Source organism: Anastrepha ludens, chromosome 6 (genome assembly GCF_028408465.1).
Source record: "Anastrepha ludens isolate Willacy chromosome 6, idAnaLude1.1, whole genome shotgun sequence".
Taxonomy (NCBI): Eukaryota; Metazoa; Arthropoda; class Insecta; order Diptera; family Tephritidae; genus Anastrepha; species Anastrepha ludens.
Genome location: NC_071502.1, coordinates 32,724,194 through 32,868,372, shown reverse-complemented (window position 1 = coordinate 32,868,372; position 144,179 = coordinate 32,724,194). Strand labels below are relative to the sequence as shown.

The 144,179-nt window shown below is 37.1% G+C and overlaps 1 protein-coding gene across 1 annotated transcript; it reads right to left on the bottom strand.

The window, feature by feature from the left end:
• Positions 1–33,499: 33,499 nt before the first annotated feature.
• On the bottom strand, positions 33,500–140,255 carry LOC128866252 (diuretic hormone receptor). Its single transcript, XM_054106836.1, has 13 exons — positions 139,739–140,255; positions 88,329–88,837; positions 83,696–83,894; positions 78,856–78,949; positions 71,766–71,859; positions 61,504–61,584; positions 58,027–58,097; positions 57,786–57,896; positions 53,829–54,017; positions 53,413–53,528; positions 38,540–38,593; positions 38,114–38,327; positions 33,500–33,526 (listed from the first exon to the last, which is right to left on the bottom strand). Exons 2-13 carry the CDS (start codon positions 88,594–88,596, stop codon positions 33,500–33,502), a joined length of 1,518 nt encoding a protein of 505 aa, XP_053962811.1. The 5' UTR covers positions 88,597–88,837; positions 139,739–140,255.
• Positions 140,256–144,179: the final 3,924 nt, after the last annotated feature.

Sequence of the window (144,179 nt, the reverse complement as noted above, 5' to 3'; positions counted from 1 at the left end):
ATATGCGAAGAATTCAGCGGGTTTTGCGTGTCGTGCGAACGGCAGATGAAACTGCCTATTTGCGAACCAAGTTTATTCCTTAGTACTTTTAAGGATACAAATAAAATAGAACTCATGAAATCATGCGCCTAATAAAAAAGAGATGCTATTTTAAGGTTATATCAGTCGTATGAATAAATAATCAACTTGATTGCAGGCTTACGTACTGGGCTTAGATACGGCATGCAGCGAAGGCCACGGGAATGCTGAGCAAACTATTCTCAAACATCGGTGGACCAACACAGAGCAAAATAAGCCTTGTACGGCAGCGCCTTATTAGTGTCATGTCAAGCTCTTCAAATTATTTAGTTATTATTTATTATATAATAATACGATTTTTTTGATATGAAATTTTCGACAAGCGCCTTAAGAAAAAATAACTATCATATTTTTATTGGGAAATTCTTATTTCCTAATTTACTTTGTTGTCATCATTTTTGTATCACTATTTTTACATTTGAATTTATTTCTTGCACACGCTGGGCTGTTATTAGTTCGCTTGATGATTGCTTATAACAATCATTCACTCACCACTTCATTTTGCTTCCAAATCCCATTATTTTAGCCAGTAAAATCAAATTTTGAAATCTCCGCAATTACGCTGTTTTAATACTTCCACAAGCTGTAATGTTCTCGTTGTGGTTCATTGGTTTTGTGTTGGAGTTACTTTACCCAAACTATGCAATTCGATGCCAACGAAAGAATATTTCAATAGCTGTGGTATTGGCTTTCTCTCCATTAACTTACATATGCACACACGCGCTGCCATTTCGAACTGCTGTTTTGAACGAAATTAAATCGCACTGGTTATACCCCACGGTCAGCAAGTGCACCAGGTTAATTTTCCTTTATTCATTTATTATTTGTATTATTTATTAAATGATTTGTATGCAGTAAGACCAGTTTTTGTTGGGATTGGCTTTCAGGTGTTAGGGACATTGAGGAATACTGTAAGGAAGCCAAAGAAACGATTTCTCACTCGCCACTGTAACTTAAGAGCTGCTATTTAAGAGTTGAGTCCTAGAAGCAAACATTAAAAACCTGGGGAAGCTAATCAGGGATTCTCACTAGTTTTATATAGTATAGTATAATTTCATATAGAAATATTGGTTTGGGGAATAAGTTCATAGCGTTTTTATATTTTCTTTTATTTTACAACGATTAGTTTGCCCAGGAGGCAAAATTCAACATTCTGTGCTTTTAATCGAGGTCAAGACGCTGCTGAAGCAGCACGGGACATTTGCGACGTATATATAGAAGGTGTCATGGGCGAGTCTACATCACGGAAATGGTTTGCAAAGTTCAAAAATGGTGACTTTGACGTCGATGACACGTCCCGCAGCGGAAGGCTTTCTGAATGAAGAACGTCTAAAATCATTTTTGAAGGAGCGGGGGAACGGTCGCCAATAATATATCAATATGAAGCGAAGAGTGGCTCCAGGAGATACGCCAAGGCTGAGAGTCAAGCTGGATCTTCTTCCAAAGAAGATCATAATATGTGTTTGGTGGGACTGGAAGGGCATGGTACACTGGGAAATGCTCGAAAAGAATGCCACGGTCAACAAGGAGCTGCACATTGCCCACCTACACGGCATGAATGAGGCCATTCGACTGAAAAGACCTGATCGACATAGTCAAACCATACTACTTCACGACAACGCCAGGTCCCTTGTTGCACAAGTCGTCAAAGCCGCACTACAAGAGCTCGAATGGGAGGTCCTTTGGCATCCGCCGTATTATCCGGACCTTGCACCGACCGATTAATATTTTTTCGACTCCCTGTTAAATCATATGAAGGGCGTTACCGTCGATAATAAAGAGGCCCTTAAAAGCTGGCAACTTCTTTGGTCAGACCAGGCGATTTTTGGCCTCACGAATTCCATCTTTGAGGTCTTGAATCGACGCTAGGCTATTGGCATAGACCTTCCCTTTCACGTGGTCCCAAATAAAAAAGTCACAAGGTGCTAAATCACAAGATCTCGGTGGCGAATTGTGATCACCTCTTCGAGAGATAAAACGGTCCGGAAACTTTTCCCCTAAAATATCAATGCTTTCGTTGCTTGTGTGACACGTAGCGCCGACTTGTTGAAAATAAACGTTGTCCAGATCAATACCACCCAATTCTGGCCATAAAAAATCGTTAATCATCTCTCTTGGAAAATCCTTTATAACCGGTCATTGGCTATTTGGCAGTCATTCCTTGAGATTAGGAGTTTTCTGCCACGAATATTGTAGAAGTTGTAGAGATGAAGACGAGGAAGAAACAGTTCAGTACTTCCTTTGCAATTGCCCAGCTTAAGGTAAGATCAGAGTAGGTTGTCTAGGTAAATATTCTTTAAATTTTCTTACAGAACTGACTAGCCGCTTCATAAGAGCCACAAATAGGTTTCACGAAGAAAAATAAATGAGGCTCTCGAGTCGCACAGTGGCATCACAACACTCCTGTAAGGTCTAAGTGAGTTGGTTGTACCGGATGACTACCATCATAATCGAACCTAACCTAATCAGGTATGAGGAAATACGCCTGGTTTGTGACTTCTACCTTGTTGAACGTACCTTGAGTAACATTTGATTTTTTGATAATTGTGTTCCGGTAAAATTTTAACTTATGGCGATCTTTTTTTTTGATTTTTGATTGAATTGGCTGGATTCACTTTGAATAGTAAGCATTTGTGTTCTCGAAAATTTGTTTCTATGTAATAAAATCAGTCTAAAAAATAAAAATAATGTCGCTTACACTTCTGTAAGGTGTTTTGCCGAGCTCTTCCTCCTGTTTGTGGTGTGCGTCTTGCTGTTGTTCCACAAAACAGACTGCTTATTTGAAATATACCTACATTTTCAAAAGCTTAAGCTCGTTCCTTCAATTTGTTATTTTGATGTATTTTCTCACGAAATTTTTTGTTGTGTTGTTGCCATGTTGAAAGTGGCTATTAAAAGAAGGAGTGAAAATTCATTAAAATCAAGTGAAGCAAAAATTGATTATAAAATAATCACCGTAAGTGGTTTCAATTAAGAATTATTACAAAATATATAAAAATATCTCGATATAAAATAACACCCAGTGTGCTTATTTCGTTACCTAAATGTATAGTCATTAGTTTTTGCGACCTTTTGAAATTCATTTAAAATTTGATTTAGAAAAATTGCTAAACTTTGCTTGTTCGTGCACTTCACCATAACAAAAATGTTATGACACATTGTCAAATCGTAAAAAAACCATCTAAAAATGCGTTTGTATTTGTATTCACATAAATACAAATTTGTTATGTCACTATTGAACAACCCGTTTTATTGAGCGCGTATGTATGTATGCACATTAAATGACCAATGACTTCATACCTACTTTGTTGTGTTTAAAAATGTTAGTGCATCATTTTGTGGCAGCTGTGGCATGCAGCATGGTTCAGATTTTGCGCTCAAAATTTCATTACTCTTCATTACGAGTATGAAACGCAAACACTTTATTTGTATAATTATCAATTAAGGGAAAATTTGCTGGGTTAAGGGGTTCACAACGGTTTGTGTGGGTCAAATTTTGGATTGGCTTACGTATTTACTGTTCTGTAATGACTTTAACATTTTCAAAATCCAAGCATGTTTTAAAAATTTAATGTATGAACTATTGCACAAATTCTACGGACTGTGCGCCAAAAACTGTGTGGAAATGAGCTGGTAAGGAAGGTACAGGTTCCGGCATTCGAAGTGTATGGGGGCCATTTTGGAGAGCCAAGTCCGAACTAAAAGATTCACCAGTCTCGAGGCACTGAAAAAAGCCATTGCCTGCGAGTGAGTCGAAATGCCTGCAAGTCACATTCGGGCAGCTTGCGATTCGTTTCTGTACCGTCTCAAGGCCATAGTCAAGGTAAAAGGTGGTCATGTCAAGCAAAAGTAAATCGATTCTTAATTTTGTATTATTTTCACACCTCTTTACTTTGAATTGAATAAAAGTAAACCAAACTAAATATATGGTTCTTTGTAATTGTATTCAGATTCATCCAAATTTTCGCAAAACTAATTTTTAAGACCGCTAGAGAGCGACCCTCACTTTCTGCACTGACTTTGGGCTGAATAAATTATGAAGAAACTTTAATACTCAATTGTATTTTTGGAAGATGGTTTCATAAGCAAGTGGAGAAAGTCCCTGAATGCCAGTCATTTGGTAGTGGCCAGGACGATTCTTCTGCCTAGGGTTCAATCAGCTCACAACTTACGGGCTTTGCCCAAGTATCCTCTTTGTAGCTTCCGACCATCCGTTCGGGAGCAAGCTGATGTGAGAAGGCGAAGCCGTGCAGGATATCTGGTTGTGCGCTGGGTTTACGAACCGCTACGTAAAAGTCCCCCCCAACGAAAACAGAAACAAAGCCTCGGGTGAGAACTGCCTACATCGATGATGACCACTGCAAACGAACACAAAAATCAAACAAAATCAAATAAAATCTAATAAAATCAAATAAAATCAAACAAAATCAAATAAAATTAATCAAAATCAAATAAAATCAAACAAAATCAAATAAAATCACTGCCACTCAAGAGATACGATGGACACGACCAGGCAAGAAAAACATAAAATCTGCAATGTCTACTACAGCTGCTATGTAAAGGAATTCACGCGGTGTTAGATTTGTTGTTGTATTTGTTGTGCAAGAGAAACTTCATCGCCAAGTACTTTCGTTCACTCCGGTGAATGAACATCTCGCAATAATCCGCATTAAAAGCAGATTTTTCAACCTATCGTCCTTTTGGGTCCATTCATGCCCCTATAAATTTGAAGCAGTGGAAATTTTCGCCGGGGAATCATCTTTAACATTGGCGATAATGGCAGACTTAAAGTAAAATCGCTATAGCTAAAAAGTGCTAATTTAAAGTGAATTTCCAGAGTATGTACGAATATAGCCGCAGCAATAAAAATCCAGTGGCTCTGCTTGCTGGATCCTGTCGTATGAGTTGATACAATATCTGCAGTTTTGGTAGGGGGTGGCAAAGTAAGAAGCAGACGTCCTCCTTGGTATTTCTAACTGACGTCAGTTAGTCGAGAAACAGAACTTGACTGGCGTATATTGTTGAAAAATATCAAAACCCTAAGGCGGCTCTAGCGAACGGGTAAAGCAAGAAGAAGAAGGGGAAGGAAATTTATCAGATTTTGCATTTTACTCTTTATTTTCCAGTTGCACGTGCACAAGTATTAATATACGTTTATCTCGCATGGACTTGATAAGCTGATAAGTTTTTATAGCCACAGTAATACATTGTTTTTTTTTTTTTTTTTAATTTTTTGTTTTGTTGCTGCATATGAAACGTGAGGCGATAGGCAAAAAAGACAATATTTCGTTTTCTCGGCAATATCTTTAATTAAAGTGGCTGCTGGAAATGGCAGGTTGGATCAGTTTCTGAACAATAGACCAAATTAGCAACCCCATGTACACGCACACATACTTACATAAATGTGGTAATAATTGTCCGTGCCCAAACATGCATTATTCGCTTTACTGAGGTTTACTTGTAGAGGAAGCGCAGGAAGCGTAGAAAAGAGAATATTTGCATGATAGTAAATTTTACTGTCATATGGATGTGTGTGTGTACAAATATTATACACACAAGGTGAAGTCCAAAATAAACAAGATTGAGCTAAAACAGAAACGACAGGAACTTTGTTTTGATAACTTCGAGTTTATTTATTCAAAATACTCCCGTCTGACCCCGATGATACACTGTTTTGCGCGATCTAAAAGCTTTTCCGAAGAGTTTTTCAGGCCATTGACCGGAATGTCCTTCAGGATGTCAGTGCAACCCTTTTAGATGACCTCTACAGACGCAAAACGTTTTCCTTTCAGGACCTAATGCACTTTTCCAAATAGGTAGAAGTCACAGGGAGCCATGTCAAGCAACTACGGTGAATGATTGATGGTTAAAATGCGATTTGTAGTAAAAAAATCAGCCACAAGAGTGGATTGATGAGATAGTGCATTATAATGCAATAAGCGCATTCTTCCTCCTTCGCGGTATTCAGGGCGAATTCGACGAATGCGATGCAACAAACGCTTCAAAACGACAAGATAGAATATTGCATTGACGGTTTGGCCCGTTGGCACGAACTCCTTGTGGACAATTCCATTGGAATCGTAAAAACAACTTGATTTTTGACTTCTCCAAACGCGATTTTTTGTGTGGTAGCTCGTCTGGGGCTTCCATTTGGCATTTTGACGCTTAGTGCCAGGTTCATGTTGGAAACACCACGTTTTATCACCAGATCCAAAGAAGTTCTCGTCCTTTCTCGCCTCTTTAATGTGGTCTTTCGATTGTTGAACTCTGATCAATTTTTGCTCCTCAGTTAACTTGTGCAGAATGAAATGTGCACAGACCTTTCGTAAGCTCAAATGCGATAAATCGATATTTTGGAGATATTCAACTCCGATTCCATGAATATTAACGTTGATTTCAGTTTATTTTTGATAAATCTACACAGCATTTCGATGGAGCTTTCAATGAGTACTGATTTTGGACGGTCCGTATGTTCATTGTCATTTATGTCCTCACAACCACATCTGAAACGTGTAAACCACTCCTGAACTCGGGCACGAAATAGACAATCATCGTCGTACACTTTTTCCATCAATTCAAATGTTTCGGTAAACGTTTTACCGATTTTAAAACAAAATTTGATATTAGCTCTTTGTGCGAAACTAATTTTGGTAACGATGATACAAACATACTGACACTTTACACGCAATAACTTCGCTTCCACTGAACCGAATGCCACCAAGCTTTCACTGGAAGCCTGCTAGGGATGTAGCTTCCAACTCATTAAAAAAATGGCTTCATCAAAATCAGTTTTATGACGTCAGTCTTGTTTATTATAAACTTCACCTTGTATGTGCGTTAGGGTGCACCGAAATGATTTTGTTTCTTGGTTTTCCTTAACGCAAGACCACTTGAGATTTATTTTTATTTTGTTGAGTTCACGAAGTGAACAGGGCATTTCTTGCGACATTTGTACTAAGGGTCTTGACGTAAAAGGATAATTAAAGCGTTCTCAAAGGAATAAAAAATTGAGCCGCTAGCAGTAATGTCGGGCAATCAAATACACCATTTACCAAGCCATGTACAAAAGACAAGGAAGGAATAGACCCTCTGCTTTTGAGGGACTTAAAGTTAAACAAAAGTAGGCGAGAATTGTACGGAATGATGCGGGAAAAGAACTTTAGGGAAGAAAGGAAATTCGTAAGGAAAACCTTTTGAAGAAGCTCACATCTATCAATAGGTAATTTGTGATGAGGTCTCCAGATGATGAAATGCTGCATATTCAAGCTGTGGGCGAAAAAAAAATGCATAGAGTGATTTCAGAGTGTAGGTATCTGTGGAATTAGAACTATTTCGACGAACAGAGTTCAACGCAGCATATGATTTAGATATGATAAAATTGGCGCATACACCCGTTTTTGGGTGTTTGGCCGAGCTCCTCTTCCTATTTGTGGCTTGCGTCTTGATGTTGTTTTACAAATGGAGAGACCTACATTTTTAAGACAACTCCGAATGGCAACTATTTTGTATGAGGAGCTTTTTCATGGCAGAAATACACTCCATTGCCCGCCGAGATGCGATCGTTATTAGAAAAACATTTTCTTCAGTTTGGTCTTTCGCCGAGACTCGAACCTGCTGGTGTTATTTTTCTCCCAAGGCAACAAAATTCCATCTTACGACTGATCTCTTTTCCATACGCAGAAAATCGGGGGATCTCGTTTTGCGTGCATTTTGAAATGAATTCCGTTTCGCTATCCTATGGAAAATTACACAAACTCGTATTCCTTTTGTGATAATGCAAGACCGAAACAAATGGTCATAGATGGATGCAACACCCTAATTTGCACGCATAGTGTTAATACATACTATCTAGCGGAAGATGACTATGGAAGCTGCAATGATTTTAACTGCCACTTTTATATGCATCCAAGCCGTTTTATTTTCAACGTTTGCTGACAGCGGATTTTCAACGCTGCTGCGATTTTGTGTACATTGTTAGAGTTGCATGCTTCTTTATTTATACTATGCCAAAGTGGGCATGCGTTGAGATGAATGCGAGCGTAGCTGGCGTTTAATTTTAGATCTATTCATTAGAATGGTTTTTAGGTGGCGGCTCAGAGGAATGGTGCTATGAATATTAATGAGTTCACTGCTGCAGTGTTCTGATTTTTTCCCTAAACGAAATATATTTTTGAAATAAATTAAAAACACTCTTAGAGAAATCTAAGAACTATAAACATTCCTTTATTTTCATATGACCCCTATATTTTAATTAAATACTCTAAGAGTTTATATCGTACTTATAGATCTTAGATACCGCGAAAAGTTTTCCATGTTCCTATATTTTTGCCATATTCGCAAGAAAAAGTGTGCAGTTTCTGATGGTCTGGTAGCTTGTCTTTATTATAGTTGTTTATATTTGTTGGCGGCCAGCGTTTTTTGGCGGCGGTCGTTTTGCATTTGATAGCCACAGTAATTTCAGCTTATCGAAATCATATTCTGCCTTGGGCTTTGTACTACGGAATAGCTAAAATTTTACGGACCCCTATACCCTGAAAGTATTGTTTTTTTGTTGGAATATGTCGCCTTTATTTGGAGGCCATACCATATATTTTAATCGACAGGATCGAACGTTTGTACATGTGCATGCGCCTCTTTATACTTTATACCAGAATCAGTAAAATTCTGTGCTCTTATCCCATCTTACACATCACGGCTGCTATTGATCAACTTGAAGTCTTTAGAAGAGGAAGATCGATTCTTGCTCTCTCGTTTGTTTTCACTCTTATTAAAGGTTTGATATTGATTACCCATTTCTGCTTCAAAATATGAGTTTTCTTACACCTCCCAGAATTCTTCGTATTCTCCTTTCCTTTCTATTTGAATAAGTTCAATACAAATCATGCTCGCAATGCTCCTATTGAACGTCCTTTTCGTAATTCTTATGAGAACTGTAATTCTCACTTTCTAGATTTCTTAGTTTCCAAGCAAGAGTTTTCTGTTCTTTACAATTAGTTAGAGGTCAATTTGGGATTGAATTATGTATATATTTGAGTTGTTCTTTAGTTTTAGTAGTCAGTCTGAAAATATGTTTAGTATTGACTTCTTGGAAAACGAAAAACAAGGTAGGGTTGGTACGTGGCTGCCATTCGAAATTGTTTCCTTTAATAGCAGACAAAGACAAACCCCCGAATGTATTTCTGCCACGAAAAAAGGTCCTCATAAAAAAACATCTGCCGTTCGCAGGCACAATACAAAGTTGCCTCTTCCACTTTGTGTTGTGCAAACACGAAATAAAGGAATAACCGCCTATTATCCATTATTTTTGCCTTTGTCATCCTCTGCTACCCCCAGATGATAACGCATCCAATACTTTCCGAGCCGGAGTGTTTGCAGCCATTCGGATGACATGGCCCAGCCAACGTAACCACTAGATCTTTATTCGCTGCGCTATGTCTATGTCGTCGTAAAGCTCATACAGCTCATCATTCCATCGTCTGCGATATTCGCTGTTGCCAACGCGTAAAGGTTTAAAAATCTTCCGCAGAATCTTTTTCTCAAACACTCCAAGGGGCGCCTCATTGCATATTGTCATCGTCCAAGCTTCTACGCCATATGTTAGGGCGGGAATGATAAGGGCCTTGTAGAGTGTTAGTTTAGTTCGTCGAAAGAGGAATATACTACTCAGTTACCTACTTAGCCCAAAGTAGCACTTGTTGGCAAGAGGGATTCTTCCGAAAGGACTAAAAAGTTTAATCGTAACTGTCTTTGTTTATTTATTTATTTAAATTTCATCAATTAGAATACATCTCGAATTGATACTTAAAAAAACAAAATAAGAAAATAATAACAAGCTACAATATAAATATGTAAATATAATGCTACAATAAAATTGACTGAGTAATTACAGCTTAAAAAATTTAACACATTTCTTTGTCTAGACTCTAAACTCTAACAAGAATTTGAAAATAATTCTAAATTTTACAAATTTCCACTTCAGACAACGTGTAAGCGGCTCATCAATCATGATGATGGTCTTCCGTTAACACAGATGAAATTAGTCGGACAATTTAACATCCCAAGCAGGCCAGTTGACAGCTGAAAATAGCTCAAGTAAGAAGTGCAATCGATATGACTTATGGCTATGTAACTAAACCACATAACTGACACCATTTTTCTACGCATTTTTAATGTCGCCAATACCCACAGAAGGCACCTCCTTTTATAATCAGGCATGATGTTTGTCTCTTTAATATGATGACACTTTTACGAGTACTTACGTAGTTTTTCTTTGAACCCAATCGTTGTCACTTTGTTTGCAGCGGAATCTGGAAAAATGACTGTTTGCGAAAAGAGCTGTGTAAAAGTATGCAGCGCGTTTTTTGTTGCCAAATTTATATAGAAACTGCGAAATAGCTCATTTTATTATGATGCTGTCTAGCTTTTCGAAAATAAAGATTTTATTGTTAAGTAGAAGCTGCCAAAGTTATGCAATTTGAAATGTACAAATTTGTGAAAAGGGCTTACATTTTATCTGGTTGGTGATTCATTCAGAATCCAACTAGCGCTTCCGCACCATTTAGTTGCCACATCCTCGTTACCAACTTCTTTACCAGTTATTTACAGCATGACTGTATCCAGTCTGTGCGGTTCAGAAACCTTATTAGGTTGTTGACATCTGAGCCAGACAGTTGATCGAGACTTTCGAACAGAGGTTTGCCCAGGGTTAACCAAATTGATTTCCTTCCATTGGGCAGGGCATTCACAGAGGAAATGGAAGATTATTTCCTTTTTCTACGGTTAATTCCAACTGTGACAGTATGTGTTGTGAAGGATGCCCTTTTTGGCTGCTTGTTCTCCGACAGACCAAAATCCAGTTATGACTGCCGTTAGTCTCCAGGCGTCCCGTCGTTTCATATTTATCAATGCTGACGATTGTTTAAGGTTGTAGGTGGGCCATAACGTTCTGCTAATTTTGCATTTCGTCTGGTCTCTCCATCTAAAATCCGCGATTCAGAGGTATTTTATGGAAATTGCACTCTTGACTGCACCTAATGGTGTGAATACCGATTTTGCAAGAGCGTTATTCATGGCAGATCCGCTTCCTGCCAGGCCATTTGCTTTTTCATAACCTTCAATGCTCCGATGTTCCGGGACCCAGATTAAGGTAACTTTATGGCTTACACTCAAGGTGGAAAGGCTATTCCTATTTTGTTCCACCACCATAGAGGTTGTTGTAGCAGAATCCAGTGCCTGGATTGGCTATCCGAAAGAATACCTTAAAAGAGAAATCTGCGATTAGTACCCTACAAGCTTCCCCAACTGCCAGTACCTCCGCCTGAAAGACACTGCAGGTATTAGTGAGACGAACAGATTTTTCAATTTTAAGTATGTGAGAATATATACCAGCTCAAACTCCACAATCCATTTTACTGCCATCTGTATAGACTGTAGTGTCGAAGTTGCTTACTGAGATTCCCTTATTCCATTCCTCCCTAGGTGGAAAGAGAGTGGCAAAATTCCTATTGAATGTTACCTTCTGTAACATCGTCAGTTCTCACCGAGGTTAACTGATTTTGGTCTTTCACCGAGACTCGAACCTATGCTCTGCCTGAACTCTGAATGGTAGTCACGCACCAACCCATTCGGCTACTTTGGCCGATTTTAGACTTTACATATCCCACGAATAAAAGTCCAAAAATAATTTATGTATTAAGTAGATAGTCTCTTAAAAAAGTCCAAAGGTCGTATATCACACGATCTTGGTGACCAATCCTCTCGAGTCCAGGATGAGTGATAAATTGCCGAATTATCGAAACGACGACGCAGTAAATCCATTGTTACACGGGCTGTATGACAAGTAGCGCCGTTTTGTTGGCACAACAAATATTGTGGAAATCACGGGCTTCAATTCCCGGCATCAAAACTGTTACTGTTACTTTGGCGCCAGCCTCGTCTTTGAAGAAATATAGGCCGAGGATTCTTCCAGCCTATAGGCTGCACCAAACGGTTGTTTTCAATGGATTTAGTGGTTGTTTTCGAATGACATCGGGTTGTTCTTCAGCTCTTTAGCCCAAATATGGCAATTATGCTTATCGAAGTAACCATTAGGCCACAAATGGGCCTCATCAATGAACGAAATTCGGGTCCCAAAATGTGGATCAACATTTTAGAACACTTTGCACAGAGAGTCGACTCAAAATTTGTAAACTTTGTTGAAGGGTAAGTCTTTCCATGACGAAATGTCGATAAATATTGAAAAAAAAAAAAATGTATTTAGTTTGACAGTAGTCACGCGTTATCTGTAAAAAAAACCTATTGGAAAGAATACCTCCAATCTGATGACCCTTTACAAGGTGACGGAAAATCAATCACCCTACCGGAAGCTTTATAATCTTTGCAAATTTCGTCGTACGCCAATCACATTTGACACTTGCGAACTAAACAGACGCCTGACTGATTGTCGTAACCGCTTCATGAAATGCTTACAGGCCTATAATCGCAAGAGTTAGCGGCAGTGCTCGTTTTGTATACAGCAATGAAGACAGCCATTTTCCACTCTAGTGGAAAACATGAATAGAAGAAACATGGATTAGCAGAATGTATTGAAGTGTCCAGCATAAATGGCTGCATGCAGATATTTCACAAATTTCAAAGACATTATATTCTCTCAAATGGCATTCGATTTAATAACCGTGACAGATATCAAAACTTCTGAGGTAGTTAGCCCATCAAATTGAAACTCATCTTTTATTTTTATTATATATATTTTATTTATGTTTTATTTATAATATAATATTTATTTTTAACTTTGACTTTACCCTTTTCTTCGTCTACATATTCACCTCTAACTTTATTCTGGTATTTTGTTGTTGTTATTGTTTTTGCCGCTGCGTAGCACATTCCTTTAATTCAGTAACAATATTGAAGCATACATTTAGGAGATACATATAAATGTACTTACACGCTTTGGCATTTGGGTTAGTGTGATTTTTGAATTGATTTTTTCGCTTTGTATTAAAGTAATTTGGAATTGGCTTTTCTTCCCGTCAGAATTAAAATACCTTTCGAATGATTAATAATTTTTTAGACTAACTAACGGCGCAAGATTTGGCAAATAAGGTGGATGCCCTTAGACTGGGTTGCTGCACTTTCTTTGCAATTTCTTTGACAGAAGAGCCTTCCTTCTAAACACATGGCGGTTACTGACGTTTAGCGGGTGCATATTCCTTCATCAGCAACTAAAACTTCATCAGTTACATAGGTCTGCTTATTCGCCATAAAATTTTGATATACTATTTATGGCCTTTTTTGGGCCGGCTTGGTAGCACTGAGGACCGGATATTTTGAGCGGTTGTATTTGTGGTATGAAATACGAGTTACGCGAGCGAAAATTCTTCTTCTTCATCGTTCCATTGCCTGCGATATTCGCTGTTGCCAACGTGCAAAGGTCCCAAAATCTTCCGCAGAATCTTTCCCTCAAACACTCCAAGCGTCGCTTCATCGGATGTTGTCGTCGTCCACTCTTCTGCGCCATACGTTAGGACGGGCATGTTGAGAGTCTTGTAGAAGTTTGTTTTGTTCGTCGAGAGAGGACTTTACTACTCAATTGCCTACTTAGTCCAAAGTAACACTAGTTGGCAAGAGAGATTCTACGTTGGATTTCAAGGCTGACATTGTTATTGGTGTTAACAGTGACGTGGGTGCGCCGACTGTTTGTTTGATGAGAGGAGGTACTTCGTTTTGTACTCGTTCTCCACCAGACCTATTCGCATTGCTTCTCTATCCAGGTTGGAGAAGGCAGAACTAACAGCGCGGTTTTAAGGCCGATTTTCTCTATATCATCGGCATATGCCAGCAATTGTACGCTATTATAAAAAATTGTGTCTGAGCGGTTAAGTTCTGCGGCTCGTACGACCCTCTCAAACAGTCACACGACAGCGAGTCACCCTGTCTGAAACCTCGTTTGGTATCCTTTCCGTACTGTCGAATGCTAAATGCGATAGTTTGTGTCGATTCTTCTTTCTTGGGTCTTTTCCAAGGCTTGGCGTATTGTCTATATTTGGTCAATGGCAGACTTTCCAGGTTTAAAGCCACACTGATAAGGTCCAATCACTTGGTTGACGGTGGACTTCAGCCTTTCACACAATACGCTCGCTAGAACCTTATAGGCGATATTAGAAGACTAATCCCGCAGTAATTGGTACAGATTGGTACGCCTCTTTAGCCGCGTTATCGCTATTCTCACCTCGTCATGGTCGGGTAGCGGAACGACAGTTCCGTTGTCAACGATTGGGGTATCGGGATATTCACATTCTCTGTGACACGCGCAGCTGTCACTATTCAATAGGTTCGAGAAGTGTTCCCTCCATAATTTAAGTATGCTCTGGATGTTAGTCACCAGATCGCCGTCTTTGTTCTTACAAGAAAACGTCCCGGTTAGTACTTGGCGACGAAGTCTCTCTCCCACAACAAATCCGACACCGAATTTGCGCTCCTTTACATGGCAGCTGTAGTAGACGTCGCAAGGTCCTATGGCTTTCTTGCCTTGCCCTGTCCATCGCATATCTTGGATAGCACTGATGTCAGCCTTTACTCTCACGAGGACATCAACCAGCCGGGCAGTGGCACCTTCCCCATTAAGGGACCGGACATCCCAGGTGCTTGCCGTCAAATCGTAGTCCTTAGTTCGTTTGCAGGAGTCGTCATCAGCGTTGGAAGTCCTCATCCGAGGTTTTAAGTGGGGGGCCAAACTCAGCGCACAACCAGCTATCCTGAAATGTTTCGCCTTCTCATGTTAGCTCTCTCCCGAACGGGTTACCCAGAGTATACTTGGGCTAATACCGGGAGTGGTGAGCTGGCCACTCCCAAGTGAATGGCGATCAGTAACTTTCCCCACTTGCGTGGACCTTCCACATGGAAGCATCCTCCAAGCAAAAATTACCTTACTAAAAGTGTCTAAAAGTCACTCACACCTTATTTGATGCAGATACGATTTTTTTGTAAAGTGTTCTTTATCTTAATATTACGATATTTTTGCGAAAATGTCGTCGTGCCAGCTGATACGGGCGTATGGGCGCACGTTTAAGTTGGTGAGTGTGAGCACCATTATATCCGGCGCAAGTTTCCGCAAACGAAATTGTATTTCTAGCATGCGAGAGTCTGTAAAGTAAGCTTGATATAAAGCAATATCAAATTTTATGTACGCTTGTATTTTTTTTTAACCATGCGACCGAGTACTTCAATATAAAAGCGTGAGCTAGATTTGGAGCGTTTCAAAAAAGGAATGTCGCATCATAAAATAGCTGAAATTATACATTTAAGTTCGTCAACAGTTCAGCACCTGCAAGTGTGTGAACTAGATTAGCATTTCCCATAGACAATTGTACTGATGTGACGTACTCACGCGTGAGAAAACTTTCTAGCACAATAAATTAGCATTTTTATATTTTGAGTGGCAGAGCAGTGCACATCGCCGTATATTAGCTTGTTTACTTAGTACACACAAGAATGTACATACATTTATACTCACATATGTAATATTGAAAAGTTTTCCGTTCAGTCAAGTGTTGAATAAAAAATCGAATATATGTATGCACGTACACATACACACACGCGTTGTTTAAGCAACGGGAATAAACATAAGCAATCAATGCGCAGTCATGCTTGAAATTCTCCAAATAGAAAGTCACGGCTGCTGCCTTCACTCCGGAAACGAAATCTAAGGTAGTTCGTAGTAAAATGAGTGTGGAATAAGCAGGCTTCTTCGTGACAAAGCTTAAAAATATCAAAGCTACAGTCAAAGGATGCACGCACTGCCAGAGAATCGTTTGTATACTTTTCACTTCGCTTAAGTGGGAAAAGTACTGAGCTTACGTCACTTTGGCTTTGGTGAAAGTAAACTAAATTATTCAACGAGCTCAACACGAAAAATTGGTAACTGAATTTGAATTTTGCGATATTTGTACAAAGAGAAAAGGAGATAGAGAGCCCGAAGAGGTTATTGAAAATAAGGCGCTACACGAAAGAGTGTTTGAAGGCCATGGCTGGGAGATATTTTTAAAATATTGAAGATTTAGCAATCGCGGTTTGTCAGAGTAGGAATCACTTTCCGCAGACTGGTTCATTCCTAGTTGCACTCTGCACTATGGTTGTTGAAATAAAAAATCGTATGAGTGTTTCTGAGGGCCTGACGAGGCAATATGGAGTCGCGGTCAAGAAATAAATAGTTTCGATATGCTCTGCACAACCTATTCTCACAATATATTGGGATATATAGGCTTATAAAATTATATGAATATTTATTTAATGCTGACTTAATATTTACTGATACTTTTTCAGTTAAGGGGGTTTTCAGTCAATATGGGGGGTTTTTAGGAGTTCAAAGAAACTGAAATGAAAGAAAATATTTTATGCAGGTAATTTAAAAAAAGTGGAGTGGTAAAGCGTGTATTTCCCTATGAATAACGAATCCTGTCACGGATATGTATAATATTGGATCAACGCTTCAAAAAAGGAACGTTTAGAAGGGAAGAAAATGTTGGACAGTCATCGAAGGCGACTTATCCATGGCTTGAATTGAAATTTGAATAGGTCGAGCCAAGGAGCACCAGGAGATGTGGCGGCTCCTAAAACACTCAGCTCTGGAAGATGGGTAGATAGTCAAGGAGGGAAGGAGAAGAGTATCAGGGAAAGATATAGGAAATAATAGAGACAGAGATGGTTAGTCTTGTGAGAATTTTCCAGATTCTTTGGTAAATCTATAAATCTACAATAGTTTTAGAGAACGAATATCACTCATTCTCACGACATCCGAATCCAAAACTCCTAGCCGTGCTCTAGCAAAGGCAGGACACTCAAAGAAAGTGCTCAGTGCTATCCGCCTCCTCTAAGCGAGACAGGCACATTGGGTCCTCAGTGATTCCAATGGTGGTCATATGCTGACCCCTTGCAATGTGTCCTGTAGTAATATCGACCATCAACCGAACGTCTTTCCTTACAAGTTTTAGTAGAAAGTTTGACAATTTTCTGTTCGGACTTGTCACAAAACACTTTCCAGTTCTGCAGCGTTCTAGACCGAACCATCGCTCTTTATGCAGACTGCATACTTAATCGCTGACCCAATTCATTATTCCTGCTAAACGGATTCTGATTATCGGCTCTGGCCCTTGTAAGGGAAATGCTGATCCACGGTTGTCCAATTCATCGGCAATATCGTTTCCTTGAACACCGGAGTGTCCTGCAGCCCATATATGTTCAAGCCTGTTTTGTCTTGCGACAGAATTAAGCTTCTTCTTACAAGATACTTGAACAATCTTTGAGGTTTGCTTCGCGTTCTCCAGAGTCTTCAGTGCAGCCTGACTGTCACTGAAAACTCCAATCTGTTTCCCGCCCCCCATCCCCTCTCGATTATCCATTCGGCTACTTTTAGGATGACAAAAACTTTCGTTTGAAAAACAGTTGCCTTATTACTATCGTTTAAGTACCCTCCGGCTCCAGACCCTATTTCATTCTTGGACCCATCGGTAAAGAAAATAGCCGTCAAACCTCCCTGAATGCATTGTGGATTGCTGCAATAGAAATCTGGAAATGGTAAGTCTACGTCTCGCACACAATGGCATAGAAGGTGAGAGATTGTCTCTCCCTCCTTCTGATCTACACAACTTCCTCAGAAAACATGTGTTTGCATACCCATCATATGCGCATGTCTGTGGTGTATTAGGCAGCGTCCCATTATAACTGAAATCAGTGTGCTAACACTGTGCTTATCTCATCTTAGCAGAGATTCTGTGCGCTAAGCATTAAAAGCGGGCCACAATTGCTCGGCGATTGTGCAAGTGGTTTCATTAGGCCATCTTTCATGTGCTGCTCTTACGATTTCTTCAAATATAAAACTATTACACTCATCATAGTCTACTGTACTCATCGGTCAATTTGCTGCTCAGTTTCGCTAGTTAATCGGCTCTGTAGTTACCCTCAATGTCACAATGGCTAGGTGCCCATGTTACCTTTAGGGGGAATGACTCTACTATTTCGTTAAGAGATGTGCGGTATTTCATGGCTACCTTGAAGGTTGTTGACTGGTTTTTGAGGAACTTTGTCGCCCCTTGGCCAGCAGTCAATATGCAGGTATCGCATCATACTGTACCAGTGTCATGCCTTTCATTATTGCCAGCAGTTCAGCCTGAAAGACACTACAGTAGTCGGGAAGCCAAAAACTGAAGAAGATCCCCAGAGATTCGGAATAAACATCTCCGCCCACCCTGCCCTCGAGCTTTAAGCCATCTTTGTATAAATGGATGGTCTTGCCCTGTTTTTCGAGTATATCGTCCCGTGCCCACTGTTTCGTCGAGGGTAGGAGGGTCGTGAACATTGTAATGGTAAGTGTAGGTGAGAGTACATAGTCCACCTGTCTGGGAACCAAAATGTCAGCCAGGATTTTACCGTGGCCGTAGTCCATGTTTAACCACTTACGTAGAGTGTTTAGCCTTGTTGCCTGCAGATCTATTGGAAGAAAGTTTAAGGGGTTACATACAGTTAGAATTTTCCAAAAATCAATTTTTTCTTAATGTACATATATTTAAGAATACACACATAAAATTTAATATCCTTCCGGTGAATTTTTTCGCAAACTCTTAACGCGTTTTTCTCAAAATGGCGTTTTCAAAGTCGGTGGCCAACACTACTCGAAGACGGCTAAACCGATTAGGCTCAAATTTTAATATAACAGCAGCTTCTTAAATATACTTTTTAGTAATTAATAGAAGATTTTTACTCACCGATAAATATTTTATTATAAACCGAAAATGCTGGCCGAAATGTTGGTCAAAAATAGATTTTTTTTTTTTTTTTGAGAAACCGCCATTTTGTCAAAAAAATATATTTTGCTTATTCCTTCGATTAATTACTACGTTTAACATTACTTTAACGAAATCTGTTTGGTTTTTTAATTTCAGAGGGTCCAGTTCAGAGATATTGTGGTCACCGTAAAACGACTTTTTTGGGAGGAGCTCCCGGAGATTAGCTGTACATCCTTTCCAAATAAATCTTTTTACTAATACTAAGTCTCAAATTATAGAAAAAATTCTGGAAAATTCGCTTTTTTCGGCTTTCTAATAGTATATATATATATAATTAGCGCGTACACCCTTTTTGAGTGTTTGGCCGAGCTCCTCCTCCTATTTGTGGTGTGCGTCTTGATGTTGTTCCACAAATGGAGGAACCTACAGTTTCAAGCCGACTCAGAACGGCAGATATTTTTAAGAGGAGCTTTTTCATGGCAGAAATACACTCGGAGGTTTGCCATTGCCTGCCGAGGGGCGACCGCTATTAGAAAAATGTTTTTCTTAATTTTGGTGTTTCACCGAGATTCGAACCGATGTTCTCTTTGTGAATTCCGAATGGTAGTCACGCACCAACCCATTCGGCTACGGCGGCCGAAGACGACTAATACTAAGTCTTAAAATAAGAATTTTCTTTTTTTTCGGCCTTCTAACAGTATATAACCCCTTAATGTCGCATATAATGCTTTCGATGGTGTAGTTGACATTCCAGCGGTTATGAGAACAGATGCTAATCTGTTTATGTCTGTCCTTTTTATGTTCACGCCCTTCTCAAGGGCATTCCACCATATTACAATACCATAGTAGAGAGCTGGTTTAACTACTAAGTTAACCAAATTGTGAATATTTTGCTAGAATAGAGGCAACAAATTGTTCTTGTGGTGCATTTTCCTTTCGTATCGCCATTACTTACAATTCCCATCTCATTACGGAGCAGCTCCCAGCTAATACAATACAATATTTGGCTACTTCATAACTTTCTATCCTCACGTTTTTGTTATGACCTGAATTGCGTTGCAACCGCTGACTTTTGCAAAGGGGCAAATGGAGTTGAAATGCAGGGCTGTTCACTTTAATTTGAAAGCTTTAAATATTTGCTTAAAATTCATGAACCATTTACGTGAAGAAATATTAATCAAGCGATAAAGCAGAAAAACATTAAGACTGACTCACACTTCCATTATCCTAAATATGCACGCAATTATGTACGCCTACTTACAACCCGCAATAATTCATCGATTCTTTAAAAAAATTACTCACCTTTTTAAATACAATTTTTAATGCAAATTAACATACAAACATATTTGCTTTTATGCATTAAAGTTCGCTTGTGCTGCATTTTGCCTCGGTGAAAAATTATTATGGCCTTTGGGCCTCATTGTAACTTTCTCCTTTCACACCACGCATTTTATTTTTATTGCACAACCCAAATTAATTTTTACAATACTTTACTTTCACACTGGAGGCAATGGATGGAAAACGTAAAATTTCAACATTCACTTATCCGCTATTTATGGCCACAAAAGCGAACGATTTATTGTGTTTTGTCTGCCCATTGGTCATTATTAGGCTGCTGACACGCCAAGGCCGTTCCACACATTTGCACTTCCAAGCGAGTATATGAACAGCTGGTGTGTAATTGTGGTAATCATTTGTTATTCATTGCCACTTTCACTGAGTTCACTGCGCTTCTTATTCCACTGCTTCACTTTGGTTATAAATAAGTAAAAAACCATAATTAAATATTTTTTTCTTTGCTTTCAACTCAAAACTTTTTCATTTACACTTTCTCTGCTCGTTTTGAAATATTACACAAATTCAGCAAACCGTCTCGCGTTCCCGTCATACTTTAAGCCATCAGAGACTTATTTATTCCTTTATCCCACTCACTTTTCTCTTCTTAACTGCTCCAAATTCTTACTACCCGAATACTACCAAGAGTAGGTATGCCAAATATTTGTATGTAAAATCCTTTTTACATGTCCAATTTCAAAGTTGCTGATTAGTAAAATTTTTGGGTAAAGAAAATTGATACTTGCAACTACAACAATTAACTGGCGTAAATACTCCTTTGTACAGTTAATGACATAAGTTGTTGACGCATGCCACATTTAATTAAGTGAAAATAATTTTAAGATTTCTCTCTGCTGCAAGTTGGCCACAGGCTGACATTTCTCCCCTTTTAAGAGTCTCGAAGTGCTTAAATTGCTTTTTGTTACTCGTATTTCTTTCGCAAAAATTACTAAGTGGCAAGTAGTAATTTAATTCAGTAATATGCAATTGCTTTAGGTTCTTATTTTGTCTTGCTTAATTAAATCTGCGCACATTTCCAATTTTAAATGTTGGTTGTGGGGGCTACGTTGCGTATACGTAACTAAATATGCATGGGAATGCTGTGGACGACAATTAAATAGATTAAGCCAGGAGTCTAGTTGATTTGGCAATTATCGCAAAACAAAAAAAGTTTGCTTTACACTTGGTGCCATATTGTGGGAATATTGAAATAATCTATGTATGTGTTTATGTAGGAAGTATGTCGGAATTTTTAGGAATGTTATTTGGTTCTCCTTGTTCAAGCAAAATTTGGTAGAAAATGTTCGCTTTGATTAGCGCGCTGGATTTTTTTGTTAAGATAATATTTCTTTATGAAATGCATTAATTTTGCAAAGGATCCAGAAGAAATAGATTTTATTAAATGATTTGTTCAATAATTATCATAGCTAAAAATTCGGGGTGTATTCAGGCGTAAATCTAATAAATATGCTTAGCATAAGCAGCTGCCTTGGTAAGCAAATTTTCTGCGGCCGGCAACAGATTGAACTTTATTTCTGTGAAAAGAGTTGCTGAAAAAGTTCACAAATACAATTTTTCGTACTTTCGAATTTTAATAATGTACATATGAGTATATAATTAAAACGCCGTGGGTGAACCAAAAGTCCGAAATGAAGTACCTTCTGTGAAAAGCTTTTACCACTTATAAACATTTTTTCGACTCAGAGTACTCTCATCGTATGCCACTGTCTACAATTCAAGTTTTTAAGCTCTTAACACGGTCTACATTTCAAGTGTTTTTGAGCACCTAATTCCATTGCTTACACAAAAAGTGATGCAATTGCTTTGATCAATTTTTTTCGATAGCATAAAATCGCCGAATACGCAAACCACTTGTCTTATTTATGCCTCCTACAAGCAAACCAGACCTGCTATATTGATAAAACCGTGAACATATCGCACCCTAAATACAAAAGGGGCACAACTCAAAATTTTCCACACTCGAGTTTGACTTGTTTACAGTAGCACAGAAAACAAACTATGTGACATATCACGCTGAAATTTGCCATGTAAGCTTATAACAGTCCTACCAAAAAACAAAAAATTTATTTTTGCCATATGTCATCCGCGGACCGTTTTATTGATAACGTCTCGTTCATATTTGAGCAGAAGTACATTTTGAGTTGTGACCCTTTTGTATTTAGGGTGCGATATCTTCGAGACGAGTGTATCAACATATAAAAAATAATAATAATCGAAAGTCGAATGTACGTAGCCCGCGAAATTTGAAAATTCACCTTATTTTTTGAACAAACCTCGTTTTCGTATCAGATTTGCAAAGTTCAATCGACAAACAACACCGAATTAAAAATTGTATATGTCAAACAATTTGCTTCACCTCATACCGAAAGGCTCCAAAAACATACCTACCTTGAGACTCGGCGATTTGCTAACCCAGTTGAGACTTAAACGGAAGAAAACTCATGATTTTATTCCAAAAATTTGACTGAGTGGCCAGCAGATGTAAATTTCTGTTCTCTATTTCTCTGTCACATTTTAATTAATAGAAAAACATTACTTGGTAGTTGTAACTATGTTTGGTGTAATTGAATGAAATGTATTTACGAATTTATAGTATTTCAATAAAAAAATTATAAAAAAATTTGCTTTGTTAGCAACAGAGGCATAGGTTCTTCTTGGGATGAAATAATAACATGATTTTGCAAATAAAGAAACTAACTACTCACGATAAGCGTCTGACATGCACAAAGTGGCGCAAAATTAATCACCCTATGTTTGGCACATAGCGTCGTACGTTAATTATATTCCACACTCAAGGACTAGACATCTGACGTACACGAACAGATAAGCAACGGAGCACGTACAAGTACAAATAAAGATTCTCATCACACAAAATTATAGTTTTTCGTTTTATTCAGAAAATAAAAATGATTCAAAAACAAAATTGGGTGATTAATTTTGCGCCACCCCTTAGTTCATACCTGTAATTTGTGCGTAATCATAAAGAATTGTAACTTTATTGCTTATCCGGCTCGGTCCTGATACAGAACACCCACGTTCATTAATAAAACTGTCAGTATGCAGCCCACGGCAGGACTTTGACGACGCCATGGGGCAGATCCAAACTAGTAAATTTCAGTAAAGAGCAAATTAAATCCCTTGCGTCTGCGGGTAACATTTCTCTAATCTGGATTCCAGGACATAGGAACGTAGAGGGAAATGAAATTGCTGACCAGGCCAGGAGGAAACTGAATTGGTCTCAGAGACCTCCTACCCGGTCATCGGCATCCACCTGACTGTTTAAAAGGTGAATTGCACAACTTTTTTCTTGGGAAAGCGCAGAACAGACGGAACTCCATTTTTTCGTGTGCTATTTTGAAAAGTTTTCGGCGCCATTACAATAGACGCAGTACGCAAAAAGTCCTCGCGAATCCACGACATTCAATTTTCAAACTCGTAGCTGTGCTCGCCGGTCATTAGACGTTCGGCACACACGGGAAAAGCTAGGTTTACCATGCAAACCGCATTCCAGAAGCTGTGGGGATCTTTCAGAGAAGAAGACTGTTGAGCACTTTTTCTGTGTATATGTCCGAGTTTGGTAGCTAGACGATTAAGGTCACTGGGTGTTTTTTTCTTCGGCGGCCTGGTGAATTGCGCCAACCTAAATCCCATCAATCTCCTCCATTGCATCAACAGCTCGAGCTAATTGTGGATATCTGCCTGTTGGAGATCTCATAATGATATCAAAACGGCACTTTAGTGCTACTTGGGGAGTGCCAGAGTGGCACTTCAATCATTTCGCCTACATACCAAATAGCCCGCGAAAAACTTAGCACTTCAACATCCAAGTTTCGACTATTTAACTTTTTGTTCCTTGTTCACTCCTCTCGGGAGCATAGGGCCTCGACAAGACTTGTCTTGCGTTAGTTTCGGTAATCTATTTGATTTCTGACAGGGTAGCGGATTAGCCTCCCGCTATTTAACATATTTACCTATTTATTTTTTAATTTGAATCATTTGACTTAAATATATACAGTTTATTCTATTAAAAATTAATTAGAATTGAAAAAAACTAGGGCACGCCGATTTATAGTCGATTAAATTGGTACGAGAAATAAAGAACAAGTTTGAAGTGGCTCAAAATTCTCGTTAATTTTTTATAATCTTGTCTGTTTTTTGCTGAAATTGTTCGCATTTTCTGTGTAGAAAACAAATTCGTGCATTTGTCTTTTGCAGAAAATGTTTAGGGGTCAGTTTATGGGATTCACTAAGGCCCATATTTCTTGATTTCATACAACCTATTTAAAAATTTCTAAACGTTAAGCTGCCAATGAAACAAAATATTTTTCAAGTGAAATTGAAATTTGTTTCCTTGACCATAATTAAAAAATTAAAAATTATGTTAGGGGCAGTTAAAATGTTGTGGGACTGCTCAGCGGTTAAGCATCTTCACCCTCAAGCGAAAGACCTTTTATATGCAAGTTTAGTTCTGTTTCCTTCCTGCATTTCAGCCATTGGACGTGAATGGAGTCTAAGAATTGCCATAAGTACTAAATAAAACCAGCAAAGATTTAGAATTCCTCTTTATATAGTTTTTACATTTAGTTACATTTTATTTTAAAATACTTCCCAAAGGTACACTTAATTCATTTAATAGCAATACATTTCTATTTACATAAAATACATAATTATTCTTTATTTACCTTTAAATATAGTGAGCACTTCTTATTATTTAAATGTGTCTACATATGTATACTTAAAGTGTATCTGAAATATTTTATAAATTAATCTAAATATTTTATAAAAAATCGGTATTTTAGTTAGTTCAACATTTTTCACTCATATTTACAATAACTTGCTTTGAGAAGTTAGCCACAGCTAAAAAAAAATGGTACATCTGTTTTTTCGTAGCATCCGTAGCATTCACTGTTGATGAATAACTGCGAGGGCGGTTCAATAAGTACCCGTGTTTGAAGAGAGAGGGCGTTCCTGAGGGAAGTTGGTGTTAGCATCGCCAGCTGTCATCTTTCAAACGACGTTAAAATAAATTTCAAACTGATTGGTAGGTTAGTTTGGATTTGGCAGCTATTCGAGTAAGACGGGTTTCATGACTTTCGCTAAGATGGAAAAAGAACAGCATCGTTCGGTAATTCGCTTTTTGGTTTTGGGTGGGAAAAATGCGAAGAGATAAACGCAAAGTTGTATGCTGCCTATGGAGACGCTTCGTCATCTATGACCACAGTTAGATATTGGTTGAACGAGTTTAAACGTGGGTGAACATTCGTTTTTGTTGAGAAGCGACCTGGATGTCCGGTAGAGGTGGAAATCATTCGAAAACTCCACGATATTATTCTCGCTGATCGACGAACGAAAGTGCGCAAAGTAACAGAGGCCATAGGTGTGTCGACCGGAACGGCAATTAATATTTTACATTATAAGTTGGCGATGAAAAACAAGTGGATGCCTGCTGTTAACTTCGGAGCAGTGTTTGGAGCAATTTAAGCGAGATCCGAAGCATCTTTTGTATCGAGTTGTCACCGTTGATGAAACCTGGATTCATCATTATACACCAGAAACTAAGCCACAATCAAAACAAAAGATTTCTCCCGGTGAATATGCTGCAAAAAAGGCGAAGACAGTTCCTTCGGCCGGAAAGGTCGCCATAACTTTTTGGGATACGACCGGTGTCATCCTTATGGATTTTTTAGAAAAAGAAAAAGGAAAAACGATCACTGAACAATACTACAGTGAGTTGTAGGACCACTTTCGCAAAAAATTGAAAGAGACACGGCCGCATTTGGCGAAAAAGAAGGTGTTCTTGTACGTGTCCTTTCATATATTTTTATTAGTGCATCGTATGTTCTGTCGGCTAGTGCCGATTCAATGTATAAACTTCACGTAAACAACATAATAACAGTATTCTTGACGACTACAATTGAGGTAACTTAGAATGGTCCTCTTTAGACAGTAGTTTTAATTTTTGCCATAAAATATTAATAGTGTTTGCCAAATCTTATTTAGTTGATAATTTTTCAAGTGTAGAACTTTTTCGGATAAATAGTCTTAAACATAATTTCTTTATTATTATTATTATTTATTAGAGAAATATAAAATATTGCACTAACAATTTTAACACACTGGCTGTATTGGCTTTCGGTGATAATCTCTTTAGGATTCTGGATCTTGTCTTTATCATTGATAATATTAATTTTTCATTAAATTAGTGTCTTGATTCATTCTCTAAGCTCAGGTTGCATCCTATTTCCCTAATTTAACAATTAAAGTTTCAAAACTTAAAAAAAATAGTAAACAAAAGGTAGTAACCAAACATACCAGCTTTTGGTTCCAAACTTACAATTTTTATATATTGTAATAAAAAAATAAATAATAAAATTGGCATTTCTTATTTGATAATATCAGGTCAGTCCATAAGTTCGTGCGTATTTTACCCATAATTTCACTTTTGTACGAATTTTGCATACAAAAATTATTCGAGGAATATAACGGAACTATTTATATTTTCTTTGATATTTTGTGCATTCAACAAGTGGTTTTAATTGCGGATAGAAGCACGTGTTGTTAAAAAATAAAATTGAATCTTCGAACGCGTGTAAGAGGCATATTTTGTATTTTTTTTTATAAAAGTGGTAAAAATGCAAAAACTGCTGCTGCAGAAATAAACACTGTTCACGGAGAGGATACCGTGAGTGTAAGGACTGCGCAAAAGTGGTTTTCAAAATTCCGAAGTGGTAACTGCGACGTGGAGGATGCCCCGCGCGCTGGTCGTCCTGAAGTCTTTAACTCCGACGGCGCCTTGCTCGAACTCGTGGAAGCTGATCCGAATTTGGCAGTCGATATGATAGCTCAGAGGTTAAATTCATCGCATGGAATAGTTCACAGGCCCTGGTACAGTTGGAAAAGGTTTCAAAGCTGGGAAAAAGGGTTCCGCATAGACTTTCCGTCGCCAACCTTCAGCAGAGAGTGAATGTGTGTTCTCAGCTGCTGCAACGGTTTGAAAATGAAAGTTTTTTCAACCGTATCGTTTCTGGTAATGAAAAATGGGTCCTTTACAATGGGTCCTGTTCGCAAACGCCAATGGTTAGATAAAGATAAAAGACCGGAACCGACCCCTAGAGATGACCTTCACCTCAAGAAGATTCTCCTGTATATTTGGTGGAATATGGCCGGTATTGTTTATTATGAACTTCTGGAACCAAACCAGACGATAACTGCTGATTATTATTCCTATCAGCTATCAAACCTGAATGGGGCACTTAACAAAAATCGGCCGTCTTTAGTGAATAGACGTAAAGTTTTGTTTCACCCCGACAACGCAAGACCTCATACCGCAAGGCAAACATTAGGCAAGCTGAACGAGCTCGGATGGGAGCTAATGCCGCATCCACCATACTCTCTGGATATTGCAACTTGTGATTACCACCTTTTCCATGGACTTCAATCCCATATGAGTAATAAGAACTACTCCTCAAAAAAAGCTCTAAAAAGGGATATCGAAGCGTATTTTGGCTCCAAGGACAAACAATTTTTTGAGCAGGGAATTAAAAATTTGCCTAAACGTTGGGAAGACATTGTAAATAATGAGGGAAAATATATTATTGATTAATAAATACTTTAAACATCTTTTTTATTAATTTTAAAATCACCTTTAAAAAACGCACGAACTTATGGACTTGCGTTTTTCTCAAAACCGTGTTTTCGAAGTCGGTGGACACGATTTCTCAAAAACAGCTAAGCCGATCGTCTTGAAATTTTAACGCAACCTTCTCAGATATATTCTCCAGGTATTAATCGAAAGAATAAGAATTCTGATGATTTTTTTATATTTTTTTAGGCAATTTTTCGCGAAAATATTTGTAGAAAATTCGATTTTTGTTTCCTATAGCCGCCATTTTATCAAAAATTAAAATTTGAACTATTTCTTCGACTAATAACTAGCTTTATCTATCCACAAAAAGAATCTAATTGGTTTTTCGATTTCAGATAATCCAAACCGGAGATATTTTGACCACCGCCGAACGTTTTTTTCTGGAGGACGCTTGGGAGATCATTTGCAGAAGCCGTGCACTTCAATATTTTCACTAACTTTACGTGCTATAATTTCCTTTAAAGTAGACATTATTTGAATAATTAAAAATTGTATCTTAAAAATATTGTGTGAAAATTTTAAGTGAATCCGACAAATACTTTTCGAGTTATTCAATTAGCAAAGGGCGCTCGGGCGCTCCGGAGCGTTCGTATGCTGAAAAAATGATAAGCGCGCTAATTCGAGAAGGTAGAATGCTACGTAGGCAACAGCAAATCGATATTTTGGAAGCTGCTATGACGGCTGAGGAACTATTATATGGCCCACGAATAGATGACTTAGTGTTAGTAGTTAAATAATTCGTATAACTCTACATCGAGCAAGCAAAACTTAAAGTGTGTTTTTCTCAAAACTATGTTTTTTGAACTGGTGATCACTGTAACTTAAAAGCCGCTTGGTAGATTTCAATAAAATGTATACTGCTTTTGAAAAACATAAACAATTCGTACCTGATTGAAAGACTTTTGTTTTTTTTTCAAAAATTTCGACTTTTTTTTAACAATTAATTGTCGGGGTTTTTCTTTTTTTCGAAAATATGAAAAATATTTTTTGTTAATTAAAAAAAAAGCTTCTATCAGACACAATATTATCTATTAATAAAACTAATTTCTCTTGCTCGATGAATTTTAGATGAATCTCCAAGGACTTGTGATGATCAGCGCAAGGGACTTCTGGAGAAAAGAGACTTCACACAAATAGCGACAATTTTTACAACTACATTTTTTTCAAATTTTGCTAAAGTCAAGTCGAAACATGATGTATTAATGCTATGTTTTTATTTTTGTAGCAAAAAAAAAGTTATTGAAAATCATCATTTTTTCGGGCCTCTGACTACCGCTAACCCCTTAAAGGAGCCACGCTTGAGCAGCTGTAGCGCTGCCATTTTTTCTTTTTTTTTATATGAAAAAAATTTTTGTACAGGGTGGGCCATATAGCGTTTGCTTTTTGAACCACCTATTTTTTTGAGAATGGTAACACAAATGACCTGTCAAATGGGTTCATAATTTACTTAAAGGTTTGACCTTTACGAAATGGGACGCTATACGCTTGAAAAAAAATGGGAAATATTCAAAACCTATTTCCAAACTGGAGAGTCTTCTTCCGCGGTTGCAGTAAATGGTGAGCGTTACCGTGACATGCTCAAAGAGTTGTTTCCAAAAATTGAAGAGGATGGCATGGACGACATTTGGTTTCAACAGGACGGTGCAACTTGTCACACTGCCAAAGTTACACTCGAACTTTTGGCTAGCGTTTTTGAAAACCGAATAATCAGCCGAAATTCCGATATCAATTGGCCGCCTCGGAGCTGTGATTTAAGCCCGTTGGACTATTTTTTGTGGGGAGCCGTTAAGGACAAATGCTATGCGAACCATCCAGAGACGATTGATGCTTTAAAACACGAAATCGAAGTTGCCATTCATGAAATTGGAGCCCAAACAATCGAAAATGTGCTTAAAAATTGGGTTGATCGAATGGCCTACTGTAAAGCCAGTCGTGGCGGTCATTTGAACGATATTATTTTTCATTCATAAATGACAATGTTCAATCTTCATAATAAAAAAAACTAGTTTCAAAAAATATTGATTAGCTTTTTTTTGCCGATTCAAAAAGCAAATTTTACATGGCCCACCCTATATATTCATTTAAGCATGAATATTTATAATGTAATTTATTTTCAGATAATAAATACTCTCAGTTTTTCGTAAACAAATTTTGAAAAGCTTGTTGTCTGAAGAAGCTGCCTCTATTTAGAATTTATTTCGTGCTGACACATTTTAATTCATTAAATTTATTATAGGAAATACATTATTACACGATGAGAGCACGATGAGAAATATACCGGGTCTCAGAGACTTTTCCTGAGACTAGTTTGAACGCTTCGTACATACGTCGAAAAATCTCACTCTATTTGCTTTTTGGAATTCAAGAAAAATTCATAAAATATTGAAAATCGTGTTAAAGCAAAACAATTCGTTTAAAAATACTTTTTTTCTTTTTAACTCGTCTTAAATTAAATTCGTGTAAAAAAATGTGTAAAAAGAGAATTTGGTGTACAGTGAGAATAATTTCTTTGGAATGTAATATATTAGCCATTTACGTCTTCCCATATGGACATTTTTTGTCCCTTTAAGGGAGAATAGAAAACAAATTCAGAAAAAAATGTATACAGCTTGAAATATATTACAAAAGTGCTTGGCATAAAATTTCGAGACAACCATATCTCTGTATAGAATACCGAAATATAATATCCATTTGTGGAACAACATCAAGAGGCACTCCACAAATACGAGGAGGAGCCTGGATAAAACCTAACAGAAGTGTACACGCCAATTATTTTTTTATTTTTAATACCCAGATACGGCACAAGTTACTTAGTTAATTTAGTTAATTTTTAGTTAGTTTTTGATAAATAGTTAAATTACCCTTGCCATTAATTCTACATTATTCTTATGATACCTATTCACATGTAGATATACACAGATGCACATTTCTCTCATTTGTTGCAAGAGTGTCATAATCCAAAACAAACTCATTAGATGTAAGCCTGCTTTGCTTTTACAAGGTGGCACAAAATTAATCTTCTAATTCTGTTTTTGTTTTTTGGAAATAATTTTTTTTTCTAAACAAAAATTAAGGATTTTGAGTAATGGAAATCTTTATTAGAACCCTTACGCTCTCCATTGCTTGTCTGTTTGTATACAGCAGCTGTCTTGTTCACAAGTGTCACATATGTTTGATAGGGACTTCGATAGAATAATTAATTTTAATTAGAGTAATAATTAAGAGCAATACTGCGAAGCGAGGAGGGAAGAGAGGCGTATTTTCAGGCGCAAGACACGGGAAATGGAAAAACGTGAGTGCGAAGAGCTGGAGATGCTGGGCGACAGGAACATGACCCGAAAATTTTTCCAAAAGTAAAGCGCCAAACAGAAGGTTTCAAGGCCGGAGTCAGTTCCTACAAAGACGAAAACTACAATCTGATAACAGATGTCCAGGTCATGATTGGGTTATGGGTGAATCCCTTCGCACAACGGTGGCAGTAGCAGTGTGGCAGACGAAGCTGAGACCGATACCCTAGTCGTAGACGACGGAATGGTCGTAACACCATCCGCCCTTGAAGAGATGAGGCCCGCAGTTAAAAAATAACAAATCTGGAGGAACCGACCTACTACCAGTACGGCAATTCAAAGCTGGAGGCGAGGAACTGGCACACCGCATGCACCAGTTGGTCTGCAAAATATGGTCGGAACCTTGTTCCCATGACAGTCGGTTCTACGTTACCGGAACGACCCGGGTATATATTCGGCTAAGGATTGTCACTCCAGCATCACTCCCATACTCCATCATTCACTCCAACATCATTCATAGATGTATAGAATGTTTAACTGCTACAACAACAACAATAACTGTGACATAAGCGTGCTCTGCCCAATCTTTAAGAAGGGTGATTTGACTAACTGCGCAAATTACCGTGGGATTAGTCTTTTAACGTCACGTACAAGATTTTATGAAGCGCATTATGTGAAAGACTGAATTCCGTCGTCAAAGAACTAATTAAACCTTATCAGTGAGGCTTCAGGCCTGGTAAGTTTACTATTGACCAGATCTTCACGCTACGCTAAATGCTAGAGAAAACCCAGGTACGATAAATCGACACACACCAGATTTTTTCGATTTCCAAGCTGCTTTTGATAGCACAAACAGGAACTGCTTCTACGCCGCTAAGTCTGATTTTATTATCCCCTTAAATCGTATACGGCAGTGTAAATTGACGTTGAGCACTACGGAAAGCTCCGTCAGAGAACTACCGTAAATCGGTATCGCATAGAACCTCTCGGAGCCGTTTGATACCAGGCGAGGTTTCAGACAAGGCGATTACCTTTCGTGTAATTTCTTTCATTTTCTACTGGAAAAAATTATTCGTACTGCTGAGTTGAACCGCTTTGGTACTATCTACTACAAAAGAGTCATACTATTGGCATATGCTAACGATATTGATATTGTCAGCCTCCTGAACAACCGCGGTGTATTTCAGCGCATTCTAGTCTAAAGAAGGAAGCAGAAACAGTGGGTCTTGCGGTGAATGGGAGTGAAATAAAGTACCTGCTGTCAACATACAAAAAGTCCTCGCGTCTTGGACAACACGTCACTGGTTGCAAACCGCGAATTGGAAATGGTGAAGATCTTTGTTTATCTAAGTACCAGTGTTGACAACTGGAGCGACGTCAGCCTACAGATTAAACGAAGAATAACTCTTGTCAACAGGTTTACTTTGGGCTCAGTAGGCAATTGAGAAGCAGAGCCCTCTCTCGGAAAACGAAAACAAGTGCTGTACAAAAGCCTAATCAACCTCGTCCTTATATATAGCACTGGGAGCGTTCGAGAGAAAAATTTTCCGAATGAGCTCCGTACCCGATGGAACAGTGAGCTGTATGAGCTATGCCGAGATATAGAAATACTCGTAGTGAATCGTATTAAAATACAGCGGCTGCGCTCCGGCACAGCAGTTCTTCGAGAGGGAACCCACTGGTGGATGACGAGGAAGACCTATTCTACGTTGGGGAGATCAAGTGAGGCATAACCTGACAGTACTCGGTTTCACCAACTGACGCGAGAAAACAAGGAAACCGAGCTAAATAGCGCAATGTTTTAAATTTGACCAAAACATACGACTGTAGTGCCATTGCCATCTAAGTAAATCAGGCATTGAAAACGTTTAAGCTGTTTTTCTCCAAATTTTGTTTTTTTGGATTATGCACCCTTGCAGCAAGTGCGAGATTTGCAATATACATATACATAGATACAACATTATTTGACTGGAATAAATTTACAAATTTCAAGTCATTATCTCTCAATATTCGACAAGAAGCTCAATATCAATTTCCATTTTCTATTCAATATTCAATTTTTTCTTCAATTTATACATAACTTTAATTAGCTACAGTTGTGTGAGTGCAATTACTTGTTTTTACATATATTTACATATTACTTATGAATTTACATTTACATCTATCACTCTATACAACAGTGCCTATACATTTATATAAAAAAGTTGTAGTTCTTATAATAAATTCGTTAGTTCGCGTTCATTAATTTCCCATTTCTTATGCCGCAATAACTGCATATTTTTATTTTTGCTTTCTTCATAAATTTTATACTAATATAAGTAATTGGTTTAATTTCGAGCGAAACTCACACTGTTTTATACGGCATTTTCCTCTAGCCTTTGCTGCAAAATAAATGAGGAAAGAGATAAGTTTGTTAATAGAAAGAATAAACTGTTTATCGAAAGAAAATGTAATATAATGTATTAGATTGTAGCCGCCTAAAACAGCAAAGAAATATATGCCGTAAAGGAGGAGGAGGGGGTTAAGTATTTGTGGGTTACGAACAGTGACTGATTTGCGGCTATCTTAGCCGCTTTATGTCGCTGATGAAGAGTTCATCAGATTTTTTAAATCAAAGTCTGCTTTACCAGCAGGCGTAGGAAAGAAGTGAGAACCTTCTTCTTCTTCTTAATTGGCGCGATAACCGCTTACGCGATTTTGGCCGAGATCAACAAAGCGCGCCAGTCGTTTCTTTCTCGTGCTAACCGGCGCCAGTTGGAAACATCAAGTGAAGCTAAGTCCTTCCCCTCCTGATCTTTCCAACGTAGGAAGGGCCTTCCTCTTCGTCTGCCACCATCAAATAGTACCTCATCGATTACTTTCAGAGCCGGAGCGTTTGTATCCATTTGGACGACATGACCCAGCCAACGTAGCCGATGGATCTTTATTGGCTGCGCTATGTCTATGTCGTCGTAAAGCTCATACAGCTCATCTGCGATATTCGCCGTTGCCAACGTGCAAAGGTCCAAAAATCTTACGCAGAATCTTTCTCTCAAACACTTCAAGCGTCGCTTCATCGGATGTTGTCATCGTACACACTTCTCCATAAGTTAGGACGGGTATGATGAGAGTCTTGTACACAGAGTGTTAGTTTTGTTCGTCGAGAGAGCACTTTACTACTCAATTGCCTACTTAGCCCAAGGTAGCACTTGTTGGCAAGAGAGATTCTACGTTGGATTTCAAGGCTGACATTGTGACAAGTGAGAACCAGGATGCTTAAATCTAAGTCCCACGAAAGCAAGGCAGCTAAGGAGATAACAGCTCATCCTCCATACAGCTGACGTAAAAAGGACTCGAAGTAATTCCAAGCCTCACGACATGCATGCCTCGCGTATAGTGCCCCGTGTGAACACCCACGAAGTTTGAGAGCTGAGGTTTTGGCACACCACCATATTTTCTACAATGGCAAAAATCAAGTATCGTGCAGTGATAGAATTTCTGTTTAGTCATTTAGTACAGTAGAAATATGGGTTGCTGAATTTAAACGTCGTCGTACAAGCATTGCGGACGATCCACGTCAAGGACGTGCAAAAACAGCAGAAATACAGAATATCGTATTGAAAAGTCATCGAGTGACTGAAATAGTAGAGTTTAGTAGAAGCTCTAGGCATCTCATTGGGCAGTGTCATGGCTTAGACAGCCCCCCAACCACTTCAAGGGTAGTCGATTCCTGCAAATCCAGGCTGACGGTAGACGTAATAGCCTGATGCTAATAAGGGTTCCGGGTCACGTGGGTATCGCGGGTAACGAGATCTCTGACTCTTTAGCCAGACAAACAAAGTTGTCCTCGGAGCCCGTTCTGCCACTCCTTTCTGCAGCCATCAAAGCCACGGTTAGGAAACGGCTTACTCTGACCCACAAGCGAGCTTGATAGGGTAAGAGAGGCTGCAGATCGACAAAACCGATGTTACCTGTCATGTCCGACCGACTGTCGCAGTTCCTCCTGTCACTAAGCAGAGGAGACTGTAGGAGGTTGGTTGGACTGATGACCGGCCGCTTTCTATGGGCCAAGCATATGGAAAAGGTGGGCACTCTGCCCAGCATGTGGAGAGGAGTATGAGACGGCGGACTCCTTTCTGCGCGTCTGCCCCGCCTTCGCTCGAATAAGGCTTGAGGTCTTTGGCACTGATGTGTTTAGAAGCGACCACCTTGGTTCCTTGGCACCAGAAGATCTACTCAGATTTTTTCGGACGTCGGGTAGATTTAAAGAATATTAAAAAGGGAATTCGAGTGGGGTACAATGGATTTAATTGTGTCTGAGTGCTGCACATGCTAGTCTGTCCCGACAAAACAAAAACAAAAAAAAAAGGAATTTCGGAATTTTGCCGACTTTCCTCGGTACAATTTGATTTTATAATGGAGAAAGCTCAAATAAATGTTTCACAGGCCACTTAAATTCTATTTGATTTAAAGGCTACTTGTAAAAAACACAACTCTATTATTTTATATATAATTTTCATAGTTCATCTTATAACAAAAACCATATAACGCGAAGTGTCAAACCTTGTACAAATTTTTTCAAAATTTCATCAAAACCTTCTAAATTTTAACCAGATTTTTCCGGGTACGCAGTCTAGTAGAACAAAGTGCAAGTTTCAAGTGACTACAAAATACCGTTGATTTTTGACAATTTTTTTTTCTAACAATGAAAAGCTTTATCTGCCACATGAAAAAAATCTACTTGTTTTTTGTTATAAAAAGTTCCATTAGCTAGAAAAATGCATATGTTAAAAGACTAGGCTCTGGGTATACAAATTTCCACGGAGTTCTTTGCTGATTATTGAATAATCAAAAATCATTAGCTGCAAATTTTATGGACTAACAATTTATTTTAGTATATTTGGAAGTCTGAATCAATGGCATGAATTTAGATAAATACCTATCAGGATATTTGAAAATTAGGAACAGGGTTGAAAATTTAATGAAATGAAAAAAAATTTAAATATGATTTACTAAGCCTGAAGCTTTACATTATATGGTTTTCATTTGATTGTGAACTACAATATTTTTTTATAGATTTTTATGCGGGCACTGTATCGTGACTACCATTCGGAGTACATCGGTTCAAGCCTCAAGCCAAAAATGATGAAGAAGATTTTTTCTTTCTTTGTAAAACTCGGGCAAAATCGCGTAAGGGGGCGTCCATAAATTACGTGAGGTGTTTTTTTCAACTTTCTGACCCTCCCTCCCCCCCTGGTGAGATGTCGTGAGATTTTATTCAACCCCTTCCCCCATCCCCCAATCTCACGTGAGATTTTTCAAAATGTGGGTTTCTTATGTAAACGCGTTAGATTGTTATTGTAAAAAGAAAAAAAATTGCTTCGTGCTTTTATTTACGACTAGTTAAGACTAGTAATCAATATTGCTGAGAGTTATAAGTGTAATAAAAATTTAACAATAGAAGACTTAAATCGTAACTACTGCGATTAACAAAAGAATATCTACTCTAATTCAGTCCATGGAGAATCATGCGCGGTTTCAAGAGAGACTATTGGGACCAACATGTCCATATGATTTTCAGTAAAATCATGTGCTCCTTCAACTTCGTTCTAATCTAGCCACTCTAAGCCGTTGACGCTTGCGCACAGTAACTCATTAGCTCGTCTTGTGACAATCCGTGAGGGTCGCACTTTGCGGAATATACGAGCTTGCTTAGCTGGTGCAATGTGAGCTGCTCTCTTGTGCTCTGCAGCTCTTGTGATAGATGCGAAGTAAATACCGCATGTACTGCAGCATATTTTCTCTAAATCATCACGTATACTTGGGCAATAGAGATCAATAGGCGTGCTGATAAAGGCATTCAGCGGTTCAATCGGTACGCGTATTAGAAATGGAGCAAATGATTTTCCGTCATGTTCTTTAAAGTCCGGAATTGTCAAACGTCAACCTGAGTGATAGGGCGTTCGGCTCATAGTGGCGCGAAAACAACCGACTGGCTACACTGTACCGCAAATTCAGATTAAATTGAGCTATTTGGTATAAAACAAATATGGTGGTTTGACAGTAGTAATGTATAACGTCGAAGTATGAATGAAATTATTTTCTTTCGAACGAATTAGTGAATGATCTTAATCATACTACGATTACGCTTGAGATTAAATCTTAATCATGTACAATTTTTTTGTTTCAATCAGAAAAAAAAATTGCGTGATATTTGCCGAGACCCCCCCTCTCTCCAACGTAAGATTAGATGAGATTTGACTCGACCCCCTCCCCCCCTTAAACATCTCACGTAATTTATGGACGCCCCCTAAGCGGTTATCGTGCCAATTAAGAAGAAGAAGAGAAAGCAAAAATATGCCTAATTAAGTTTATTGTAAATGAAGTCCCTTGATTGCTTTAGAAAATATCTTACAAATCTTGAAAATTTTACCTTCAAAACTCAGTAGTAAATATTACCTAAAGCTTCGCAACTTTACTTTAAAAAAACCTAAAAAGTCATTCATTCACTCAGTTCACTCAGTTCAGTTATTTCGTTTTCTGTTTTTTTTTTGTAACAACTGACACTCCATTTTCTCTGAGATCATATTTTCTTAACAACGGAAACAATGTTGCCACATCGCCGTCAGGCACGTTCTCGCCCAAAGTGCAAAACATAAATGAAAAAAGTCGCTTGCAACTTTTTTAAATCCCTTGAAAATGTGCTTCCAACACTTGTACAATAATCGACCCCTCTCCGCTCGTGCATCTTATTTGTATTTACATAGTTTCGCGCCGCACTAACGCAATAACACGCAACAGTTTCACCAGCGAAACCATTTGAATGAAATGGAAATCCAGCAAGCACCGGCAGGTGTAGTACGCAGGAAAATCGGTAAAATGCAAATTGAGCAGCGCAGAGAGGTTGCGAGTTGGCTGGCTATCCAGCTGCCCATGAATCATCACCCAGCATAGAGATGGAAAAATGTGTGCTTGTGTGTGTTATGTACCTTCATGAGCGGACTAATCGCCCGTGGCATAATGGTTAGTGCCGTAACTGTGGGCATCATATGCAAAGCACCGTTTGAGCCGCGTTGCATCGCCATTTGTGCGCTGGTATTCACATTTAAAGAGAGATTCTGGTTTTGACCCAACAGGGTGGTGGTTGTGGCCGATGATACGCAGGATTCACGCTTGCCTTTGCCGTAGTAAGCGGTGAGTGGCCTGGAACGAACAAAGCAAAACAAACGCAGCACAAATATTATGCGATGGCAAATGAAAAACTGTAATTAAAAAAAGAAATAAAACACAAGTAAAATTGCAAGAAATGTTTCTCTTTTAATTATTCATTTCAATGGAGCTGCTCATTCACAAGCGGATTGACTTGGATTATTTCATACGGATTATTTATTTAGGTTTTCAAAAAAATTACATACCGTGTGCTTTCCGTCCGCGGTGAGCAATCCTTTGAGAAACTTTTCGTGGTATACCTGCGAAAATTTTAAAATAAATAAAAAAAAAATTTGATTGAGTTACCCATAATTGAATAATGCGCAGAAGATTTTTCAACAATTAAAGGGTAGCTTAAACTATTTATTTCTCATAATTCGCATATTCAATATATCTCTTTTCATCTATAATTTTTGATTCTAAAAACTAAAATACCTATTATATTTATTTATCGCTAAACGAACAAATTTATTGTTTGCTCGATTAGTAGCTGACAAGAAGTTTCATGGTATTTTCTGATGGTAAATGGTTCTGCCGGCACTCCTTTCTGCTTAATGACAGAAGGGTTTGCGACAGTCAATCGGACATGGCAGATAACATCAGCTTAGTCGATCTGCAGCCTTTCTCAGCCTGTCAAGCTCCCTTGTTGGTTGTAGTTACCCATTTGCTAACCGTGGCTTTGATGGCCGCAGAAGGGAGTGGTAACACGGCTAGCGAAGAAGTCAAAGGTCTCGTTACCTACGATACCCACGTGTTCCGGGACTCATGTTAGCATCAGGCTATTACCGACATAGTTCAGCCTGGATTTACAGGACTCGACTACCCCTGTTGTGGTTGGGGGGCTGTTTAAGGCCATGAGCGCAGCTTGGCTATCGCTGCAGACACATATAAATCTGCCCGTCCATCTGTTATCCTTAACAAAGTTCATCGCTTCTTGGACTGCATACACCCCCGCTTGAAACACAAATGCATGCATTCCAGAGCAAAGTGCAATTTTGTTCCGCTGGATTCCACGTAGACCCCAGAGCCGGAGTCATGCTCGGTCCTGGAGCCATCCGTAAAATGCGAAAACAGTGTTTGCCGGGCTCATTTTCAGAGTTTGACCACAATTGAGCCTCTGGTAGCACAACACTGTATCTCTTGTCAAGTACGACTCTTGATGGCATGGAGTCAAGGGGCATGGAGAGAATCGTTGGAACGAAGTCCATGCCTTCTCTGTTTTCGAACGCCGGACAGGGGCCATACCAGTTACCATTGTGTTTCAGCCTGTAGATGACCTTCAAGACCTTTCCTGGGATGAAAGTATTAAGTGGGGATAGCCTAATCAAAGCATCTAATGCTGGGCCTGAAGTAGTCGGAAAAGCTCCGGGGCAACAGATGGCCACAGTGCGTTGTAGTCTCGATTAGGTCCTCCTGACTCCCACGAGAGAGAGTTTACTCGTCCAGACCGTGTAGATCCATAAGACCTTGTTAGGAGGAATACCCCACGTTTTCCCAAAAACACATTTGCTTTGCCAGATAGCTGTCAGTGCTTTGGATGTCTTTTTTTCAACGTGTGATTTCCATAGGAGCTTACTATCGAGGATTACTCCAAAACATTTGATTTCTTTGGATAGCTGGACTGTGACTCCTTTTAGCTTAGGCAGAACGAGTCCATCAAGCTTCTTCCTTCTGGTAAAGAGGACAATGCCAGTTTTGGTGGGGTTTGCCGATAGCCCATTCGCACAGCACCAAGTGTCAATCATATCCAGAAAATTTCTGCACTTTTCTACAGATGTTCATAAGCGATGGGCCCGTTAACAAACAGGCAACGTCGTCCGCATATGCTTGTGTGTAGACTCCAGTATCATTTAAGGTCGTGGGTAGGGGATCGATCACCATGCACCAGAGCAATGGAGATAGCATACCACCTTGGGGGCAGCTTCTATTAACCCCGGACGACACCAGCAGATCCTCCTTCGCGCAGACCGTGACGGTCTGCACCATGTCTACTGGCAGAGCTGCACATACTGTCGAAAGTTGCATTTTCAAAAGCCCCCTCTATATCCAAAAAGATACCTATAGCGTAGTCCCTCCTGTCGATGGCCTGCTCTATCCTAGCAACAAGGTTTTGCAGGGCCGACTCGCAGGATTTTCTGCTTTGATAGGAATGCTAAAATGGAGAGAGTGGGTGAACCTTCAGTGACCTCTAACGCATATGCAACTCCACTAGCAACTCGGAGTCGACTTAAAACAACATCTAGACGCACTCCACAAATAGGAGGAGGAGCTCGGCCAAATGCCTAAAGAGAAGTGTACGCTGCAATTATTTGTTTATTTTTATTTAAATGATAAGAACGAAAGGAGTTACGGAAGATTCGCTGCAGAAGTTAAAGCTGCAATTGGCGGCACCCGACAAATTCAGTATTGTATTTTGGCAGCAGCGAAATTTCGTTATAAAATACAGGTGCTCCTCTTCTTGAACAAGTTCATCCGCGGAAAATATTAGCCCCAGCTGTATTGGTTAACTTTGGAGCCTACTCAGCTTCCCAATATTTGTTTTACGAAATTTTCTTTAAAATTTCGGTCAGAGCTCTTTGTAGTTCGGAGTTTTGATCTATGTTGGTCACTCAAAATCGCTTTATGCTCGAAGTGCTTTTATTACTACAGCCTTAATTGAGTTCAATAAAGCCTCTAAATTTGTTAAAATGGATTTTTCATGTTCAAAACATCGCCTGTTGAAAGTTTTGAATTTTTCTTATAAATAATTTATTAGGAATTTCTTTTCTTTTTAATGCCTGCTAACCTTAAAATATGTGTGCTTAACCTATAAGAATCTGTGATATTCATTGCCTTAGGAGATAAATAAATAAACAAATCTGACTTATCATTCGACAGGCTCACAGAATATTTACTAAGTAGCCTGAATATTTTTAAGGCATAAAGGGCCCACAACAGTCGATATAAACGTATAAATCTAAAATGGGTGCGTTACTGATTTGTTATTTGCTTGGTCAAGCTCTTCCTCCAATTTGTTTTCATGGCGGAGGTTTGCCATTGCCTTCTGAGGAGCGGTCACTACTCCTATTAGAAGTGACTTTTTTCTGTCATTTAAACTTTCATGCACAAACCCGTAAAAACCGTCGTATGAGGTCAAATTTCAGTTGCAATGTGGCGCTGGAATCCAAACTGAGAGGCAGATATGTAGCCGGTTTGCTTCAATTTTTAAGCCACTTGGATATTGTTAACGAAAAATCTGAAATTTATATATACATAAGTACATAATTTATTGAAAATTCTCGCCCTTAATGTTGAGTTTTTGATATCGATGGCTGGTCAGAGACAATAGTTGTGCAAGCTATCTCACGAAACTTTAACACACACCTTTTTGATCAAGACTTTTCAAGCAAGCCATTGTTGGCTTGCAATGCATCACTGGAGGGCGCAAGAAAGTAACTACCACCAGATGCCAATGCATTAGCGGTGGACTCATTTCTGATCGCAACAATTTTGATTCTACCTTTACAGTGGAAAGCTTATAAGAAAATTTTTAAATTTATATTAAATGAGAGCATATTTTATTTCATAGGAAACCAAACATTTTCTCCATAGTCCTTAAAGCAAAATTAGCAAAAACTAATCAGTTACAATTTATACTATAATAAAAACAGTGCACTTTCATTTTTCGAATATAAATTTCGCCCAGTTGCCCATAAAGGTAAAATTAATTAACTAAGTTTTAAGTATAGGTTACTAGGTTATAGGAGAAACGATGAAATGTTCAATGAAAAAGGTTTTCAATGCTATTCATAACGCACCCAAGGTTGAAATTTGAGAAAGAAAATGTAAAATTCTGGGAAGGGAAAACAAAAACTCCTACATTACAGACAAATTAAGCCTTCCTTGCCATCGAACGAGCTTAAAACAGAATTAAATTTGCAAGTTAAAAGTTAGATAATTCATTACAGGTGGGTAGCAGCCAGATTAACAGCAAGACCACCCAGAAAAGCACCGTTCTAGAGTTTAAAGAACGAAACAAAAAGGCCTCAATTTGCAAGAAAACAACTCATTCGAAACTGGAAAAATGTGCTATGGGCGGATTGAGGCAAAAAACAAAAAAAAATTGGATCTGCGAAAAACAATTGCTCCCAGACCCACAAGTAAAGCATTTGATTCCAGATATATGAAAAAATAGATGACAAATAAATAATGGTGAGGATATGCTCTTCGTAGGATGGAGTACGTCCAATATTTTCAATAAAAGATAAAATGTATGCGATGGACTATGTGAGATTATTGGTTATGCTTCCCTATACATAACTCCTAAGATAAAAAACGCCCATAAGATGAGAGTTTACGCAGGATAACAATCGTAAGCAGTCTTTAAATTAAGCAAAAGAGTGATTACAAGAATGTGAATGTTTAAGAATGGCCGTCGCAGTCTCCTGACTTAAACCAGTCTCCAAGCCAAAAATATTCACGAAAATTGGAATAAAATTCAAACTTCTTCTTAATCTATCTAATAAATAATCCAATAACAGGTGTTATTTTGAATAGCCCGATATTTCGGTAGATGTCTCTTTTGAAGCTGTCATTTTGTGATATTTGACAAGTAAAAAATACGCCATTAATAAAAATGGAACGCTACACGCATAAACAACGCATTGAAATTATTAAATTCATAAAGATGGTGAAAATTTGGCAGAGACGGTTCGTAAAACTCGAACATTTTTTGGTCATCGTGAAGCACCTTGTTGGACCGCAATACAGAAACTGGTGAAATAATTCGAGCTGTTGGGTTACAAGTTAGTGATGTGAAGATTAAAACCCGTGCACGTCGCTCAAGAACAGCCGAAAATATTGCTGTTGTAGCCGAAAGTGTTGAAGAAACCCCAGGTTTGTCCATTCCTAGTCGTACTTTGGAATTAGGCATTCCAAAAACGTGATTACACCGTATTTTGCATAAAGGTTTGAGTCTTAAGGCTTATAAGTCCAGTTAACACAAGAACAACGTCGAGTCTTTGCTGATTGGGTCGTTTAAATGCATGAAAATTATCCGAAATTCCATCGAAAAATCATTTTGAGTGATGCGGCCTATTTCCACCTCGGTGGCTTCGTCAACAAGCAAAATTGTCGGATCTGGGGCTTAGAAAATCCAAGAGTTACTTTTGAAAAGCCTCGCTATCCTCAACGTATGACTGTTTGGTGCGGTTTATGTTTCGGCGGAGTCATTGGCCCTTACTTTTTCGAAAATGAAGCTGGAACAACAGTTATGGGGAATGGATTGCGCTATCGAGAGATGATTAACGATTTTTTATGGCCGGAATTGGATGGTATTCATCTGCACAATGCTTATTTTCAATAAGACGGCGCTACGTGCCACACAAGCAACGAAAACATTAATCTTTTATCAAAATAACACCTCTTATTGGAAAAACCTTTTATTTCTATGTTAAGAAGTCATAAAACAAGCAGGAGGTGCTACGAATTCTCCAAGCAGCATTTTTTTTTTAAATCGCCTTTAAAACGTCGCGGAATACAGCAGATCACGTTTTTTTTCTCTTCGAATGCATTCTCTATCACTCGAACAATCCTATGGACTTCATCAATAGCCGAAAGTTTTATGCGGAATCCAAATTAGCGATGGGATGGGTCGGTATGACGTTTCTTCGTATGCTGATTTGCCTGACTTGTAGAACATTATGACTTTTGTCATTTTCCAATAAATTTAATGGTAATTCAGCTAAAATGTGGCGTTTATTATGCGCGTTTAGAGCTCAATAGTTTTCTTTGACAGTTGCTTTAAAATGCCCGCAGGAATTTCATTTACAGTTTTACGTTTGTTAAGGTGTTCCTACTTTGAAGTTAGCAAGCCTTATGGAGTAAATGTGTCCGCTAGATAATTCGCGAATACATCAGGTTGTTGACTATTAGTCTTTGCCCACTTATTTTCCCGTGGCTTGATTAGTGCACTCTGCACTGATGGTTGTTTTAGTTTTTTTGCTGCATTTCCATGAGGAGTAATTTGTGCTTTGCTCATTTGTTAGTTCTTGTAACTATTTAAATACAGATTTGTTCTTTTTACTTAATTTTGTTGCTTAGCGTTTTTGAAAAATCATTCAATTGAGTTTTGCCAAGAGGTGATCTTGTCTGATGCCATCATCGACGCAATAATATTATCTTTATCGGATATGTACACACTGAAGTATTTTTAAAACTGTATAAATTTAATTTAAATTTCACTTTAAACCAAAAACTATGTTTCAAACCCATTTATTTATTATTTATTATATGAGCCGTTTTCTTTGAAAGTGGTGGAAGTCCATTTTGACAAAAATTAGTTAATGATAAAAACAATGAAAATTTTAAAAGATTTTTTTGGAAAAAGTATATAAATAAAAAGTTGATAGTAAATTACATCAATTTTTATCATTAACTAATCTTTTATCAAAATGAACTTACACCACTTTCTCGAGTTAAGTTGTTGCAAAATTAATAAATATCTAAATTCCAGTACTAGTCTCGATATCGCGGAAATATAATAACGGCATCCCGATTTCGGGACCGTAAAAATTGAAAAATTGATAAATGAGCCGATTTGTTGCATAATTAATGAATATCTAAATTCTGATACTAGTCCCGATATCCCGAAATTATAATAAGGGGATCCCGAAAATCGCGGAATTGTAAAAATCTAAAAAATTTAGAAGTGAGATTGTGAAAAAATTAAGATTTTTCCAAAATTTATTAATATCTAAATTCCGGTACTAGTCCCGATATCCCGAAATTATAATAAGGAGATCCCGAAAATCCTGGAATCATAAAAATCGAAAAAATTTAGAAGTGAGCCTATTTGCTGCAACATTTATTAATGTCTAAGTTCCGGTACTACTCCCGATATCCCGACATTATAATAACGAGATCCCGAAAATCCTGGCATCATAAAAATCGAAAAATTTGACTACTATACAACCATCAAGTGAGCCAATTTGCTTTGCACAGATGTACTTATGCTGATATTTCACATCTCAAACGCAAAAGACTGGCATAAAATTCAAATGAAGCCGGTACTTGAGCCACCCTGTTTGCTCTGTGAATGAACTGAGTGTCAAAAGCTTCAAAAATGCTCACATTTTGGAGATTTGAATTGCACGAAAAGTACGAGCTGGTGTACACGAAATCTGCATGCCACAAAAGCACCCGCAGGCACAGTAAAATAACCAAATGCAAAAATTCCATCTGCTTGTGCATACAGCCAACTCGTACGTGTACACAGAACTGGGAGATGCCAATTTGTGTGCAATTTAAAGCGGTAGTGTGGCCGATACTTAAACACTTTCATAAATTTTGTATGCATTTCGACTTAAGAAAACTTTGCAGGGATGTTTCGAAAAATTCAGAATAGTTTGTAAGCAAATCACTTGCATTTGTTGTTGCATGTACTTACAAGCACTCTGGTTCTATGCAAGTTTCTTGCATATTAAATTGCGGAATATCAATGGGACTATGTATAAGTAAACACATTCATACATACATACATGAAATTTCAAATGTTGACCTCCAATAACGTCGTTTAGTCTCCACAGTTGAGAGTTTAATGTTTTCTTTACGCAGTGGGAGCACATGACCGTGCACGCCCCAACTGGCTTAACGTTATGTCAATTTCACTTCAACAAACTACGTAATAAATAAATACATAGTAAGTACACACTTATGGTGTGTATGTTTGTATGTATAAGTACACATTCACATGCATGCCCGTGTGTGTAAGATGTTGTGAAAAAGTCAAGAAGTCATTAAATTGTACGAACACTCACTGGGGATTTTCAAGACTGTAACGATACGAATGTCGTTAGCTTTCTTTGCGCCACCACTTAAGACTCAAATAGTGACTTTGTGCAACAGCAACTAACTAGCAAATGTTGCAACATTTATAAGCATACAACCTACGTTTTTGTTGCACGATTGCAAAAGTACCATTTAAATATGGAAAAAACATAGCGCAACATTTTGTGGCTCAAGTGGAAAGTGCGTTGGAGCGGAAATTTTGCACTCTGAAAACAATTAGACTAAATAAAGCAAATGCTTGGATAACCTTTAGTTACTCGAGTTCAGCAGCTTCAGTTGGCAATTTTTACGCACATACATACAAATATTTATATATTTATTTTATTTTAATAATCTACAGCACAAAACACCTTTCAGACTAGACGAAAATGTAAAGAAAAGCAAACCAAATTTGGCAAGTTTAAAAAAAAACCACACGTAAAATTCAGAAAACTGCATGAAATTTTTATTTAAATCGATAGTACAGTCCATATTATTTAATGTTTGAAGATTATTTCATGCAAATGTTGACCGCGACTGCGCTTCAAATGGTCCATCCGCTTAGTCCAATTTTGGCATACTCTTTCCAATGTTTCGGCCGGTATCTCACATATAAATGCTTTCATGTTGTCTTCCAATGCGTTAATTGAAGCAGGCTTGACAGGACCCGAACGAGAAATAAAATGTTCACCGAACTCGCCTCTCAACAAGTCCATTGTTACGCGTGTTGTGTGGCATGTGGCACCGTCTTGCTGAAGCCACACGTCATGCAAGTCAAGCTCTTGCATTTTGGGCAAAAAAAAAGTTGGATATCATTTCACGGTAACGCTCACCATTCACAGTTACGTTACGATTCGCAGCATCTTTGAAGAAGTACGGCCCAATGATACCTCCAGCCTGGAGGATACATTGGTAGCTTTTGCAATTCTTCTGGCTGATCTTCACTCCAAAATCGATAATTCTGCTTATTTACATACCCAGTGATCCAAAAATGAGCTTCGTCGCTGAACACAATTATTCGATGAAAAAGTGGATCTTCGGCCAACTTTTCAACGCATTTTTATAATAAAATTCAATGATTTGCAAGCCTTGTTCCTTTGTAGGACGATTCGTGGTTAAATTATAGACCAAACTGAAGATGTTTGACAGTGAAACAAAACAGGAAACGTGCGTCAGCTGTTTAAACCAACTGTTTAAAAAGATAATAGCTAAAAAATCATCCGTCATAATATAACAATACATGCATATTAGGCCGGGTCGATTTGTGGGGAGGCAAAAAAATCGCTCATTGCTCTGTGAAAATCATATTCTAGGGATCAAAATAAGAAACTTTGCTGAAGGAACCATACCTCTAAAACGAATTCTGATATCCCCCAATTTGGGTCGAACTTTTTAGTTTCTTTTCTCATGTAAAGGCCAAAAATGGTGATATTTTGAAATGATTGTATGGAGAACCCCCCAGGGGAGTTCCAGGGGGTGTGCCACTGGCATGGGTGGATCGGCCGTCCAAAGTTAGTGGGGGTCGGTCATACATTTGGACTCGATTGGAGCACTCTAAATGGGCCAAAGTGGGATTTTTCGTTCGACCCAAATTGGGGGACATCAGAATTCGTTTTAGAGGTATGGTTCCTTCGGCAAAGCTTCTTATTTTGATCCCTAGAATACGATTTTTATAGAGCAATGAGCGATTTTTAAATCGACCCGCCCTAATGCATATATACGTTATATCAAAAAAGTACCAGATATTGTTCAATAAAACGCAAAATCAAAATCAAAATCATCAAAATTGATTTTGTCGCTTCAAAATGGGCTCCATTCGAAACAATACACAAATGCCTACGCTTAGCCCAGTTACCAAAGCACCTTTTGAGCGCGTTTGAAGAGATCTTCTTCAGCTCCTTCAGCGAACTCTCCTTGATGGCCTCTATCGACTCAAAGCGGCGTCCGCAGAGTGGCAATTTAAGTTTTGGGAAAAGGAAAAAGCCACAGGGGGCTAAATCCGAAAAATACGGTGGTTGTTCGATGATATTTGTTGAGTTTTTGGTCAGAAACGTGTTCATAATATGAGTCTTGTGAGACGATGCGTTAACATGGTGTAAGATCCATGAGTTTTCTTTCCACAAATTGGGCCATTTCCTACACCCATTCACTCTCAAACGTCGCATAACTTAAAAATAATATTCTTTATTTACCACAGAACCATTTGCAACGAATTCCTAGTGCACAGAACCAAGATAATCAAAGAAAACGAGTAGCATGACTTTCACTTTTAGCCGACTTTAACGTGGTTTTTTGGGTTTCGGCTCATGTGAATAGCGCCATTCAGCCGCCTGTTGACTGGTTTGCATGTCAAACTTATATGCCCACGTCTGATCACCTGATATGATGCGCTGGATAAACGTTGGGTCCGAAATCACTTGCTCAACCATGTCTTCAGCCACCTTCTTTCGATGAATTTTTAGAAAGAAATTCAACTCCCTTGGAACGAGTCAAGCATCCACGTGTTTCATGGCCAATTGATGGTGTAAAATGTTGCGAATTGATTCGTGAGGCATGTTAAGGTCACGAGCTACCTCCCTCAAACTTAAATGATGGTTTTCCAGAATCATTTCCTTAACTTTGTTCAAACCACAAAATTTAAGACAAATTCTTTGTTTGATATTTTTATCCATAGTGAAAATCTCAGCGCACACCTGCGGATGACTGATATAATTAAATGCTAAAAACAAACTAATTGCCAGATCACGCTCAAACTCGGCGACACTATAGAGGACAGTTGTACCAACATTCCAACAAAAAAAAATATACACATGTATATAACGCGCGCTTTTTAAATGAAAAATTCCCGATATTTTTTTGACAGAATGTATACAACACCTAGCAAGGCGAATCTATTAAAGGTGGTATCGGTGAATCAGCTGATTTGGTATTTTCTTTCGCCGTGTCTATCTGGCTGTCAGCAGAGAATGAAACAAGCCGAATTCATTCTTTGGTTGCAACTTTGTCGTGAAAACCAAACGTACAAAACATTGTTGTTGGTCTAGTGCCACCACCTTTACTGAGCGCTCCTTGATATCAAGTAACTAAATTTAAATTTTTTACAAAATTAGGGTTAGCTAAGACGAAATAAAGCATTCTGGTATTGGATAATAAATTATATTCTCGAAGTGCGCGAGTATTAGGCACATTATTCCTAAATTCAGTCTTAATGTTTACCCCATAAAAAGGTTAAGTATTGCAAAGACTTCTTTACGGAACATTAAAGCTTATCCGCTCAAGTAGATCTGAACAGTCGGCAATGCCATTAACAACACTGAAAATAGACGAAAGTGAAAGGACTGTCCTTCTCTTTTCTAAAGATTCTAAATTAATTAACTTTAGCTGAGAAATAGGGGATGGAACAGGAGAGTCAGATCGTAGGGAACGTAGTGTCTGCTTAAGAAAATTTTTTTGAATGCGCTGTATTATATAATATTTAGCGAAAGTTGGTCGTAAGCTCTCCAAATGAGAACGAACCAGTGCCGTACACAGCAATTTGTAGGTATACGGACCAGCAAATTCAGATGCATTGCGGCGAATGAAGCCTAGAAACGAATACGATTTTGAAAGAAAAGAAATTAATGTAACCACTGAAGGAAAATTTCGGGTCGAATGAAACTCCAAAACCCTTAAACTCTGTTACACTTTAAAGTAAAGTCAAATGAAACTCCAAAACCCTTAAACTCTGTTACACTTTAAAGTACTTTATTAGAAATGGTTGAAAATGTACCGACGACTCGAAAATGTTAAATGAACGCATTTTTTAATATTCAAAGACAGACGCGACGTCTCGCACCAACGATGAAGATTGTTCAAGTCGGGTTGAAGCTTCTGAGCATCCATTGAGCCTTTAACAGATGAGAAAATTTAAAAAAAAGTATTTGAAAATTTCAAAATCAAAAATGTTATTACTATTACTTTCCATAGTAAGAAGCCCTCATTAAAAGCTTGCATGGATATTATAAATTTCCTCTGCGAAGCCATCTTAGCTTAAAAACCATAATACCACGTAATTACAAAGGTATGAGTGTGTTGGGCATCTTGATGTTGCCCTCCAGTTGGCATTTTTCAAGATTCCTAGCGCATTTCCATTAAACGCCTATTGGACGCCACAAGAAATGGTAGAGAGCTGAACTATACCGTATAACAAAATTATTTCTTACTTCTTTCAAAATATCATAGTTCCATTCACAGAATGTAATTGGGAGGCCCACACAATAGTACCCATCAGACAACGTTTCCCAACCTTACCTTCAGCCGTTATCCACTTACATATTTTATGTGCTTTTAGCTAAACTACTTTTGGGATTTGATTTTGCCCGCCCTCTCAAAAAGTTGTGCAAATTTTTTTCCCTGCATCCTCATGAAATTAGAAAAAAGAGTTTATAGGAATTGTTAATCCTTAGCTGGGCGCAAAGTGGCTGTTGCTGCGTATGAACAAGATTCGTTTTAAACTCATTTCACCCGGAAAAATAATTTTACAATCCACTGCAACTAGCTTTTATTTTATTTTGCTATTTGAATAGAAAATTCGTGCCACGCCGACCTTTTTCATGTGTACGGTGTATTTCAAAATTTAATTTTGTGAACGAGGCACTCAATGAATTAAATAAGTAGATTGAATGAAAAAGTGAATGGGAAAAAGCGAATTCAACGAAAAGCGACTCAAACGATTCATGCGAGCTTCCTGCTTTTCTTATTTCTCAGATAAGGAGAGATGCATCAGTTCGCGTAATATTTGTATGTATGTGTGTACTCATATTTACTTATAAGTACTCAAGCAGCGATTCCACATGTTCCATTGAAATTGAAATTAAATATCCATACAAATACATACTTACATACAAAAGAGTTTACACATTTACACGCATAGTACTTAAATGTTTATCGGTTTGTCTAAAGGGATAAGCAACGATAGCTAAAGTGACAAGTGGCATTATTAGAGGTCTCGTTTTCTTATATATGTAAGTAGATTCAATGATCTGAAGATTAGATGTTGTGAAAAATACCTGTTTTCACATAAAATAATTATAATTTATGCAATTTACACGAAAAAAATTTTTCTAGTGAAACTTCTTAGGCGTCGATGGACGAGCGAGAGTGGAGAGTAACATTTCTAGGCCATGTAACGTTTTGGACATTTTCGTTCCGCGAGAGAGAAAAAAGATATAACGTAGAGGAAAAGAAGAGAGAGAGCTATACCTTATCTTAGATACACTTTAGGCTATTTTTCCTGAGTTTTTACTTGGGGTTCGTAATTTCTAGTGAGAAATAACTGCCTACTTTTTGGCGCTTGTATGTTTCTCATTCCATGTATTCATTTAGTAAATCCATTAAGGGGGTATTCTAGTCTAGAAATTTGAAAAAATCGAAAAAAATTTTTTTTCAAAATTTGATAGTTTAACTATTCAAAAATATCTCCCTAAAAGGATTTTTCAAAATTCGAATTATTTTCGAAGCTACAACTATTTTAGTGACGCGACAGCTGGACTGGTTTGAGCGGTCGGCGAACTTTAAACGTGTTTTTCTCGAAACTACTTCTTTCGATACGGTCGGCACGATATCTCAAGTTCTAATCAACCGATTTGCTTGAAATTTGTCATGAATATTCCTTAAATATATCTCTATCGTATGAAGCTCGAAAAACTGGAAATTTCAATTTTTTAATATGTGTAAACAATTCGAGAAAGCTTAAAAATAAGAGAAAAATCGACCTCAATTTTTTGAGTAGCCGCCATTTTATGGAACAATTTTTTTTTCCGTTTTTTCTGGTTCATACGATAATGACATTCATATTAATTAAGAATTTGTATTTTTTTTTTCAGATGACCACAAGGGTAGAAATCGTGATGACGGGGACACTGCCTTTTTCCCCCCTTCCACTTCAAGGACGCATAACTCCATGAAAATTCATTTTTTTTTTCAAATTTATTTTGTGTGCTCCTAATATATGAATAAATAAATGATAAAAAAATGTATCGTAAAAATATCAATAGCTTTTTTTTTATTCATCGTCAAAAAATGCTCGAAATTCGGGCCTCTAGACTAGAATGCCCCCTTAATACAAGATTTCTTACAGACTACACAAAACTAAGAGTATTTGTAAGACTTGTTATATACCTACATGTTTCGATACTATTTAAAAAAGTCATCAAGTGATAATTTGAACTGAAATTTAGATAACCGTAAATCAAAAGTCGAAGAACTTGAAATATGGTTAAATTCATTCAATGTTCTAATCAAAGGTGCTTTTGAGGCATAAATAGTTCTAACCCACTCTAGGACGAACAAGTCGTTATTCCGAGGATTTTTTCGAGAAATGTGAAAATCAATGCGCTCTAAGAGTAACGGCGAGTCAACTGTTCCATTTGTAATATAGAAAACAAAGCAAAGTGACCGTATATTTCTTCTACTTTGTAACGATTTTAACTTTAGTAATGCACACCTTGCATTATATGAAGGAATCGGATCAGTGGAGTTCAAAGATCACCCAACGCAAAATAAACAGCATATGGACACGATGGGTGTGGATAAATAATGGTCGCATTTTTTGTTTCTACATGAATCATATACATACATATTTATATTTTACCAAGTCTGTCTCAAAAAATTTACAAAACAAGAAAAAATTAAAAATTAAAAAAAATTAAAATTTTAATTAATTTTATCTCAAAAAAATTAACAAAAAAAAATTTAAAATTAAAACTTTAAAACAATTTAATAGATGAAAATATTAAGATTTAAAAAATTAAAATTTGAATTTTAAAGATATTTCTTCAAGGAATCAAGAATATCTCAAAAAATTAAATTTAAATTTTAAGGATATTTCGCCAAGGAACCAAGAATATTTCACTTTATAAAACTCTATGGCAAAATTTTCAACATTGAACAAATCTGAAAAATATAAAGTTTTTTCAAGGTTGTTTCAGTTTTCTGTTTATTACATTCAAGGCCACAAATAAACCAATTCTCAGAATTTTGTACAAAATTTTAAACCTTTATTTAAGAGGTGTTAACGAACAAAATGTGGTAAAAAAAATATTTCGAATATTGTAAAAAGTTAAAGAGACTTTTTGTGACTTAGTTTTCTATGAAGTAGACCTCGTAAGCGAACGAGGGTTAAAAATAAGCGTCGATTAAGTTATAAATTCCATATTTCGTATTTACTCTTTGAGACATCGAAACCTGCTTAGAAGTAAAATCGAGTATACATACTAATCACCTGCAAGCTCACCTTCTGCTTTGATTCAGCTGAATATTCCGCGCATCGCGCCATCTGGAAACGTGATGCCTCAGTGTGTTTCGCACTTCAGAGTTGAGAAAACAATAGAACAATGACACTGAAAATCCCTGTTGAACGAGGAAAAAAATGCATACATACATATAGATATATACTCCCATACACAAAGTATATAATATACAATATTTATAATACAAATGAAATCAAAGCAATCATCGAAGATTTTGAGAAAATATATAAAATGCGTAAGAAGAACCAGCACTCCGTTCACTGGCATTCATATTCGATTTATTTTCTCGACCTCTTTTCTTGTTTTCATTCTTGCTCTGCAATATTACTCATAAAGTTTCAACAAAATCCCATTCACTGCTTCTCTTGTTCGTACTATTTATTCTATTTTATTTGTATACCTGGGTACTGAGCAGCAATGCCCGCACTACAGCAAACATATGACTCATTACTCCACTTTCGCTGGGGCCAGCTAAAACCACCAGGTAGGTAATGCCGAAGAGCGGAATGAGAACCAACAAGGCCTTGGCCGCTTTGCGATATTGACGCGTTTCCACAGTGTTGGCTGATCGGAGTTTTGTTATCAACACCTGGAAAGAGATGCAAACAAACGTAGGTGCATATTTACGTATGTATGTAGATAGTATGAATAATAACAACAATAGATAAATAGCTTACAATTAATGATGGGCTAACTATTGTATTCGACAAAATCCTTTTAGACCATCAATATTTATATGCCTTGCCGCCGTAAACGACGCTTACACAAGCCTAATAAGGCAATTATAGCCAATGTCGTCTTGAGCAAAAATAAATAAAAGCATTATATAAGGCTACGATTTGGAAACCAAAGGACTTCAATAGATGGTGCGATGAAAAAATTTGACAACCAGGTTGTGCAACTACATTTTTTTAGGGACAAAAATAGAGAATTTAATCTCACGACACAACAAGTTTTGAGAGGTAAACAAAAAAGTGGACTCTGGCCGGTGGCTAAATGAGAATGAGTGTAGTTTTAAATTACTTTTAAAGTGAATGTAATAATAAGTCTCAAATTTAATAAGAATTACTAAGCAACCAAATTTCAAGTAGTTCATTTCAATATTTTCATTTGCTATTAATAAACATATATTGGTTTTTCATGCGGCAATGGAAAGACCAGCGCCACACCTCCACTTTGCACACTCTGAATAGTCACAAACAAGAAATGATCTACTCTATTCCTAGCCACACCTTCGACAGACTCTTCAAGACGAGCATACCGTCAAGAAGAGAGTGGCAGACACCAAAGCCATGGAGAAGGGGCGGATTAGATTTTTTTGCAGTTGGTTCTAAGCTAGACGATAATGTTGATATGGAGTATTTTCGAAGGAATGAAGACTTGGACTACCCGTCAACCACCAGGCTACTGCAGCGTCTGCCAGGCAGAAGTTCTAACTACAAAAGAAGTGGCTACGTATCTAAATACGCAGTAACAATAACCGGATGCCGGATAGCCAGTCGGCCATTAAATCAATAAATGCAGCAACCCTAAGATCAAAGGTTGCACAGGAATACCGAGCAGCCCTAAATGATATTAGTGTCGTATTCCAGGCTAGCACAGAGATATTGAGGAAGATTGTAAAGCCGAAGAGCTAACCAGGAAAGGTACTGCTCTTCAGCTGTTCAGTGATAAAAGCACTATTGGGATACCTATGGTCCTATGGCCACGATTAAACTAATAATCAAAAAGAACATTATCCAAGAGACCAATAGGTCATAGAAAGATGAAGACACATTCGAAATAGCCTAGCTACTGCGGCCGCAAATAAATACGAAAAAGGCGTAGGTAATCCGTAGCGTTTCAAGAAAGGATATCTCGAAGGTGGTGGTTTGTATAACCGGTCATGGGTTATTTGGCAGACATTCCTTGAGATTAGGAGTTTTCTGCCATGTATATTGTAGAAGTTGTAGAGATGGGAAATAGGAAGAAACAGTTTAGCCCTTCCTTTGCCATTGTCAAGCCTTAGCTAAAATCGAAGCAGGTTTTCTGGGCACATAAATTTTCAATTCTCTTACGGAGCAGTCTGGTGTGGGGATGATACCAATCCTGCGCTTCATAAGAGCCACAAAATGGTTTTACGAAGAAAAATAAATGAGGCTCTCGAGTCGAGCAGTGGCATCACAACGCTCCTGTTAGGCCTAACCTAACCTAATGTGGCAGTCTACGTTTGAAATCAAGCGACCCCAAATTCCCTGTGTAAAATTTTGACAACCAAATAATCCTTAACCTATTTATATTTACGGCATAAGCTAATGACTTGGCTGTTATCATCTCAGGTAGGTGTCCACAAACGATGAGGAAATTACTTACAAGGACGCTTAGAGAGATCTAAAAGTGGACGGAATTGGTAGGATTGGAGATGGATTTACTTCTAAGACAGACTTCGTAATCTTCAGAAGGAATTGTAAGAATCCAAACTGGTCATCTTCGAGGTTGGAGGAGTTGAGTTGATACCAAAAAAAGTGACTAAATACCTAGATAGTGCTGTGGATAGCAAAGTTCCATGGAGATTAAGTGTGGAAGAAAGCGCAAAGAAAGTTTCTAATGCCGTTTACGCATGCAGAAGAATATTGGGGCGTATCTTCTGACTCACATATTGGATACACTCGTACATGGCGGTCATTAGACCAATAATACTCTATAGTTCAACAGTATGGTGGTCGGCGTGTGATAAAGTGACTTACGTCAAAAGATTGGAAAGTGTGCAAAGGATAGCAGAAATATATGTAACCGTCTCTATGAGCACAACTCTAACACAGCTCTCTACTGGCATTCAATCAAATTAGTATTAAGAAACTCAGCCAAAAGATCTGCTCTAAGACTGAATGTGTCAAAACAATTTTAACAGAGGCTTTCTGGTCACAGCAACATTCTGGATTCAAACAGAAGGTCCGACTACGTATTTCCACAAGTTGAATTTGGCAAAAAGCCTAGCGTCATTACAGAGCAATTTTTTTCTCAGGAAAGTGCAGATCAGATGGAACTCCATTTCTTCATGTGCTATTTCGAAAACCCTTTGGCCACAGTACAATATACGGAGGACTCAGAAATTCCTTTAGACTTCTCGCAATTCAATTTCCAAACTCCTAGCCGTGTTTACCGGTCATTGGACGATCGGCACACACGCGGAAAAGCTAGGGTTAGGGATTGAGCACATCAGACATATACCCATCACACTCGTTTCTGAAAACGGTACTCAATGAGGAATTAGCTCTGAAAACGCAGTTGATATGGGAATCCTCAATTTAGTACAAAACAGCCAAAATTATTCAAAGAACTTGGAACTTTGAACTTTGTTTCATCAATTTCTAGAAAAGACTGCAAAATATTGGCTGGGGTACTGACGGGAGACTGTCTCACTCCCATCATTCAGACAAAATAGGATTAGTCCAGAGCGATGCGTGTAACTCGTACAATGAAGCGAATGCTAGGAGTACTCTAACATATCTACTTTGCCATTGTCCTCCTTTTCGTGGGACTCGACAATTGCACCTAGGATCAACATATTTTTCATCCTCGAAGGATATTGCTGGCAATAGGCTGCACAGGTTGTTAAAACTCCCGAAGAGGTGCATTAAGGATTACATAAAATAATATCTTCGCCTTCAAATACAAAGCACCGGCAACACAAGGGGCCCAGAGGTCTAAGTGAAATCTTTTTACTGATCAGCCAGCACTAACTAACTTAACCTTTGCGTTTTATATTGAGAAATTAAATACAGCAAAATAAATAAAATTATGCGTACTCTATTTTACCTATTCCGCAAAATGCCATATTATGAAATAAAGCACACTTCACAAAAAAATCGTATCTGCATCAAATAAGGTGTGAGTTACTGTACGTGTGTTTGGTACAATGTTCAGAGTGGGTGCTCATCGTCGTTTCAACTTTTTCACTTGTTACGTATGTGTGTCCACATACATACACATGCATATAAAAAAATCCCATTTTGTTTTTAAACATTTCCACACATAATAAGCACGTAGATGTTCGCTGGAAAAACCATTCATTTTCTGTTCACATTTAAGGGGAGCATTTTATTGCTCTAAGTGTGGATAATTGCTGTGCACACTCGCAGTCACATACATACACAAATAAGTGTACATAATTTAATTTTCTCATTAAGGCAGTACACAAAAAATGACATGACTATAAATTTTTATTCGTGCAATGAACTGTAGCTGAGCAATAAGGCAGCAGTGATGTGCTAAGAAAATATGTTCGCTTTCATAGTTTATTCTTAGAACAGACAAATTTTATTCTCACACACATACATATGCATTTATTTGAGTCCGTTGGAGTCGCAACACTTACCCACATTATTCTGAGTAGAAATATTAAATTCATAATCAGCACCGCACATACAGGACCCTGAAAAATCCAATCCACATAGGTTTCCTGCATCCAAGGGCAGCCAATATCGAACTATTGAAACCGCAGATGTTTGAGAAGGAAAGGAGAACATTAAAAAAAAGCACGAAACGGAAGTAGAGAAATATTTAAGTATTAGGTATTTGTTGCAATAAATTTTCAAAATCAATAAGAAAGTTCGTACCTGCTCCACATCATAGGATATCGTAAGTCCTTTGGCAATCGCCCAACTGACAACGAATGCTGCGGGACCACCTGCGGTAAAAATATTCAAATGTGAAAACATTAATTTATATGCATATATGTATGTGTGTATGTAATTATGTGCGTATGTATGTATGTATGTATGTATGTATGTATGTATGTATGTATATATTCTGGAGGAAGATATATGCGTTTACACCTAAAATTCGTGAATATTTTACGACCGGAAAAGGAAATGTTAAATTTTGGTTATTTGGTTATTTTGGAATTTATGCGTATTCCTTTCTTAGTCTAGTTGCTACCCATATGCGGCTGATATAAAATTTCCGACGCACTTTTTGTTTTCTTAACATTGGCTTCACAAGCCAAGTTTAGACTGAACTTAAGTCAATGAAGTATAGAAATTACTATTACTAGCACTCGTCCTGCATTTCGCAAAGAAACCGGGTGATGATGTACCCATTGAATCGATGGTGAATGCATGCAGAGAGTCGTCAAATTTAAATAATTAGGTCCCTTCATCAGCAGTAACTCTGACTCTTGTGTGCCAATAAATGGCCGAGTAAGCGCGGAAAATAAAGCATTTTTTGCACACATAAAATTCGAGTCTCGAGCTCAAAAGATGGCAATGTACGATATAAAGCGCTTGTACGACCCATACTAAAATACAGCAGCGGGACATGGGTACTTAAAAACATACTGAGATGTGCAAGTAAGATACTGCGAACAATGTATGTATGGTCCCATCCGGCGAGATGGCGGAACATATTGGATAAGATGCAATTACGAGCTCCACGAATTGATACGCATTCCGGACACACAATACGCTTTATAAAAAGTGAACGCATCAGATGGCTGGGGCACATGTACAGAATTCCCAACAGGGGGGAGCTACCAGTTTAGCGCTCCATATACAACCAATTAGAAGGAAAGATCGAGGGAGACCAAACAAACGTTGGATTGATGAGGTTACTGCCAACCTGCGCAAAATAGGAATCACAAACTGGAAAGGCGTACTAGAAGATCGAGCGGAGTGAAGAACCGTTGTTGTGGAGTAAATGGTCTGCACAAAACTATAGTGCTAATGATGATGGTGACGATGAGCACTCGTCCTCAGCTTAAAATTACTTTAATACGCACATAGTGACCTAAAGGTTGAAGAACCCGAAAACTGGCTGTCCGCAAAAACACCAAAAGAGTCGTCCATAAACTTTGGAGTTTTTAAAAGATTTCGGAACCTGGGCGACCTTTTAAGAGGTGAGGGATGTCGGATGTCAGAGCAGGCTAATAATGTGGACGAAATATTTTTCCATCTGCTTGAATTGTGTTTTCAGCGGAAGTAAATAGAGAAAACGAGTAACTGAATTGCCAAGTGTGGGTTACGGCATTAGCGTTCAAGTAACATACCATATCGAAATCTGTCAAAAATTTTCGGGAATTCATTAAAAAAAAAGTACATTACACCGCCTTCAAAGTAGCCTCCTTCCAAGAATATACGCTTATGCGAAATTAAATCTATACACTAGAACATCTTTAAGCCTTTTTTTCTGGAATCGAATTCAGTAGGTGGGTAGGTAGGTGAAATGGTTGAAGTGCCAGTCTGGCGCTCCTCAAGTAGCAATAAAGCGCCGTTTTGATACCATACCATGATCTCTGAGACCAATTCAGTCCTTATCAGCAATTTCATTTCCCTTTATGTTCGTATGTGCTGGAACCCAGATCAGAGAAATGTTACCTGCTCACCCAAGATATTTGATCTCCTCTTTACAGGAGTTGCGCTGTTTGAATCTGCACCATTGCGCCGTTAGAGTTTTGATCGCAGCTTGACTACCGAAAAAAAATGGTAATATCTTCCTCGCTCCCATGTTCCCTAAGCATTGTGCATGCCTGCTGGATCGCAAAAACGTTTGCCTGAAAAGCACTAGCTGTAAGCGGTTTTAAGAAAATAGCGTAATTGGTTGGTTTAGAGAAAACTCCCTGCTCCGACCCTCGATTCCACCTTGGTGCCATCAGTGAAGGCAGCGGTACCATTTTCAGTGCAAATTTCTCCCTTGTTCCAATTCTGCCTACTTGGAAAGATTGGCTTTGCATGACCCTCAAACTCCTGTATCCGAATAGAGAGATCTGCACGAAGTCCATGTAAATACGGTGTTAGCTTCCCGAAAAAGTTACCTCTATTTATATATATATACATATATATATATATATATATATATATATACCCTTTTTGGGTGTTTGACCGAGCTCCTCCTCCTATTTGTGGTGTGGGTCTTGATGTTGTTCCACAAATGAAAGGACCTACAGTTTCAAGCCGACTCCGAACGGCAGATATTTTCTTTTATGAGGAGCCTTTTGATGGCAGAAATACACTCGGAGGTTTGCCATTGCCTGCCGAGGGGCGACCGCTATTAGAAAAAACGTTTTCTTCATTTTGGTCTTTCACCGAGATTCGAATCTACGCTCTCTTTGAATTCCGAATGGTAGTCACGCACAAACCCTTTCTGCTTCGGCCGCCGCCATTTACAGGACAACATAAATTGGAGGGCAAGCTCGTCAAAACCAACGACGCTGATGCTCACGCCATCATATTTATATAAGAGCGTAAGCCGCTGCCGCATGAATTTGTAAGTGACTACCATTCGGTAGGGCATGGCCAAAAAACCCACTGTGGGCGTAAAACACCAGTCATAAAAAGTGTGTATTTCGCCATGAAAACGCTTCTTGCCTGCTGTTCGAGGTGGGATAAAACTATAAGTCTCTCTATTTGTCGAGCAACATCCCGGCTCACATCACAAATTGCAGGAGGAGCTCAGCAAAACATCCAACAAGAGTTGTAAGCAATTTTAATGAGGACATGGAAATATCAAAGGAGGACAAGAAATATTTAAAAAAACATTTTCCAATGTAGGTATGAAAATAGAAATGAGAACAAGAACACAATTTAGGAACTTTAAATATATATTTATTCTTGTGCTTCTGGGAAATGTCCTTCCTTCGCTTATGCGAATATACTTGTGATTGTGTGTGTACGCATGTAACGGTTATTCGCTCCTTTTTTATCATTTAATTGTCTTACCGTTGCATGCGAATGGTATATTAATTTCAACCTCTAATTGATCCCAATCTAATTAGGAATTTATGTGCATAACTAGTCACGAGTTGTATTTGTTCACACTTAGATTCTGTCATTCTGTGAATTTATATTCATGAAAATTTACACCACATTGGAGCTAATGAAAGATTTTATCTGCCTCCCTCCCACACACGTGCAAATCACCAACGTATGTATGTATGTATGTACACTCGCCTTTACCGTTGACGCAGCAAAATACTTCCCCACAAACACTTGCGCATGGACATACATATGTACGTAAGTATGGTACATATGTTCTCAAGGCTATTCAACGTTACATTCATACCCTGGCACGCACACATACAAGCAGAGCTTAATACTCACCCCATCCTATTATTGCGTATATGTTGAAGCGTATATTATCACCGGAAAATGTCTTCACTACCAGCATATACAAATAAAGACCTGTAATGAAGCGCAGAAAAGAAACAAATGAGGTGAAAATGGAAATGGAATTTCTTTCGATAAAATTGCAATATTCGAGAACTAGGTTGTTCGATAAGTTTTGAGGGTCGATGAGAAAAACACAAAAAATTATGGCTTGAAATACACTTTATTATCCAGTATAGTCTTCTAAACATCAATACACTTTTCCCAACGAGTATCCAATTTATGAATTCGATCCCTGAAGTGTGGCAGGGCTGACCTCATCATTTGATGAAAAACACTTTCCACGCATGCATTTTTTAGGTCTGGAAACAGATCAAAGTCGCTAGGGGCCAAATCTGGGGTATACAGTGGATACTCCAACAATTCGAACATTAATTCATGGAATTTAGCCACTTTCAAAATGCTCTTGTGACACGGTGCATTGTCCTGATGAAAAAAATGATGAACTTTTCTTTTGCAAAGTTGGCCTTTTTACACGAATTTCTGCTTTCAGCTGGCCTAAAAAGTTACAATAATATTCAGAATTTATGGATTTACCAGTTTGCAGGTAATCCCCAACAGAATTTCCTTTCCCATCACAAAAAACTGATGCTAACACCTTCTTGTCCGATTTCTAGGAACGAACTCGTTTTGGAGCCGAAGAACCAGGTTCACAGCACTCTTTAGTCTCCTGTTTTCATTTAGGAGCATGATGATTGACCCAAGTCTCTTCCATAGTGATGAACCGACGCACAGAATCCATTTTATTCATTCGGAAACTCTCTAAATGTTGTTGAGAAAGTAGCATTGGAATGAGTTTTTGTTCCATTTGCTAGCGAATGCGGCATCCATTGTGCACACAGCTTTCTGAAATCCAACACTTCAGTCAAAATATTGCTTGCACTGTCTATTGAGATGCCTAGGGCTTCTACTAAATTCTACTCTTTCAGTTACTGGATGATTTTCCAATACGATATTCTGCATTTTTTCTACGATTTCTGGTCTTGCTGCTTTTTGGACGTCCTTGACATGGATCGCCTGCATCACTTATACGACCAATTTTAAATTCAGCTAGCCATTTTCCTGCTATACTACTTACTGGCGAAAAATCCTTATACATACACCTTCAAGATTCGTTCATATATTTCGTTTGCTTTTAAACTTTTCAAAAATAAAAATTCAATCATTGCTCGATACTTGATTTTTTTCATTGTAGAAAATGCTGAGACGCGTCGATACTAAATGGTTTCATTTACAAGTAATGAATTAACAGATTGAAGGGAAACTTCACATAGGATCGCATGAAGAGTGTACCAACATAACATTAAAAAAAAGTAGGCTAGTAGCAACGCCCTCTCTTATCGAACCGCAAAACTTATTGAACAACCTAGTATATACGAGCGTGCGTACATATGGGTAGTACGCGTATGCAAGTATATTTATGTGTATCAATTTGTTTATGTATTAAGAAAATCAAATAATTCAGAGCAGTGTAGCCATTAGCAAAAAATTTAGGTATATTTCGTTGAGAATTTATTGTTTAACAAAGAAGGAAGTGCAAAATTCGGTCCCACGCACATTTTAGTAAAATTCATATTGAGAAGTATAGATTCTAACACCAGGCGATGGACGGGAGGGATGGACGAAAATTTAATATTAAAATAACATATTAACTTGAATATGAATTTTAATAAAACGTGGGCGTTCTCAATCTCGAAAGTGAAGGAGGTGGAAGGCAATAAGTGCAATAAGTTTGGGCAAGCTTTATTAAGCGTTATCGAGATACGCGCACTTATCCATAAGATACCATTTTTCAATATTTTGAATAATTTTGCTTTACAACAACAGAGATATCGCGTTTTTTCTCTTTTGAAAATTATTTTCATATTGGAGTCTACCAAAGAGTCTTGCACAAAGAGTCATATGTACGGAAATATTATAAATATATTTTAATTTTTTCTCAAGTTATAGTACGCACGAACAGACGCACAGTGCGGCCGATTCCCAAAAAGCTGGCCAAAAGTCGAAAAAAAAGTTTCTAGCTAGAGTTTTTTTGTCTTTGGGTTGGCTACAGTAATGCCTTGAGAAGTGAAAACCGTTCATACCAACGTCCTAAGTACCCTAAGTATCCTCTGTATTTTCAGTCGCAACGTGGCCTTCGTTTGAGCATCGTATTACTGTCGATGAATAGTGAAAGTTGTACACATTTGAAAGATTTTGTAATGGAGTAAATTGAACAAAACCAAATGGAATCATCTTCGGAAGGTTAGTAAAATACGAGAAATCTTTTGTACATATCAATACCTCGACACAAAATTTTTAGCTGCAGCAATACGTAGATACATTTTTTGCAATTTTTTTTATAAAATTTGAGTTTTCAAACTGTATAGTAATACAACGCTGTCATATGCTGCTTTGAAACCTATTAAAGGTTACTCAAAAAAAATAATGGTTACTGAATAAAACAAGATTCAGCTGCTAGCACTTGCTACCTTGCGACCCCGAAAACCCCCGAGTAAGAAATTTTGAATCAATTACTTAATTTTTTGAGTTTTGGCCAGATTTTCGGGAATCGGCCGCACTTTGAGACGGCCGGAGGGACACACACAAGAAGCTAAATCGACTCCTCTTATTATTCTGAAGACTTTGATATACTCTGAATTTTCTCTTAAGCGGGCGCCCAAGGGACTGAAAAAATTTTCCGCTTATGAGAGGTGCACGCTTATGAGAGAAAAGTGTAAAAAAAGTTAATAATAAGTTATAGAAGGGTTGATCGCTCAGGAAAAACATTTAAAAAGTTTCTAAAGGATTTGTGATTTTTACTGAAAAAAGCGACCGCTTATGGGAGATGTCCTCCGCTATGGGGAGAGAGTACACTGTATATGCACTGGGCAGAAAAAATCTGCATTCAGTATTTCTTTCCACAATGTTTACACCGTTTATCATGTAAAATTCTTCGTGCAAATTTTGTTTAACAAATAGGTAGTTCTAAGTATAATAAAAGATTTCCAATAAGAGGTGTTATTTTGTTATTCAAAGAAATGGTTTCGTTGCTTGTGTGGCACGTAGCGCCGTCTTGTTGAAAATAAACGTTGTGCAGATGAATACCATCCAATTCCGGCCATAAAAAATCGTTAACCATCTCTCGATAGCGCAATCCATTCCCCATAACTGTTGTTCCAGCTTCATTTTCGAAAAAGTAAGGTCCAATAACTCCGCCGAAACATAAACCGCACCAAACAGTAATACGTTGAGGATAGCGAGGCTCTTCAATAGTAACTCTTGGATTTTCTGAACCACAGATCCGACAATTTTGCTTTTTGACGAAGCCACCGAGGTGGAAATGGGCCTCATCATTCAAGATGATTTTTCGATGGAATTCCGGATAATTTTCATGCATTTCAACGACGCAATCAGCAAAGACACGACGTTGTTGATGATCGGCCGGCTTGAGTTCTTGTGGTAACTGGACTTTAGAAGTCTTAAGACCCAAGTCTTTATGCAAAATACGGTGTAATGACGTTTGTGAAATGCTTAATTCCAAAGAACGACGAGGAATGGACAAACCTGGGATTTCTTCAACACTTTCGGCTACAACAGCAATATTTTCGGCTTTTCTTGAGCGACGTGCACGAGTTTTATTTTTCACATCACAAAGTCGTCCCAACAGCTCGAATTTTTTCACCAATTTCTGTATTGCGGTCCGACAAGGTACTTCGCAGTGACTTAAAAATGTTCGAGTTTTACGAACCGTCTCTGCCAAATTTTCACCATTTTTAAATTGTAAGAAATTTTAATAATTTCAATTCGTTGTTTAAGCGTATGTATATCGTTCCATTTTTATTAATATATTTATTAATGGCGTAGTTTCTACTTGTCAAATATCAAAAAATGACAGCTTCAAAAGTGACATCTACCGAAATATCGGGCTATTCAAAATTACACGTGTTATTGGAAAGCCCTTTAGTTTCAAACTTTGTTGAAAATATTCAAAAATTTGGAAAGTTAAGAAAAACAAACTTCAAAATTCAGACTTTTTTATCGGACTTTTTAGAAACTATCTTTGTATTTGATGTCAAATTTGCGTGAGCAATTGAGTAATCCAGAGTGCATTCAAAGAAATTCGAAGTAAATTTTCTTTACCGATGGGCCCAAGAATGAAATAGGTGCTAGAGCCGGATGCAACTTAAAGGATGGTAATAAACATCATTACGCTATGGGAGGAATGGCAACTGTTTTTCAAACAGAAATTTTTAACATTCTGAGAGTAGCTGAATGAATAGTTGAGAAGAGATAGAACGGGAAACAGATTAGAGTCTTTAGTGACACACAGGCTGCCCCGAAGGCTCTCTCAAATCTCAAAGATTGTTCAAGAATGTAAGAGGAAGCTTAGTTCTGTTACAAGACGGGTTCCAGGGAACCGCGGTGTTCAAGGAAATGAAATTGCTAATGAATTGGCCCTCTGCAGATCAGCGGATACTTCACAGTGACCAGAGGACAATTCCAACAGGAATCATGATTTGGATAAGCGATTATATATGCGATTTAAAGAGCGATGGTCTGGTCTAGAACGCCGCAGAAGAGCAAAGTGTTTTGTGACAAGCCCGAACTAAAAACTGTCGAACTTTCTTCTACAACTTGGTTGGACTGGCGTTCGGTTGATGGTGGGTATTATTACAGTGCGCAGTTCATGGAGGCAGCATATGACCACCATGGGTGTCATTGAGGACCCGATTTGCCTGTCTTGCTTAGAGGAGGTGGATAGCATTGAAAATTTTCTCTGTGAGTGTCCTGCCTTTGGTGGAGCAAGGCTACGAATTCGGGTTCCGATGTCATGAGAATGAGTAAAGTTCGTTCTCTAAAGCTGACGGATATCTTTAGATTTGCCAAGGAGTATGACTAGCTATGTCTGTCTCTTTTTCTATTCTATCTTGTCTCTTTCTTGCAGGATTATCCATCTCTGTCTCTTTCTCTATTCTATCTGGTCTCTTTCTCTCTGTCACTTCTCTCCATTCCTCCTGGACTATCTATCCTTTCACTTTCCAGAGCTTTGAATACAATGGGCTGTTTAGCCAGAGTGTTTTAAGAGCTAGTGCATTTCTCGATGCTTCTTGGCTCCATTTCAATTTCAAAAATTTCAAAAAGAATCTATGTATGCAATTTCGTAGCAAATGATAACAGTACAGTATTTTGACCAGTTTTTCCTATTTTGATTTTTTAATGTTCATTATTTGTTTTTAATAAAATTATAGCTGAATGTCTGACAAAAACAATATAAATTAAATTTTCCAATTTTTGCATAAAATTATTGTACTATTAATGTTTTTAATGGTTTTTAACTAGAGTTTCTAGAGAGATTTTTGCTATGCAGTTTTACAGCATATTATTGTATTTTAGCAGAATAAAGTGAAAGTTTGAAATTGTTGAAAAATTCCGTTGATTTTTTATATAATTTTTCCTTAAAGGTGTTTCTTACTTACTCCATAACAAAACAAAATGTTGGGCCTGTGTAACCAAGACAGTCCCGACAATATTCCTCGCGCTTAATAAAATGTATACGAGCCCCGGAGCAATACTATAATTGTTTTCACAAAAATTGAATATTTTATCCCAAAAAGTCTCATTCGCTTCCTTGATACGAGTAGTGACACTTTTGAACCACAGTGCACGTGAGGTGTTGCTATGAAAACAAGATTGCGAATGGCCGTCGGTCTGTGGTGTGAGGTAAGCTTGCATGCATATGTCGTCTTGTGTGTATGTGTGAGTGTCTGCAAACAAATGATACAATAGGATACGAAGTGGAATTGGAGAGCAGTCAGTGTTTAATGGGATTATAGCATTCGCTGTACATCTACATTTGTGTGTGTGTGTGTATGTGTCTTTATTGTGTTCTGTTATGTAATTTAGTTAGTTGTGCATTTGTGTTTGTAGCTCTAAATATATTTGTAAAAGTAATCAGTTATATGCAATAATTCAATTCGATTTTGCTTTTGTTTTTTTGCTTGTACACACATGTCCATATATATGTGTATTGTGTATGGGGATGTGATATACAGTGCACTCGCGATAACTCGAACTAATTAAAACAGGCGCTGTTCGATTTATCGAATTTGTTCGACTTATCAATTGAGTGTGCTATGTTAAAAAAACAGTCATCGATATCGATTTTTCGATCGATTGTTGAAAATGGAAGCCAGTAGAAAATTTCTGTAGTATAGTTTCGTTATACGAATTACATTTTGGTCCATTGGCTGGATCAATGGTGTCACATTCGGCGCCATAAACATGGTTAAAATTAAACCATCCTCGGACTTTAATTCGATTTCGTTGGGATGTGATGGGGCATTATCAATTAGAAGAAGAACCTTCTCAGGTAGTCCCCCATCTTTCAAATATTTTCTTACCTAAATATTAAAGTCATTTAACTTGGTTAAAAAAATTGTTTTAATGAATCTGGATTTTACCTGCGGCACGAACGAGTTATGAAACCAGTCTTTGAAAATCGCCGAAGTCATCCAGGCTGATTTGGAATTTTCGTACTCCACCGGACAGTTAAAATTTTTGAAAATACGAGGATTTCTTGCTTTGTCAATAACGAGAAGTTTAAGCATATGGTTGCCGGTAGCGTTAGTGCAAGCCATAAATTGCCTTATCTTTCTTTTTTATAAGACTTATGGTGGACTTGGCTACCCCATATTCCTTCGCTAGAGAAGTAACACTACGTCCACGTTTAATTTTGTTAAGGACTTCAGCCCTCTCTTTTAATGTTAAACACTTCAACCTTTTACGATCCATTACTCACGTGCACTGTTACACTACAAATGACAAATTTAAAGCAATTTGGTCAATGCAAGATGTTGTTCCCATAAAACTAACGGGATATTAACGCCGAAATATTCATATGGACAATACACTAGTATACATATAATTTATATACATATACTATTACATATGTATGTATGTACAAAATGTACATGTTTGAAAAGAATGTGTGTACAAATAAATTTGTTTTTTTGTTCGAGTTATAGCGCTTTTTTATTGTTCGAGTTACAAAGAAGTCAATAGGGGAAAAAATGTGTTCGAGTTAGCACGTCGTTCGACTTAGCGGCTATTCGAGTTACCGCGAGTGCACTGTATATGTATGTGTATGTGTAAAAATTGCAAATCAAATACTCGTGCGATTTTTCTTTGGTTAAGTTTCTTCATTATTTTCACATGAGTAAGTAGTTTATCCCCGTAAGTCACACAATCAAATATCCAATAAAAGAATATACCAAAAAGTTAAACCTCTTTACGTTTCGCAAGGAAAATATTTATAGGCGCTATTGTCTACAACTTAATAATTTGAGTGTTGAGTGGAACGCTCGAGTTTATTGTTTTCTATTCCATTCACTGTAAAAAAGTGAAACCTTATGAAACCTCAGATGAGTAAGAAAATTGAAAACAAATTAATCAAAGTTAATTCGATCAGCAGGTGCAGAAACAATCTAGACATACGAGCCCCGCAGCAACTTTATATAGACTTAACGTAAGAAAAAAAATGTATCATCATCGATATCATTGCCGATACCCCCGAATAGCTTCAGCGCCACTTTTGCCGACGACACTGCTGTCCTAGCAATTGGAAAAAGTGCTGAAGAAGCTGCAGCCAAACTTCGAATTGCAACAAACGCTATTGAAGAATGGACGAAAGAACACTTGACGCATAAAATTGAACAATGCCAAATCAGTTCATGTAAACTTCACCAACATAAAAGTGAATTTGTATCCAATAATACTGCTAGGTGCCGAAATTCTACATGCAAACACTGCAAAATACCTTGGCATAACTATCGATGCTAAGCTTCGATGGAAGGAGCATAAAACTTAAACGGCATGAAATCCATCTGAAGGTAATAAAAATGAAATGGCTAATTGAACGAAGATCAAAGCTATCCATATATAACAAAATATCTATATATAGGTAAACAAATTATAAAGACTGTGTGGTCCTATGGCGCGCAACTATGGGGTTGCGCCAGTCAAAGTAATATAAATATACTTCAACGACTCCAGAATAAAATTCTTCAAGATATACTCAACTCACCATGGTTCGTTCGGAATAAAGATATTCATCGTGATCTCAAGATGCCTACAGTCGCTGAAGATATTAAAAAACAAGCAGAAGCCCACTCCCTCAAGCTTCAAAGGCACGTGAATGAGAAAGCTAACAAACTCCTCAACACATCAGGCCTAACCCGACGACTCCATCGAATCAAACCGCATGATCTGGCATGACGACTGTTAACTTAAGGAAGGGACTATGAAAATCTCTTCACAAAATTCTCTTTATGTTATTAAAACTGTACTGCTCGTTAGTTTATGTGTAACTAATTGCAGTGTCAACAAACAGTGTTATGTACCATATTTTATATTGCATCTATGTTTGTAATAAAAAATATAAAAAAAAAAAGCATCATTGTTGGCTGGTCGGGTCTTCGCCTGCTGCAGCATTTGTCTCCAATTGTCTCGGTTTCGTGCCTGCATCTTCCATGCCCGTTATCTCAAAAAATCTGCGTCTTCATCTACACTGTCAATCAATCTGAGTGGAGGGCGACCCCATCTTCTATGTCTGTGGCACTTTCAAAAGAGTATTTGTTGGGGTGGAATCGTCCGTGTTAGCCCGTAATATGTGTCCTACCCATCACAGTGTCCATCAACGTGTGCACGTATAGTTTTTCGAGTTCATGATTGTATCGCGTTCGCCATTCGCCTGTATCGCATATTACGCCAAAGATTTTTTGCAGAACTCTTCTTTCAAAGGTCAGCAACTTCTGTTTATCCCCATCTTTGAGTGAGCAGGTTTCACTACCATAGAACAAGGTTGGAATAATAGCTGAGCGGTACAGAGAAATCTTCGTTCTCCTTTGTAGAAGGTGGGTCTTTAGGTGATTGCCCAAAGAGAAGTTCCAGAAAGACTGCAATGGGGGCTAAACCTGAAACTTAGCGACCTCTATTACGCTGACGACATCTAAACTTCGCCAACCAGAAAAGAGTGCACGCGCAGTTGGCCTTAAAATTAACTTCACAAAAACTAAACTTATGAGAATACAAACAACAAACACATATCCTATCGTACTTACTACCATCATTATCGAGGATGTGGATGAGTTCTGCTACCTCGGTAGCCAAATCACTAAAGATGGTGGCGCAGTTGCAGATATCCCAGGTCGTATTTGTAAAGCACGAACTGTGGCGATCTCGCACCCTGTCACTAAAAACCACACTTAAAATCTTCAATACCAGTAGTTACCAATTAGGCGTTTAGCATGCGGTTTAAGTCCAACGTTTAAAATATATGAGAATATTTTATATACGCTGTTCATAAGAATTATGGGTTCCATCCATACTTTCCACAAAAGAACTGTGAATAATTTAGTGATAAATGCTTTCATACAGATTTTCTTTTTTTAAGTATTATTTAAATTTATTGGCTCAATTATCGTAAAAACTATAGGGAAGATGGCCACCGTTTCCACTGACGCACATTTGGACTCTTTTTTCTATATTTAGAAAAAATTCCGGGGACGCCACATCGGGTGAGCGAGGAGGCTAATCGAAGTCACCGTTGATAAAATGAACCACCGAGGGAAGATGTCTTGTCATATAAATTCATCGCCTGCCCCACCATATAATATTATATAATGTGCCGGCCTTCTGGAACCAATAATCATCCAACTGATTTTTCTCGACGAATGGCTGATGGATCGATATCGGTCACCATTCACAGTTACGGTACAGCCTTTGTCAGCCTCGTAGTACACGCACCACACCAAACAGTGACTTTAATATAACGCTCAGATTGTGCAAGCACGAATCGAGTATTTTCAGAGCCTCAGATTTGGTTGCTTATCCCTTCACTGAGAATAAAATGCGCTTCATCACTCATGATGCGTTAATAAGCTGAGTTAAGATATTCGAAGAGTTATTGCCAAACGATTATTTAACGATTTCAGTGCGTTATGCGACTGTCTATCGCTTCATGGTTAAAATTATACTGCGAAGACATTTCTAAAAGGTTATAGAAGAAGAAAGTCGAACATCAACTGTGAATTTTTTCAAAGCTTTTATGTAACAAGTACAGATGAAACACCCTGTACACGCAATTTAGCACCGTGAAGAGGCAAAAATTTCTTATTATATAGTACATACATTTACTAATTGAGTTTTAAACTTACCTTCAACCAGCATCCAGAAGAAATTAGTTAGAGTGAAGAAATGGAAAAGCGTTACCAGGACCACGCATCCCCCTAAACCTGTGCGTATAGAAATCTGTATTGAATAAAAATGAAACTTATTAAAAGAATTTGCTACTCGTTATTTTCTTTGTAAAAATTATTTTAACAATGGATTTTAATTGTGGATCGGATACTTATAATATAAACCAAAATTTACCAATCGAGAGTAAAAACGGATTTCGGGACAAAGTATCGATGCTAACTGAAGCTTTTAATTCTTGAGTTAATTTGATTTTGTAGGTTTTTGAATTAGATTTTGTAGGTCAAAAACTTAAGCTCACAACTTTCTACAATTTGGACTGAGAGAGAGCCAATTCTACTTCACCTTTATTAAGCCCCGCTTCATTTGTAATTTTTTTCACACATCTCTGTACTATTATTTTCGACTTAAATACGTCTAAAGACGCAATATTATTATTTTATATATATTTTGGTGGAAAATTTTCAAAATTCGAAATAAAGTTGGGATTAATACAGGGTGCGCCATCTTTTATGTCGGTATGAAAACATTGAATAATTTTGAAAAAAAAAAATGGATTTGTATAAGTGAGTTATTTTTATTTGGTTTAGTTATTTACAATTTATTAAAACTATTTTTTGAATACAGTATCAATCAAGTGGCCACCTTTATTAGCAATCACAAACGCGATTTTTTTTCTGCGGGCCGAAGGCAAACGCCTTAAGCTGGTCAATAGTCTGCGGCTTGTTGACGTAAACTTTACTTTTCAGATAACCCCACAAAAAAAGGTCCGGGGGGGGTTAAGTCAGGTGATCTGAGGGGGCCAGTCGATGTCGCCTCTTTTTGACACTAGACGTCCCGGGAATTTTCGTTGCAGAAATTCAATTGTTGCATTCGCAGTGTAGCATGGTGCACCGTCTTGTTGAAACCAGTAACCGTCTAAACCTTTCCCACGCATTTTCGGGCAGACATAATGAGCCAATATCCATCGATATCGGTTTCCATCGACCGTTTCGTTTTCTCGGTAAAAGTATTGCCCACTAATGGTTTTGGCGCAAATGCCGGCTCAAATTGTAACTTTCCGGTCATGCAATGGCGTTTCATGGATCTCGTGTGGATTCTCAGTTCCCCAAACACGGCAATTTTGTTTATTCACGCTGCCAGAGAGATTAAAATGTACCTTGTCATCCATTAAAATTTGCTTCCAAAAATTGGGTTCAGTGTCAACCATTCGAGCGACTGTTTGGCCGTATTCCAAGCAACGTGAATGGTCTGTCGGCAACATTCTTTGTGTCAATTGTACTTTATACGGAAACAAATTTAAATCATCTTTTAAAATACGCCGCATTGCGGTTTCACTGATGCCAAAATGCTGAGTGCGACGACGACGCGGCTCAGTTGGCTCATGGGCAACGCTCTCCCTCACTGCTTCAACAAGTTTATTGGAACGTCTTGGTCGTTGATGAACGGCATGTTTACAACCTCCTACTGTCCCGTGCTCAAAAAAAATTCGACACCAAACGAGGAATAATATTGTCAGACGGTACCTGTTTGCCGCGATACTTTTTGCGATATGCGCGTTGAGTTCGAAGAATAGAACGACTATTTTCGATGCGTAGCGTCACTATTTCAGCGCGTTGTTACGGTGTAAAGCGATCCATTGTTGAAATTGTACTGAATTGACGTATCGAAAACATGTATGTTGAAGTAATCGGTTGGTAAATAGCAAAGTTATTCAGCGTTTGTATACCGACATAAAAGATGTCGCACCCTGTATTAATTCAAAAAATGTTTAAAACCGCTAAGTGCTTAATTGCTTTTAAATATTTCGCACAGATTAGTTTTATTTATATAATTTTTTTTTAGCCCACAAATATCTGACAATTAGATGTTCGTCAAATGTTCAGGAATCCATTGATCCAATTCAGGATGATTGGGCGTTTGCTACTCTCCATTGATACACCGTGCCACAAAGATTAAGTAATTTTGTACCTGAAACCATAGATTTAAATAATTCTGCATATTCAGCCTCACATTTTTACATCCATTTAACTTTTTAAATGACTTTACTATTTCAGAGAGGAAAACATAAAAGAGGTATCCACTGCGTATACTTTACTTCATTTGGGAAGAGTTCAACTATTTGTTTGCGTTTTAATAAAATATATTAGCAACTAGAAGAGAAGTTGAGGTATTGTTTTATTACATATATGTTTAAGTATACACCTTTAATATTGTATATATTTTTATTTAAATTATAATGTTGCAAAGTTTCAAGGCTAATTAAGGCTAAATTTTTCAAATGCCTTGTTTTCTATAGGTTTTTAACCTAAAATTAAAGTTTTTTAATTTCAAATTAAATTTTTTTAAAACAAATTAAACTTTTTTTGCTTCAAATTAAATTTTTTTAAATTCAAATTAAAGACGTTTAATTTAAAATTAAAATTTATTAATGTTATATTGAATATTTACAGTAAAAATGAATACTAACAAGAATAAGAATCAGAAAAAGTTAAATAAAGCAATTTGGACAAAGCATTTAATGCGAAGGTTGTTCTGATACAGCCAGCGGTAGTTTCCTAGACATGTCAATGTAATAATTGTTGCAATCGTTAGAAGTAACAGTGGTCATCGATTCTTCAATAATCTGTACCAAATTTTGATTATTTTGTGGATCGGCCAGCAAATTTCGTGCAGACAATTTTATTTTTGAAAATACCTTTTCTATAGGATTTAAAATGGGGGCTAAAGAAAATTAACGTATTATTAGTCTCACTAATCTTTTCGTGTACTTCCCGAGTATTATGGATTCTGACATTCTTCAGAACCAACCATGATTCTACGATGTTACTTTCAGCAAGTTTATTAAATAATCCATCAAGAAATGTAATAAAAACATTTGACTCTACTGTTGAGTTAGAAATTTCTTGAGAATGTAAAGCGTTTTTCAGCAAGAGCGCTTCAACTTTTTTTTTAATAAAAAACAAACGGTTTGACTTTTTTAACTCATTTTTTTTTTTATTATTGAGTTTGAACATATACATTTAAGTATGCAATTCGATTTCTTTTGCATGACCACCGCGTGCACGTTTTACGAAGTCCAATCGTTGAACCCAAATTCCAGCAATTTCGCGTTCAATATTGGCTCTGAGCTCACAAATCGTCGCCGGCTTGTTACTGTAGACCAATGACTTCACATAACCCCACAGAAAATAGTCTAGAGGCGTCAAATCACACGAGCGCGGCGGCCATTCGACCGGTCCATTTCTGGAAATAATGCGCTCATCGAACTTACTCTTCAACAAATCAATTGTAGCGTGTGCTGTGTGGCTTGTGTCTCCGTCCTGTTGAAACCACATGTCGTCTAAGTCCATACCATTCAATTGCGGCCAAAAATAATCGTTTATCATATCGCGGTATCGATTTCCATTCACAGTAACGTGGCGATCGTTCTCGACAACGAAAAAATATGGGCCAATTACGCCGCCGGCATGTAAACCGCACCAAACAGTGATTTTTTCGGGATGCAACGGTGCCTCATGAATCACGTGTGGATTGCTTTCTGCCCAGTAACGCATATTTTGCTTGTTGACAAAGCCATTGAGCCAAAAGTTAGCTTCATCACTGCAGTTGATTTTTTGGAAAAAATCTGGATTAAAGTAGCAGCAAAAGAACGATTATTTTCATAAAAAATTTGCACGATTTGCAATCGTTGCTCAAGTGTGTAGCGTTCCATGATGAAATGTATACTAATGAAGTTTACGAATGACAAGCGAAAAATAAAAAATATTGCGTCGTTCGCCCTCCCTATCGGAAAAAAGTTGAAGCGCACCTATTGAAAAACGCTTTATAATACCATTTAAACTCATGGCGAAAATTAATGAAACATTTCTTCCTCTTGTTGTTGGAACTATGTATTGCATAGGCTGAAGTATTTATCCTCGGTCGAGCTTTATTTCTGCGAAGATGATTGTTGAAACCGGATTCATCAATAAAAAATACTTTCTCAAGTGCTTGTGGAGCATTTTGTGACAAATGTAGTGCATCATTTTTGCGTTGGTCAGTTGTTGATTTGGAGTTTAAATGGTCCAGGTTATTTTTAAGGCTTCGAATGCCTTAAATACCATTGTTGTGGTCATATTGACGTTTTTATTTGCAAACTATTCTTGTTTTATCTATTTTAAAGTAATAGTTTAGTTTAAAATATCATCACTTTAAAATTTCTTTCGTCACCACGATTTCATCTAATAATCTCACATCCATCCTTCTAATTATAGAAGTGGCTGTACCTTAATTAATTCCAGCTAGTTCTGCTGACTCTGTAATAGCTTTACCATCTTCATAGCATTTTATCAAAATCTCCTTTTTGTCAATACTCGTTCTAACATAATTTCCTCTGCGGTTTCTGCAACGAGAAATAGGTAAGTTCTCCTCATCTTCTAAATTGCTATCATCAGAATCTTCTGTGACCTCCATTATTCGCCGATAATGACGTTTATTTACCGGACTTCCTGTATTATCTTCAACCTGAAGAAGGTGATGTATTGGTGTTCATTATCATAAACTTATTTGAGGGTTTTAAGGATTTTGAATTTTAAATACAATATTTATTTTAAAATAAATAATAATTATACAAGAAAAGAAAAGTTTTATTCTGCGTTTACTGCGATTGCAAACAAAGTTTTATTTTGTGATTACTGCAATTTTTTTTTTTGGTTTTTTATTGAAATGTTATAAATTTTTATTTACATTCCATAAAGATTACACCTAGTATAAAACTAATATAATAAGTAATTTTCATTTCACAATTTGAAGTGTAGCTTAAACAATATTGACAACTAAGCCTTGGGGTTTCTTTCTTTTTAATCGTCTTTTTAAAGTTGCTTCATAGCTTAGTACGGAAGCTTCTGCGTTAATGTATTTTTTTTTACTTTTGAACATGCTTAACTGCACAGAGAGTGGCTGTGTCTGAGACGGTTTTTAAATTTAAACCCTTGTGCAGATCTTCATTATGCACGTACCAGGAGGGAGCTTTAACGATTCCCCTGATTACTCTATTTTGGAGGCGCTGTATAATGTCGATGTTGGTCTTTGCAGTACATCCCCATAATTGGAGACCATAGGTCCACACCGGCTTTAGCACTTGGTTGTAAATAAGGAGTTTATTTTGAGTTGATAGCTCAGAGTTTCTGCCAATTAGCCATTGGAGTTTTTGCGTCTTTAGATTCAGCTCAGCGGCTTTGATTTTCACGTGCTCTTTCCACTTGAGCTTTACATCTAAAGTCATGCCTAGATACTTTGCACTATTAGCATTTGGCACTATTGCTGACAAAATATGAACTGGTTTGTAGATAATTTTTTTATTAGTAAAATCCACGTGAACTGATTTGGTTTCATTTAGCTTTATGTTCCAATTTTCAGTCCATGTGACTACTTCATCAATGGACTTCTGCAGTTTCTGGATGGATTCGTTTTCAGTTGATCCAACAGCTAAGATGCACGGTTCGTCAGCGAATGTAGCTACTTTGCACATTTTCGGTACTGGCAGGTCTGCGGTATAGAGTAGGTACAGTACTGGGCCGAATATGCTGCCTTGTGGTTCTCCGGCCAATATTTGTTTTATTTCCGAATACGCCTACTTTTGCTTTACTCTAAAGTACCTATTTGTTATATAATAATATATACGATTCCAAAATGTCAGTGAACTGCAACGGAAGAAGGGCTTTTAATTTACAAAGTAGTCCTTCGTGCCATACTTTATCAAATGCCTGGGCAACGTCAAGGAATATTGCTGAGCAGATTTTACTACTCTCTAGCGCGTCTTCTATTGTATGTGTTATCCTGTGTATTTGTTCGACGGTAGAGTGTTTTTCCCGGAAGCCAAACTGATGTGAGGGTATGATGTTTCTACATGCAATTATAGATTTTAAGCGTTTGGAGAACAGCTTTTCGAATAGTTTACCCATTACTGGAAGCTGAGCGATTGGCCGGTAAGATATCACTTCATTCGGGTTTTTGCCTGGTTTAGGTATCATTACTATTTCGGATACTTTCCATTGGAATGGTATATATTTCCAATCTAGGCATGCATTCATTATAAAGGTCAATTTCATTATCGCCTTAGTTGATATATTTCTCAAAACTTCGGCGGTTATTAAATCGAACCCTGGACTCTTTCTTAATTTTAAATTGGAAATTTCGGTAGCAACTTCATCTATACTGAAATGCTTTATTTCAACGAACTCTTGTGCAGTTGATGGCGGAGTGAAATTTATTGTTTTTCGGTGCGGTTGAAAGATTTTCTGCAGGTGGTTGGCAAACACGTCAGCTTTTTCTGCATCGCTTTTAGCCCAAATGTGAATATCATTTTGCTGTTTTATTGGCGGATTATGTTGAATTGAATTGCTAAACTTTAAACAAGTGTTTAATCTTATTATCAGCAAAATAAACATACTTGGAAATTAGTAATTAATTATTATATCATATTTCATAAACTTTAATTTGAAATTAAAAAACTTTAATTTGAAGTTAAAAACCTATATATTTGTTCTGGCGAAAAGTAAACAAAATATTTGTTTAAGGGCAGGATACATCCTCTTTCATTTAATATCCATATTAATGCTAGATTTACAGAACCCGTCAATTTGACGGAATTCAAACTATGCAATGAGATATTTCCAAAACCCAATTACTATATTTCTTCCAAAGAATTTATACGAATTTTGCGACATGTTGTTCTTAAAGGTGCTTAAAGATCGAATATTTTCATAATAAGTTTCAGTAACTGCAATTGTGTAACATGTAAAATTGTGCATCTGTCTACTTGACAAATGGCAAAGGTGACATAGAAAAACGTACCGTCTGGGAATTATTCACTACCGACATCTAAGCGTCACTTTTAAAATACCCTTTATTATGCTTTTTTCTTAGTGATATTTCTACAAAAAGATAGTCTGAAAAAATTTTTTTTTCTAAGAATATAAATGTTTTAGTACGAGTATAAATGCAAAATGCACCCAAATATATTGCACTTGTAGAGTTTTTTAAATTTAGAAAAAAATTCGTACTTACATGCACGGATAAAGTGAGTATCCACAGCAACGCCGACATGATATATGTAAAAAATAAATTGGCGTGAATTGAATTGCGCAAACAGCGTAATTCCCTGCATCCGTTTTCCATTTCGTTTGAGTTGGTTTTTGGTTGCACGCGGAGCGAATTTGGAGTGTGGCAAGGAAACCAAAGGCATCAATAGCAGCAGCACGAACCGAGGCGTTGAGATGGTGCGTAGAGAAATGCAAAAAGAGTATAATATTACATAAAGAAAATGTAATGAATATTTGTGTAAATGTATGTATGTGGGTATAAAATCTTGTAAAAGAGCAGCGCAAAGTGTCTTGAAAATCTGATAGCCACACAGAAAATCTAAGTGTGCGGCAATGCTACAAAGGTTGCCATGGCAAATAGTGTCAAAACGAGGGATGTTGCGCCTTTGTAGATTTGCTATTCAAAGCGTCAATATACAGATAAATGAATGTATGTATGTGTGTATGTATTTCACATATATTTTCTCTGTGGTTAGTTTTAGGACAGCATCGTAATGAGCTTTATTTGCCATTTATTTTGTGTCTGTCTCTAAAGCAGTACAAAAGGAATTTAAGCTGGGGCATTTGCGATAGCAGCAGCTTTTTATTTGCATCGAAGATTTGTCTTTAATTAGTGCAAAATGCTGGTCAGAGCCTGTAACTACTGTAACCACTTAAAAATAATGCGTAATGTCAAAGCTTAAGCACCAAGTAGTCAAATACTACACTAAACGAAATATCTAAATGGGACAAATGAATTTCGTAATTTTCCTTCTAAAATAGCTGCATAAAATTTTCTTGAATTACCTAATAATATATTTCAATGTGTGCACCAATTAGCGGTAGCTTTAGATTATTTTGGTTTTTGTTTCGAATCTCGTTACGTTTGAGCGTTGCTTGAAATTTAAAGGTCAAGTTATAAGGGACAAGAACTTTTGTTAAGTCTTCAGGAACTTCCAAGTCCTCCTTAAGGAACGTGCGGCCTGGATAAATAATTCTATCACCTTCAGGCCGAGATAACAGGTATGGTACACTGATGGATCGAAATTAGAAGATGGTAGAACTAGCGCGGGAATCAATAGGCCCAAATTTAAAAAATCGCTTTCAATGGGTCTCTACCCAACTACCTTCCAGGCGGAAATACATGCCGTTGAGATATGTGTGAGGGAATGTTTACGTAGAACAGTGAAAAGAAATCACATTTACATACTTTCAGATAGTCAAGCGGCTTTGAAAGTCCTTCTATCAACTACACTCATCACATATAGAGAGGAGCTGGAAATGCTTAGTCATTGCCTAGAAATCACTCTGTTATGGGTTCCCGGTCACAGGAACATACGGGGTAATGAGATAGCGGATGAGCTAGCAAGAAAAGGTTCGACACTAGAAATAGCAGAGGCGGTGGCAGTCTCCACCCCACTCAACTCAATAAAAGCATCCATTGCTTCACACTATCATGCTTTAGCTTAAAGAAGATGGAAGCAACTAACTACATGTATTACAACAAAAAGCACATGGGCGTGATACAAAATCCAAAGCACGAATTATCTGTTAGGATGCCTCGGCCAAACATTTCACACATCACTGCAACCCTTACAGGCCATTGGAAAGTAGGGGATCATGCAGCTAGACTCAACCTACCCTTCAATCCTGTCTGCAGAAGCTGTCGAGCGGAAGGAGCGAAGGAAAGTTGTTGTTGTTGTAGCAGCATAAACATTCCCCATACTTACATACGGGGAATGCTGCTGGAATGACAGTCCTTGCTCGGATATAAATCCGGGTCGTTTCGGTAACATAGAACCGAATGCCGTGGAAACGAGCGCAGGAAAATCTTTTCCACTTCTTATGTGAATGTTCAGGGCTAGGGCATGACTCCGCTCCTTTGGTAAGCCTTTCTTGCAGCAAATTAATGAGATCTCAGACATCGAGATAAAGAGTTTGCTGCTATACTTGGACTTCACTAAATGGATCTGACTTAGAACAAAAACAAAAAAAAAAACCAAAATAAAAAATAAACAAACATCATTAAACGAGGACGGCGGTAGTAAAACGGTGCTGGTCACTAATTAGGATTAGTTCAGTGGAAACACTCAACCACTTCAACAAAAACAACAACAGCCACATCAAAAATGGATCATGACTGCTGAACCTTCTTAATATGCTAAGGAACGTCAACACAATATTATTGGATTGGGCTCCTGGACACGAGAGAAACGAAATAGCGGACCAACTAGCAAAAAAAAGAGGGGCACATGCCTCTAATTGGTCCTGAACTTTCTGTGGACTTACAAAGGCCAAATCAACGAAATTGTCAGGAGGTGGGAAGTGAAGAAGTTCGTTGAACGCTGGCGAAAAGCTATCGGTCAACAATAAGCAGAACAATTCCTAGCGCTGCAAAAACAGAATTTCCGATAAGCTACTTTCGCTTGGCAGAGTGGACTTAAGACTTTTAACTGGTTACTGGTTACCGCTGTGACTCCATATAAACTATGGAACAATAAACCCCAGAATGTGCTAAAATTTCTAAAAAGCCTCAAAATATAGGGTACCTCAGCAGGCTTTGCACAATAGATCTACTTTACGCAGTAGCCTAATAATAATAATAATAAAATAATAATAAGGAAAGTTGAGTTGAGTGGAAAAGCAGGTGAAAAGGCAGATCTATATGTGTATGCAGCGGCAACAAAGCTGCTCTCATGGCCTTAGATAGCCCTCCCACCATTTCAAGGGTAGTTGAGCCGTGTTAATCCAGGCTAAACTACACGTATGTCGGTAGACATAATATCCTAATGCTAACATGAGTCCTAGGATACGTGGGGACTGTAGGCAGCTGATCGGACTTATGACGGGCCACAACGTTCCCCCACGAAGTCCACGGCGACCCAAAGTAAACTTAAAGTAAAAGCCGATGACACACCAATTCCGACTATTAACAACCCTAAAATCTTGGGACTTACCTTCGACAGTTTGCTCTCCTTCTCAGCGCGTACAACCGCTATTAGCACTAAAGTCCAAAACCGCAGCAAGGTCCTCAAATCGCTTACCGGCAAAGACAAAGAAATATTGCTATTGACATTTAAGGCAATAGGCCGGCCCTTTCTAAACTATACTGCGCCTGTCTAGTCGCCTGGAACCAGTGATTCACAATAAACAAAGCTACAGGCTTGTCAAAACACTGTCATCAGGACTGCGACTCAGCAAACAGTTTTTGTAAGGGTGTTACCACAAGTCCCACCCATACAGACATCTGCTTGAATCTGAGCCGACTCCCAGGCATGTCAGGAGGCACCGCCTCAAGTACGCGGACGAGGTCCAGGACAAAACAGACCGACAATTACTGGACCGGACAGTGTACAGACAGACAATTAACGATATTCATCGGGAGACTCTTACCACCTTCTTAAGCTCCTGACCCCCAAATCTCGTCATCGGAGTCCAACCATCACCCAATGCAGTCGAAGAGCTCCAACTTCCCCGAGAGTCTCGCGTAATCTTGGCACATCTACGTTCTGGATATTGTAGCAGGTAAAACGCCTACCTATCCTGAATCGACCCGACATACTAAACATATGTCCGGCATGTGAATGCACTCCGCACAACAATAACCCCATCCAACTCACTCATATAACACCCCTCTCCCTCTGGACCCAACCTGTCGAAACAGCAAGTTTCCAGGGTCTACCGTCAGATGAGCTAGATGAAGACCACTGGTGATTACACTACACTGATAGGTCAAATTTACTAGTAAAACAACAACAACAACAGTGCACTCTGCCCAGGATGGGGAGAGGAAGATGAGACGGCGAGCCGCTTTTCAAGCTTGGTGCAACTCATTTAGATGCGACGTAAATCTTATTGAGATTCCATGACGTCCACTTATTATATGTTAAAGCTACATTTCCGTCCGTCCATGTAATATTATCAAAAATGCCTGAAAGGAATCGACGAAACCAAAATTGCAAGTAATTATCTGTTACAGCATCGGCACCATGGTGAAAAGAGTTTTAATGGTGCGGCCAATATCGGACCGATTGCAGGCTCACAGCAAATTTGACAGAGTCCTGCCAGAATGGGATGACATAGCAGGAGTTATGAATCGGTTTGTTTGCGAAAAAACTAAGAACTTGTTAGTGATATATGAAAAAAAATACCACAATATCACTTCGCTGCCGTTTGAACAACGGCAAATCTGTCTGTGTGAAATTATCCTGCAGATTTCGGCTAGCGAATTTTCCCGTGACGTGACAACCGAAGTTCCCCTCACAATTTTGTTTTTTACCATAGTTATAGGGCAAACCTAGTAATATATCATCCTTATATCGGCACCATAAACGCCATTCACAATTTCAGCGACCTAGCTTGCATTTTCGACTTTATCAAACAAAAACTGTAAAATGTACCGAATTTTGCCTTTGTTGACTTTGATTGTTAACACCCTGTAACTCACAACTGCATGGAATAAACAAAAAACAGCAAACGATTTTTCTGAGTATGGAATGTCATCTTGACAACGAGCATACACTTTAAATTGTTTGATCGATCCTTTAAAAGGCATCGGTCACTAAAGCCATTTGCCAGGAAAATAATGGATTTCTTTTTGCCCAAACTAAAATTACAATCCATAAATTTCATTGTGTATGAGTTTGTTTGATTCTGAAACTAACAGCCAGTCACAGTTGAGTTTAACTACATAAAATGTTGGTTTGTAAAGTTCGACCCGCATCGAATTTGGCAATTTTCTATTTTTTTGCTGCTTCTATTGAATTATCTCCCCAGCTGTTTTGTCAATTTTTCCATGGTGTATTTGTTTACGCATAAATACTCACTTAAAATACGCAAAGACAATAATCGCCAACGTCAATGAGACTAAGCTGATTGTGTAGCCGATGTAGTAAATTATCGTTGGCAACTCGATGATTGGCTCGAATTCAGGTACAGTTGAGGGCGCGGGCAGGTGCATACACAAATCATAATTTGTATACTTCTCCCACGTACCGTTCGCGTGACAGTAGCGCGTCGCATTCTCTGCAAACAAAAAGAAGGAGATATTAAGCAAATTATATACCTATGTAAATATTTGATTAAAAATTCATGAAATATTAATATTAATTATTATGCCACCGCAGACAAATGGATTTGTGCGACAGAGTTCGAAGCTCATTGTGGATATGAAACACTTAATTATAGAAAAAGTTTTCTTTTAATGGTGAATGTCGCACAGCAGGCTCCGAGTTTATTTCTGTCATGAAGTTTGTTGGTAAAAGCCATCTGCCGTTCATAGTAGTCGGTATAATCAAGACGCACACCACGAGTTGAAGAAGAAGCGCGGCTAAACGTTCCATTTATATGTACATGCACATGCATTCAAAAAATTATATTGTGCTGGCGTATTATACTTATATATATTCAGGAAGCAACTCGACATATAGCAAAGTTTTGAAAAATATATTAAAAAAAGTTAAATAAATAAAATTAATAAATACGAGGTGGCGCATCAATTAGTCAATTTTGTTTTTGCATAGCTTTTTTACTAAGTAACAAAAATGATTTTATGAGGCCATCATCATAATCATTTGGTACTACGGCTCGGTGTGAGCTTTGGCCTGCTGCACAAAATGTCTCTCCGATCCTAGGTTGATTCCTTCCAGTTGTTGAGATTGAATTTCCCCATGCTGTCTCTTAGTTCGTCAATCCATCTTGAACTTAGTTTGCCTATTGCTTTCATTGCAAATGTTTAAGCGTCAGTTATTTTTCGCTGAGCTCTCGTGGAGTCCATTCTCATGGTATGGCCTAGCCATCTTTGTTTTTGAGCTTTGATGGACCGCATAACATTTTCCCTTCTTATAAGTTGGTTCAGTTGGTTCCATGGTTCCATTTTATATGCCACTCGCCGCTGCCTTTCACTGCACCGAAGATTATCCTCAACATTTTTTTTCGAATACTTGGAGTTTGTTTTTGTCTTTTTTACTTATTATCCGTAGCAAAAAACTGGTCGGACTATAGATTTATAAAGCGAAATTTTGCAAGGTCTGTTCAGAAGCTTTGATTAAAAATTTTTTTTAATATATTTTATCCTGAAAAATCAAAAATTCCAAAAAAAAAATGTTAAGCAAAAAAATTTAATTTTTTCTAAAAACCATTTTATTATTGTAAAAAAACTATTGTACTCTAAAAATCACAAATAACAAAAAAAAAATATTGAACAAGAATTTTTAAATATGTTTAATCCTAAAATATCCAAAATGTCGAAAAATACAATAATTTTCTCTAATATTTAAAACCAGACATTTAATTTTTTTTCGAAAAACTTTTTTTTTAAATGCTTTATTCTAAAAAATAAAATATGACAAACAAATTTTGTTTAATATGTTTTATACTAAAAAATCAAAAATTATAAAAAAAATTTAATTAATATGTTTTTCCTGAAAACTCAAATATGCAAAAAAACAATTTCAAAGAAAAAAATTTTGAATTTTTTCTAAACAAAATTTTATTAAAGGAATTATTGTATTCCAAAAATCAAAAATACCATAAAAAATATTAAACAAAAGTATTTGATTTTATTTTAAAAAAATGTTAAATATGTTTTATCCTAAGAAAATCTGAATCAGAAGTGTCCAAAAATAATTTTCTCAAATATTTCGAACAAAAAATTTGTTTTTTTTTTTTCGAAAAAAAAAAATGTTCATATGTTTTATCCTAAAAAATCAAAAGTAAAAAAACATTCTCAAAAATTTTACATATAAAAATTTGATTTTTTTCGAAAAATTTTTTTTTCTTAAAATGCTTTACTCTAAAAAATCAAAAATGACTAAAAAAGCTTGTTTAATATGTTTTTTCCTGCATAATCAAAAAGTCAAAAAAATAAAACAAAAATATGATTTTTTTCTAAAAACACATTTTATTAAAAAAATTATTGTAGTCTAAAAATCAAAAATAACAAAAAAAATTTAATTCAATTGACTTTTTTCGAAAAAAAATGTTTAATATGTTTTATTCTAAAAAAATAAAAAAATAAATTAAAAATTTCAAAAATTTTAAATAAAAAATTTGATTTTTTTCGAAAAAATTTTTTTTCTTAAAATGCTTTATTCTAAAAGATCAAAACTGGCAAAAAATACATTTTTTCCGGAAATATTAAAAATACCGAAAAATATTTTATTAAAAAAATTAATTTATTGTAAAAATGAAAAATAACAAAAAAAAAACATTGAACAAAAAACTTGTTTTTTTCCGAAAAATTCAAAAATAATAATTTTCTGAAATTTTTTTAACAAAAAATTGAATTTTTTATCCTAAAAACCAAGAATAACCAAAAAAAATTCTCAAAAACTTGTAGTCTAAAAATCAAAAATAACAAAAAAAATTTAATCCAATTGACTTTTTTCGAAAAAAAATGTTTAATATGTTTTATTCTAAAAAAATAAATTAAAAATTTCAAAAATTTCAAATAAAAAATTTGATTTTTTCGAAAAAATTGTTCTTAAAATACTTTATTTTTAAAAAACAAAAAATGGCAAAAAAAAAATTCTCCAAAACTTTGACCAAAAAAATTTATTTAATACATTTTTTCCGGAAATATTAAAAATACCGAAAAATATTTTATTAAAAAAATTAATTTATTGTAAAAATGAAAAATAACAAAAAAAACATTGAACAAAAAATTGTTTTTTTCCGAAAAATTCAAAAAAAAATTTCTGAAATTTTTTTAACAAAAAATTGAGGTTTTTATCCTAAAAAACCAAAAATAACAAAAAAAAAATTTTGTAATATGTTTTATACTGAAAAATCAAAAATGACAAACAAAATTTCTGAAAAATTTTGACCAAAAAAGTTTTAGTTTTTTTTTTAATTTTGTTTTAAAATGTTTTATCTTAAAAAATAAACAATGCCATAAAATATTTTTTAGTATATTTTATCCCAAAAAATTAAAAACGTAGAACAATAATTTTCTCAAATATATTGCTTTTCGAAAAAAAAAATGTTTAATATGTTTTATCCTAAATAACTAAAAAAATTAATTAAAAATTTCAAAAATTTTGAATAAAAAAATTTGATTTTTTTTAAATGCTTTATTCTAAAAAATTGAAAATGACAAAAAAAATTGCTCAATAATTTTTAACAAAAAAATTTGATTTTTTTCGAAAAAAATTTTTTTTATCAGAAAAAAAATTTTAAAAATTTAAAAGAAACTGGTAAAAAATTTAAAATTAAATAAATAATATAATTGTTTTCAAAATTTTTACAGTTTACTTCTTCCAATCCCACAAACAAACCAATTTTCAATTGGCGCTTGCACACTTGTAAAATTTGGGCGTGGCACATTTTTTCCAATGTAGGTTGTGCGGCAAAAAGGAAAAATAAGCAGCAGCAGAGCAGTTAATGTTTCACAGTGAAGCTCTTACCGCGCGCACACTTGGCTGCCTAGGTTTCAACAAATTGGAACTTTGCTCTCTTGGCTGTCTATTTTTGCCCGCATTAAGGGATTTTGTAAATCAGAGCACCAGCCATTACTTACAACTCGTTGAGATCTGAAGACTATGCCTCCATACTTTTCATTTTCTTGAAAGCGCTAGAGACAATCACAAGCTTGTGCAGTTTTACGAATAGAAGTTGATGAAAAATTCCCCAAAGATTTGTTATACTAAAAAAAAGTCATATTGTAGCAACGTTAAAAAATATTTGTGAATACTCTTTTCAAGAGGCAATTGCGCCAGATACTCTGAAATCTGCACTTTTGGGCGAGGGATAGTCGCTAATGAATCCGTGAAAAATCGCTAAAGTATGGGTAAATATTTTTGCTCTTAATTTATTAAGAATCCCGGAGGTATGCGCGTTCATCAACTACAAAAGTGTATGCGAATATATGTGAGCAAGTACCATTTTGCTTGTTAGTAGATGCTAACCAACCACGCACTAAGTTACCACAAGCCATGACTGGCTATTGTCCTTTTAAGCCGCATGGCTGTTTAGAGCCTTTGCGAGTGTCCTCAATGATCTCTGTCCTTTTTTTTTGACTTTTTTTTTAAATGTGAAAATGCTAGTGCCATCACAGATAGACAAATTATGTTGGCGCACCAAGGCACGTGGAGACACAAGCCACCACTTCGGCTAAAATATTCCACAAGTATAAAGAGGGCACCCGCTATGACATTAATTTGTGGCACAAACCAACCGCATGCTTCCGCATACATACATATGTGCATCTGTAAGTACTTACGTCTATAGAAGTGCAGACAAACATATAAATGCATGCATATGTACATTCCCCAAAGTGTGCATCTCGGCTCACTCACTTTTATCTTTGACAATTTTCATTCGCACAGCCCTCACATGCCACGGCAGTAGTTTCGCCCATACGTCGCCAACACGTACTCACATACATGGATATGTTTATATAAATATAAATACTCCTACATACAAATGTGCATATGTGTGTATTTCAAATTTAGTACTTACGCGAACTGTCGTACTGGATGCCCTGAAACTCATGCAGACAAGGCAGCGCCGCCCAAGTACCGCGCGGCGTTCGCGGCCAACAAAGGATCGAGTCGAAGTGGGTGAGGCAGTAGGCGCTGTCATTGCCGTAGGTCGTTGTATCGATGTGCTCCTGCAGCATGCACTGCAGTTCGGTGCTCTCATTAATTGCGTCGAGGTTGTCGTAGGACTCGAGTAGTGGCTCGTCAGCACCCGCGTCCGCATCCGCACCATCTGGCGCGGCCGACATGTTGAGTTGGCAATTATTTCACTTGTACCACTGCTGCTGCTGTTGCTGTTGGCTATATTTGCAATGTTGCTGCTGCTAATGCTTTGGCTACTGTTACACTTACTTCGGGCGCTTTTGCTGCTGTTGCCTGTGCTCGTGGCGTTAGGACGAGTATTGTGTTGTTGATTTTGGTGTCGATGTTGATGGTTGAGTTCTTACTGCGATTATTCACCGTCGTTGTTGAGATATAAGTTGATTTTGCCTGTGAGTATCCGGAAATGGAAACGAGAATAGGAAAGGTTATACAAATGCGTTTAACTTTTCGAAAAGGTATCAACAGGAAAGGAGTAAATATTTCGCTATATTTTAAAGTAACACAGAGTGCGCATGAAATCATTTTACTTTATAGTGTTTTTTTTTGCTCCGAAAAATGCCACCTCATTCTATGGCAACATTACGAAAATGTGCCATACCAACTGCGAATATTATTGAGAACTTCGAGATATCGTTGCTGGAGGTTGTTCGGCAACAACAACACTTTGCGCTACAGCAGCAATATTCTCAACAGAGCGTCCAGTTTTTGGACTGCCAGTTCTTTTTCTATCCCCCACAGAGCAAATTTCTTTCTTTGAGTTTTTTCAGTCCAGTTTTTAGTCTGCTAGTCCTTTTTCTATCTCCTACAGAACCAGAAATTAAAATTTTTTCACCAACCCTTGAATTGTGAATTCATTCGAATCATTATGTCCACCAAAAAGTCAAGAATTTTGCCATTTTTTTTTTTATTAAGTTTCAATAATTCTAACGCGCTGCTCTTCTATCGCTTAAAATTGTACATCTGTCTGCCTAACAAATGTCAAAGATGACAAAAAAAAGCACCGTCCAGGAAATGCTGGTTGAAAATGATTCCGAGCCTTTTAGCCGTAGTTAGCCATAGTTGATAGCAATGCTGTCAAATCAGATTTTTGGAAAACTCGAAGTGTCGGAGGGCTCTCCGGAAATAACAAGCACTTGAGACTTCTTAGAGTTGGTGCATTGCCGTATGCCCATTTGTTGATTCGGCATAAATTTTAGTTGATTTTAAGAACAGAGTCTTTTATTTGATTATGTTTACAAGATCGATAAATCTGGACATCATCTGCATACAAGTGCAAATGCATTTCAGTAAATATTGCTGGTAGGTCGTTGATGTACAAAGAAAAGAGAAGAGGGCCAAGAATAGATTCTTGCGGAACTCCTCTGTGCAATTCTATAAGAGATGATGTCCGTGGCTCACTAGAAACAACTTGTGAATTATTTGTTAGAAAAGAGGTAATTCACTGTATATAAGTAGGGGATGCCCAAACAATTTGTCGAGTTTTGCCAAGAAGATACTGGGGTTTGCTGAGTCGAACGCCTTTGTGTGGTCAAGTAGGGTAAGGAAAGTGACTTTTTCCTCTTCAATGGACGAACGAATACCTCCGATAACGACAATAAGTGCAGTTATACAATTATATCCTTTTGGAAAACCAGATTGCCGTTTGTGTAAAAAAGAGTTCTTAGAAAGAAAAGCGCTCAACTGCCTGTGCATGACTAATTCGAACACTTTTCAAAGATAGGGTACAATTGGGATTGGTCTGGGCTCACCGTCGGCTTAAGGCGTGGGCTAAGTTTTAGGACGTTGTTAGTATCATGTTAAAGGAGCGAGTAATACATGCAAGTAGAATCAATGCTGAACTTTTTTTTTAAGTGAAATATCTTTAGTTCCTTTTAACATTTTTATAACATTTTTCTTTACTTTTTTAGGATAAAATATAGAGAATTTTTTTTGAGAAAAAACTCCTATTTTCAAAATGTCCAAAATTAACCTTCATCAATATGTTGAACAAAAAATTTTTTCGAAAAAAAAATTTGTTTACAAATTGAACTTGTTCCAAAAATTAAATAAAAAATTTTAACAGAAAAAAAAATGTTCCAAAGAAGGGTTTGAAAAGTATATTTTATACTAAAAACTAACAAAAATATTTGAACAAAAAAATATGTTCCAACAATTTTTTTGAAAAGTATATTTTATTCGGAAAATTACAAATAAAAAAGGTTAATAAAGTTGAAAAGTTTTTTTTTTATTTTATTGTACAGAGTGGGCCATTTAAAATTTGCTTTTTGAATCGGCTATAAAAAATAAGGAATCAATATTTTTTCAAACTTTTTATTTTTATTTTGAAGATTGAACATTGTCATTTATGAATAATTGGCGGCCGCCGTAGCCGAATGGATTGGTGAGTGATTACCATTCGGAATTCACAGAGAGGTCGTTGGTTCGAATCTCGGTGAAAGCAAAATTAATAAAAACATTTTTCTAGTAGCGGTCGCCCCTCGGCAGGCAATGGCAAACCTCCGAGTGTATTTCTGCCATGAAAAAGCTCCTCATAAAAATATCTGCCGTTCGGAGTCGGCTTGAAATTGTAGGTCCCTCCATTTGTGGAACAACATCAAGACGCACAGCACAAATAGGAGGAGGAGCTCGGCCAAACACCTAACAGAAGTGTACGCGCCAATTATTTATTTTTTTTATTTATGAATAAAAAATAATATCGTTCAAATGACTGCCACGACTGGCTTTACAGGAGGCCATTAGATCAACCCAATTTTTAAGCTCATTTTCGATTGTTTGGGCTCCAATTTCATGAATGGCAACTTCGATTTCATGTTTTAAAACATCAATCGTCTCTGGATGGTTCGCATAGCATTTGCCCTTAACGGCTCCTCACAAAAAATAGTCCAACGGGCTTAAAGCACAGCTCCGAGGCGGCCAATTGATATCGATATTCAAAAACGGTAGCCAAAAGTTCGAGTGTAACTTTGGCAGTGTGACAAGTTGCACCATCCTGTTGAAACCAAATGTCGTCCATGTCATTCTCTTCAATTTTTGGAAACAAAACCTCGCCATTTACTGTAACCGCGGAAGAAGAAGAAGACTCACCACTTTGGAAATAGGTTTTCAATATTTCCCAATTTTTTTCAAGCGTATAGCGTCCCATTTCGTAAATGTCAAACCTTTAAGTAAATTAAGAACACATTTGACATGTCATTTGTGTTACCATTCTCAAAAAAATAGGTGGTTCAAAAAGCAAACGCTTTATGGCCCACCCTGTAGAAATAAAGATAAAAAAAAATTTTCCAACAAAATTTTTTAAAAATATATTTTATTCTAAAAATACAAATTTTTTTTTTTATATTACCAAAAACATGCTTTCCAAAATTTTTAGTATATATTCCGCTAAAAAAACATTAAAAAACAAAAAAAAAAACAACAATTCTGTAAAGTTTATCTCATCCTAAGACTTAAATAAAAAAGTGTTTCCAACTAATTTCTTCAAAAGTATATTTAAATGCAAGAATATTAATTTTTTTTTTAATTTTTTGAAAAGTATATTTTTTTAAATATAAAATTAATAAAACTTGAAAAAACAAATTTTTTACAAATCATTTTTATCCTGAAAATTAAAAACTAAAAGCTTTGGCACAAAAAAATGTCTTCAAACTAATTTTTTTAATATTATATATTATATATTTTTTATATAAAATTAGCAAAGTGCAAAAAAAAAAATTTCAAAAAAAATTATGTTTATACTTGAAAAAAAAAATAAAAATAAAAATGATAAAAAAATTTTTTCAAAAAAAATTATGTTTATACTTAAAAAAAAAGATAAACAAACTAAAAAAAAAAAAATATGTTTATACTTTTCTAAATAAAAAAAATAGCAATCAAAAAAATGTTTCCAACAAATTTTTAAAAAGTATATTTAACCAACAAATTTGTCTCAACAAATTTTTTAGAAAGTATATTTCGTCCCCTTAGTATTAAAATAGCCTATAAATTGTTTGATGTTTTGAGAAAATGAATTTCAAACTTTTTGCCGAAAGTAGCTCTCACTCAAATCTCATTATGACTGTAAATATTTATTATTTTTGACTGACGTTTTGACCCACTTTGTGGAACTAGAATTTGACCAAATTTTGACCACATATAAAATCGACGATGGAGAATCCAAAAATTCAATAAAAAAATAATAGCCTATGAGCACATAGGCTATTGTTATACTAAGGGGACGATTTTATCCTAAAATTCCAAAAGAAACATGTATCAAGAAAAAATTAAATAAAGAAATTTAAAAACATAAATTGAATATAAAAAAATTTTTTCCAGCAATTTTTTTTAAAGTAATATATATTTTATTTTAAATTAAATTAAATCCTAAAAATTCAAATAACAAAATATTTTGCAACAAATTTTATGAAACAGCTCGAAATTATTAAGTTTTTTTCATTGCCAGTACTCACATTACACCTACAAGCGGGAAAGTGGAAACAGAAAACTGAATGAAACTGAGTATAAATACAGTTTTTGGATCAAGATCAAACAATGAAGGGCAGAGTTTCAACTTGAACCTGAGCGTAAAATTCCAAGACAAAATGCTGTATACATGAGAGAAACGAGAGAAATGTGAAAATGCAAAGAGAAGAAATTACACAAACAACACCCTAATAAATGCCTCAAATGTGACCTCACACATACACCGATGCTGTCAAAGTCGCTGAGAGCAAAGTAGCGGCATCACGATCGGCACCAACCTATTACTCTCTCTAACTGAATAATAATTGCTTCTTCTTCTTTTTTAAGAGGGCAAAAAAGAAAAAAAATTGACGTTTTTTCGAAATTCAATATTTCAAAAAGTGTATTTTTTTTTTTATAACTTTTTCCAAATCAAAAGGACATCTCAAACTTTAATTGAGCTGAATGCCTAGTAGCTAAAATGAGTTGTTTTTGAGTAATGAATTTTTGAGTAAAAACCCTGTTTCGCACTTTTTGATTTTGGCAAAATAAAACATTTTCAACTACTTTTTTGCAATTGTTTCTGCATGAAGTCGCTTGTGTAAGTAATTACGGTCATTTTGAAACCAGAATTATTAAAATCGGTTAATTTTTGACTAAGTTATGGGCATTTAAAAAAAATTTTTTCTTATATAATTAAAAAAAATCGATTTTGAGCCGAAAAACAAAATTGCCGATAAAGCTTGAAAAAAAAATTTTTCGGGTAAACAAAAAAATACGTGTCTCGTTATTTTGACCAGAGAGCAACGTATTTGAGTTACATCGAAATCGAAGAACATGTCCCGAATAGCCCTTTTGAATTGAAATGGAAAGAATCAGCAAATAAATGAATGCTTTCACTCTCTACCCATTTCGCCAACTTGGGAACGAAATATCTAATTATATTCGCGCTCTCCGAAACAAATTGGAATCGCTTACTGTATATTTTTTATCACAAATCATGACTTACAGTTATTATATTTCAAAAATTATATACCTGCAAAAGTATGTATGTGTATGTATGTTAGTTATCCATTCACGTGATATGCCAGCTTGTGTTACCTTTCCAAGGACGCCAACACTTTACCAACCACATCAATACTTTTTACTAATTGAAACAGCAATAACAACAATAAAGCTTGTTGCGCGGCAACTGTAAAATTGACGAGTGTTGTTGGTCAGACCACACCAAAATGACGGAATTGCGGCTCGGAACTGTTGCAACCAATGTAAAGGAAATTCAATCAGATGAGTTAAACGAGGGAGATCAAAAGCTCTCGTTGGGTGGAAGGAAGGCCAGTGGTTGAACTCATGAACATCGCACGCTTCGAACGGTTTCGATATGTACGTATGTATGTGTGTACTTGTGCAATACATATATCAATCAATTCTGCTAGTAGTTATTGGGAATTTGTTCTATCCGTTGCTGGTTGATTGTTTGGCCATTACTGTGCGTTCAAGTGTTATTTACAGCAACCACGTAACGCCTGGCAATTCTCAATTGTTGTAAACTTCAACCGAATACCAACTTGATAGCAAGCGCAGAAGTATTTAATGTGTAATTACAAATAAGTGTGTGCGTATGTGATTTAATGGCCAAAATACTTAATTACCTACAGTATTTTAATAGTTTCAGGGAGTTTTGAAGTAACGAAAGATAGAAGAAATTTAGCAAATCTTATGAGCCGAAGGTATTCGAGCAATGAGATTTTTAATTAAATGATTGCGTTTGAATTTGTCCTCCGTTCTCGTTCGTCATGATTGTATACCATATGTCCAAAGTTGCGCCATAATTGTAACAATGCAGATAGCAGAATACTGGAACAGACCATGTCTTCGCAAATAAATGACATTTATAATAAAGAAACCAGGAAAAGGGTTTTAAATAAACCTATTCTGGAAATAAATGGAATTGAGGTACCTCTAAAGGAAGAGGTTAAATACATATGTAGGAATTTTCGACCTCAATTATAATAAAAAATTCAACAAAAAACCTTTGGACAACAAAACAATTTTTGGGCAAATATGGAGACTTAGTCCTTAACCTAAGCCCTTCTCGGCCTGCACCCAAATGGTCAGGCCCATCCTACTATATAGGGGCATTGGCATGGTGAACAAACACCAATCAAATTACAGCTGAATAAACACTGTGTAGACCATAAAGGCACGCGAGCCCAAGCATAACAGTGACCATGAGAACTATCCTGCTACACTGGGATAGAGGGGCTTTTAAATCTACCACCACTACACTTAACAATACAAAAGAAAGAGCTTCTATGCAAGCACTCTCCTTTCATATGAAAGAATAATTTAAGCCAGGAGGTCTTACTAGACACCTTAATATCATAAACAGGATTCACCATGCAGCATGCGCCAACCCGGGCGAATGACCACAAGGAACCTGTACTCGATTTATGAAGAGTTACAAGATTATCCTTCCGTCGAAGGATGAGTGGAACACTAGCCAAACATGGCTACATGATGGATCACAAAAATGGTATACAGAAGGATCCAAACTGCTCCAGGGGGTAGGAGCAGGAATAGTGGAGCTTAGAGCACACAAATCTTTAACACTGAGTACAGATACCGCAATTTTCCACGCAGAGCTTTTCGCCATAATGGAAACAGTGTAAATCGTATTCAAAAGATGGCTCAAAAGGGTAAAAGAATTCTGGAATCGCACCTACTAGAAGATGAAGACTTACAAATGCTCCTTCCTAAGGAGCTGGTTCGATCGGTCGCAATACTAAATAATTATATTAAAATTAAACACTTATGGGCGCACAATAGATCAATCTGGTCGCAGTGCATGAAGGCCTTAGCCTAACCCAACTAACTAGCCCCCTAATTAGCACACACTAATGGTAAATAATAGATGGGACATGGGAACCCACGTGCTGGGTGACAAGACAGATCCGATTGCCAGACTCGAGCTTAGATTGAAAGAAAATAGTAATTAATAATATCTCTTGACTGTGTCTCCATTCATGCTGTGATGGGTTCCATCACTGGACACTGACTTTTGGAAGCGCACAAGCGGCGAATGGGCTTCCTCACAGATGATTTTTGTCGCGGCTGTAGAGATGAGAATGAAGTGGAGAGCGTGGAACTATTTGTTTTTGATCCATCTGAAAAATACGCGGCACCTTTAACGCGGCACCCTTAACTTCCCGTGGATCCGTATAAGATTTGGTGTTAACAAATATTAGAATATTTCAGCGTTTCGTAAAGTGAATTCACGAATTCGTGAACTCCCAGCGAACAAATAATTCCCATAAAATTCTTTGTAAACCAAAACCAATCTGGAGGAAAATATCCAGCCACTCTTGCGTATTGCAAGACGTTTTCGCTATTGTATTAAAAGTGTACAAGGCTAAGAAGATGTGCAAACCACTTAAACTTCAGTGGAATATAGGGGAACCTCCGGGGTATGTAGTATAGTTCCTCGACTATACTCAAATCAGACTCTTTCGTCCATCAGAGCAACCCCAGAGTACCAATCCGTGTATTCCTGGGTGACGATAGAAAGAGATGGAGCTTTAGAGCTTTAGTGAGAACATCCTAGCTCATTCAATTTAAAGGTTTACAAGAGTATTTTGCATCTATTCTGCCATGAGGTCGGGTGGCGGTGAGGTCGGGTTTAAAATGCTTCCGCACTTACCGCGACCTTATCTGCTGCGTCGAATGGTGTGCTACTAAAAAATCGCTCATCTTCCTCTCCTGGGTATTCCTCTGCCCCAGAAGTACGGTAGCATTTCATCGAAGACAGAGAAGGCAGAATACTGCCTTTTTTACTCTCCCTGCTTCCAACGTCACCAGTTTTGGAGCCAGCATCATGCTCTCGACTCACCTCCTAATTGGATGCTAGTTTAAGGTTAGTATGTCGGTTAAGCATCTTTGGCGCGTAGAGCTCCCTCTATGTGGATGCCAATAAATTGCCGATTTTCTGCGCTTTCCACCATTTTTTCAATGATTTTGTTGCTCTTAAGGGACCTAGTCTACCTTCGACAGATTTGCGATCTAATTTCCATCTCTCACATTTGAAGAAAGCATCGTCAATAGGTGCAGCCCGTAGATCCATTCAGTGGTTTCCGTTTGCTCTATTTTATGTTGATATTTGCGAACGTGAAGAGATCTCCGCGCGTTCAATGGAGATATTGGCCTTCTTTCTGGAATATGATTTGAGTTCGTGTATCTGAAATGTCCAATCACTTAAGTGCGCAAGTTTCTTCTGTACCGCTGGTTGAGGCACTCGAGCAGGAGCTGGGCATTACTGCCATCTTCCCTCCGAAGTCCTGCAATGGATATTACAAGGCAAGCTTACCATTGCGCATTGCGAAGTTTACGGCAGCTGGCATATCAAAGAGCGCAAATTCGGTATGAGAATTATGATGAGAGATCAATCAATATAAAATACTTCAATACCTCGCTCACATACCCCCATACCCTCGTGGCAGAAAAAGACGACCCGACAAAATATCGATTTTATTACCAGCTGGTGCTTACTTATAAGCTCTGCACCAGTCACGACATAAAAATTGAGCCCCGTGGCTTTAGAGCAAGGATTGGCAAGAAAAATTCAAACTACACGACGAAACATCCATTAACAACCTAAGGCTGATCGACTTCAGCGCTGCAGCCAATATTAGCACGGAAGTCAAAAACAAAAAGTATTTTTTGACGAAAAAAATAAATAAAGTATATAAGTACCTGGTCAGTTCTGTTCGTTTACATGGCGCTGAAGCTTGGACGACAACACTATTCGATGAGACGGCGTGAGATGGAGTGTTCGAAAGAAATATTGCTTTACGCATGGGTGTGGGTGAATATCGCAGGCGCGACATCGATGAGTCTTCCAGCGACATAGACATAGCGCAACGAGTAAAAATACTGCGACTCAGCCGGGTGCGTGTCGGTTGTTGCTGAGAAAGAGTTGGAATAATCGAATGGGAAAGGACTTGGCTTCACGTGATGTGCGTAATTGGCGCTGGTTAGCACGAGGAAGGAACCATGGAAGGAAATCACACCTTCTGAGCAAAACTTTAAATAATTCTACTTTATTATTACAATTTGTCCATAAGCTATCGCTGCATGTAAAAAAGAACTTAAGGCACAGTTACAAGCAGAAATAAACTTTTAAAAGGTTGAACAACTTTTACGATTCAATCGGTGTGAATCAGCAAATCACTTTAATATTTAATGCTATTCATCGCCGTGAAAGTATCGTACGATATTTACACACACACATGCACATACAATACATATGCATAAATCGAAAAAAAACGGCAAAATAAAATCAAAATTCATTCAATGATTGCATTTTTCCCCTTAGGTGTTACTTTCATTTCCATCTTTACGCCTTCAGTTTGCTTTATTTTGAATTCATCTGTGAAATTTGCTCTGCAAAGCTTGGATTTTCGTTTTTCAGGATTCATTGTATGTGTGTTTGTGCGTTGTTGGCCTCCTCACACTCACTGCACACTCATACATTTGATTTCTATTTTCGAGCTGCATATTTAATTACAAAACCATTACGTACACCTGTGTTCAAAATAATAGCAGCGCGGCATATTGCAATGTTTTGCTTGTGTATTTGCCTTGATCATCACTGCCAAATTCGCGTTTTTTTTTGATAGTTTTTTCCCAAATAACGAACGGTCGAAAGTATTTTTATGTGGAGAAAATCCTCAAGACCTCAGCAAACAAATTTTGAAATATCAGCACGATTTTTTAGTCTATTCATATTTGCACTTTATTATGGCAAAATTCAATGGGCTATAAAACTGCAGACAACGGCAAAAACGGGCAAACCTCTGAGTGTATTCTTGCCCTGAAAAAGCACCTCATAAAAATCCCTCTGCCGTTCGGAGGCGACGTAAAACTGTAGGTCCCTCAATTTGTGGAACTATATCAAGTCACGCATCAGAAATAGGAGGAAAAGCTCTGCCACGAAGGATGTAAGCGCATATTATGAAATTTGAAAAGATCGAGCAAAGGAGCACCAGAAGATTTGGTGGCTCCTAAAACACTCAGGCTAAAAAGCCCATTGTATTTAAAGCTCTGGAAAGGGGGTAGATAGTCAAGGAGGGAAGGAGAAAAGTATCAGAGAAAGGGATAAGAAAGAATAGGGACAGAGATAGAGATAGTTAGCCCTGTGAGAATTTTCCAGATTCTTTGGCAAATCTGTAAATATCCTCCAGTTTTAGAGTACGAATATTACTCATTCTCATGACATCGGAACCCAATACTCGTAGCCGTGCTCTAGCAAAGGCAGGACACTCATAGAGAAAGTGCTCAGTGCTATCCACCTCCTCCAAGCATGACAGGCATACCGGGTCCTCGATGATTCCAATGGCGGTCATATGCTGACCTAATGGGTTGTGTCCTGTAATGATGCCGACCATCAACCGAATGTCTTTCCTTCCAAGTTTGTCACAAAACACTTTGCAGTTCTGCAGTGTTCCAGACCGGACTATCGCTCTTTATGTAGATTGCCTACATAATCGCTGATCCAATTCTTCATTCCTGCGGAACTGATTTCGATTATTGGCTCTGGCCCCTGCGGGGTCACCGCTGATCCACGGTTGGCCAATTCGTCGGCAATTTCGTTTCCTTGAACACCGGAGTGTCCCGTAACCCATATAAGTACAAGCCTGTTTTGTCTTGCGACAGAATTAAGCTTCTTCTCACATTCTTGAACATTTTTTGAGGTTTGCTTCACGTTCTCCAGGGCCTTCAGTGCAGCCTGACTGTGACTGAAGACTTCAGTCTGTTTCCGGCTCCATCTCCTCTCGATTATCCATTTGGCTACTTTCAGGATGGCAAAAACTTCTGCGCACATTATAAGTTCAAAAATATATTCTTTCAAACCCAAAATTTAATGCCATTCAGTACTCATAAAGGATAAAAGCTAGTCGCTAGAAAGTATTACAACAAAAACTATTTTAATGAATTCTGGAAGAGTCCTGTCCTTGGTCATCATCAAAGCTTTATTTTGTAAGCACGTTGATTCCCAATAGAAAATCTTGCGTGATGATCGTGGAAGATCGGGCCTTTATATATTACGTTCGGTATCTTACAAAGGTTTCTATATGAGTAGGTTGTCGCATAATGCCTTAAACTAAATTACACTGTGCCACAAATTTCACCAAGAAAAAACTATATCCGGTACGAAAGCTACAAAAATTTAATCTATGCTACCCCAAAACAAGTACTCCAAACGCCTTGCGAGTTTAGCTCATATTACGGATGGTTTGGAACTGGGAATAAGTTCGTAGCGTTTTTACCGAAGACTTTTATTTAAACAAAAAAAAAGTTAATCAATTATATATTCACCGTTGCTGTTTACAACCTCTTCACTACCTCTCGACCAATTTGTTGATGCCGTTACGAAAAAATCGCCTGGTCTGGTGCCAAAGAAGTGGTTGGCCAGTTTTTAAGGACCTCTTGGTTATCGAAGGAAATCCCCTTAATATGGTTTGACAGGGAACGGAAAAGATGGTAATCGGTCGGTGCAAGGTCCGGAGAATACGGCAGATGCTGAAGAACCACCTATTTGAGCTTTTGTAGTGCGGCTCTGAAGACTGGTGTAACTTGGCGTTTGACTATGTCGATCAGGTCTTTTTAGTTGAATAGTCTCATTCACGCGGTGTAGCTAGGTCATGTAGATCTCCTTATTGACTGTGACATTCTTTTCGAGTATTTCCCAATGCACCATGCAGTCCCACCAAACACATATCATGATTTTCTTTGGATGAAGATCCGGCTTGACTCTCGACTTTGGCGTATCTCCTGGAGCCACCCACTTCTTTCTTTGCTTCATATTTATGTGTAGGTACCATTTCTCATATCCTGTGGCGATTCGGTACAAAAAGCGCTGCTTACGACCGCGTGTTGCTCGATGGCGGGCGAAGTGCTGAGCAACAATTTGAAGGCGACTTTCTTTGGTTTTTTCGTTGAGCTCTTGAGGCTCCAAGGCTTCCAATTTTTCGGTAAATCCCATTGAATAAAGATGATTGAGAATCGTTTAATGATCGCAGTTAATGTGTTTCGCAAATTCACGACTGGTTTGGCGACCAATCCTCTGCTGCTTCAAAAGTGATTTGAGACGTTCTTCATCGAATTCAGATGGCCTTCTGCTGCGGAACGTGTCATCGACGTGAAAGTAACCATTTTTTCACTTTTCAAACCATTTCCGTGCTGTAGACTCGCCTATGGCACCTTCTACATACACGTCGTAAATGTCCCGGGCTGCTTGGGTAGCTTTTTGGCCTCGATGGAAAGCAAAGAAGAGCAGGTATCGAAAATGTGGATTTTTGCCTCGTGGGAGTTCCATTTCTAAGCCTCAAAACTAATAAAAAATTAAATAACTTAAAAATACAATTAGCATAGTTTTGTAAAGCAGAAAGAGTTCTATCGAATGAATATTTACCATTTGACAAACAGTAAACAAATCGTTGAAGCTATGAAAACGCTATGAACTTATTTCCCATTGCAATATGATTGATGATGAATTGAGATTTTGAAAATTAAACTTATTTCAAAAATCAGTTCAGTCTCCATTTTGTGGTTCAAATTTCGCCTAAATTGTGTGCATTAAATTATATACCTATTTGGTTATACCTGAATATTCAAACTTCAGCAGTAGTAGAAATCCTCTCTTCTTGGCCTTGCAATTTATTTATTTTTATTAATTTATTAGAAATATAATTGTGAATAACTGAATTACATTACGAAAGGCATGAGTAGCTAAGAGTATCGAAAATGCATTTGGTACCACCGCTTAACGTAAGTAATTGACTCAAAGGCGCCTTCGTGACTTGAATGTTGTCAGTTTTCTTGAATGTTTATGCGCGCTTGGATTTCTATGAATACAGAATAAAAGGAATGGAATAAACTAGCCATAAAATGTGTATCTATAAAAGCGGCCTGCCCATCTCTTAGAGGAGTTCCAGCTCACTTTTTATTTATGTCTGTAGTCGCACTTGTAGAATAAATATTCATTTGGTTTGGAGCTAATCCAAAATTACACGGCTATGGCAAAATACAAATCCATTTCGAAATGCTAAGTACACAAAATAAATGTAAGCCTATCAAAGCTAGTACTGCCAGAATTAGTGAAATTGGGGATTAAGAAAGTTGAATAAAAAAAGGCAGAAATGTAGTCGAAACAGACCAAAACATTGCGTTTATAATTAACTGCAAATGAGTTTATATAAATGCAGTTACACAACTTCATGTGGCAAAGAACTTTATTTAATTTCTAATTGTACAAAAACTCTGCTTAGCCTAAAGTTTAAGTAAAATTGGATAATACATTTAATGTGAATGGGAGAGAGTAAAACTAGCAATGTATGTACGGGTGCATGCTGTTGTAAGTATGTTGAATGTGGGAATTTAGGTGGCATAAAATAGAGTTTTAAATGAAAGTAAGCGTAAGTAAATAAATATAAAAGTAAGACCAAGTTTGAATTAAGAGTATGATTAGAATAAGTTCAAGCGTATGTTAGGTTATAGATTAGAACTATACATTCTGAAAAAAAATATCCGGAATTGTTCTTCTAAAAACCGCGCGTTACACTTACACTTACACTTCATTTTTTGACGTGATAACGTCTTATAATTCGATTTAACAGGCTGCACGCACGAAAAAATGTGTCGTTACCTTGCTCATTAGTGTTACCTTGCTCATATGTAGTTACCTTGCTCATTAGTGTTACCTTGCTCTTTAGTGTTACCTTGCTCATATGTAGTTACCTTGCTCATTAGTGTTACCTTGCTCTTTAGTGTTACCTTGCTCTTTAGTGTTACCTTGCTCATTAGTGTTACCTTGCTCATTAGTGTTACCTTGCTCATATGTAGTTACCTTGCTCATTGCATTGAATGAACTGCAAATTCTTTCACCATTCGAAAGCTACATCCTCCACGAGTAACATGGATTATATTTTATTTTGGAAATAGGGCTCGAGATATAGGTCAAAACGTGGACCCGTGTAACCTTCGGATGTGTATATACAATATGGGTATCAAATGGAAGCTGTTGGTGAATGCTTTAGTCCAGAGTATTTTTCATGCCGCTCCGTGACTAGGGTCTCGAGATAGAGACCAAAACGTGGACCCTAGAATGTGTTTGTACAATATGGATATCAAATTGAAGCTGTTGGTGAATGCTTTAGTACAGAGTATTTTTCACGCCGCTCCGTGACTGGGGTCTCGAGATATAGGTCAAAACGTGGACCCGGGTAACCTTTGGATGTGTATGTACAATATGGGTATCAAATGAAAGCTGTTGATAAGTGCTTTAATACGGGGTAATTTTCATACCTATTGATGACTAGGGTCTGGAAATATATGCCAAAACGTGGACCCGCCGTGTCTTTGCACCGAATTAAACCAAACTTACACACATTGTTAAGGAGGTATTGAAGATGGTTTCCGTATAGTTTGGATACCTATTGGTAGACAGGGTCTCGAGATATAGGTCAAAACGTTGACCCGGGTAACCTTCAGATGTGTATGTACAATATGGGTATCAAATGGAAGCTGTTGGTGAATGCTTTAGTTCAGAGTATTTCCACCCGCTCCGTGACTAGGGTCTCGAGATAGAGACCAAAACGTGGACCCTAGAATGTGTTTGTACAATATGGATATCAAATGAAAGCTGTTGATAAGTGCTTTAATACGGGGTAATTTTCATACCTATTGATGACTAGGGTCTCGAAATATATGCCAAAACGTGGACCCGCCGTGTCTTTGAACCGAATTAAACCAAACTTACACACATTGTTAAGTAGGTATTGAAGATGATTTCCGTATAGTTTGAATACCTATTGGTAGATAGGGTCTCAAGATATAGGTCAAAACGTGGACCCGGGTAACCTTCGGACGTGTATGTACAATATGGGTATCAAATGAAAGCTGTTGGTGAATGCTTTAGTACAACGTATTTTTCATGTCGCTCCGTGACTGGGGTCTCGCGATATAGGTCAAAACGTGGACCCGGGTAACCTTTGGTTGTGTATGTACAATATGGGTATCAAATGAAAGCTGTTGATAAGTGCTTTAATACGGGGTAATTTGTTATGTTGTGTTATGTTATGTTATGTTATGTTATGTTATGCTATGTTATGTTATGTTATGTTATGTTATGTTATGTTATGTTATGTTATGTTATGTTATGTTATGTTATGTTATGTTATGTTATGTTATGTTATGTTATGTTATGTTATGTTATGTTATGTTATGTTATGTTATGTTATGTTATGTTATGTTATGTTATGTTATGTTATGTTATGTTATGTTATGTTATGTTATGTTATGTTATGTTATGTTATGTTATGTTATGTTATGTTATGTTATGTTATGTTATGTTATGTTATGTTATGTTATGTTATGTTATGTTATGTTATGTTATGTTATGTTATGTTATGTTATGTTATGTTATGTTATGTTATGTTATGTTATGTTATGTTATGTTATGTTATGTTATGTTATGTTATGTTATGTTATGTTATGTTATGTTATGTTATGTTATGTTATGTTATGTTATGTTATGTTATGTTATGTTATGTTATGTTATGTTATGTTATGTTATGTTATGTTATGTTATGTTATGTTATGTTATGTTATGTTATGTTATGTTATGTTATGTTGTGTTGTGTTATGTTGTGTTATGTTGTATTATGTTGTGTTATGTTGTGTTATGTTATGTTATGTTATGTTAAAGTATATTATGTTATGTTAATGTTAACTCATTCTCTATATCCATACAAAATATCTATCAAACAAATAAAATTAAAATTTTCTTTTGAAAAATGCAACCATTCAATCAGTATTTTCTTATGACGTTATCACGTTAAACTATCGTCAGTAAACCGACTTTACAGACCACCTCTTTTTTGCTGGAATGTTGGTACAACTGTCCTCTGTAGTGTCGCAGAGTTTGAGCGTGATTTGTCAATTAGCTTGTTCTTAGCATTTAATTTTATCAGTCAACCGCAGGTGTGCTCTGCGATTTTCACTATGGATAAAAATATCGAACAAAGAATTTGTTGTAAATTTTGTGTATTGAATGGGATTTCGTGTGCTGAATCGTTGAAAATGTTACAGAAATCTTATGGTCAGTGTGTTTTATCAAAAGCACGGGTCTACGAGTGGTATAAGGTTTTTGCAAAGGGCCGAGAAGTCATGGAAGATTAGCCCCGATCTATTCGCCCATCAACGTCAACGTCTTCAACGGATGGATACGTCGACAAAGTCAAGGAAGTGGTGCCAGAAAACCATCATTTAATTTTGTACAACACAACATCGATATTTATTTATTTACTTGAGTCTTAAGTCCTATGGCCCCCAAAACAAATGGGCAGCTTTCCACGCATCTTCCCAGTATAAGCCATCTGTCGATGTGTAGAGATCAAATTAGACACAAACCTCCGAAATGAGCGAATTTCGACTCTGATGCACTCAAGGCTTTCTTATTCTGTGAAGTAGCGGATGCACTGGCGAGATAGGATGTGGCCTCGTTACTAATAGGACGCGAGCTCTTCCTTGCTATGGGGCAACACCCCATCCAGGAGAAGCTTAAGACTGAAGAGTTAAGGTTAGGTGTGGTTAGTTGGCATCAAATTAGAGGGCTACGCCAGATGAAGTTCTTGCTGGGGGGGCATAACAAAAACTACGAGAAATAATGTAGCACTAAAATTATTCCCCCATAATTTAGAAGTATTTTTACAGATTGAAAGTATCTGTCAAATTAATTGTAAAATTCGTTTAAGAATATTATAAAATTATACTTAGACGCAAATAAATCAAAGGCTAATTTGAGAAGGAGTACAGTCCTCTTAAGGCTCTATAAATTGAAGCATTTACAACATAACTAACTATTTCCAATTAATTCAAGGAAAAGATTTATTATTCCAACGCCAGCTTTGAGGTATGTGAAAGATAGTGAACTCTAGAAGAAAGTGACTATTGATTATGCCATCAAAAATATCACAGACAAATTAGAGGGAGGGAATAGTTCTTCAGCAGTTTAATGATTTAAAGTTAATTTTTTACATCTGGTGCTATACGATGAGAATAAGTCCACAAAACGCAGAGATTGGTATAATTAATGTGATTTGGAATTCTATTTTCTACAACTGTTTTGCGACGACTTTTCCTCAAATCGTCAATGCGTGAACAGCGGCCACAAAAACCTCATGGCATTCGTTTTTTGCGGTGCTACAGGATGGCGCTTGTCAGCTGTACGATAAGGATTTTAGTTCATCGGTACATTCTTTGCTTGTTCATTAACGTGCGAAAAATTGTGAAAAATAGTTCCACGAAAATATTCACGGTTTAATTACATTTTTTACGTGATGTGTTTTTGAAATCATTTTATACAAAACTAGCATGGCACACACATTAAAAGGTTCTGAAATATTTAAAACTGTCCAATGGAAATTTCAGCTGGCGCCTCACACCACCAAAAGTCCCCAAAGCCAGAAATATAAGCTGCAATCCTCGTACCACAAAGAAATATACTCTTGCATATGTAGATTTGCTTAATTCAGCATGAGTGATAAATACACAGATTTACTTACAAAATATCTTTATGAAGTGCTATGAAGTTTCGCATTAATGATACATTACCAAATCCCACTTTTGCTCTTCTGCTAAATCCCTTAAGCCCAAATGTTTGCATGTAATAATAAAGACCGCAAAGGCCGCATGGCGTATACGTAACTTATGTGCATGCGAGCTTATACTTAATGCTATTTAAGTTTCTACGCTTGCCCTTTTTAATAACCACATCAGAAGACCATGGAGCCATAAAATAACTGATTTACTTGTTTTGTTTTTTTTTTGTATCAGTTGGTGGTTTCGAAATGTAAAAATAGCCAATATGCCAGCAAATCTGTTTGGTGTAGTTAAGCTAAGCACCGAGATTAGCTGGGTATAATAACTCATTGCAACATACAGACATATTTACATACGCAGATACATATATAGATGTTTAGTTGCATTTGTATGTGTTTAGTTATTATATATGGAAATATAATACTATGGCTTGCAAGCTCGATACTAACAGACGCCGTAATAAGAAAAGCTTCTCCAAAAGAAGCTTATGGGAGAGGTCATCCTATGAAATTCGGTCAAGCAGAATGTTGTGAATATTTTTCTTTTTCTTTATAGGAAAAAAATTAGTGCATTCGTTATTTGGAAGAAATGCTTATACAATTTCAATGGGCTATAAAACCACACACTAAAGAAATTCTAAAAATTCTGATTAAAAAGTTTAAAGCTTTAAAAGTAAAAGCTTTAAACCATATAACGCGGTTTTTATTTTCTTAGGAGTGGCGCTTTTCAAATTTTTCAACGGAGTGTAATGAAAAAAAATTGTGCTAAGGCAGCACAAGAAAAGACTATAAGATCAACTAAATTTCTTATATAGGGTTTTCCAAACAGAGGTGTTAGTTTGATATTCAAAGAAAAATGCTAGTTTTTAATATAAATGATCAGACGTTTATTTCATTATAGAGAGGAAGGTATGCTGCTAATAGCGGAAAATAACATTAGACAAATGACCACCACGACCACGCTTACAGGACAATATCATTTTCATGAAATTTTCCATAACCAAATTGCAAAGTGGCTGCCCTATGCCCTCGATAGCCTCACGAATTCCTCTTTGAGGTACTCAATCGACCCTGGGCTATTGGCGTAGACCTTCTCTTTCGGGTGGCCTCAAAGAAAACAGTCGCAAGGTGTTAAATAACAAGATCTCGGTGGCCAATTGTAATCACTTCATCGAGAAATAACACGGTCGGGAAACTTTTCCCCTAAAATATCAATGGTTTCGCTGCTTGTGTGGCATGAAGCGCAGTCTTGTTGAAAATAAACGTTGTACAGTTCAATACCATCCAACTCCGGCCATAAAAAGTTGTTAATCATCTCTCGATAGCGCAATCCATTCACCTGTAACACCTGTTATTGGAAAACCCTTTATTTTTTTTATCAGTTTAGGGCTATTAACTTATATTTTTAATATTTAAACTTTTAATGAAAAATGTTTTAAAAATATCCAAAAATAAGCACACACTTCACCAAACTTAATTAATTATTAAGAAAAGTAAAATCTATAGAACGAAAAAGGAAAGAGTGGTTAAATTTTAAAAGCCGATGTTGAATGTGAATCACACCTAAACGTCAACTTTTCTTCTGCATTTCATTTAAAATTTTTCAATTCCAGACTAACTCAATTTGAACCATGGAAAGATACACAGTCGAGCAACGCGTTAAAGTTATTCAGGCTTATTATTCAGGTGTTCAAATCAAAATGCATATCGCGCACTTCGTGATTTTTTCGGTAAATTTAATCATTTTAAAAATTGTGCAAAAGTTTGAGCAAATCGGGTCTGTAGGAGATGTGAAAACACCAGTGGATGCTCGTACAGCTCGTACTGCTGCTGTTCACGATAGTCTGGTTGAAAAGCCGTCCACCTCAACTCGTTGTCGTGCCCAACAATTGCACCTCTCACGCTCTTCGTTGATGGGCATTATGCATAAAGACTTGCATTTACACGCTTACAAGGTGCAATTGACTCAAAGCCTCTTGACCATTTCAAGCGTCGTCAATGGTCAGAATGGGCACAGGAAATGGCAACAGTGAATGACCAATTTTTGAAGAAAATCCTCTTCAATGATGAGGCACATTTTCACCTCAGTGGATTCGTCAATAAGCAGAATTGCCGCATTTGGGCGAATGATAATCCAAGAGTGATTGCCAAAAAACCAATGCACCCACAAAGGGTGACTGTTTGGTGCGGTTTATAGACCGGCGGCATCATTGGGCTGTTTTGCGCGAAACATTTGATGGCCGAATAATCTCACCTCTCGGCGATGTCAATTGGCCGCCAAGATCATGTGATTTGACACCATTGGACTTCTTTCTTTGGGGTTATTTGAAAGAAAAGGTGTACGTCGATAAGCCAGGAACAATTCAAGAGCTAAAGGATGAGATAATTCGGTACATTAACGGCATAGAACCTCAATTATGCCTCAGCGTCATCGAAAATTTGGACCATCGGATGGTGGTGTGCCGCCGAGGCCGCGGTGGACATTTGGCCAATATTTTGTTCCATACGTAATTGAGCCTTACCAATATTATCATAATAAAGAGAAATGATAATAATTTCGTAAAAAAATATATTTGGTTTAAAATTAACACCGGCCCTTGAAACTTATCCACCCTTTAGTTTTTTTATCAAATTATCATTCCGTACAAAGGCAGACACTAATGCACAATGCTTTGTTTGATTAGACTGTGTCAGCATCTGAAAATGTGCGAAATATATATTATCCGAATACAACTAAGTTCTTTTTAGATTTTGTCACTGCCTTTTTTTAGTTTCGGTCATAAACCCCTTTCTATTCCGCAGAAAGTTTGAATCCTTAATTTTTTTTAGCAACAAGTCACTGTCACTGTTTTCCCAGTTATCGACTGGCACATAAGAATTCACTTTGAGCAAATACGAACCACGGGATGGTAGCGCGAAATTTCATAATGCCTTTAATTGTTCGGTTAACGACCATACCCACGCATCGGTTCTCGTCCGATTACCGAAATTAAGCAGCATCGGGCGCGGTTAGTACTTGGATGGGGGACCACTAGAGAAACGCGTGCTGTTGTTAAAATGGCGATCGTATCATGGTGTGCACCTTGATGCTGACGGTAGGGCTGGCTGTACATTAAGTACACTTCACTTCCGTTGATTCGAATTGTGACAAGGGTACTATTTATTCATTTATTGGTATTTTTACCATTGAGAATATAAATTTTTTTATAATACCTAGAGGAAGACCCTTGATTTGTTTTAACCGAGCGACAGAGGCATCAATGCTTGAAGAAATCATACAAGCCAGCAAAGAGAAAATCACATTTGAAGTATGCAAGCCTTTTTGAAGATTAAAGAAGGATTGTGTAATGTGAAAATGTGTGTAAATTACCCTTATCAAGAAAAAAATGAAGCTCTACCTTAAATCCTAATTAAGTTTTATTTTGTTGCGCACAGGTTTGGCTGGCATTGTACATACATACATACATTGCGGGTTCAAAGGCTATGCAAAAAAGGTTGTATAAAGGAAATAAGTACTGAAGTCACGAATCCCAACATGCCAGTTGCCATGAGCATTAACAAAGCTCAGTGACAAACTGCAAATGTATGAACTAAATTTGCAGTTCACAACAACAGTTGTGTGTGGCCTGCTCACAAATCGAAAAAGTCTCGATTACCCGCTTACGCACCGGCCGGAAAAACCAAAATATTGTGAATTACAAAATACGTGGGACGTTTGAAAAGTACTTGCAAAAACATAAACTACTTAATTGTTTGAGGTAAATCTTTCTTATTTTTTGACATAGTCTCCTTTTGGGCTTATACATTTCCTCCAAAGCTGTTCTAGTTTGTTGATCCATTTCCCCTCGGCTACCCCTGATGTGGTTGGGGGCTGTCTAAGGCCAGATTTGCCACTCCATCTGTTTTCCACAACAAAGCTCATCGCTTCTTCAGCAGCATACACCTCCGCTTGAAGCACAGATGCATGCATTCCAAGAGCAAAGTGCAGTTTTGTCCCGCTGGATTCCACGTAGACTCCAGAGTCGTGCTCGGTCCTGGAACTATCCGTAAAAATGCGAAAACAGTGTTTGCCGGGCTCATTTTCAGAGTTTGACATCAATTGAGTCTCTGGCAGCACAACACTGTATCTCTTGTCAAGTACGACTCATGATGTCATGGAGTCAAGGGGCATGAGGAGAATCGTTGGATCAAAGTCCATGTCTTCTCTGTTTTCCAATGCCGGACAAGAGCCGTACCAGTTCCCATTGTTTTTCAGCCTGCAAATGGCATTCAAGGACTATCCTTGGATGAAAGGATCAAATGGTAGTAGACCAACCAGAGCATCTAATGCCGGGCACAAATAGTAGTCCGAGGGATCTTATTTCCTTTATTTTTGCGACCACAACTGCTGAGCTGATGCGTTGTCGTGATGCAAAAAGAAACTCACTCGGCTTTCTCGATTCAAACGAGTGCCAAGCACAAAAAATAGGCCGCAAAAACATGCCTGAACTGTGTATGTGTTCTTGCATGAGATGCTACTAACTAAACATAAAATCAATGCGCGCCCGTACTGGCATCTCTCTGGATTTGCACAGACTTTTCAAACGGCCCTTGCACTTCAATAAATTTTAAACAATACACTTAATTTATTTTATTTAGAGTGGTTTTGCAGCGCTTGCCAGTCATTAGCTTTTGTGTTATAAACATTTGCATGCAAATACGTTTATATGTAATATATGTAAATATGAACGTACGATTAAACAGCTCTCACATAAAACAATGCCATAATTCCATTATAAGCCACACAATTAAAGCTATTACTTATTATTGTCACATACATCCTCACCCCTTCTCACCTGCCATATATTAATTTATGCTTCTGCAATGTGCACCATTCTTATATTTTTCCACGTACGGCCATCAAGCCACTAAATTATAAAATAAAATAAATAAATTCAGCAATTGGGGTTATGAAATATGAACACTTGATCTTTGCACTTAAGTAATAAAGGGTTTTTAATAAGTGAACTTGAACTTTAATTTAGTGTGACGGCCATCTTGTTAAAGCTATAGTTGTTAAATTACACGGTGCTACAAAATAAAAAAATCGAAAGAACTTTTCAAGTGATGTAGTGCACATTTTAGGTCAAGACCAGTACAACACAAAACTGTGTTTAGAAAATTCAAAACACCCTCAAATTTTTTATTTATTGTTAAAAAACCGATTTATGGTGTTTTTGATGAAGTAAAAATACATAACTAACCCATTTTTCAACCGATTTTTTATTTTAATATGGACTTGGGAAGGGGAGTGTATATACGTTATGAATGTATACAATTCTAAGATTGAACGATTGACGTTCAAAAGATATTTTCAATAACAAGCTCTGATTTATGCAATTTTTCCACGTTTTTTTCAATGTGATGCAATTTTTTGGCCACTATTCTCTAACGGGCAAATATATACATATTTTTAAACTCCACTTAATGTGCTCAAAATAAGCTATTTTTCATCTTTATACATTGAAAACTGTAAAAGTTATGATTTTTTTTTTTAAGTTTTTTTCCACATTTTAAAAAGCCAGCTGAAACGAGACTGCGAGAGAATACTGCATGACCGATAGTGCTTTACTGCTCATTGTGGCCAATTTTGAAACACAGCAATAAGTTTACATAACTATGAATTCATCTAACATATCAAAACTCATTTTAACCCAAGCTTACCTAATCCAAACTGACACAGCAGAACCGTTTGCAATTTGCTGGTAAGCATGTACAATTTAATGAGTATGAAAAATCATCGCTCTTGAATGATCAAGACCTATTAAAAGTTAGCATAAGTGCATCTAATCTAGCCTAACCTAACCTTACTTAAGTGTATTAAGTAAACATAAATCAGAATGTTTTAACAGTATTTTATGTTCAAATTAGCCACTCTTTTATTGCATGGAAAAAACTCAGCTCAGGTTGCGTTAGGTTCGTTCAGATTAATGAAGTTTGGTTCGGTTGATTTCGATAACATTAGGTTAAGTGAGGTTTAGTTAGGCAATACTACGTCCGGGTAAGTAAGAAGATTGCAGAAGTAAGTCAGCAAATTGCGTTATTTTTTGCATTATTATTATTTTTTTTACTTTATAATATTCTTCTACGGTCTCTGATCAACTCGAGAATGTTCTGTTGTTATTTTATTTCTACAAAAACGTTCTTCACTTGGAAAATTTCTTATCAATTTTGATGAAATAATGCTTACTAGATTCGATTGGACACAGGTGTGAGTAAATATAATTAATTATACACGCATTTCGCGAATAATAACGGAGAACCGCATTAAATTTGCATATATGAAAGTAGAGAACAACGGCTTACTGATTTTTGTGTTTTACAAACATTTAGATCGATTTTTGAAATTAAATGCTTTTTAAATTCGGAATAGAACCAGCTCTAAGACTTTTTACTAATAAATAAACCTTTCATTTCAATATTGACGACAACATCTCGATAAACTCGCAAAAATTGAAAAAATTGACTACAATTTAAGTTTTGTGTTGAAAATTCAGTGGTTATTTTTGCTTAGCGTGAAAAATAGAAGACATATGTCAGAAGGACTACCATTTATGTCTACAAAACTGTTTCAAGATTGGAAATCGGATAAAATGCAGACGAGCTACGAATTTTTAAGTGTCGGAAAGCACCCAAAATCGGTTTTTTAACGATAAATTAAAAATTTGAGGGTGATAAAAATTTTTTGAACACGGTTCCGCGCCGTTCTCGGCTAAATCTACAGTGTTCATCATGTCACTTCAAAAGTTCTGACTCACTATATCACCCTGTTCCCTGCCTTACCTGGAGTAGCAATTTATCTAGTATACTATGATAATACGAATGAATAGCGATCACACAATATTTTGTATATTTTTGTTCCTTAACTACATTGCGGGTCGCTGAAAAGAAAAAACTCATGGCCATGCCAGTCTATTACTGCGACAAACCCAGTCCTCGGAGAGAACGGACTACATCGTCCCGACGGTAACATTCAATAGGAATTTTGTCGCTCTCTTTCCACCTAAGGAGGAATGGAATAAGGGATTTTCACTAAACAACTTCCACACTACAGTCTATACAGATGACAGTAAAATGGATTGTTGGGTTGGAGCTGGTATATATTCTCACATACTTAAAATTGCAAAATCTGTGCGTCTTCCGCTTGCCTGCAGTGTCTTTCAGGCGGAGGTACTGGCAGTTGGGGAAGCTTGTAGGCTATTAATAGCAGATTTCTCTTTTAAGGTATTCTTTCGGATAGCCAAGCTGCAATCCAGGCACTGGATTCGGCAAATCTTTGGTGGAACAAAGCAGGAGTAGCCTTAACACCTTGAGCGAAAACCATAAAGTTACCGATGTCCCGGAACATCGGAACATTGAAGGTTACGAGAAAGCAGATCAACTGGCAACAAGGGGATCTGCCATGAATAATGATCTTTCTGAATCAATGTTCACACCATTATGTATAGTGAAGAATATAATTTCCACAAAACACCTACGGATCACGGATTGTAGATGGAGAGACCAGAAGAAATGCTAAATTAACAGATCGTTATGCTCCACCTACAACCTCAAACAATCATCAACATTGATAATCATGAAACGACGGGACGCCTGGAGACTAAGGGGAGTCATAACCAGATTTTGGTCTGTCGGAGAACAAATGGGCATCCCTCAAAAAATGCCGTCTGTGACTTAAGGTCGCTCGATCATTTTCTCTGAGACTACGTGAAGTCACTAGTCATTGCATATAAACCGCAACAATTGCCGCTCTGAAGGGCAACATAACTCGCGCTTATAATGAAATTCAGCGCCTTTTAAGCGAAGCCGTCAATCAAAATTGGTCCACCAAGATCCATTTGCTACAGCGAATTTACACTGAAAATTTATCCCAAATCATATTCCACATCATCGAATGCACATGAAACGAAATAAGTTTAGTTTATCATTTAAATTTTATTTAATTCCAAAGCTCGCGTGCTCTTAATGAAAACCCCATATTTTGTGTGATGTTTATATCAATGCCTTCGAATGTTTCAGGAGCATATAATTGGCGTCATGCGAAGTGAAATGTGAATTTTTGGTAAGCCTGTAGGCTCTTGGGTCGTGTAATGCAATTGGCAGGCATCAACTTTCACATACCACTGAGTTCATCTCCGTTGAGATTTGCTGGAAAATGAATACTCATTGTGCATAGATAAGTGCACAGTTACATGCTTACATAATGAACAGTTAGTTCAATTCCTGTGTAAGCAGTACTTCCGCACAAATAAGCGAAACTACTAACCTCTTGTGATGTCACAATAAATAATCCTCTTTTCAGCAACCCATCATTAAACTCGAATAATGAGGCGTCAAATAGGCATGAAATAAGTGCTCACAGCAGCTTCAATTCCAAGAGTCACTCAAGCCGCTACGTTGTGTACATAACTACTTTCGACGGGTGGAAAAATGACTTCCGTTAGCGAAGTCACAGCATGAACAGTTATATTTTCCGTACAGAATGCACGTTTTTTTTATATCAACATTTGAAATGTTCAACTTTGACATTAGAGAATTGGTTATACTAAAAATTTAATTGATGGCCTCGCTGTCTTCACTTCAAAATTTGATGTTTTGACTGCTAAAAGTATTCAACGAGACTTAAATATGTAGATTAATCAAATGAAGGGATATGAAGTTGGTGTGATTGTGTAAATTCGTGAGTCAAGCGCCGTAATATCCGACAATATGATAAATAGCCAATGTGACGGATAAGTTGGTAGCGGATGGTAAATACGGAAAACATTTCAGTCAATCAACTTCGTGGCGAGGGTGCATCAGCAAAAAATTGAGAGTGCAAATGACTCGTTAAATTTGGGTGGCTTACGAAAATCGTGTAATCATTAAAATGCTGAGTACTTCAACTTTAAGCGGGGTAAAATGTGGTTTGCCTCTTCTTTATCACATCCATCACTTAAAAAAGTATTCTTTAAACGAAAGAGACCAAGGAAGTTTTGACACTGTGGCATTTTTTTACCAAATAAGGTAATAAGGTAAATATTACATACTGTGAGTAGTTATAATCAAGAATCTGAATACTCTTCCCTTAAACTAACTGCCACACCGTAACAAAAACTACGATAAATTACTTCTCGGACAGCCAGGCGGCCATCAAATCAATGTAGGCAGTATTAGCAAGATTAAGGCTGCTCAGGAATGCCTAGCTGCTCTAAATGATATTAGCACCGAGCCGTTTGATACCAAACGAGGATTCACATAAGGTGACTCTCTGTGGTGTGACTTCCTTAACCTGATGATGGAAAAGTTCGTGTAAATCGCAGAACTTAATCGCTCAGGCGCAATTTTTTATAAGACCGCGCTGTTAGTTCTACCTTCTGCAAACTTGATAAAGAGGCAAATCGAACGGGTATGGTGGTGAACGAGGACAAAACGAAGTACCTCCTGTCATCAAGTAAACAGTCGGCGCACTCGCATATTGGCACCTACGTCTCTGTGGGCAGTTATGATTTCGAGGTTGTAAAAGGTTTATTTAGGAACTAGCATTAGCACCGATAATAAAACTAACACCCTATAAGGATCTCACCATGCCCGTCCTAACGTACAGCGTATAAGCTTGAACGATGACAATATGCAATGAGGCAGCCCTTCGAGTGTTTAAGAGAAAGATTCTGCGGAAGATTTTTGGACCTTTGCACGTTAGCGACGGCAGGCGATGGAATAATGAGCTATATGAGCTTTACGACGACATAGCATAGCGCAACGAATAAAGATCCAGCATGTCCGACTCTGAAAGTATTCGATGCGATATCAGCTGGTGCTGGCAGAGGAAGAGGAAGGCCTCCTCTACGTTGGAAAGATCAGGTGGATAAGGACTTGTCTTCACTTGGGGTGGCCAACTGGCGCCGGTTAGCACGAGAAATAAACGACTGATGCGCTTTGTTAAACTCGGCCAAAATCGCGTAAGCGGTTATGGCGCCAATCAAGAAGAAGAAGAAGAGTCATAAATATTGTATTTGCACCATTTTTCGAAGTTAGCCTCCAAAATCGAGATACGCGCCTGCGATGAACGAAAAAATTGCTTTAAGCACAAAAAAAATGTGTCCAACACTCAGTACTCAGGACTCAGTACCAGCGTCGTCATAGAGATAAAAGCATTTTTTAATTTTACTTGCGTCATATTCATTTTTTTTTACGTTGGTACCTTTATATGGCAGGTGGACGTGATATCGATTTCACCAATTTTTAATGCAAACCTATTTTGAGAAAAGAGTAGATGTGCATAAATTATAATTCTTGTTCGAGCTATCGTGCAACATGGCAGAAAGAACGGTCGAACAGACATGGCTCAATCCACTTCTCCCACAGTTCTAAGTATTTCGGCATATTATTTTATGTATTTATTCTCTATATATTTCCATTAGTTACCCACAATGGGCACAAAATTATAATACCCTCAGTCACAAGCGAACTCTTTTATGATCAAAGCGCTAAGCGCATCAGCCTTAATTGACTTCTTTGAAAATAAAAATAATTTAAAAAAAGGAATAAAAATAATTAAAACAATAATTAACTACTTAACTGCGGGACCAGTCCATAGCCCACAAAGCAACAATCATACGAACGAAGTATATTAAGTTGCGTTCTGAAATTATATCCCTTTTTATGCTAACAAACTCCACTTACACGAATTTCATAACATTTTATTCCATAAATTTATGCGTGCAACCTAAGAAGTCCTAAAAATTTGCGGTTTACTGCGGCCAAAAGCGAAAGTGACAAAAAAGAAGTGCTAATAATGGTAGCCATGAAATGCACGAGCAATTTTAAGAACCTGAAAAGTGTTGGCGACATTCTCAGAAATCGCATTAGATATGTTGCATGTGGCACATAATGTGAAAAAATAAAAAGTAACATAGAACTCAGCCACGTAAGTATTTTTGCGGTCATTTGACACAAAGCCCATTTGTGTCTATTTTTAATGCAGCCATTACGTATTAATTTGGTGCTTAACCAAGTGAAACTGCGAACTCAGTCAACTAGTTAAGTGCACAAAGTAAAAGAGTATACTAAAGGGTGGCCCATTGGCAAGTTTATTTTTATTGTAAATCGCAGCTTCTTTTGCCCGCGACAGCTACTTGCACACTTGAATGAAATGAAGGCTTTCCTTCGACCTTATGATCATTTGTGCCCCTTTTGCCAGCTTATTGAAGACTATGCTAAACTAGGTAGGTAGGTAGGTTAGATTGAAGGTACACGGGTACACTCACTACAGGTAGCACTTTGATGCCATAAACTAGACCTGCGAAAAATTACAAAACATTAAGGAAGGAACCCCATCTACAGCCATCCAGTGCTGTTGCTCTAGTGGAGAAGATAAATGGGGCATAGACTGGAAAAGTGCCTCAGGCTATACGCGAAAGGTACACTAAGGAATCTCAAGCGCCTAGCCGCCAGACACGGACATTTGCAAATGAAAGTGTTCAATAGTCTCTTTCTCTGCCGGATCTCCACAGCTACTGCAATGGAGGTTGTTTGGAAGGCCAAGCTTCACCGCATGAGTTCCTAGGACCCAGTGACAGGTGAACATTGCTATGATTTTGGAAATTGAGTGGCAAGAGATTCATAGCACTTTAAGTGCCCAGCTTCTATCTGTACTGAGGCCAAATTGTTTTAAGATAGTACAGGATAAGATAGAACTCCTTCTGTCTTGCGCCTTTTCTAAGGAAGAAATCGTGCAGTTTGCCTTTAACAACGGCCAAGGGCATACCGATACCTGAGATTGAGACAACTGAAATCGATTCTGTCTACCCCTTTCCAGGCAATTTTATTTCCCTATACCTCGAAACCTAAATAACAGAAATATTTCCTGTACGTTCGAGAAGTTTGATCACTTCTTTAGAGGAGTTGACCAGAAGAGAGCTGGAACATGGTGACGATAGCGTCTTGATCGCAGCTTGACTATCGGAAGGGATATTTCTATACCTCTTCCAACAGCGATCTTTAAGCATTTTGAATGCATGCAGGATTGCGAGGTCCTCTGCTTGAAACACTGTACTAATTTTCGGCAGTTTAAAGCAGATTGAAATATTGGCTACTTTAGAAAATCTCCAGCTCAAGATTCCTGCTCGGATCCGTCGGTGAAAATAGAGGTACCTATGCCCGTGCAGACTCTCCCCTCCTTCCAATCCAATCTAATTGGAAAGATAGCCCTAGCACAACCCACAAAACCAAGCTTGCTGATGCGGAGATCTGTATGAAGTACTAAGCTAAACGCATTGGAATATATTGGTTTTAATAGCATTTTCAAAAATAAACTAGCCGAGGTAATGCCCTTTATTTGTAACAGGAAGGGTATGTTTGTCAACCAGAATAAAAAAATAAAAAAAAAATTCTGTTAACAAATCATGCCTCGAAAAATGTCTTAAGAAGCTCAAAAGGAAGGGGGATAAAGCTTTGTGAATGATCGGCAGTTCTTTACAAGTAAATTTTTAATGATTAAAATTAGTAAATTCGCGGTCACTATGAGTATATATAGCAGAATATCATCGGGCAGCTACTGCTGTGCTTTGCTTTTAAGAAACTTCCTAATAGATTTCGAATACCTCGTGTAATTGATAAAGCCTCCTTTCGAATAGAAGAATATCAGCAGGACCACATGTGGAGCACCTTGATACCGAACCTCTGTGTAGTAAATGAGAACAGATTCCATCTCATTGAGAGTCCATGAAAAACTGCGGAGCAGATGAACTTACAAAGTGAGGTACATCCATAAAAATTTTTCCTGGAACATAACTAATTTGTATGCCGTTTACAAACCTCTACCAGGGTTGGGTATAGTGCACTAAATAATTAATGCAATAAGTGGATAGTTAAAACTCTAAAAAACTGAGGATTTTGTGATAATGAAACCTCTAACCTTACTTATACTTATAATAGGACTATGAATAAGTTCGTGCGGTTTTACAACAGATGGCGTAACTTGATTATTATTCCATCGATCCACATTTCCAAACATTCATTGGAGAGCTACTGTCGTAAGGCACAAACGTCAGTATAAGTTTTTTATTTGAAGCGTAAACAACAATATTTTTACCACACTTGAAAATGTCGAATTTCGTGCCAAATAATGTGTTTTTGCGGGGAATTCTTCTTCATTATTTTAATATGAAGAAAAAAGCAGCCGAAAGTCATCGTATCTTGGTGGAAGTTTATGGTGAGCATGCTCTATCTGAGCGAACGTGCCAGAAGTGGTTTGCACGCTTTAAAAGTGGTGATTTTGGCTTGGAAGACGAAGAACGCGAGGGTGCGCCGCCAAAGTTCATGGATACCGAATTGGAGGAATTGCTCGATCAAGATCCGGCTCAAACGCAAGAAGAGGTTGCAAAAACTTTGGGAGTTGATCAATCAACCATTTCCAAACGTTTAAAAGCCATGGGAATGATCCGAAAGGTAGGCCATTGGGTGCCGTATGAATTGAAGCCAAGAGACGTTGAACGCCGTTTTATGGCATGCGAACAACTGCTTCAACGGCACAAAAGAAAGGGTTTTTTGCATCGAATTGTGACTGGCGATGAAAAGTGGGTCCATTACGACAATCCAAAACGTCGGGCAACGTATGGAAACCCTGGCCATGTTTCAACATCGACGTCGGCGCAGAATATTCATGGCCTGAAGGTTATGCTGTGTATCTGGTGGGACCAGCTGGGTGTTGTGTATTATGAGCTACTGAAACCGAATGAAACGATTACGGGGGATGTCTACCGACGACAATTGATGCGTTTGAGCCGAGCACTGCGAGAAAAACGGCCGCAATACGCCGATAGACACGACAAAGTTATTTTGCAACATGACAATGCTCGGCCACATGTTGCACAAGTGGTCAAAACATACTTAGAAACGCTCAAATGGGATGTCCTACCCCACCCGCCGTATAGTCCAGACCTTGCGCCATCCGATTACTATCTCTTCCGATCGATGCAACATGGCCTGGCTGACCAGCACTTCCGTAATTACGATGAAGTCAAAAAATGGATCGATTCGTGGATTGCGGCAAAACCGACCGAATTTTTCACAAAGGGAATCCGTGAATTGCCAGAAAGATGGGAAAAAGTAGTAGTAAGCGATGGACAATATTTTGAATATTAAATTTGTAACCATTTTACGTCAATAAAGTTTCAAATTTCGAAAAAAACCGCACGAACTTATTCATAGTCCTACTTATACTTATACTTATACTTATACTTATACTTATACTTATACTTATACTTATACTTATACTTATACTTATACTTATACTTATACTTATACTTATACTTATACTTATACTTATACTTATACTTATACTTATACTTATACTTATACTTATACTTATACTTATACTTATACTTATACTTATACTTATACTTATACTTATACTTATACTTATACTTATACTTATACTTATATTTATACTTATACTTATACTTAGATTTATACTTATACTTATACTTATACTTATACTTATACTTATACTTATACTTATACTTATACTTATACTTATACTTATACTTATACTTATACTTATACTTATACTTATACTTATACTTATACTTATACTTATACTTATACTTATACTTATACTTATACTTATACTTATACTTATACTTATACTTATACTTATACTTATACTTATACTTATACTTATACCAAATACAAAAAATTAAATATACAAAACCCATACGTTTTTGCCAGACTCCTTTGAGCAACCAACTTTCTTCAGCATTCCTTTTCTCATTTCATAAAAATTGTGCCGCCTTAATGTGCCTATACTTTATGTGAGCATACATTTTCATGTTAAATGATACTTTTTCCTTTTATGAGGGGGGAAATGGTCACGAAAGCAATAAGGTTATTTGATGGTCATATGAATCGTTTAGTGTTTTGCGCACGTGATGCGAAGATATGAATATTTTTTAATACTTTTATAGTAACACGTCAACTCCATATTTTGTCAAATAAATTCGCATTTAACGGCTGCTAAAGGCGGGATATTTGAGTAAAAACTTGAAAGATTCAACTTAGCGTCTCATTTGAAAACATACTTTTCCGGCACAGGAAAACTGACACGGAAAAGGTAGCGGCAGAGGGAGACATTTTTCTGAAAATTGGTATATTTTTTTAAATAAACTCAAAAAATTTTGAAACAAAAAATTTCATAATTTTGAAATTTACTCAATATTGAATATTTTAGTAAGGAGTTTTTTAAAGCGAAATATCTCCGGTACTTTCGAACATTTACATTTTTTTTTCTAATTTTTTAAGATAAAATATGGATACTTTTTAGAACCCTTTTTTATAAAATAAAATTTTACTTTTCTGTTCAATATATTAGGGATGTTGAATTTTATTAAAGAGTTGAAAATTTTATAAAAAAAGGTTTTTAAAGAGAAATATTTCCGCTCCTTTCGAACATTTAAGATTTTTTTTGTTCAAAATTTTGGGGGAACATTTTTTTTGTCCGTTTTGAAAAACCGTCTGAGATGTTTTTCTTATTTTTTCATTAATAAACTACGAAACTTTGTTAAATAACCACTTCAAGTATCATAGTGGGGTTCCCATAAAATACGTACAGCGAACCAGTGAAAAATCAAATCAAAATAATACACAAGCGAACCCCATGCCGAATAATACTAAAGAATACAAAAGTAAATAAAATAAAATCCCAAACCTCTTATAAAATAAAAAGTTATCCACTCAATACCTAAAGCAAAAATTAAAACTTGCAGGTACTTATTTCCTCAAGTTGTCACGTGGAGCTTCTTATTGCAATCTTTTTTTTCGAGACCAATTTCCCGCAAGGCCCCTTGAATGCAATGCTTCTTCACAGTAAAATAATAATAAAGAAGTTTTAGATTTTTTTAAATATTCTCATTGGAAGTCAATGCACTTCTGCATTCACTTGAACCAATTTTCAAAGCACTTTTGCAGCTCAGATATGGATACTTCAAAACCAAGCTATTAAATGGTTTCTTTATGCGTTGAAAAACGTTGACCTCGTATTTTATTTTTGATGTTCGGAAACAGAAATAAATCATTAGGTGCCCAATTAGGGCTGTAAAGCGAGTGACTCATTAATTTGATCATTAAATTCAGTGCGCAAAAACTCTTCTTTGTGGGCCGATACGTGAAAGCTCGCAATTTCTTTATGAAGAATGGTTCGTTTTCGGCCGTTGGTTTCCCTTAATTCCCCGAAAACTTTCGGTTATGTACCACTTTGAAGCCACTATTTAAAGCTCACCCCGAAAATTGTAATAAGTCATTGCAAGAAATATTTCACGAATACTTTTGGACAAGATGAGTTTTTCACTGAAGAAAGAACAAAAAACGTAATATGTAAGTTTGTCCTAAAGTAACCAAACTTTGAAAAAAAAATAGTAATTCGGAGTTTTGCAAAGACACAAAATATAAAAGGACATCCTCGTACATAGTAAAGTTAGCATTCACGCACATTCTATCGCTAATTTGAGGAACTGAATTTAAATGCATAAACGTTTAGCTAACAAATGGAAGCTCGAAAAAGAAATACTTCGAAGGTTGCACTTCCGCGTACCGCTGAAAGTCACTCAATTAAACTGCAAGCAAACTTTTCAATTATATTGATTTTCCGTGTGAAAGCAAACCATCAAACTGGAGTGCACTTCTGCATACTTACACACATACATATGCATGTACTTGTACAAGTGTATGAGTATTATAAAAATCAATTTTACTCTTCTCGTCATATAACGGGTGCTTGTGGCGGAGCAGAGAATATCTGCGATGCGGATTTCTGTCGCACCAGCTTTCCAAGTAAACAATTTTATTTTTATGTAATATTAGCACCAAAAATATTAGCACCTAAAATATTCACGATCAGTCCTATATGGGTTCCGTGACATAGAGATATTGAAGGAAATTGCTGGTCCGATTAGCTGGCCAGAAAGGGTACTAATCTTCCACTGCTTGAAAACGCAGGCAATATTGGAATTCCTATGGCAACTTGCAAATTTAGGATACAAAATTATATTCTCCAGGAAGTCAATAGATCGTGAAGAGAAGTAAATACTTATGTAACAATCAGACTAATTTGGTCACAAATAAAGAAGAAAGAGTCAAAAGAATTGCTCAACCTCTCACGAGAGAACATCGCGAAGGTCGTGGCTTATGCCACCAGCCATTGGCTGTTAGGTAGGGGGTGTGTTTTCTCATGAATACTGCAGAAGTTGTATAGACGAGGTAGAGGAAGAAGCAGTAGAACACCTCCTCCGTGCTGGGGAATTTAGCTAGGAGCAGAGCACGGCATCATCCTACGCATCATAAGAGCTTCTAAATGGTTCCAATGATGAATAAACTCTGAGGTTCCCGTCTTACACAGTGATACCACAACGGACCTTTATGGCCTAAGTGAGTTAGCTATTCTGAACAGATAGCCACAAACTCCCAACCTTACCTAGGAACATCTTTACCAATTTCGGCCGCCGCTTATATGGGGACGTCACACTGTGCGACGCTTCAATCAATTTGCGGACGTACAAGATATACGAGTACATATGTTAGTTTGAGCTAGAGCGGAAAAAGTATGGAGAAATAGAAAACAAATTTTTTTGACAAAAATAAAAACAATTTTTTATTTAGAATTTTATTTTTAACAGAAATATATTTTATTCTAAAAAATTAAAAAGAAAAATGTGCCATTAACCGAAGATGTTTCACTTTGCGCTGGAGTAACAAAAAATCTGAAGAAATAGAAAACACAATTAGTTTCACTAAAATTAAAAAGAAAATTTAATAAAAAACGCTTTACACAATTTTTTTGTAGAAAGTATAGAAAACCAAAAAAAAAAATTAGATAAAAATATAAAAAACTTATAAAAAACATTTTTCCCCCCAAATATATATTTTTCCTATAATACAATATAAAAAAAATGTTACCAGGAACCCAGGATATTTAACATTGCGCTAAACCAGTAAAAATTTAAGGAAATTAAAATCAAAATTATTTTTACGTAAATTAAAAAAAAAAACAATTTATGAAAAGAATTTATAACATTTTTTCCCTTTTTTAAGTATATTTTATCTTAAAAATTGAAAAGAAAAAATTTGGCAGGAACCGAAGATATTTCAATTTCGCTAGAGCAACAAAAAATATGATAAAATAGAAAACGCAATTATTTTGAGAAAAATGAAAACGAAAATTTGATTAAAAACATTAAGAAAAAGTGCGTATCCAAAAAATTTAGCTAAACAAATTTATAAATTTTTTCCTTGTAAAAAGCACATTTTATACTTTATAAAAAAAATTTAATTTATAAAAGTAATAAAAAAATTTTAATAAGAAATGAATAAAAAAATGTAATACAAAATTCTAATAAAAAAAATTAATAAAACAAAATTTTTTTTTGTAAAAAGCATATTTTATACTAAAAAATAAAAACAAATTTAGCAGGAACAACCACAATGAATAAATCAAATGAATAGAAACAAATTAAAACAAAATTTAATTAAAAAAAATAAATAAAAAAATGAGTTTAAAAAAAATTATTTAATAAATTAAAAAAAAAAATGTATAAAAATGGATAAAAAAATGTAATAAAAAAATTTTAATAAAAAAAATAATAGAACAAAAATTTTATTGTAAAAAGCATATTTTACATCATACTAAAAAATTAGAAAAAAAAAATTTACCAGGACAACAGCAATGAATAAATCTTGCAACCTTTAAGTTTGTTTCTCAATATTTTTCCAGTTTTCTTTTAATTATACTTAACCAATTATCAGAAAAATGCATGAAAGCGTCCAAATTGTTATACTTAAATCACCAAACGTGAAATCGCTCCAAAGAGAAAAAACTGTGCCCTTCATAAGACAAAGGAAACATCTGCCATACAAAATAGAATGCCATACCTCTAAACAATAAAAATAAATGAATAATTAGCGCGAACGCTTCTGTTACTTGTTTGGCCGAGCTCCTACTCCTTTTTGCGACGATGTTGATGTTGCTCCACAAACTTAGGAAACTACAGTTTTAAGTCGATCCGAACGGCAAATGGCTTTCTATGAGGAGCTTTTTCATGGCAAAAATACACTTGGAGGTTTGCCATTGCCTGCCGAAGGGCGACCGCTATTAGAAAAGCTGATTCTATTATTTGATGTTCATGCACGGAAATTCGAACCCATGCACTTCCGAATGATAGTCACACACCAACCCATCGCTACAGCACCTTTTACTCAAACAAATATTTATAACCTATTGCGTGAAATAAGCAAATGTGAATTGAATACAGCAAACTTACAAAACCTATAAAAAAATATTGCGAGCCAAGAAGTACCAGTTCAAAAGTGTACGCTCAGATTCAACGAAATTTATTGTACCCAGTTCATGTTCTTAGCACAATTTTTTTAGCTGTTCACAAAATTTTTAGAATATAACTTTAACGATTGATTCGATTTTTTACAAGTTTCAAAGTACTATTTCAAAAAAACTGCATTGTAAAAGTTGCACACTACTGAACGGACTGACTGTGAATCAGCTGTTGTTACAGATTTAATAGCTTCAAATTATCAGAAATGTAGTGAAACTCATTTTTGTGAAAGACTTCCCAATCCAATGAAAATCATGATTTTAAAAGTTGCAGTTTACTACTCGTATTCAGTCACTTAACATACACTGTGGGCAAAAAGTAAGGTGAATTTATTTGTCAAACTTCGCGGGATTAAAATTTCGCTCTAGTTATTTTTTTCATGAGTTGGCAGCACTGTTAATAACATCTGGGCCAACTTTCATGTGAATGTCATTATCAGTAATATATTTATGCCTGTGTTTACCAAACGACCAAGAGTGTATTTTTCGATTTTTACAATGTCTGATTTGATTGAGCAGAGAAGTGCCATCAGATTTTTTTTGCGGAATGAAATTTCGGCTGCGGGAACATTTAGCATGTTGCAGAAGGCATTTGGTGATTCGACCATGTCGCAGAAAAATGTTTATAAGTGGTACAAAGACTTCAAAGAGGGTCGAGAACGTGTTGATGACTTGGAGCGCTCCGGACGACCATCGACGTCAACATATGACCAACATGTCAATAAAGTGAAGGAGTTAGTGCTCAAAAATCGTCGGTTGACTGTTAAAGACCTTACTGATATGATCGGAATATCAGAAGGATCTATGAAAACCATTTTGAAAGACCATTTGGGTCTACGAAAAGTCAAATCTCGTTTGGTACCGAAAACTCTCAATTTCTTGGAAAAAAGTCGTCGCGTTGATGTGTGGGAAACAATGCTTTCAGACTATTAGGACAAGCTCAAATGCATCATTACGGGAGATGAGACTTGGATTTATGCTTACGACCCTGAAACAACCGACCAATCAAGCGAATATCGTGCTAAAGGCGAGGCCAGACCGAAAAGAGCACGTCAAAGCCGTTCAAAAATAAAGGTCATGATGACAGTTTTTTCAGTTTTCGTGGTGTGGTGCACTATGAATTCCTTCCACCAGGCCAAACTGTTAATAAGGAATATTATTTGAGCGTTATGCGTCGTTTACGTGAAGCAATTCGTCTAAAAAGACCAGAATTATGGGCCAAAAACTCTTGGTTTTTGCATCACGATAATGCACCGTCTCACACTGCCCTCGTTCTTCGTGACCATTTCGCCAAAAATTCCTCGCATATCGTTCCGCAACCACCGTATTCACCTGATTTGGCTCCGTGTGACTTCTGGATATTCCCAAAACTCAAGAGACCACTCCGGGGAACGCGTTTCGAGTCGATTGAGGAGATAAAAGTTGAATCGAAGAAGGTGCTGATGGCTATACCGGAAATGGACTTTTTGGCATGTTTCGGGGATTGGAAAAATCGTTGGCATAAATGTATTTCATCTAGAGGGGATTATTTTGAAGGGGATGAAATTGATTTACAAGAATAAATAAAGATTTTTCATTTTACAACCAATTCACCGTACTTTTTGTCCACTTTATACCGAATCACCATGGCAAGTTACAAGATTAAGCAGGTCGACCCTCACTAAATAAGAAACCCTATTTACGAGCAATTGTAAGGAAAAGTGTTCAGCACGCACTTTAAAATATTGTAGGCTAATAGTGGTGGCAGCTATTTTGTTGGCAGGCAGGAAATTCCAGTTTTTACAACAAAATAACATAAATTACTTGGGAAGCCTTCTGTCAATATTATAATCTTGACATTTGACAGCTGTCACTTGTAGCAAAATGGTTGTAATTTTCATAGCAGCTGTTAGTTCATTGAAAGCAAAAATGAACATTTTCGACACCTTTCACCGTTTTATTACTGTAAAAGCAGAAAAGGCAGCCGAGGATTACAAAGAGAAATGTGAAGGAAGTTGTGTGAATTAAAAACACGCAAGCATGGGTTAAAATTTGGTAGACAATTTATGTTCTGAAATACTTTCACTTTCGCATATAACGGAACTATTTATATTTTCTTTGATGAATTGTGCATTCAACAAGTGATTTTAATCGCGGATAGAAGCACGTGTTGTTAAAAAATAAAATTGAATATTCGAACGCGTGTAAGAGGCATATTTTGTATTTTTTTTATAAAAGCGGTAAAAACTGCTGCTGCAGAAACAAACACTGTTCACGGAGAGGATACCGTGAGTGTAAGGAAAAGTGGTTTTCAAAATTCCGAAGTGGTAACTGCGACGTGGAGGATGCCCCGCGCGCTGGTCGTCCTGAAGTCTTTAACTCCGACACCTTGCTCGATCTCGTGGAAGCTGAGCCTCATTTGACAGTCGATATGATTACTCAGAGATAAAATTCATCGCATGGAACAGTTCACAGGCACCTGGTTCAGTTGAGAAAGGTTTCAAAGCTGGGAAAATGGGTTCCGCATAGACTTTCTGTCGCCAACCTTCAGCAGAGAGTGAATGTGTGTTCTCAGCTGCTGCAACGGCTTGAAAATGAAAGTTTTTTGAACCGTATCGTTACTGGTGATCAAAAATGGGTCCTTTACAATAATCCTGTTCGCAAACGCCAATGGTTAGGTAAAGATGAAATACCAGAATCGACCCGTAGAGATGGCCTTCACCACAAGAAGATTTTCCTGCCTATTTGGTGGGATATGGCCGGTATTGTTTATTATGAACTTCTGGAACAAAACGAGACGATAACTGCTGATTTTTTTTCCCATCAGACGCAAAGTTTTGTTTCACCACGACAACGCAAGACCTCATACTGCAAGGCAAACATTAGGCAATTCCCTTTTATCCCCTAAAAAAATAAATTTTTTTTTTACTTTGTCATTTTTGAAAAACACAAACAAAAACTAAACTTAAAAAAAATTTATAAAAAATTAAAAAAAAATTTACAAAACCTGAAAATTTTTTTACTTTGTAGTTTTTAAAAACACAAACAAAAATTTTATATTATAAAAATTTTAATATTTTTGTTTTGTCATTTTGGAAAAACCCAAGCATAAATTTTATAAAGATTTACCAACGAATTAGAAACAATTTTTTTTAAGTGTTTGTCATTTTTGAAAAACATGCATAACATTTTTTTCTGGTTTCAGTTTATAAACATTTACGAAAAATTTTTAATTAATTGAAAACAATTTTTTTTAGTTTTATTACCTTTTTTGAAGAACCCTCTTCAATTGTACTTCGTGTTGATTTTTTTTTTAATAGCTAAATCTATGCCCAATAATCCTATCATGTTTTGCAATGAGATTCCATTAACTTTTCCAGTTATTTTCAAATAAGTACAGCAAACCAGTGAAAGACCAGTGAAAAATGCAGCTCCAACGAAGAGTTAGTGGCATATCTGGTCGTATACCACCTTGATCAAAGAGTTACCGGAACAACCGCCAGGAGACGCTGTAATTCCACTAATTTCAGTTCTGTTTCTTTTTTGTTAGGTTGCCACATCTGTGATTCGCATTCCTACCAAAGTTGTATCGCCATTGCTTGAATTTCGTATCAGTTACTTCGTCTTGAGGAAATCTACCTCTGCACGTATTTTTGATATTTTTACAGTTTTCAAAATGGATTTGAATTTACACCAACGAGTTTGTATTAACTTTTGCGTTAAAATGGATTCAAAGGTCTGAAAACCTTAGAAATATTGGGAAACTGCTTCGGTAATGATACCCTAAAGATAACCGCTGTTTACAAGTGGCATCACCGCTTCAGTAGAGATTGAGAGCCCATTGAGGATGACGAACGTGGTGGCAGGCTGTCGTCGAAAATTGATGAAAATATCAATAAAGTGAGAGGAAGAGTGAAAGTTGATCAATAACCGCAAACTAACCATCAGCGAGCTGGCAGAGGACTTGAACATTGCCTATGGATCCGTTGCGCCGTATTGCAGCAAGATTTGTCCCAAACGGTCTGAATATCATCCAAAAAGTGACCACTTTGATATCGTTAAAGACATGATAGCTACAGCCGACCAACCAACATTCATCAAATGCATCATTGCTGGAGACGAGACGTGAATTTAAGTAGGTTTAAGAGTATGACACGCAATCTAGACATCAAGCGAGTGAATGGAGAGCTCCAAATGAACCAGTACTAATAAAACCGCATCGTTTTCAGTCTGAAACGAAAGCTATGCTCAAGGTTTTTATGGATTACAACGGTATTTTACACCATGAATTTTTGCCTGTAGGTCAGGCAGTTAATAAGGACTTTTATTTGGGCATCATCAAACTTTTACGTGAAGAAATTCGCTAAGAAAAAAAGAATTTGTCGCAAAACAACTCTTCGAGTATGCACCATGATAACACATCGACATACAGCGCCCTGAATTGCCCGTGAATTTTCGACCTAGAACGAAACGAACATCATCCAATAGCCATCGAATTCACTTAATATGGCTCGCTGTGATTTTTTACTGTTTGATCGAGTCAAAAAAACGCTGCGGGGAACGCGTTGTAACAGCCGAAAGGAAGTAATGGAAAAGTAGACAACGACGACTCTGGTGGCTATATCGAAATAGGTAGAGTGTTTCGGGAGCTGGATCCAAGTTATTCTCATTCAAGGGCAATATATTTCGGAGTAGGCAGTGCTTTGTTGGTGCCTAGGTATATGTATTTGTCACTCGCGCGTTTGTCCATTGTCATCAAAATTATAAAACATTTATGCACCTTTATGCGTTTATGCATTGGGTGTAAAAAAATAACGTCAGATCTGATAGTTGCATGGGAGCGTAGAAACTTTTTCACTTATGCTGCAATTACTGTGTGCGCCTTACCACACCTATTTAAGTGGTTCGGAAATGCAGAATGCTTCGGCACGAACAGAAGTTAAAGTAAGGAACAGTTATAACAAAGTGCAAACTGCATTTACGTATTTTTGTACATTTGAACGTATAGTTGTATGCATGCAAGTCGCGCACGGCAGGTGGATCACGCTTCTGCTAACCAACATCAACACGTGCCATTCATTTTGTTGGAAACTTTTCTTCGTTCAAAGTCATATACAATTAAAAACTTAAAACAATACAAAGAAAAGCGGTAAGTTTCAAAAGTATTTCTTCTCAAACACACTTTCATATTAATACGCATTTTACAGCGCGTTGTGGTATTTACAGTGCATTTGTGTGAAAGTTTTAAGCGGTTTGTTGATCGCGTTGAATGAAACACAATATTTTGGAAACGAGTTTTACGGATTTTTCATAAGAAAAGTGTAATTTTTAAAAACTGGAGTTAGATTAGTTTAGGGTAACCAGGTTGCTTGTCTAAGACAGGACACTCGATGGCTCTAAGGGCCATTGTGATACTTGCATTTGATTTCCATCCCCTAATTAAGTTGATTAAGCCACTTAGATCTTTTTGAGAAGGCAACTTGTCCATCCAGTGAGACATTTTACAAATTTCCCAGCTCTTTAAAGAAATAATCGTCAAGATATTTTGGATGGCTTCTTTGAAGTAGTAGGGTCGTAGTAGCAGGGCATTCACAGAAAGTGTGTTGTACCGACTCAATTACTTCTTCATCTCCACAACTCCTGCGGAAGTCACTTTGAGGTAGACCCATTCAACTGGCTAGGGTGCCAATAGTGCAGTAACCTGTTATAATACCTGTGAGAACGCTGGTAGCTGATTTGTTGAATCCAAGCAGATATTTGGTTCTTTAAAGATTCAGAGCGCTTTGGAGACCCTGCAGTTAGCAGTCAGAGAGCACCTTCCGCGATTACGCTCAAGCCAATCGCAGTGTAGAGTTCGTTTAGAGGAATGCTTATACCACTCGCTGAAGGTCCAGCTCAGAGCCTTTCCTTGCACATTCATGTGCTCTTTCATTCTCCTCCACAACAAAGTGGCCGAGAGTGGTGGAGTGTAGTTGGATAAGCGAGAGTGACCTGCTGCATTCTTTAACACTTGCTTGACTATCAATAAAAATGGTAAGGTTTGCCGGAGGTAAGTCCATTAGTCTTATCGTGTTTGTCGTATTGTCTACAGTCACTCGGGGTCCAGTGCCACTGTTTTATTTTTATTTTTTGTTTTTTTTTTGCAAATGGTCTTGCGCATTTTCTTCCATAAGAAATTCATTTTCCATGAAATAAGGTTTAAGTGCCAGTTCTAAGCAGCTAAGAGCCGTCACCAAGAAAAGAAAATTTGTAATCAATGCAATTTTTTTGCAGCACAAAACTTGAACTTTATTATACCAAAATTTAATAGGCTATAGAACTGTATATTCGAACGTTTTCTAAAGATTCAGATACAAAAATTTAAAATTTAGATAAAAAGTTGAATTTTTCTAAATTTTGTTTGAAGTTTCAAATTTTGATTTAAATAGTTTTTACTAAAGAAGGAATAGAAATAATAAAAAAATAATAACAAAGTTTTAACTCGCGAAATATTGAAAATTTTAAAAAAAAAGGTGATCACGTACTTAGTTACGCTCGCTACTGTAACTTACCAATATCAACTTTGATTTTATATTTCAACTCTTAAAAGTAATCTAATGGCGGCAAAATGCAGCTTCTGGCGGCCATTCATCACCGTTTCATCTGATTATCTGGTTTTTGTTATTTTAAATTAATTTATTTTAGGAAATGTCTAACCTTCAGTCGCTGGGATGGCAATGGCAGCCTCAGAGTCAACTCCGACAAAACGGAGCTGAGGCTATTAACCAGAAAATACGAACCTCCACACTTTAGACTTCCCGTATTAGGTAGCTATACATTGGAAGCTACAAATTGAAAATCGGGTAGAGAAGGTCAGTATAGCTTTTTACTCCTGCAAATGTGCTCAAAAGATGGGTACTCAAGCCACAGATCGTTCTTTGTAGTTCAACGTAATGTCTTGGTTTGGAAGGCAGTTCTTCGGAAGGCCTATAATATCATTAAACTGGGGAGGGTGTAAACCAACTGCTTGTATTGGCATTTCCGGAGCATGTAGAACTTGTCCCAGTGATGGCCTGAATGTGGTTTTGCACTTCCTTGGCATCGAATTTCATGTTATTTCCATCGCTGCTCAAAGTGCAGTTAGGTGAAAGGAGGTTGGCCTCTGGAGACAATCTCTCAAGGGACATGGTAGCGTTTTTGGGCAGTTAACAGCTTATTTCCTTGAACTTCGTGCACATCTCTCTATCCGTAAATTGGAGCTTGCGGTTCGCGCCAAGGCAATCTTTCCAAGCAGGCAGGATTGGAAGGAGAAAGGAGAGCAAACTCTGCACCGAATGCTGGTACGGCTCCAAGATGGAATCGAGAGTCGGAGCAGGGGTTTTCTATTTTAATTTTTAATTTAGCTATTTTCTTAAAACTGCCGAATATGCTAGTGTTTTTCAGAGAGAAGTCTTTGCTAACCTGCATGCATGCAAAATGCTTAGGGAACGTGGGAGCGAGGGAGCGAGGAAGATATTAAAATATTTTCCGATGGTCGGGCCGCGATCTGAGGTCTGGCAGCGCCATGGCGCAGATCCAAACTAGTCAACTCCAGTAAAGAGGAGATCAAATCTCTGAGTAAGTAAAATTTCTTTGATCTGGGTTCCAGGATATAGGAACATACGTAGAGGAAAATGAAATTGCTGATGAGCTTGCCAAGAATGGGGCTGAATTGGTCTCAGAGACCTCCTACCCGGTCATCGGCATCGCCTTGACTGTTTTTATAGGAGAATTGCACAATTTCTTTCTGAGGAAAGCGCAGAACAGATGGAGCTCCATTTCTTCAAGTGATGTTTCACAAACACTTTGGGCCCAATACAATATACGGAGGACTCAGGAAGTCCTTTGGGCTCCTCGCCATTCAATTTCCAAACTCGTAGCTGTGTTTACCGGTCACTGGACGATCGGAACATACGCGGAAAAGCTTGATTTTCCATTTAAACCGCATTGTTGAAGCTGTAGGGACCTTTCAGTGAAGGAGACTCTTGAGCACTTTTTCTGAAAATATCTAGGATTGGCAGCTAGACGATTAAGGTCACTGGGTGGTCCTTTATTTAATTGTCTGGAGCAGTGCCCCAACCTAAATCCCATCAATCTTCTCTATTATATCAACAACTCTGGTTGGCTATAGATATCTGTCTATAGGAGGTGTCATAAAAGTATCAAAATGGCCTTTAGTGCTAGTGCTGGGGAGTGCCAGAGTGGTACTTGAACCATTTTACCTACCTACCTGCCTCACCCTCAGCAACATGTTTGGCATGTCCCGTATGCTATTTTCGCTCGCAAAGTCCGAAAAATAAAAAGTAAAAACTCCAAACGTTAGATGGACCACCCTGTATATTAGTGGAAACGCTTTGGGAAATAACTTGTACTTGAGTTAAGACTGAGTTTAAATATTTGTTGTAGTAGCACACAAAACAAAAATATCGATTGAGCCATAATCCCAGCCAATTCGATTTCTCTGAAAAGTTTTATATTTATTTGGAATAAATTGGCAACATAAAAATAAACTGAAACTCGTCTACTCCAATAATGATGCAATGAACATTTAAAGTAGAGAAGAAGTTTTCCTAAATTTTCCCTTTTTTTTTTTGCAACACTCGAAAAATGTAATGTTGTAACTCGGGAACTAATCAGTTTCAATCTTTGCGAAGCAACTGCTACGAAACTCAAGGCACAGCTCAAATAAGGCGACTATTGCCATGTACGCACTGATGTAATGGGCTACGCCAAAAGCGGTTTCAAGTTTTAAAGTGGTGAAATTGAGGCCATTATTTCAAGTAAGCATTGACACCCCCAATACGAACTAAATACGTCACTTTCAGTTGCGTGGCATTCGCAGTTTATATTTGTTTGTATAAACGAGTACAAACTTTCAGCTTTAGCTTTAAAAAATACTTTGTGCTAAACTTTTAGTATCTACTCCGCGTTTATGAAGATCTCAGCGCTTAAAACTCCATTTATAGAAAAACATTCTTTTATTTCTCTGACATCAATTCACTTTATTTCCTTCAATTCAGCAAGTTTTGCCTTTTCACGTCACGCTTTGTTTTCGCCGCCGTTAACTTATTTATTATTTATGAACAGCAGCATGAAATTCGCCTACTCAGTAGAAACTCATGCCGAGGTAACTAAAAATTGGGATATCTACAGTGGCGCCAGCACACCCCAACCCCGTAGCAATACACAATACACATCCACATATAAATATTTTTGAATATCTGTTGCTGGGGAATGGGCGCACACACACTCGTATACTTACAGAGAAAAAAAATACTGATGTTAGCGGATATTGTGCTCTAAATTATTCATGAATTGGTTATGGGCTTAATTAGCGCACATGAAGCCAGATTTTTTAATATCAATATTTTAAATGAGTTTTTATTGTCCTTCTTGGAATTTTCGAGGGATGTATTGTTGATTCGTCTTTCAAGTTTTTTACCTGAATTCTGGCTGTCCGTGAATAAATTTTGTAAAAATGATATTAATATATGCAGTCCAGCAATTCAAATTCATGATGCAAAGAAATTCGTTACTAGGAAAACCAACTAATGGCATCATAAAAATCAATGCGGGCCACTTGTTAAACTTCGCTTGTGTAAGAGTGGTCATTGATTTCAATTTGTAAATTTTTTTGATGTTTTTGTTTGTTTTAAATTATGCAAAATTGTTGATGAAATTATGAATAGCTCCGAAGCCAAGAAAATGTTGCTATCAAAGTTCACAGGAAAGTTCGGGGAAGTTACTAGCTAACTATATGCATTTTATTTTTCATTGTTCCTTCCACTGTAGAGCATAGGGCCTCGACAAGACTTAGTCTTGCGTTGGTTTCGTTAATCTATTTATTTCTGGCAGGGTAGGTGATTAGCCTGCCGCTACCAGTTCTAAATAAATAGTAGGAATTCCCTCCTGTCGTTGCTTAGGAACAACGCCTTGTGACTGTTTAGCGCGCCATCTGTGGTTCACATTTTTCTGTTAGAAGGATCACACAGATGGTTGAGGGCTGCGCTAAATTTTGGTGTGGCTGCGCTATTACCGCGATTGCCCGCTTCCGCAATGCAAGTAATGTGCTGACTTTTGTGCGGCAGTAAGGATTAGAAGGATATGGTTTTTTGGGTTGAGGAATGAATTTCTTTTTTGTTTCTTTTTTTAAGGTAAGTTTGGAAAAGTGCGAGGGCCGTGCATTACGTGGGATTCGAACCCACAACCTATGGGATGGCAGGCTACTGCACTTACGCTAGACTACCGAGGCGCTGACTATATTTGCAGAAAATTGCATCAAAGTAGTGCTGGCTGATCTGTAAAAAGGTCTAGGGTCCATTGTGCTACCAGGCTATGTACGAGTATTTGGAGCAAAAGATATTGTTTTATGTAATTCTTAATGGGCGTCTTCGTGTGTTTTAAGAAGCCTTTCAGCCTAGGCACCTTTGTGGAGCCCTACAAAGAGCATGGCAATGGCAAAGTAGGTATTCCAAAGTACCCTTAGCATTCGCTTCGTTGCATGCACTAATCATATCGCTCTGGACTAATCCCATTTTGGCTGCGTGATGTGAGGTGAGACAGTATCCCGTCAGTAGGCCGGTGAAATGGTTGAAGTGTCAATCTGTCATTCTTAAAGCGCCGTTTTGATACCATTATGAGACATCCTACAGGCAGATATCCACAGTCAGCCAGAGCTGTTGACATAATGAAGAATATTGATGGAATTTAAGTTGGCGCACTGCCCCAGGCGGCCAAAGAATGGAGCATCCAGTGACCTTAATCGTCTAGCTGCCAAACTCGAGCATTTACAGAAAAGTGCTCAAAAGTCTCTTTCACTGAAAGGTCCCCACAGCTTGTGCAATGGGGGTTAAATGGTGAACCTATCTTTTCCGCGTGTGTGCCAATCGTCCAGTGACCGGTAAACACAGCTAGGAGTTTGGGTATTAAATGGCGAGGAGTCTAAAAAACTTTCTGAGTCCTCCGTATATTATATAGGGCCAAAGGGTTTTCAAAATATCACTTGAAGAAATGGAACTCCATCTTTTCTACGCTTTTCTGAGAAATAATTTGTGTAGTTGCCCTTTAACAACTGTCAGGGGGCTGCTGAATGCCGGGTAGGAGGTCGCTGAGACCAATTAAGCCCCCTTCCTGGCAACCTCATCAGCAATTTCATTTCCCTCTATGTTAATATGTTCTGGAACCCAGATCAGAGAAATGGTCAGATCCGGTCAGTACTCAAACCAATATTTTGCAGTCTTTTTGAGAGTAATAAAATACAGTTGATAGTTTTCGTATTCCAAGTCCTTAGCATAATTTTGTTGGTTTCGTGTGAGTGTTCCCATATCGACTGCGTTTTCAGAAAAAGCTACTCATCCAGTTCCGTTTTCAGAAAAGAGTGTGATGTGTGGCATCTCTGATGTGCTGAATCTCGGCAAGTTTAGCGAACTCATCGGCTCTCACCTTTCATTCTATTTCTTCCTGTCCTGGTTTCCAATAAATAGAGACCTGCCCGTTCTCGCAGAGTTCATCCATTTTCAATGCATTGCATTACGCTCGAAACACATTTCGCGTTAGTCCAAAGAAATGTTTTTCGCAGTATTAAGCGAATTTAATTCCAGAGCCAATGCAGTTGCTTTTATTGCGGCATAGATTTCCACTTCAAAACTACAACAGCAATTAGAGAGTCTTTCAGAGAGATTAGAAAGCCTGAAAGACTTTTGGAGACCAAATTGCGGATAAGAGACAGTCGCTCCTACTCCTTCCGTCATTTTGGTCCTTTCTGTAAAGAAATTGTATGAAGGGTATGTCAATTCTCTACCTTTCTGCCACCCATTTTACTCATGAATGAAGCTGGGCCTTTTGCGGAATTTAGCTTGCGGAATTACTTTTCAGCCCTAACTTTCCACCCTAACTGATTTCCACCCGAAAAACATATGTACCTTTTTTTCAAAAGTCCGCTCTTTTGTTATTTTTCAAAAAAAAATTCCCATTGTAGCACCTGCCAGAATGACAGCCTACAGAGTAATAATCAGTTTAACCTTTTCGTTTCAGATGTCCTGAAGAGCTAAAATCCTGTTGACAAGCGGCCTATCTTTTTTTAAGACGCTTACTTTAGTACCACACTACTACAAAAAAATATGTAAACAAAAATGGTTTTTGTATACTATTTGATGTCAATAATCTTATATATTATTTCTAATTGATATGAATTGATATTTCTATGTGCAGGTTTCTTTTCTGCACTTACTTGGAATCCAAATCTATAAATAAGGTTTTGTTTATAAAGATGGGAATTAGTGCTATTAACATGCTCTAGGCATTATTGCTGGTAGTGCTTTTGTCGAGCTGTATTTTATTAAAATAAAATGTTATAAATAAATGATTTTGAATGCACAAAAAAATCTATTTGCACTATGATACTATTGTGAATATTTCATTAGCGACTATTGCCCATCAGATGACAGGGCAAACGCATATTAGTTTTGATTGAAAGATGATTAATGGATAGAAAGCTGATTTATTGATTATTGACATGACAATTTTATATATGTATTTACATATGAACATACCTTCTGCTCAAATATGAACGAGACGTTATCAATAAAACGGTCCGCGGATGACATATGGCAAAAATAAATTTTTTGTTGGATGGTAGGACTGTTATAAGCTTACATGGCAAATTTCAGCGTGATATGTCACATAGTTTGTTTTCTGTGCTACTGTAAACAAGTCAAGCTCGAGTGTGTTCTTCGAATTCTCTTTTATGACTTCAATTGTCTCAAAATGTTTTCCACGGAGCGGCAACTTGAGCTTGGGAAACAGGAAAAAGTCACATGGAGCCATATCAGGCAAATTTGCATGATCTGCTGATTTTCTTAAATTCAAAATAACTATTCGGTGATATTTCGAAAACTAGATGTCCGAATAAAAATATGTAGATTTTCGTACTCAGGGATCGATTTGACACAGAAAAAGAAGTGCGTGTACTGGGGTTAGTTATATGTAGTTCAGTGTCGTTGCTATTTTAAATGTTTGTGTGTAAGTATTTATTATCCTAAATTGTAAATCGCATTTTTTAATATTTCACAGCGGACGGACAACCTCATAACCACATTCGAGTTTACGAATTCATACTTTGATTGGGTGTTATGAATAGCATTCCTTTTTATTTTACTTTTCATTTTATTAATCGGTCGCAATTATGGAATTTTATTCGCATTGAAGATGAAAGCTGAAAGCTATAACCAAAATTCTAATAGCAGCTAATATCGACTACAAATAGGTACTAGTATTGATGTATTGTACACTCGCCACGGTCGCAAATTGGAAAAAGCCTCCACACTACCCTCACTGCGCTTCAGCTCATTTCTATTTAGTTTTCATGCTATTTGTTATACAAGTTGAAAAGAATTTGATAAATTTCGCCTTTCATGGTTTTCATTTTTTTGTTTTGTTTTTTGTTTTTGTAACTTTAGTTTTCTCATTGAACTATCTTCAAGGAGTTGTATGGGGAATCTGAATGAATTTATGCTCAACTAAATATTAATTGTAGAACTTAAATGAGTTATTATATTCTAAATTGAGCTCAATTAAATCATTAATTACTCATGCATTAATGGTAAGTGCCTAACAAATGAGAATTTCGAGGAAGGATTTACAGAAAATATTTTTTTTTTTTTTTTATATAGTTTTGTTTTTTATTATTTTATTGAAAACAAATAAAAGGAGTGTCAAATATCAGTATCTACAAGAAGACACAATGATTGATTATGTTCTCGTGCATATTTTTGCATGCTTTAAAATTAATATACCTACCAGTCTCGCCTGACGATGCAGCGACAGAACTGTTGTATCCCCATTGGCCACATGGCAGAAAGTTTTTATTGTTGCTTTACAATTTTTATGACGTTTTCTTTAAATTTTTCTACTGACATAGATTCACACTTCAACTAGCCAATTTAAATATGCTTTATGTGAAATATTATCGCCCATCGCCTGACACTTTATATTTGCGTACCTCAAACATTCCCACTTCTGCCGCATATTAGCATCACTCATTTGCATACGGGTACGCTTGTCTGCAGTAGGTCAAAGTGTACGAGTATAGACACTGGCATTCACACTTTTTTCAATCTTTATTTTTGCTTCTTCTATTTTCATATCCATATTTTTCTCTTTCAAGCTTTTCTGGCTGTCTGGCCTAAGTGGTGTTTATGTGTGAGTATAGCCGCACACCTGCCCACTTGCACTATTTTTGTTACACTTTCTCTTCTATATATACTTTTTACTTTGCCTATGTCTGGCAGCCTTTGCAACAACAATAGATCGTATAATTTTAACACTGATAAAGAAATGTGGATTGTTGGCCTGTAGGCGATTTATTCCGCCAACACAACAATTTATTGCCTTTTCGTGAGAATATTGGCGCTACCTTCGAACGACTGCATGAGTTTACAACTTGGGAATAATTATAGACATCACTTGCTGGCAATCCAGTTTTCCACACGCACACACACACACACTTATACTGTTACTTGTGAAATTTCTCACTCGACTCGTTTTGTTTTACATTTTTACATCTGTTGTTTTGCTTTCAAGTTGCTTTTGTTGGTTGAGAAATATCTTCAAATACAATTTGAATGAATCTCAGTAAAGTTTTGCACGAACTTTGGTCATTTTAATTGTTCTAGTTAAATTGCAGGTACCCACTCACCATCATAAGCCATACTTATGCGCTTGCCACAAAGTCCCACTTACAACTCCCATCTCGGCAATAATGTGGCTAACTCAAGCGTAGAATTACCTAAAATAAACATATTTGCCAACTTGTAAGTAGCTGAAGCATGCTCTGCTATATAATTACTCAGAAACAATTCTATTTGCTGTGAGTTTGCCAAAGGCAAGCAATTTTCTTCTGAAATTCCCCGTGCGCACATCAACCGGAGTATTTGTCTATTTCGTACGAAATTTCGGCTCTGCTCTTATTATCAAAGCCAAAGTTAATAAAAAAAGTAACAGGAAATTATATTGTTACGCTTTGGTGCATTTCTAAAGATTTCAATTTGCGACCACAATTGCTAGTCCGTTGGCCTTATAAGTATGTGTGTGCATACGTCTGCACTAGTTGGTCATTACAGGTGGTGGCATACATGGCGTATACGTGATGGCAATTACAGTGGTACGTGGGCGCCAACTGGCTCATCTACATCTTATGTACACGTGCGTACTCACACGCATATCTATAATGAGTTTGTAGAATATGGAGCAAAAACGCGGAGTTGAGTATTAGTGAAGGTTTTTTGGCTGCCATATTTTGCGAAATATTTATTCATTGGCCGACTAATTGTTTGTAAGTATAGGGGACCTTATTTTCAGGCCGATTGACTTTGCTGCTAGTTGAATTAGTTGTGTAACATAATCATGCAGAATTATATTTCATGTAAATAAATAAATAAATGAGCTCTAACATCCCTTTTGGTGGCATTGAAATTCATCTGGGAATATATGTAAGTAGTAGTACAATATTTTCTAGTTCACTTAGCAGCATACAGCAAATATATCTGAAGCTGGTTTCCAGAAAGCATCTGAAATTATTAGTGCTCATCACACTAATGTTTCATTTATTCGGGCATCAATAAACAATTTTTCTTACTGGCTATTTACTAAAAACATATATTTAAGGCCGTCGCCTCATTTGAAATGGTGTGTTTTGGGTGTTTCTTTAGAAGCGTACAAAAGGGAAACGAAAAAAGATTTTTAATTTCTGTTTATATTTTAGGCGGCCGCCATAGCCAAATTGATTGCTTGATGCGTGACTACCATTTGGAATTCAGATAGAACTTAGATTCGAATCTCTAGATTCTAAATTAAGAAAAGCATTTTTCTAATACCGGTCGCCCCTCGGCAGGCAATGGCAAACCTCCGAGTGAATTTCTGCCATGAAAAAGCTCCTCATAAAAATATCTGCCGTTCGGAGTCGGCTTGAAACTGTAGGTCCCTTTACATGTGGAAGAACATTAAGACGCACGCCGCAAATAGGAGAAAGAGCTCGGCCAAATACCCAAAAAGGGTGTACGCGCCAATTATAAATATATATAAATATTTTATTTTTTGATCCATTGCAAAAAATGGTCTTCACATGGAGAAAGGACACAGATATAACCGGTTCTACTGAACCGATTTTGATGAAGTAAAATTTAAATGACGTAGAATTAATGTCGTTATTGTGTGCACTACTATCTTTTGGAAAAAAATTTACTATCGTTTTCGGATCCTTAAAGTAAAAACAAATGACGTCAAAAAACGAATATTCATCTTTGAACGTCCGCCATTTTGTTAAATTTTATTTTTGTTTTAAGATCGTAGTTCACACGATAACAACATTCATACTGAACAAGAACCTTTTTGTCGTTTTGAATCTGTGTCACCAGCGGTATACCTTTTTTTGGAAGACCATTTTTTGAAGGCTGACAACTTTTTGAACGAACCTCGTATGATCAAAAAATAATAATATACTTGTTTTTAAACAATGGATCAGAAAATAAAATACTAAAAACCAAAATAAAAAATCTTTCTTCGTTTCTGTTTTACACGGTTTTAAAGAAACCCCCAAAAAAACACCATTTCAGATGAGGCGAGGGCCTTAACAAAAAAAAAAACATAAAATTAAATTAAGTTACAATTATTCTTACTTACTTCCTATTACAAAAATGTCGTCATCAAAAAGTTAAATTACAATAAACGGTTTAATTGAGCAGAAAAACATAGCTTAGATAAAGTAAAACCAAATTCAATAGTGTTCCAGGTCTCATTGAGTTCATGAAAAGAGTGAGCAATAGCAGCATGGAAGGCATCATTTACCCTGCACCTATGCAAATGGAATGGATATTGATGACATAAAGGCCTGGGAAGACCAACAAGTTAACAGTTTGTGGAAGAGAGAAGCATTCAATCTATACCTGATAATATTAAACAAAAAGAACAGCAACAAAATCGAAATTCTACAATATTTTCTAGCTTTTTGAGATTGATTAGAAGTAGGCGAGATTTATATGACGGGACAGAATCACAGAAATTCAGGGAAGAGGGGAATACTCAAGAGCAACTTTTTGAACTCGTTCAGCTCTGTAGATCGAGAATTGGTGGTAAGGTCCCAAATAAATAAGGCATATTCTAATAAATGCTGTAGATAGTAACTTTAGAGTACAGGTATAAGTGTCTGCAAACTTCGAGCTATCCTTCTTATAAAATCAAGTATAGAAGACGCTTTAGATAGAATAAAATCTATGTACATGTATAAGAAATACAGGTTAGGTTAGGTTATCCTGGTTGGCAACAAGCCACGCATAGACCTTTTGGTCCCTAGCGATACCAGATGGAGACCGACCTCTATGAATACCGAAAGTAGACATCATGTTGGATGTCAGCGCTTTTGGCGAATCTAAGTAGGGCTGGGAGATCCGCTTTTGAGACGTCCTCCAGACCCTCAAACAATGGGGCTACCAGGCATTTTAAACGCGTTTTTAATAATGCCGGACAAACGCACAGAAGGTGTTCTAAAGTTTCCTCAGCATCCTCTCTGCATTTCCTGCATTTGTCCGAGTTAGCAATCCCTATCTTGTACGCATGTGCAGCCAATAGCGAGAGCGTAAGTAGGAATTGAGTCTACTGTTTGCGGCTATATCTTCAATGGCCTCCGTAGCCTCCGTCGAACATTTTTGGACTTAATACAATATGAGCTTATTGCTACTTGACTATCCAGCGCCGCTGTTGGAGTGGTTTTCATCGCTCCTGTTATGCACAGAGCAGCAAGTCGTTGAATCTTTCCAGTGGCGTTAAGTATGTCAGTTTTCTTGTCGCAGTCCACCATACTAAGGCCCCATACTGCAATATCGGTCTAACTACTACCATGTAGCACCAATGCATCACCGAGGGTGATAGACCCCAAGTAACGCCCAGCATTATTTTACATGCGTACATTAAGAAATATAAAAAGCGCATAAAAAACAACTCCAGAAAATCGAGAGGTACTACACCAATTAACTAAACTGTGAGCATCAGCTTGAAGCTTATGTAAATCCGCTGAGTCAGAAATAGTGGAACATATTTTTAAATCAACCGCATACAGAAGGAAATTGGCAAAAGAAAACCGACTACTTATTTCAGTGATAATTAAAACAAAGAGCAAAGTGTCCACTACACTTGACTTTAAGGTGCACCAGAGGACGCAGAGAAAAGGTGCAGATGAAGCACCATC

Bases quoted from the DNA above. Each gene is read 5' to 3' on its own strand.
- LOC128866252 (XM_054106836.1), bottom strand. From the start codon at position 88,596: ATGTCGGCCGCGCCAGATGGTGCGGATGCGGACGCGGGTGCTGACGAG. The intron at 78,950-83,695 runs GTGAGTATTTAT...AAACGGATGCAG, and splicing joins ATTGTCTTTGCGTATTTTAA to GGAATTACGCTGTTTGCGCA. The intron at 33,527-38,113 runs GTACATAACACA...TTTATTTTGCAG, and splicing joins CGATTAGTCCGCTCATGAAG to CAAAGGCTAGAGGAAAATGC.